The 122,486-nt window shown below is 47.5% G+C and overlaps 5 protein-coding genes across 14 annotated transcripts; 2 read left to right on the plus strand and 3 right to left on the minus strand.

Annotated features, from left to right (window-relative positions):
* The first annotated feature begins 19,436 nt into the window (after window positions 1-19,436).
* EIF2B2 (eukaryotic translation initiation factor 2B subunit beta) lies at window positions 19,437-29,805 on the plus strand. Its single transcript, XM_050955745.1, has 8 exons — window positions 19,437-19,713; window positions 20,760-20,880; window positions 21,902-22,050; window positions 23,486-23,649; window positions 25,243-25,338; window positions 26,311-26,448; window positions 27,196-27,262; window positions 29,267-29,805. The coding sequence occupies exons 1-8, from the start codon at window positions 19,551-19,553 to the stop codon at window positions 29,422-29,424; spliced, it is 1,056 nt and encodes a 351-aa protein (XP_050811702.1). The 5' UTR covers window positions 19,437-19,550; the 3' UTR covers window positions 29,425-29,805.
* Window positions 29,806-30,258: 453 nt separating this feature from the next.
* Window positions 30,259-62,211, minus strand: MLH3 (mutL homolog 3). 6 transcript variants are annotated; one of them, XM_050955649.1, is made up of 13 exons: window positions 62,104-62,211; window positions 57,276-60,655; window positions 54,226-54,324; window positions 52,884-52,954; window positions 51,856-51,960; window positions 50,674-50,746; window positions 49,695-49,766; window positions 47,895-48,003; window positions 43,901-44,060; window positions 34,834-34,857; window positions 34,517-34,595; window positions 33,099-33,250; window positions 30,259-31,063 (listed from the first exon to the last, which is right to left on the minus strand). In XM_050955649.1, exons 2-13 carry the CDS (start codon window positions 60,580-60,582, stop codon window positions 30,980-30,982), a joined length of 4,335 nt encoding a protein of 1,444 aa, XP_050811606.1. In that variant the 5' UTR covers window positions 60,583-60,655; window positions 62,104-62,211; the 3' UTR covers window positions 30,259-30,979. The 6 variants fall into 6 exon arrangements, with proteins under 6 accessions (XP_050811606.1, XP_050811604.1, XP_050811605.1 ...); XM_050955647.1 differs by having other exon boundaries at window positions 61,923-62,198; XM_050955648.1 differs by having other exon boundaries at window positions 61,565-62,198.
* A 1,239-nt stretch (window positions 62,212-63,450) lies between these two features.
* ACYP1 (acylphosphatase 1) lies at window positions 63,451-66,234 on the minus strand. Of its 2 annotated transcripts, XM_050955774.1 has the most exons (3): window positions 66,145-66,234; window positions 65,629-65,724; window positions 63,451-64,091 (listed from the first exon to the last, which is right to left on the minus strand). In XM_050955774.1, the coding sequence occupies exons 2-3, from the start codon at window positions 65,710-65,712 to the stop codon at window positions 63,876-63,878; spliced, it is 300 nt and encodes a 99-aa protein (XP_050811731.1). In that variant the 5' UTR covers window positions 65,713-65,724; window positions 66,145-66,234; the 3' UTR covers window positions 63,451-63,875. The 2 variants fall into 2 exon arrangements, with proteins under 2 accessions (XP_050811731.1, XP_050811730.1); XM_050955773.1 differs by lacking the exon at window positions 66,145-66,234 and having other exon boundaries at window positions 65,629-66,119.
* A 65-nt stretch (window positions 66,235-66,299) lies between these two features.
* ZC2HC1C (zinc finger C2HC-type containing 1C) lies at window positions 66,300-73,292 on the plus strand. The gene is made up of 3 exons (XM_050955731.1): window positions 66,300-66,383; window positions 68,003-69,287; window positions 70,669-73,292. Exons 2-3 carry the CDS (start codon window positions 68,010-68,012, stop codon window positions 70,927-70,929), a joined length of 1,539 nt encoding a protein of 512 aa, XP_050811688.1. The 5' UTR covers window positions 66,300-66,383; window positions 68,003-68,009; the 3' UTR covers window positions 70,930-73,292.
* Window positions 73,293-74,257: 965 nt separating this feature from the next.
* NEK9 (NIMA related kinase 9) lies at window positions 74,258-113,637 on the minus strand. 4 transcript variants are annotated; one of them, XM_050955664.1, is made up of 23 exons: window positions 113,282-113,344; window positions 111,893-112,007; window positions 109,699-109,876; window positions 103,197-103,252; window positions 102,242-102,312; window positions 100,790-100,895; window positions 97,191-97,322; window positions 96,000-96,110; window positions 95,247-95,311; window positions 93,944-93,994; window positions 91,492-91,684; window positions 89,853-89,997; window positions 89,298-89,498; window positions 88,731-88,777; window positions 87,219-87,374; window positions 86,660-86,768; window positions 85,772-85,933; window positions 85,131-85,301; window positions 84,864-84,923; window positions 82,576-82,766; window positions 78,265-78,429; window positions 77,299-77,511; window positions 74,258-76,812 (listed from the first exon to the last, which is right to left on the minus strand). In XM_050955664.1, the coding sequence occupies exons 3-23, from the start codon at window positions 109,739-109,741 to the stop codon at window positions 76,690-76,692; spliced, it is 2,571 nt and encodes an 856-aa protein (XP_050811621.1). In that variant the 5' UTR covers window positions 109,742-109,876; window positions 111,893-112,007; window positions 113,282-113,344; the 3' UTR covers window positions 74,258-76,689. The 4 variants fall into 4 exon arrangements, with proteins under 4 accessions (XP_050811621.1, XP_050811620.1, XP_050811619.1 ...); XM_050955663.1 differs by lacking the exon at window positions 111,893-112,007 and having other exon boundaries at window positions 74,258-76,806; window positions 113,282-113,637; XM_050955662.1 differs by lacking the exon at window positions 111,893-112,007 and having other exon boundaries at window positions 113,282-113,637.
* Between the last annotated feature and the right edge of the window lie 8,849 nt (window positions 113,638-122,486).

Here is a 122,486-nt window from a genome sequence, read left to right on the forward strand (position 1 = left end):
CCTTTGTTTGATATTGCTCCAGTTTGCCCTAGTGAAATCAAGCTGCATAGTCCACAAGGACAGTTCCCATTTCACTGGCAATCTCCAGGGTTGGGGACAGATCCTGCAGAGAGGCTCTAAGTACATCAGAATGTTTGCCAAAGGAAGAGAGTCTAAAGAAAACAGTCCATTGCAGGTGTCCCTTCGTGTCACCTATTTATTATCGTTATATTGGCAGGTATTAATGGCAGCCATCAAGCAGGTCTTTGATTGCTAGACAATCGCAGACCAAAGCTTCACTTAGGCTAAACAGAAGGAGTGATTAAATGCTCCTTTACATACTGATAGCTGAAACAATAAAAGTCACCACCCAAATCACTTAACCCCATGGCAAGGCTTCAGCAAGAACGAGCCTCTGGAAAATAAGAAGGGTTTTCCTGGGGCTGATTGCAAATACAAGGGTTAGGGGATTGATTGGCTATAGCTGTGTGTGAGAGAGGCAGAAAGCAGCAGAAAAGCTGTGAGCTTGGCCCTGGGAGGAAGCAGAGAGACAGTGCTTCTTTAGAGCACAGAACTCATTGGAAAGGCAGACTTGGATTTCTGAGCAAGGAAACTACCTGCTGTTGATTGTTTCCACTATGTTCAGGAAAGCAAGATGTTGTGTAGTCTTTGCAAATAAAACAGGATTGCACCAAAAAAATAACTGACTTAGCATCAATTTTTCCTTCTAACAAAAACAACCCAGCAAGGCCCCAAATACTGGCTAACCAGTTGGACCAAAGGGGTAACATAATTTATCAAGAGCCAGTAGTGTTCTTGGCCTTGCCTCTACAAAGAGACATGCTCCATAACCCAAAGAATTTACAGTCTAATATGGACAGTGACAACACAGTATATAGAGTCACAGCATGCAGCAGCAGTGATATTTACAAGAGATAGGTGGTGGACAGCTTTTTGGAAGCAGCATGATATTACATTTAATAGTTACATGGTGCTAAGCGCAAGGGAAGCAGCCCTCATCCAATTTCCTTCTTTAGCCAATAACAGGTGAGAAATTAGATGAACAGACAGAGCTGTGTGGGGAGTCCAGGGCTGGAATAGCAGGAGTGCTGCTGCACAAGAGTGTGAGGTGTATCGTAGCAGGGCCCCTGTGTCCTCTGTCTCTGTGTTTCATAAGGATTAAAACTATTCAGTACAGTGTGGAGGGCAAGTGCCCTCCAGGCAGCGATATCACCAGCCCCTGCAACACCAGGGAACGTGTTACTTAGAACATTCCTTAGCCCCTTCCTGCAAATTCCTGTGGTGTCGAAGCTCCCTCCAGGGCCAGGTGCAGAGGATAGGGGGAGACAGGGGAAGGTCTGTTTGCAAAGGAGGAGGCTGACAATTGGGGGAAGTGGGCTGTGTTGTGCATTCTCTCCCCCCATGCATTGTGAGCACAGGCTGCTGTTGTTGCTGTCAGCAGCAGCAGGAAGTGGCAGGCGGTTAGTCACCCCTGGCTGCACGTGGCCGGAATGCTGCTGTTTATTTTTGTTGCTGGGTGTGGATTAGGCCTGCCCTGGGGAGCGATAGCCTCACTGTAGGGATGGCCAAAGGGGGAGAAAAAGAACTGCAGGCAGCTTGGTGCTGGCCCACCCAGCTGATAGCAGCTGAGCCTGGCCTCTGAACAGCCTCCCTGCATCCTCCCATACAAATGGCCCATCTGACAGGGAGAGCAGGATGTGAGGCTGTGGTGGCTCTGACACAGTCGAAGGAGGAGTGAAGTCTTCTTAGGGGAACCTGACACATGGGTCCTGGGAGATGGCAGTGTCAAGGTTGCCCTGTGGACTGCTTGAGCCCCAAGTCCTGGGCGATGGAAAGTGCCTAGTGATGTGCCTGAGGCCAGGGAAGGGGAGCAGCGAAGAATCCCTCTTTGCAGGCATAAGCCCCAAATGAGCATTTGCCTTATTGCTGCTGCCCCTTCCTTCTCGTTCCCATCCCAGAACGAGAGCCAGTTTTTTCCTTCCTCCCATCTATCCTTCCCACTGTCTCTTCCCTCACCATTTTGTGTTCCCCTTCCCTTGCACTGGGTTTGGTGGCAGCTGCAAGGTGCTAAGCTGAAGAAGGAGGTTCTAGCCTCAGCTCTGGAGATTTATTCCCCTCCTACTCTCCTCTGCAATGGGTCCCCAGGCGCTGGCCCTCTTACCAAGAGAGCTCAGGCTCCCTGTCTCATGAGCTTCCCCCTCAAGGTTGAGAATGTCATTGTCCATAGCTGCCAAGGAAGGCTGTCGCCGTGAAGAGAGGCTCTCAGTGAGATACCTAGGCTCAAAGCCAGGTAGGCCCCTGATGATGGACACTGAGAATTGGACCTTGGCCTCATGTACCTTGTGGAGTGAGTGGTGCACAAGGGGGGTGCGATCCCTGCAGTTGGTGCTGGTGAAGAGGTAGCTGCTGTAGTCTGTGTTTTCAATTCCAGCACGCGCAGGGCTAGGCTTTTAGCAGCATTTCTGGGCTGGAGACAGGTGGCAGGAGGAGTTGAACTATCCTGAGAGACCAAAGCTGTTTGTTCTATTTTGTTGAGAAGCAGGAAGAATATACAGAAACATGATCACTCCCAGCCCAGCCATGGCACAGGCGGTACCAGATAACCGTGGGAGAACGAACACAGAGCTGCCAGTGCATCTGCTGTCCCCAACACGCCCTCTCAGCCAAGGACAGCACATAGGGCTCCTATGCACATCCCACATTGCCCCTCCTGCCTGGATAATAATGAGCTTTAGTTACTAAGGCAGATGTTCTCGAGAGTGCAAATCCCAGGGGCAGGTGTAAGTGTGACCATGGAGAAAGGCACTGACAGAATTGTATGGGGGCCAACTGTGTGAGGCAGCTTCTTCTTTCCTGGGCCTCGCCAGAGGTTCTGGAGGGAATGGAGCCCAGAAACAAGAGGCCCCCCGGGAATGTCACTCAAACAGCTGCAGAGTGGTGTGCTTGGACAAAAATAAACAGCAGGCTCCAGACACCAGCCAGCGGAGCAGGGCTGGTACCGTAACAAGCACAGGGTGAGGAGCCTGGAAAGGCCGTGTTTGCGCTACCCTCTGCCACTGTTTGGACAGCCCAGGCAGAGCTGAGAACTCCCAAGGCAAGTACAGGAGGGCAGCTGTTGTGCTGTATACTGAAGAGCAAGCTGTAGATACCGCCAGCAAGTGACACCACACTGTGAGCTGAATCGATCCGCTCCCATGAGAATGGGACTGGGCTGCTAAGGGGAGGGGAGCTGAACACCTGAGCAGATCCTCTAGGCCAGAGGTTCTCAACCTTTCCAGGCCCCTTTCAGGAGTTTGAATTGTCTTGCATACCCCAAGTTTCACCTCATTAAAAACTACTTGCTTACATAACCAGATGTAAAAATCCGAGTGTCACAGCACACTAGTACTGAAAAACTGCTGACTTTCTCATTTCTACCATATACTTATAAAATCAATCAATTGGAATATAAATATTGTACTTACATTTCAGAGTACAGTACATAGAGCAGTATAAACAAGTCCTCTGTATGAAATTTTAGTTTGTACTGACTTTGCTAGTGCTTTTTCTGTAGCCTGTTGTAAAACTAGGCAAATATCTAGATGAGTTGATGTACCCCCAAGGGTACATGTACCCCTGGTTGAGAACCGCTGCTCTAGTCCCCTTTCCTCAGGGACATGGCTATTATGCTCCTTACCTGGGTTTGGGGTGAGCAGGGGGCAATTATTCCAAGAGATGGAGGCAATTATCCATCAATCTGCCCCATCTGTTGCCCCCTCCCACAATCTGTCTTTCCTGATGCTGGGCATTCTCCACTGCCAAACTCAGGCACCATCCACACCCAACTTAGTATTTCTGGCTGCTTATCATGTGGACGCAGCACTCTTGGCTTTAGCTGTCATAATATTGACCCAGAATGAAATAATAGGGAAAGCAGAATCCTGCCTTGCTCTGGAGTAAAAACATAGGAGGATCAGGGGAGCAGCAGGCTCCTATATTGTGCAGATAGGGGCAGGATGCTGAGCTGCTTCCAAACACTACACCCTATTGCCACACCTGCTGATAAGAGGGCCCTTCTGAACGACACTGGCGGGGTTTACCCAGATTCATCTTAGTGAGGATGAACGTATGTACCCCAAAGACTTTATCCTAAAGAACTTTACAGGATGTACAGACAGGGATCATTAACCCCCACCCAAATGGGGGTATGACATGCTAGCTGATGAATGATCCGCACCACCACTACCTAGCACAGGAAGTGAAGGGCAATCCAGTATGGAAAAGATTACAGGGGGCATAGAAGGAGAGTAATTGTGTGGAGCTGGAATCTGACCAGGATGCAGGTCAGGCTATTAGGCAAAAAGTCATTGACTCTTTAGTGACCACAAACGGTCTGAGCCTTGGTTTTATGTCCCATCCAAAAGACAGTACCTCCTCTATCACCATGCTGGTGCCCTGACTCAGTACCTACTCAGAAGGGCCACTCCCCCTACTGAGTCACCCACACCACTTCATGAGCACCCAAGGTTTTACTGGAGGGAGGATCTCCCATGCAAGTACCAACAAGCCCAGCACCATTTGACTTATGAGCTCGGACAATTGTGGCTATAGGCCAGAACTGTACTGATGTGAGTATCTGGTGTCTTTTGACTTCATCCTGCATGATGCTCTCTTTCTCTCACCCCTCTATCAGACTTGCCTACATGATGTTCAGGCACTTAATCTCTTCCTGTCCTGGCTGGCCCTTGGCCTCCTTCCTGATGTTCTGTACGCTGGTGCTGCTGTTCGAGCTGAGTTTATGGCCCAACAACCATTTTTCAGGCTATGTGATAGGTATGTATTGAAGCCTAACTGAATTAATTTTGCCCAGGGAGAAATTGTATCAAATGCTTTTCTACATCCAGAGACACTGATTCAGTCCTGTTGCCTTCCCTTTGTCCACACGCTTTGGGTGATGGAAAGGCAACCAACTCTGTGGAGAGAATCCTTTACAAACCTCATTTGTTTATGATGCTCATGGTTCCATGGTGCTCATGGTTCCATTGTCCTCTAGATGGTTACTGGAGTGTTCTCTCTTCCTAGTGTTTCTATTGTTTCATTAGGGACAAAAGTTGGATCTATGGGCTTGTCATTGCCAGGATCCAAATGTAGCCATACCCTAAGTCACACTCCAAGCTGTGGCTGCCCCCTCATTGGAGCCAGGACAGTTAGCTCTGGCTACATGACTCAACTCTGCTCTGGAGACTTTGGAGCCCATTTGCAAGCTCTCCAAGCTCCAGGGGCAGTGGGTGCAGACACCCTTAGTTGCATTACCTTCCAAACTCATTGCCTGGGCTATCTGTGCAGCCGCTGAGATGCTAGGAGAAACAGGATTACACTTACAGTTTTGCAGCGCTGGTAGTTACAGCTGTGTTCGTACAGCTGTGTAGGGCCAGCGCTGCAGTGTGGCCACACTTAGAGCTACCAGCGCTGCAGTGTGGCCACATTTACAGCACTTGCAGCGCTGTTGGGAGTGGTGCATTGTGGGCAGCTATCCCACAGAGCACCTCGTCCCATTTTGGCGCTGTGGCTTGTGGGAAGGGGAAGGAAGTGTGCAGGTCTTTCCGCATCCTGTTCCAACGCCCAGGGGTGCTTTTCTACACATTCTGAGCATTTTGGCGGCATTGTGATTCTGCAGCGCTATTTCTGAGATTTCTGTTACAAATGGAGCCTGAGCTGCTGAGGACCTTGCTGATGAATGTTGCCAGCACATCACGCATGGCAGTGGAGCTATTCCTTCAGCTGCAAAGTGATAGTGAGGAGTCAGACGATGATATTGAATCGCCTGACGCTGAAGACACTCAACTGCTTGTGGCAGTAACAGACGTGCTCAGCACCGTGGAACGGCGCCTTTGGGCTCGGGAAACCAGCACTCAGTGGTGGGATCACATCGTCCTGCAATCCTGGGATGACGAGCAGTGGCTGCAGAACTTTCGGATGAGAAAAGCCACTTTCATGTCACTGTGTGCTGAGCTCGCCCCTACCCTGCGGCGCAGGGACAAGAGATTGAGAGCTGCCCTGCCAGTGGAGAAGCGGGTGGCTATTGCAATCTGGAAGCTGGCAACTCCAGACAGCTTCCGATCGGTGGCGAACCAGTTTGGAGTGGGAAAGTCTACCGTTGGAATGGTGCTCATGCAAGTTTGCACAGCCATTAATCGCACCCTGCTAAGAAGAACTGTGACTCTTGGGAACGTGCAGGACATTGTGGATGGCTTTGCAGAAATGGGTTTCCCTAACTGTGGAGGGGCAATAGATGGGACGCATATTCCTATTCTGTCACCACCCCACCTGGCATCAGAGTACGTTAATCGCAAGGGGTATTTCTCCGTGGTTCTGCAAGCGCTTGTGGATCACCGTGGGCATTTCACTGACATTTACTCAGGATGGCCTGGAAAGGTGCACGATGCATGCATCTTTCGGAACAGTTCCCTGTTCAGGAGGCTGAGGGCCGGGACTTTTTTCCCAGACCGCAAGATCACAGTAGGGGACGTCAAAATGCCCACTGTGATCCTTGGAGAGCCCGCTTACCCCTTAATGCCATGGCTCATGAAACTGTATACAGGGAAGCTTGACAGGAGCAAGGACCGGTTCAACTACAGGCTGAGCCGGTGCAGAATGACTGTGGAGTGTGCTTTTGGCCGATTGAAAGCTTGCTGGCGTTGTCTTTATGGGAAGCTAGATTTGGGGGAAAGCAGCATCTCCGCTGTTATATCCGCGTGCTGTACCCTCCATAATATTTGTGAAGGGAAGGGTGAAAGATTCAGTGAGGAATGGACCTCCGAGGTTCGACGCCTAGAGGATGAATTTGCTCAGCCAGAGAGCAGGGCTACTAGGGAGGCCCAGGAAAGGGCTTCAAGGATTAGAGATGCTTTAAGGGAGCAATTTGATGCTGACAGCCAACAGTAATGTTTGGTGCCTTTGCTGTGCTTTGTTCTACCTTGGGGTACAGTATTTACCACTTCCTGCAATAATATAATGTAGTGAAAAAGAAATAAAATCCTTTATTCAACATACAGTACATAAAAGGCAAGGGGGGTTAGAGTGGTGGACTGTACATTCAGAGGTTTGAATATGTCCTATTTTGATTACTGTTCAATGTCTGCTGCACTTCAGGATTACTATGCTGCAGGGTAATGGGGGTGGAGTGCACAGGGTAAGAATTATAGTTATCAGGGCTGGTAGGTGATCCTACAGGTGTTGGGGGCAGCTGAGGGTAATAAGAAACTGGTTGCTGGAGAAAGGTGTTTTGTGGAAATACTGGGGAACAAGAAAGAGGGCTTTGGGAGGGCTGTGGGTTACCACGGTACATATCTGCCTGCATGGCTACGAGAGACTCGAAAGACTCAGTTTGGCGAGCCAGGAGGCTTATCATCTGCTTTGAGGTTTTTTTGACAGCCAATTCCTTTCTCCTGCTTTCTGTTTGCCTCCATTCATGCATTTTCTGTCTCCATTCATACATTTTCTCTCTCCATTCCTGTGTCTTCCTACTTTCTCTGTTGTAGTGATTCATAACTGATTTGATCAATTCCTCTTTTGAATTTCTGGGATTTCTTCTCAAGTTCTGCAATCGACATGAGGCCGGTGATCCGGCTGCATTAGTCAAGGTCACTAGAAAAAAGAAAGATAGAACCATGTAATACACAGAGGCTACATTGTTTATTATCACACAGTGAAGGACTTTTTAGACTTTTGGTAGCATCCTTCTCACATACCTCACATAACACAGAGAGGCCAGGGAAGCTAAGTCATGGCGAGCAATGGGGTGAGTGTTTTTCCCCCGAGTTCCCCTTGGGAGGGGGAATTGACCGATGGGTCACTGGGGTTTATCTGCACTGGGTACAGGACGTAGCTGGTGTCCTGCACAGGGGACAGTAGTGAACAGGAAGGTGGCGAGCTGCTGGCGGGGGGGTGGGTCCGTGTTCATGCCGTCCTGCTGGTGAGGGGGGGGAAACGCACAGCTGTGCTGGCTGCCTGCTGGGAAGGGTGGGGGAACACCGGAGCGCACCGCGGGGCTACCAACGTGCTTGGAACACCGGAGCGCACCGCGGGACTGGATGCCTGCTGGGAGGGGGGTGGGGGAACACCGGAGCGCACCGCGGGGATAGCTATGTGCTGGGAGGGGGGGTGGGGAACAACAGAGCACACTGGGTGGGGGGGACCGCGAACCTGGCGCCCTGCACTCAAGTATCCCTAAATTCTCAACAGGGTTTCCTACTGCCAGACATATCACTGCTGCGTGTTACCTGGGAACAGAGGGAGGGTCTTCTACAGCAATGTGGATTCCGCCCTGGCCCCTATGCAGCTTGCCTGTGTGCAGCCATGGTCCCCCCACCCCTCGCTGCACAGTGGATCGGACGAGTTAGCCTGACCGGGACAAGGACCACGGTGGCTCTCCCGATCAACTTGAGAAAGCAAATTACAAGCGCTCTGGCTGCAACTTTTCAAGAGATTACCGAGGCAGATTACAGAGACGTGATAGAGCAAATCAATGGGCTATTCCACATTTAGGCATGCATGCAACCCTCCTCTCCCAAAACATTAAAAATCTACTTACCCAGAGCATGATCCTCCGTTTCTTCCTCACCAGCAACTTCCTGCTGCTGCGACTGGCTAGCCTCCTCCTGGCTTGAGAAGAGCTCCTGGCTGCATGCGTCCTGGGACTCCGGGGTGTCTCCCTCCACGCCAGTAGCCTCACTGTCGCCTTCCTCTACACCCTCCCCCACTTCTCCCTGCTGTGAACTCTCCATCGTGGTCCTCGGATTGGCAGTGGGGTCACACCCAAGTGTGGCATCCAGCTCCTTGTAAAAACGGCAGGTTGTGGGGGCAGCTCCTGAGCGGCGATTTCCCTCACAAGCTTTGCATTAAGCACTCCTCAGCTCTTTTATTTTGACCCTGCACTGCAACGCGTCCCGTTCATGGCCCCTTCTCATCAAGGACTGCGATATCTGCCCATAGGTATCATAATTTCTCCTTCTGGAGCGCAGCTGTGCTTGCACAGCCTCCTCACCCCAAACACTTATGAGGTCCTGCAGCTCTGAATTGCTCCATGCTGGGGCTCGTTTGGTGCGTGGAGGCATGGTCGCTGATTGATTGAATGATTGATTGCACTCCACACCTGGCTGAGCAAACAGGAAGGGGATTTTTAAAATTCCCGGGGCATTTAAAGGAGGGGTCAGCTGAGCCCAGGGCAGTGGAGTGTGCATGATTACCAGAGAGCCTTCTAAGGTATGCTGGGATACCTCCTTATGCCATGGAGGTCAATAAAAACGCTGGTGGGTGTCCACACTTGCTGACCAGCGCTGGATCACCAGCGCTGGATCCCCTACACCCGAGGCTCGACCGGGTGTACAGCCAGCGCTGCAACCAGGGAGTTGCAGCGCTGGCCGTGCTTTGCAAGTGTGGCCACATCCTAAGTTGCAGCGCTGTAACCCCCTCACCAGCGCTGCAACTCTGTAGTGTAGCCAAGCCTGGATTTCAGTCTAGTATAAACTGTGTATTGGAGAAAATGATTTCTTTCTCCATACCCCTCCCCCCCATACCCTGTTTTCCCTGCCCCACCCCATCCTCACGTGCCTTCAATCTCCTCCTCCCCCTTTTGATATTCCTGGGCATTTCTTGCCTAACTCTGTCTGGGTCCTGGCAGCAGCTCCTCACTAATGACAACCAGATGCTACTTGTCTCTCATACTGTAATCCCTCCAAGCAGCCACAATCCAACACTTCCCTTCAGTTCCCTGAGGGCATCAGGCTCTGGCATGTCCCAGCCACGTGGGGGCCAAGGGGCTAAAAGCTCCTGAAATCCCCATTCACGAGCTCTCCATTCATGAAAATGACACACAACTTCATATGCTGGCTGTGGGGGGAGCTCCGGCCGCAGGGGCTGCAGGGAACAGGGTAGACCCACCGGTGGTCGGTGAGCTCCTGGCTGCCTCAGACCCAGACACTCGTAGCAGGACTCTGAGACAAAAATGGCCTGTAGTAGCTGTGGGATTGAAGCTGGGGAATGTAAACAACCCAGGATCCACAAGGAGGTCATAACCTCAGAGTCCAGTTCCTCTTCCTCCTGCTCCCGCCTTCCTAATCTCTGGGGCTGCACTGTTTACTAGAGCGAAAAGTAAACAAACAAAGGAAAGCACAGAACCGATGATTTTTGGTTGATACCCTACGCCCTGGTCCCAGCTGCATGCACAGACACACATGAGCACACAGACACAAGCATGCACAGACACAGGCATGCCCAAACAGGCACAAAGATAAGCAGAGACAGGTGCTCACAGGCACAGGCACTCAGGGAGGTGGATGCTCACACAGGGCTGACTAAAAAGCCTTGCCCCTCTTGTTATTTATAGTGCAGTAGGGTGTATGTGTCCCACTGTGCTGGGCACTGTACGAACACAGAACAGAAAGACAATCCTTGCCGCAAGGCGCTTACAATCGCAGTATAGGACAAGAGACAGTAGATGGATGCAAGATACAGGTGTAACCCTTCTGCCCCTCTGAGTTGGCAGCAACAAGGGCCGGGTTCAGTATCTAGGGGTTCCGTTTCAGTAACACAATGCATAACCGGCTCGAGGCCCCACCCAGTGACCTGGGACACTCACATACCACACCCCCCTGGGCGCCTCTAGGAGGCAATACTTCCCCTCTCGCAAGCACGGAGTCTGAGTGTAGCAAAATCTTTTTTAATAAAGGAAGGAATCAATGCGGCATCCCATTGGAGAAACACCACAAACAGGGTTATAACACAAACCATAAACAAAAACCCACCTCCAAGTACGTTTGGCACTGTCCTTTTTCCACTTAGGGTTTTAAGTCCAATCACCCCAAAGTCCAACAACCCGAAAGTCTCTGGTCAATGCCACCCCAGAGTTCGAGAGTCTATCTGTAGAGGTCCCTCCCCCCAGCCTGGGTAGAAAGGGGCACCTTACGTGGTCCGGGGCCAACTGCCCTGCCTCTCCGTGGGTTCTGCTTCTGCCTTCTCCACGAACTGCTCCGCTTTACCAGCTGCTCCGCTCTGCTCCTCCAGCCGTCCTCAGGAACTGCTCCGCTCCACCAGCTGCTCTGCTCCATGAGCTGCTCTGCAAAACTGCTCAGCTCCGCTCACTCTGTGGGCCGCTCCACCCGTCCCACAGCTACTCCGCTCTGCTGCCACCAGCTGTCCCATGATCCGCTCCAGCCGTCCCGGCAACTGCTCCACTCCGCTGCTAATCTGTTCCACAGCATATCTTCAGGCTCCCCCACTAGTTAGCACAGTACTCAGTGCTCTCAGCTCAGTCATTTCAGCTCTTTTGTGATTTCAACTCTTAGTGATCTCAGCTCTTAGTGGGGGAGCCCCAGTGCTAGTGCACCATTAGCCCAAAGTGAATTCAGCTCAGTAACCTGTATTTAGATTCTTGAGGGAATAAAAAAATCAACTCTGACATTCCACAGTGGAGAGAGGAGGGGGTGCAACTGGTGCTTCTGGCTCCACAAGGAGACTACACCACCAGGCACAGATACCTGTCCCCAGCCTCTCTCACTTCACTGGGTTTTGGAACCCATGTCCCTTGTCTAGCAAGTACCACCCAACTGAGGGTAAGTCATTTGTCACCAAGCAGTCCCACCGCTCAGCAGTCTGGGATAGGGTAGGCGTGCCTATGCAAATACACTCTCTGACATTCTTTCCACCAGATGTCAGGGTAGAGCTTATCCTGACTCTGCTTACACAGGGGAAACACTGGGAAAGAATGACACAGTGGGTGAGGTAATATCTCGTATTGGCCCACCTTCTGTAGGTGAGAGAGACATGCTTTCGAGTTGCAGAGAGTTCTTCCCCAGGTCTGGGAAATGTACTGAGAATGAGACAGAACTGATCAGCACAGCTGGGGGTGGTTTCGGCACAGCAGCTGCCAGGGGTGGCTCTAGCTTTTTTGCCGCCCCAAGCACGGCAGTCAGGTAGCCTTCCGCGGCTTGCCTGCAGGAGGTCCACCAGTCCCGCGGCTTCGGCGGCTTTGACGTACTCCCCACCGAATTGCTGCCAAATCCGCAGGATCAGTGGACCTCCTGCAGGCATGCCATCGAAGCCTGCCTGACTGCCGCCCTCGCAGGGACCGGCAGGACGCCCCCCGCAGCTTGCCGCCCCAGGCACGCGCTTGGAGTGCTGGTGCCTGGAGCCGCTGCTGGCAGCTGCCCAACCATTGTCAAGGATTTTTGTGTGTGTGTGTGTGTTATTTACTGCTGGGGAAGCAGCATTTTATGCTCACTTTGCACAGCTGTAAATGAAGACACCAGATACGAGGCACAGGAACGTGCAGCCCACACACAGAGCTAACCAGATGCTCCTGCACAGCAGGACTGGAGTCATGCTGGAATGCTCTGAACACTGTTCCAGCATTGTTTTATTTTGTTGGTGCTCTGGTACTTCCGTACGATCATTTATGAGTAATGGTACCGGGTGTGCGCTGAGGCACTTATTTTTAGGAGTCAGTCACTGCTGCACAGACCTGGACACATACACACACACACACACATTCATCAACCTGCCAAGTGACTCTCTGATCTTCTGCAGGCTAAAGGTAGCTCCAGCGTCGACCATGGAGTGTATGGGAAGAACTGGGTCCAATAATGCACTGGCTGTAACTCTTGCTACAGATGGGACATGGCACAGAACGTGGGGAGTGGGTGAAGTTAGCCATTCTCCATGGACATATGAAGGGAGCTGCCTAGCTAGGCTCAGAATGGGCAAGGGGAGAGGGGGTTGGGGGGAGGTTCTCTGCAGAGAGATTCAAGATGCCTCCAGGAGTAATCCTTTGGAGGCCAGTCCTTTCCCCGTAAGTCTCTTTCAGACATCACCTGCCCATGCTATAACCCCCTGTATTGTCCGAGCAAGGCTGGCCATGCAGTCACTGCTCCTGCTGAGTAGATCCCATGTACTAAGCTGGGCTCTCCTGGGGTTGCTAACTTCCCCCTTTCTCTGCACAGAACCCCTCCAGACGCATGGGACTCTCTGGGGGAAGGGATCTGCTAGAAAGTGGAGTGGGACTGGGTGCTTAATCTGATTAACTGTCTGGTATCACATTTCTGATACTCCCACAGCCCAACCATGAATTGGTATCATCCTGCCCTGGGCTCGGCCACTCACCAAATGGGAGTGGAGCAAGCCAGAACAGGGCGAGACAGGTGTGGATTGGGCTAATGAACAGCCCGGGCCATGCAGACAGAGCGCCTGTCACAAGCACCCAGCACAGGCCAGTTTGCTTTGGTTTTCACAAGCTGACAAAACAGGGTGCAGGGGAGGGTGCCTGGCAGGTAGAGCAGAGTGGGGATGTGAAATATGCTGCTGCTACTGCCTGAGACATGGACTCTGAACTCCAGCAACTGGAGACAAAGAGCAACATTCCTGCCTTATTCTAGATAGGTATTGGCTTCGCCAGCAGGAGTGCTCAGGCTTCCAGGAACCACTGCTTTCCCAGCCCATTTGCTTTGGCTCTCAGTTTCTAGAACATTGAATTGTCCAAAGTAAATCCTGTATTCCTTCTCAGGACACACGCCTCCTGTTCTGTGGTGCAAACCCTGTGTTCCCTCCATCCACCCTTCCTGCTGCTTGGCACAGACCTATCCTGGTCCAGTACAGGCACCTTGTCCTCTGTGGCACAAATCACGTCTTCCCCCAGTAGGGTGACTAGACAGCAAATGTGAAAAATCGGGATGGGGGGTGGGGGGTAATAGGAGCCTGTATAAGAAAAGACCCCAAAATCAGGACTGTCCCTATATAATCGGGACATCTGGTCACCCTATCCCACAGGCAGATGCACCCTCCTCCTATATCAAAACCCAGTCTATTACTTGGGCCCTTTGCCTATTTAGGGATGAAAAACATTGCCTTTCCGCTCCCCAACCCCAGTCACTGCCCGCACCTTGCATTTCAGGTCCCACCTATATTACTGGTCCAGTGGTCCTGCATGTGGGGGGCTTGGGAGCTACTGCACAGGGTGAGGTAATCTGGGGCCCAGCACAGGCCACAATGTGTGGGATCTACTTCCATGTCCTTCTTCCATTAGCTGCCCCGGCCTGACTCCTCTCAAATATTATCTGAGTTCATATACCAGCATCCACCTCCATGATTCCTCCAGGAATGGGGCCCTGTGTGCCCCCTGCTGGCCAAGGCAGCCTGCGCCACAGGGAGGGTCCGTTGGAAGAATGGCAGTTTTACTCTTTAGCTGGCTGTGATGCTGACAAACCAGGTGCCAGCTTATGCCAAGGGCCCTATGCCTCACTTGGACACTGACAAATACACAGCTGGAATTAGTCAGGCTCAACTGTGTGTTAGTGTTGTTAAAATAGATATTAGAACTATAAACATCTGCTTAATGTTTAGACTTTATTGAAAGCTTGTAAGTTGCTGCCTGCATTGATATCACTTTTAACAGCTGTATCCTGAGGTGAAAGTAAGCTGGTACGCCCTGGTATGGTGTACTGGCAAGAGCCAGTGCGCTGTACCGGGGTAGCCCGGCTTCCCCAGGCAGCAATTTAAAGGGTCTGGGGCTCCCAGAAGTGGCTGGAGCCCCAGCCTCTTTAAATTGCTGCCAGAGCCCCACTGCCGGAGCCCTGGAGTAGCAGCGGGGCTCCGGGGGTTATTTAAAGGGGTGGGACTTCCGGTGCCTTTACTACCCTGGGACCTTTAAATAGCCGCCAGAGCCCCACCGCTGCTACCCTCGGGGGCTATTCAAAGGGCCGGGATGGAAGAAGCAGGGGAGTCCTGGGCCCTTTAAATAGCCCTGGAGCCCTGCTGCCACAGCCCTGGGGTAGCAGTGGCAGCTGGGGGCTCTGGCAGCGGTTTAAAGGGCCCAGGGCAGTAGCGGTGGCAGAGCCCTGGGGCCTTTAAACTGCTGCCGGAGCACCCGACTGCCGCTGCTACCCCGGCGGGGAAGAGGAGAGCACTTACCAGTACAGGGCGGGCCGGGGCTGGCTCTGACTCCCCCCATCCCCGCCCCTTCCGCCCGAGGCACCACCCCTTCCGGGGGCCAGAGTCGGCCCCAACCCAGCTCTGTACCGGTAAGTCCCCATTTCTACTTTCACCCCTGTCTGTATCCCATACCATAAGGTCATATGAGTGTTTGCATTGTAATTCTCTGTAACTGTAAATCACCAGACAGGAAAGCATTAATGAGTGTGAAATACTAGTTTCCAACAGGAGGTGTTATCTCCAGCCCACCAATACCAGATGAACTATTGTGGAACATCAAAGGACAAAACACTTTGTTCATTGCTCTCCCCACCCCATGAAGAGAAGCTCAGAGACGAAGAGAAGGGAATTAAAATCCCTGACAAGGAGAAACTGTATCTCTGTGCTGCTTGGACTCTGGGAAGGAAAGGTTTTCTAGGCATCAGTAGGAGATCCCCAACATTTAACCTGGGACAAATAAAGCTTGCTTATTATAGACGCGTCTATTACATTTTGAAACTTAAGACTGTAACTCATTTGTGTGTGTATGTTTAACTGCTTTAACCTTTTTAATAACTCTGATTTCCTCTTCCTCATTAATAAAATCTTTAGATAGTTCATTATAGGCTTAGCTACAAGCGTTATCTTTGGTGTGAGATCTAAGGGGCAACTGACCTGGGGTAAGTGACTGGTTCTTTGGGACTGGGAGTAACCTGAATATTGTTGTGATTTTTGGTGTAGAGAACCATCTATCACAAAGGCAAGCTTGCCTAGGTGACAAGATAGATTGGAGCAGAGATGTTGACTTGCTGATTTTCCTTGGGGGGAGAGGGTGTACTCAACACCTGCTCAGCCCCAGGCCCTGCCCGCACTCCACCTCTTCCCCCAAGACCCCTCCCCTGCCCTTGCTCCACCTCTTTCTGTCCCCCTCCTCCCTCTCCCCACCACAGCACCTCCTGCCCACCGCTGAACAGCTGATCAACAGCAGGTGGGAGGCAGAGGAGCTGATTGGTGGGGCCTGCCAGTGGGTGCTCAGCACCCACTACTTTTTTCTGTGGGTGCAGTTGGCGCCTATAGACTGGAGTACCCAAGGGGACTGGCTGTGACTTCATGGTTACACTGTTTTAGTGACTGAGGAGCTTACACTTGACAGATGGTGAAATTTAATTATGGAACTCACAACCAATTTGGGGTTTGTGTCCTGCCTCTTAACAGTCTGCCCTGAGGTCGGTATTCATGCTCTTGAGCCACTGCAGGACAGCTTGACACCCGCAAATGCTCACCCTTTCTCCCCACCAATGTAGGCTCCACATCTTTCAGGGGGCCTACCTGGGAATCCCTATTCAATCTTCCTTCCTCTGTGCTACAGCACTTCCAGCCATTGGGATGAGTGCAGTGATAGAAGCAGTGAGACCCCTTCTGCTGTCCTCCCTCCTCTCAGGTTACTGCATCCCACTAGCATGCTGGACTGTCCCTTCCAGTTCCCATTTTAGCTATCTGGCAATTGGGAAGGGCTTTCTGGAAATGGGCTGGCAAAACTGAGAGGGGTGAAGGGGCTGGCTCACAGCCAGCACAGCCTTGGCCAAGTCATTTCTCATCTGAAAACCAGCGATCCTCACCTGCTACCCAGGGACCTCAGGAGGCCCCCCATTAATTAGCGTTAGTAATGTGCCCTGAGCTTCAGTAAGAGAAGCTGGGTCCCTATTATCTCTGTGTGGGGCAGGGATTCTGGGATGAGATGCAGCACCTCCTCCCCTATCCCATTTCTCCTCTCCCTTATTCCTCTACTGAGGGACTTTTGGTGCTGAGGCCCCACTTACCCTCCCTGGGAACATTCCAGATGCGTTTTCTCAGGCAGTTTGTACTCTAGCCATTTCTTCCCACTGCTGATCCCGCCCCATCCCAGCTGAAATAACATCTAACAGCCTTAATCCAAAGCCTTGTTATTGCAGCAGAAAGTAGAGATACTGGGATTCAGAATGAATGGAAGGAGCAGCGAACAAGACTGGAAGCGGCTCCAAGTGGCATAGCCTCCAGAGACCTAAGGGAATGGGGCACAAGTCAGGCTGTCCCCACACTATATCTGCACAAGCCTTGCCAGAGACAGGCTGCAAGAACCCATAGGCTGGGAAGACAGCCTCAAGAGGAGATGGGCAGAGAGGGAAGTGACCTCAGGAATGTCTCACTCTGATGCCGCTATTAGGAATCGTGGGATTGTTACTATTTCCATCAGGGGACACCATGGGGATTGTGGGTAAAGAAAACAGAGCTCCTGAGAACTGGCAGGGCTGGACTGTGGGCAGGACATGTGATTCAAGGCCCTTCCTCCCACCTCCTTTTCAAATTAGCCCTGCAGAAGTCATTGCCCATGGAGGTTCCCACAGGATGGACACTCCCAATCTCTTTCCCACCCCAATTCAGTTGTGGGGCCGAGGAAGGTCAGAATTCTTTTTGGCCAAAATCTGCCTTTGAAATGACCGTGAATGTCATGTGGGCAATGGAAAAAGATAAACTGCTATGAGCAGAATGTCAGCATTAGGCATTAAGGAATTCTAAAAGGGGAGTGAGAGAGAGTACCTAGCTTCCAACATGGCTTCCACCCTCCTCTCTCCAGCCTGTCTCTTCTCTCCTCTGCTGAGCAGACACTACACATTCACTCTGCTGTGCTCACAAGTGCTCTCGGCCGCTCCACCATGTGGAAGTGTCCCTCTTCACACTAGTGAGACCCTGGAACTAACCAACAGGTCCTACTCTGTCCCTTCCAAGGCAACCAATAAATTAAACAGCACTTTGGCACCAATTTGACTCACATTTTGTACGTGTAGATTAAATGGCAGTTTGCCCACAATCACCCACACCTTCAATAGGATAGCTCAGTCACAGTGTTTCTCAAATGTGGGCACCAGGGCCTTTTCTTGCGACCACAGCCTACTGGTCCGGGAGGTGGGGGTACCCCTCTCCCAGGGCTGCTAACAGCGGTTGGGCCCTGCCCCCCTCTGGAGACAGAAATGTTGGAGGTGCAGGCAGCTGGTGCAACCACAATAGCAAAAGAAACAAAAAAAAGACAAGAACCATGCGAAGCACCTTATTTGTGTGTCTATTCCGTTTATGTTCAGTAAAGAATAGAGACAACTGTAAATTACTTTTATTACTGAGTCTAAAAAACACTACATAAATAAATTATAGTGATTTGGACATCTATATGTGCATATTTATTTGTTTTTCCTAAAGTTAATTAAATATTTTAGGAAAAATTGTCAGCATCGCCACCAACCAGAGTTGGTGGCCACACTCTGAGGCCACCAAAACATTTGTCGTAAGAATCCCTGGTCTAGGGAGATGACAGTGCCCAGTACGTAAGACCCTAACTGTATCTGAGCAGTTACAACTCAGATCAAGAGTATGTGTTATACTTTGACACCTGTAGACTTTGTGGAGCACTGCTCTACAAAGTGTGGTGTGGGGGTCACAATGCCTTTTCTTTTATACCAATTAGCTAAGTCGCTCACCCTTCTCTCAGGCTGCAAACATAAGTTAGACAAAAGAGCACCCTGACTTGTGAATGAGAGCCCTCTTATGGACGACTGGGGTTTACTTCCCCTCCACCTCTTCTGGGCATTTGGGGCTTGCTCCCCTACTACTTCACCTCAAATCTACGGGCCTTTAGGGCTCATTCCCTTACCGCATCCCTCGGTCTTTGGGTCTTTCTTCCCTTTGTCATGTCCACTATGTTATTTGGTCCTTGACCCCCACATACTTCAGGCACATGGGGCTCACTTTGTGCACCCGCTATGTGCCACACATGCAGAACTCCCAACAGTCCCAAGTTCCACAGGACTGTTCACTTTCACCCACAACCTTGCCCCATCCCAATGGAAAAGGAACATTTCCCACATTCAGGGCAGCTTGGGGAGGAGAGGTGCAGTTAGCTCTGGGCACTCAAACCAAGTGGTGTTGCAACTTGGGATTCAGCATCATAGCGCCACTCAGGTTTGGTCTGGCCCTCTGCTGTCTCCACCAGGGTGGCCAAGCTAAATTTCAGAATCATTGCAACTCCACGCGCAGTTGCAATATTATATTTGGCACAAGGGGCAGAGAGGCTGAACCTCAGTGGTGCAGCATCCCACTTTAGCCACTTGAAATGTTGGGAGGTATGCACGTGGCGCTCTCTTCATGCTTCCCCCAGAATGTTCCAGGGACTTGCTCCCCATATCACAGGCACTTGGGGAGCGATCCCTTCGCCCCTCCTCTCGGCACGTGTGTCTCACTTTGGCCCACGTGGACTCCAGGAAGCCTACCTAGCTCCACCAGCCCGGCAGACCGTACACCACCGGACTCGGGGGTGGGACCTGGAGTGACGCTAGTCAGAGAGTCAGAGATCACAGCCTCTAGACTGAAAACATTCCACCCTCCTCTTGCGAAATCGGCGCACGAGAGACTCCTCGACCTGCTCCCTGATTGGTTTAACGGCCTGCAGTGGACGGGAAGAGAATGGCTCTCGGCCAATAGCAGTAGACAGAGGCGGAAGTGATCCGTTCCTGTCCTATGTCCGGGTGGAAGTGGTGCTTTGGATCCCACAATTCCGATCTCGGTTCGCTCCCGCCGCCAAGATGCCGGGCGCGGCCGAGAAAGAGTCGGAGCTGTCGGAGCGGATCGAGGCCTTCGTGGCGCGGCTGAAGCGGGGCGGGGAGCGGCTCAGCTCGGAGGAGGCGGCCCGGCAGACGGTGGGGCTGCTGCGCAAGATCATCGGCCATGGGCGCTGGGGCAGCGCGGGTGAGGCGGGGGGGGGGGGGGGGCAGCGGCGGTCCCGCGGGAGCCCTTGGCTGGGAACCCCCCTCTGGGGCGCTGCTGTCCCCGCAGCCTGCGCCAGCTCCCTGCCCTCGAGCGGCGCCCGGGCTCGTTTCCCCAGCGATGGGCGCCCCCGGCCCCATCTCGCTGACAAGGGGCTTCCCTGAGCCGCAGCCGGGATTCTCCCTCTCCGCAGGACTCGGCGCCGCTCGGCCCCAGATGCTTCCTCCCAGCCACAGGCCTGTGCTCAGGTTCCTGTCACTCGCAGTGATTATCCCTCCGTCCGCCCTGAAATCACGGCTTGCCCCAGGGGTTAGCTCTTTAATGACCCCCCCCCCGGCTTTGATAGGAAACAGTCTCTGATAAGCAAAATGAATGCCTGCCGCCCACCACGGCCCTGGATTTGGGATACTTCCCTCTGAATACGAGTCTCCTCTCACCCCCGCCTGTCCGTGAGCCCTGCTGGATTTCTCTCTCCCTGCTGGTATTTGCAGATCTTCCCAATTCACTATGCTCTGTTAAATAAGACCAGAGCTAATGCTGATGCGTGCAGTACCCAGCAGCTGGATTTCCCTCTCTTCCCAGTGCTTCACTGTTTATGATCCTTTGAATAGTTCTTAGAATGTGTGACATGCAAACCACTTTGATTTAGCTTTGTGAGTGGGATTTAGTGATACACTGCATGAAATATTTTAGTAAAAATCCCATCTCATCTATTGTCTTCACATCATGCACTCATGTAGTAATATTACCTAAAAGCCTGTCAAGTTTGGAATGATCTCTCCTTTATAGGCCACCTGAAACTTTTTTTATTTTTTTGCTCATGGCTCTTTTATTTTCTAGATCATGGTACTAAGTTTTCTGTCCAAATATTTGTTCCAGTATGTTAGTAGCAATTGAAACAGGTGCACGGCTGTTGAAGGGTAGATTGTTTTTAAGCTGGTGTAGGGCCACTGGCGGTGGAGTTACTTGAGGCTGTGGCCAGGCCCTGCTCTTGGAAGGATAGAGACAAAGCCATTCCCTTGTTTCAGGAGAGCTGATGGCGCTGATTCGGAAGGAGGGCAAGAGGATGACTGTAGCCCAGCCATCTGAGACCACTGTGGGAAACATGGTGCGGCGAGTGCTGAAGATCATTCGTGAGGAGTATGGCAGGTGAAGCTCTCCCTCCCCTTGCTGCCTGTGTGTATCCCTCTCAGTGATATGGGAGATCTTCCTGACAGGATCATTTGAATCCTGTATGGTGTCTTCTCTTTGCTGCTCCTGTGAGACCTCTTCAGGAGTCTAAAAGAGAGGTCTGTCCTCCCTGTGTCAAAGATTTTCCTTCAAGGTTAAACTCCTTTATTCCTTTCTAGGAAGATTTGTAGCCCCAATGAGCCTTGTGGTTTCCCTGCTACTGACAATGTTACCTCTAGTATGTGTTACTGCTGTGTGAACCCTCCCTCTGCTGCAGTTCTCTCTGTGTTCTGATCCTGTATTGCACGTGCTGTTCTCTCCCCACTTTCCTAGGAGAGTGAGTTCTGTTGGAGCAGCAGCCTTGAGCCAAGTTGTTTCATGTGCCTCCTGCAGCTTTCAAAGTTTACTTACATAGTTTTCCGAAGGTACAGTTATTGGCAAAGCTTCAGGTAGCTTTCTGCCACAGACAGCTCTGGAGCACAATTGCCAACTTTCACACAGTAAATAAGTACCCCGACTTTCACAATAAACCAAAAACCAAGCTAATCCCATTTCAAAACAAGGCCAAAACAAGCCAGTCCCTAAGAACCTACAGCACTTTATGTGACTAGATCCCCCCGGCGTACAGTCTAGACTGTGGTGGGCCCCTTGTGCACCCCGACTCTCTTCCCCCCTCTTCCCCCAGCTCCTGCTTGCCAGGAGCTGATCAAAAAAAGAAGCAACAAGCTACAAGCCAAAAACGAGCCAACAAGCAACTCACAAGCCAATTAAACCAAAAACAAGCCCAATTTCTGCCTTTTTTTCACAGATTTGGCATGTCCGCTCTGGAGGCTGTTTGACAAAGTAGGTGTAGCCCTCTTATCTGACCCCTAATAAGTAAGGCCCCTTATTCTCTGCTGTGGAATGACAGTGTAGTTCAAAAGCAGCCTCTTCCATAGGCTTCATCAGGTTGTTTACTTGTGCTCCCTTCTTGCTGTGATGGGCTGTGTTCTCTCCATAGGCTCCATGGGCGCAGTGAAGAGAGTGACCAGCAGGAGTCACTGCACAAGCTTCTGACCTCTGGAGGGCTCAGTGAGGACTTCAACACTCCCTATCCCCCACTCAGGGCTAATGTGATTGAAGCTATTAGTGAGCTGCTAATAGAGCTCGGTAGGAGATGAACTAAAACCATTCTATCACAGGGTGGGAGAGAGCGCTGCTCATGGGATTAGGGATGGGGAAGAACCAGTTCCCAGTTTGAATGGAAAGGATGGGGAGCTGTGAGACTCAGTCTTGCAGAATGTGTGTACCGGAAGCAGCACACAGGGATCCCTTCCTATGTGGTCCTGTGTGGAGAGCAGAACAGAGTCAAGTATGCAGCTTCTGGAAACAGGCAACATTCAGCCCTGTGCTGTTTACACTCAAGGCTTTGAAAGAATCTGAGCAGAGCCTTCGTCCAACTGACTAAGATGGAGCCATAGTGTGCTCAGGACAGGGATGGACCCTGGAGACAAACTTCTGTCCTGCAGGGAACAGAATTAAATATTTTCCCCTGCACTTCTTCCCTGGTGGATTGATTGCAAGGATTGTCTCTGCAGCCAAGGAGGTCTGCATGGAGCACCTGAGACAGCTAGGAGGATTGCTATGAGCCTCCCAAACTCCACTCTGCACATGGTACAGCATTCTGCTTCAGTTCTCCTTCCCAACAGGTCATCGAGGTGGCCAGAGAGGATATCTCAGGAGGGGTTTTAATATTTACATATTGTACCCAGCACAATCTGAGTGCTACTGTACAGACATGTAGAAAGAGAACATCTCATCTGAAAAGCTTACAATTTAAAAAGACTCGGGATGGGGAATAGGATACAGTGTACATGCAGAGACCAGTGTGACTGTCTTCTACATCTGTCCACAGATCAGCAACCATCTGTCTTCTTGAGGATTAAATTGTTTGGCAACCCCCCTCCACATTCAGTACTGCAGGCTATAACTTCCTCATGCATCTCCCATTCTGGCACCAAGAGCTAGTCTGTGGGCAGGGTGGCCACCATGGCTAATGCTAGTCCTTTCCTCTCCCATTATGATGAGATTTTCAATAAGCCTTACTTTCCTGGTCAGTTTGGGAGCCTATGGAGGTCAGGGTATGGTGCCCTTTGTACTGCCACAAGGTACGTACAGCCAGGCTCTAGCTTGATCCCAGCTGGTGCAGGGGCTGGATAACTGAACTGATCCTCCTCCACCAATGGCCATGTTGGTGCCTGAGCTAAGGGTGATATGAGAGAGCCTGGTTTGGCGGGCAGGTGGGGGTGGTCAGGTAATAACCTAGTTACCAAATTGGGGTCTCAGTGTTCAGATAAGGAATGGTGTGCCCTTTCATCAAGTGGGAGCTCAAACCCTCAGATGCTCTCCCTTCAAACCCAAAGCTCTAAAAAGTATGTTTTGGAGGTTTTTTGGCCTATGGGATAGCTCCAGGGAGAGGTAATTACAGTTGCGTGCTGTGGCAGAGGGCTTGTGCCCTTTCCTGTTGGTGTTGTCTGTGGCAGGAGTCAGCATGGCAGGTGTTAGGCCTGACTCTCCTCTCACTGCTGGATGGCTTCCCTTGCAGAGGGCACCACTGATAACATTGCAATGCAGGCACTGGAGCACATCCATTCCAATGAGGTGATCATGACCATTGGCTACTCTCGCACCGTCGAGGCTTTCCTGAAGGAGGCAGCACGCAAGCGGAAATTCCATGTCATTGTGGCAGAGTGTGCACCCTTCTGCCAGGTAGGACCCTGGTTGGCCATGTTCTCATAGACTCATAGGTCAGAAAGGACCAATATGATCATCTAGTCTGACCTCCTGCACAAGGCAGGCCACAGAACCCTACCCATCCACTTTTATAACAACCCCTAACCCAGGACTGAGTTATTGAAATCCTCAAATTTGGTTTGAAGACCTCAAGCTGCAGAGAATCCACCAGCAAGCGACCCATGCCCCACGGTGCAGGGGAAGGCGAAAAACCTCCAGGGCCCCTGCCAATCCTCCCTGGAGGAAAATTCCTTCCCGACCCCAAATATGGCGATCAGCTAAACCCTGAGCATGTGGGCAAGACTCACCAGCCAGCACCCAAGAAGGAATTCTCTGCAGTAACTCAGTTCCCATCCCATCCAACATCTTCCTGCAGACCATGGAGCAGACTTATCTGGTGATAATCCAAGATCAATTGCCCAAATTAAACTATCCTATCATAACATCCCCTCCATATACTTATCAAGCTTAGTCTTAAAGCCAGAAAAGTCTTTTGCCCCCACTACTTCCCTCGGAAGGCTGTTCCAGAACTTCACTCCCCTAATGGTTAGAAACCTTCGTCTAATTTCAAGTCTAAACTTGCTTATATCCAGTTTGTACCCATTCGTCCTCGTGCCTACATTAGTACTAAACTTAAATAATTCCTCTCCCTGGTTTCCATCAGCTGATCGCAAAGTGCTTTACTAAGGAGGTCAGTCTCATTATCCCCATTTTACAGGTGGGAAAACTGAGGCACAGGGCGAGAAAGAGCCTTGCCCAAGCAGGTCAGTGGCAGAGCTGGAAATAAAATCCAGGTTGCCTGAGTCCCAATCTGGTACTCTTGCCATTAGGCCACACTGCCTCTTAAACAGAGGGCAGTTGCCCTCAGTGGAAGGGCAGGACAATGACCTGACTAGTTCTCCAAGCATTTCCTAATCAGCATCGCTTCAGCCTTGCCAAAGCTGAGTTCATACCAGCTGCTCTTCATCCAGGAGTTGATCCCCTGTAAGGATAGGGGCAGGGCTTGCATTGGTGGAGAATGAGCGGTAAGGCAGGGGGACATCAACAGAATGTTGCCAGTCACTAATTCAGCTGGCCCATCGCTACTTCCAGAGTCCCATGGGGAGGGACGGCCAGCACCAGGCACAGCGCCCCCTACTCCCCCTATGTCACAGAGGCAGGCCAGCCGCACACACTGTGTTGAAAACAGCAGAGAATTCTTGACATTGAGAGGTGGCCTCCCCAAACGTGTCCAGGTTGTGCCTGTAGTATCTGTGCAGTGCTTTTATCTGCCTTAGGAATAGCAGGTGTAGAAATAACAGGTACTTCTGTTCAGCATAAGGGAGTGACCAGGCTGCCCCAAGAAATGTTGAGATTGCTGGCTGTGGCCAAGAAGTGGGGAAAACTTCTTGCCTGCCCCACCAGTGATTTAGAGGATAGCATATGTGCTATATCACTGGCAAATATCTGGCTCAGAGAATGTAACTTCTGGCTTGAATTGAGTGTGTCCGGCACTGCATCAAGTCCAGCTCAGGAGCTTCTTTGTCTGGTTCCTCTTAAAGAACTCACCAGAGTCTGTCTCTTCTGTAGGGTCATGAAATGGCCGTCCGTCTGTCCAAAGAGGAGATTGAAACCACTGTCATGAGCGATGCAGCCATCTTTGCCGTCATGTCTCGAGTCAACAAGGTAGGTTTTTTGGGGGGGGCGGGGGGCAGTAGTGGGGTTCTGGTGCTCAGGCCTTATAGGGCCATCCATAGGCAGTGTCAAGTGAGTTTGGTTCCCCTATCAAAATTCTCAAAGAGCTTGGAGAGAGGTGGCTAGAGAGGTCTCAGGCGGGGTTTTAATATTTACATATTGTACCCAGCATGATATGAGTGCTGCTATACAGACGTAGAAAGAGAACCTCTCCCCTGAAAAGCTTACAATTTAAAAAGACCGGGGATGGGGAGCAGGATACAATGTACATGCAGAGACCAGTGTGACTGACCACACTGGGACACTTCCACTGGTGGTCTCAACTTACTCCCAGCTGCCCCTCACCTGCGTGACTAAATTTCCAGGATTCATTAGAACAAACAGTGATGCTGAGTGGAGGCAGAGTTGCTCTGAGACAGACATTTAGAGCCTGGTGAGACAAAGGGTTGACTCCAGCCATTTATTTTTTTTTAAATACAAAAAACCAAACCCCAAACGTGCCCATCTCTAGAGTGGGAAGCACCGCGTCTCTGCCTGGGGCACAAATCACATGGTAAGCAGTACGCCAGCCCTTGGCAGGGTGTCAGAAAATGACTGCTGGACATCCTGAGCTCAGACCGCTTTCCTCACTATCATGTGGAGATGAGAATAGGGACCCACAGCTCTCCAATAAATGCCTGCTAGTCTTCTAACTTCCACTTGGCAGGTCTGACAGTTCTGGGTGCTGTTCTAGTTAGAGGAAAACTTTTGTGCAGACCCAGCACCCTACTGAGCTAGAATCCCAGCCTTTCACTATCTGTCTAGTCAGTGTAATGCCCTCTTGCTGTGATGTATATAGATGGTGGGAACCTGCAGCCCCTAGCCCCAGCATGGTCTGAGCCAGTAGCCCAAGATTTGGAGCTCCATTTCTCTGCCTGTCTCAGTTCACTGCAGAGTGCTCTAATACTAATTTGTACTTGGAAGGTGATCATTGGTACGAAGACAATCTTGGCCAATGGGGCATTGATCGCTGTAAGTGGGACTCATACCCTGGCACTGGCAGCTAAACACCACTCCACTCCCCTCATTGTCTGTGCACCCATGTTCAAGCTTTCACCGCAGGTAGGTGCAGCAACTTTGATTACAGCATCTGCTCTATCTCATGGCAAATAGGGGGACGTATATTGCTCATGAAAGTGAGGGATGGATAGCATTGATTGGCTAAAATACAGGTTGGCAATCCAGAAGGCTTCTACCAACTCTGCTAACGCACCTTGATCCTAACGCAAGGATGCCCCTGCCCCATTGATACACCTCCCCACAACAGTTCTACTGATGTGGATAAGACCTTTGTTCCAGCACAGATTGCCAGATACGCTGAATGGTGGGCCCTTACGATATAGACCAACATCCACTAGAGACTGAGAGTTACTATATTGATTTCACTTAAGCCAGTGGTGATTTGAACTCTCATCTTCAGAGGCAGAAAGAGATGTTTTAGGACTTTCCTTCTCTGCTTTTTTGATATTGTAATATGGATCCTGTCTCAGGTCACTGAAGAGCAGCTCGGGGCACTCGTGTATCTCTCCTCTCTTGACCTACCAGGCTATCCTGCAGAGCAGCCAGAATCTAAGCAGGCATAAAGGAACTAGGAATGTATGGCTTGCCTGAGCCCCTTGCTGCAGTTTCACCTGTAGTTGCCATGCATATTCCAGTCTGAAGCTGCAGGCAACTGCTGTACAATCTACAAACCTAAGCTGTGAAGCACTCACTTTGCTCTGCTCAGTCCCTTCCAGCACTTATGCCCCAGCTCCATATGGTATAATGGGGATAGGTGGTCTCTTCTGACGCTATTGCTCTTTCTTCCAGTTCCCTAATGAAGAGGATTCATTCTACAAGTTTGTCTCTCCACAAGAAGTGCTGCCATTCACAGAAGGTACTGGTCCTCTTTAGAGCAGGTTTTTGAAGGGGAACTAGCTGTGTTGACCCTAGGCAGCAGGAACCGGGATCCTGCCTCACATATTTGAAGACAGAATTAGCTTGTAACCAAGGGCAGGAAACCCTGCCCATTGTCTTAAACTCTGAAATGACTCTGACCACTGTCCTAGTTTACATGCTACTTGGCTAATGGGAGGAATGGAACAGGGCTTCTTCTGAACTCCATTCTTGCAGTTGGGTTCCTGCCCTATTAAACGCATCCTTATACAGGTAGTAATTTAAAAAAATAATTAAAAAAATCAAGGTTCTGATGGTGACTGCCTACTAGTGGGCGGAACAGACCTAGCACAGTAGCAGAGAAACCAAACAGTTTCTGTGTAGCGCTCATAAGTACTGTTACTTCTTGGAACATAAAACTCCAGAAATACTATATGGATTATTACCACTGGCTGACATAGTTTTGTTTCTGCCCTGGAGCTTCTGAGGCCAGGTTACTGTGTGCACTTCTGGTCTCCCATGTTTAAGAAAGATGAATTCAAACTGGAACAGGTGCAGAGAAGGGCTACTAGGATAATCAGTAAAAGCAGCAAAGAATCCTGTGGCACCTTATAGACTAACAGAGGTTTTGGAGCATGAGCTTTCGTAGGTGAATACCTACTTTGTCAGATGCATCTGACGAAGTAGGTATTCACCTACGAAAGCTCATGCTCCAAAACCTCTGTTAGTCTATAAGGTGCCACAGGATTCTTTACTGCTTTTACAGATCCAGACTAACACGGCTACCCCTCTGATACTAGGATAATCAGAGGAATGTAGAATCTGCCTTACAAGAAAAGATCATAGAGTGTGGCTTGTTTTGCCTAACAAAACAAAGGTTGCAGGGAGATACGATTGCTTTCTATAAAATATATCAGAGGACCAAACACCAGGCCGTGAAAGGACTGAAGTTAAACACCAGTGTTGTCACAAGAACAAATGAATATAAAACTGGACCTCTACAAGCTTAGGTTTGAAATTAGATTAAAGTTTGTAACAATCAGAAGAGTGAAATCCTGGAAAAGCCTTCCAAGGGGAGTAATGGGGGCAAAAACCCTAACTTGTTTCAAGACTGAGCTTGATATGTTTATGGACAGGATGTTATGATGAGGTTGCCTACAATGGCATATGTCCCATTTATGACTACTATTAGCACATATCTCCAATGGCTGGAGATGGGACATGGCACAGAGTTATTCCAGCCAGTTCTTTCCCAGGTGTCTGGCTACATGCTCATGGTCTAACTGATCACCATATTGGAGGGCAATGTGTGTCCCATTCTCCCTCCCGATCAGACTGGCAGAGATCGGGGGGAGGGGGGATTGCCTTCTCCAGCAGTGTGGGGCACTAGTCACTTGCTGGTTTGAACTAGAATGAATGGTGGATTCTGTGCAACTTGAAGTCTTTAAATGAAGATTTGAGGACTTCAGTAACTCAGCCAGAGGTTTTGAGCATATTGCAGGAAGGAGTGGGTGAAGTTCTGTGGCCTGTGACATGTAGGAGGTAAGACTAGATGATCATGATGGTCCCTTAGGGCCTTAAATTCTGAGATTCCATCTTCAAAAAGATGGCAGCTCTGGCGCCCATTTATATAGCAACCAACCTTCTAAATCTGTGTTTCTGTGCAGCAGGACCCCACAAGTGCAGGGTTAAGACAGTTTTGATTAAGGCTTTCATTGTGGCATTTTGCAGATTTTCCATCTGGAGGCTCTTCTGGTTAGCACCAGCAACAGCCATCAGCAGGGGTAAACTCTGTCATTCTTATCCAAGACTAGGCTCTATACCCATAACTCAGATAAACCTACCATGGTTGGGGTTGTCTAGAATCTTGTTCTGCTATTTCAGTGCTGACTTTAGAGGTGGTGAGGTGAGGGTCACAACTTGTGCTCCAAGCAGTGTATGGTGAAGCCACACTCCACATCTTGTTCATTGCTCATCTCTAATACCATGACTGTTTCCTTTTCAGGGGAGATCCTGTCAAAGATCAATGTTCACTGCCCAGTGTTTGACTATGTTCCCCCAGAGCTCATTACTCTCTTCATCTCCAATATTGGCGGTAATGCACCCTCCTACATCTATCGCCTCATGAGTGAGCTCTACCATCCCGATGACCATGAACTCTAAGCTCTACTGGCTTGAAGTGCCTCAAGTGTCCAGGCTCTTCCTACCTTGCTCTTTCAGAAGATCCAGCAGCTAAATAAATCCAGGGCTACAGAGATAGGGGTGACTGTCTTCAAAAGGAAAACATCTGCATGGAGTATAATGTTTCCACCCTAGCCAAGAGCAGCAGTGAGCAGAGATCTACACCTGGCTTTGCTTCTGTCACTCGTATTACAAGGCACATGGAGCAGTTTTTAATCCATTTGATTTTTGGAACCTGTTGTTGCCATTCTTCTATATCTCCACTGAAGTTCTGTTCAATGATGGACCGGGTATAAATGGAATTCTCTGTTGCCCCCAAGCTGCATTACCTTAGTGTGCTACAATAAAGACTGCTTGTAGTGATCTCTGCTGTTGGCTTATTTTCTACACAAGAATAAAATGCTTATTCTTCAAACAGTAGCAGCACACTGGCCCCAGTAGTGCACTGCTGTTGTAGCAAGATGGCTGTAGTTCCTTTGGTGGATGCAAACTGAAAAGCCTTCTATTACAAACCAAAGGCCTTAGAGTGCATTCTCTTTAGCTGTCTCTGGCAATATGACAGCTCTTTTAACAGTGCACAGCAATACTTCATCACAGTTTAGGGTAAGAAGTGAAATATTTCCCTCCTCTGGTTCTGCTTAGACCGTAAAACCTGCTGGGCCAGGATTCTTGTTTTTAATTTAAGCACTTGAGTCCTGTGTGTTATCGTAATGCCTAATAAGTAAATAGAAATTTGTAACATGACCCTCTTACTGGTATAGAAATAAACCCCAGTCTATTTAGAGCTAAAGGGTGAACTGAAGAGTGGAGGCAGAATAAAATTAGAATATGAGCAGGACTTTTTATTGCAAGAAGTGCTCTAGGATCCTTAACTACCTCTTTTCCAGCAACCTCATGTTTCACTGAGAAGATAGCATCTGGCTATATTTTTGAGATCTCCCCTCCACCTGGAGGAAAAGGACTGATGTGCTGTGAAAGCCACAGGCAAGAAAAGAAACAGCAAGCTGGGATTGCTCTGCTATTAGATGCTTAGTTGAATAAAGTGACACTTTTGGTTCTTTGATGGTCTGACTCTAAGTTTGCCTGCACAACCTTGCAGATGGCCTGTGCTCACTCTAGTCAGACATGAGCCTGAGGAAAGTGGTGTTGGTTTATTAATAAATACTTAGCCATCTACACTTTCAAGCATTGTAAATACATTAAAACCACCCTTCCGCTATGAGGAAACCTGCCATTCTCACAAGAAGGGAATTTAACACTTGCAAGTGTGAGACACTTTCTATCCTTGAATAGCCAAGTCTGGGCACACAATATAATTTCTGAACATTGAAGCCTCTTCTCTGGACTATAGGAGCCTTCTTCTGCCACGTTCCCACGGATTAGCTTGACTCCTCAGAAGGTCAGCTGTGAAGGTAGTACTTCTGATACCGTCCTGACTCAGGAGTTGCATCCAAGCAGCAACATTGGTTTCACGTTGCCGGCTGGAAGTATGAAGGGTTGTGTGACATCAACACTCCTGGAGGGTCTGGTTTTTAGCTCACACTTCCAAGTGCTGTCCTTGTTTCCCAAACAGCTGCCAGGCGTGGGCCATTCTCCGCAGTTTAGACAAATTAGGTTTAGGCTGGTAGGAGAAAAGAGAATTAATGAATTCATACTAAGTTTCATTAAGAGAAAAGGACTTCACTGACCTCCACAGTCTTTTCCCCACACAGAAAGATGCTCAAGTGTTTTATCAAATCTAATTTTAAATGTCCTCCGTGACTTCCAGTTTCACAATCTGATGCAGTTCCTTGAATAAAAGTCAAGATTTGATTTTATTAAACATCAGATTTTTTTTTAAATATACATCTTGCTAGTTCATTGGTTCTCATTTTTGGCTTAGGTGTTTTGTACTTGTTTCTTCCATTAGTTTCCTCATTGTTAGTAGAATTTCAGATTTTACATGTTTTTTCCTTAAGTCTCTCACTTAGAAGGCTCATCTTTTCTGAAAATCACAAGCCCAGGGCCTCATTAACACCCTTATTGTAAGAACATAAAACTGATAAGCAAACTGTCCTTCCTATATTTGCAACCAGCACCACATTCTGATATAAACTGGCATGAATGAAGAAAGCTGAAATGCTTGGGTAAGGCTATACTCTTCTGGCAGGATTTGAAGTCAATGGGACTTGTGCTCATAAATCACCTAAGTGCCTATATATAGGCGTAGAAGCCTAATTTCAGGCTCCTGCTTTTGAAATTTTTGGTCTGTGTGTATACAAAAATGGTTCATAATAACTTGTGTATTAAAAGTCTAAGTAACTTTTCATTGTTAACACTGAAGCAATTTTGTTCTGAAGTGAAATATTTTATGCCCCTAAGAGAAAAGTTTAATAAAAATACGTTTTAACTGCTGCTGCCACTACACTTAAACACGTTTAATTTTAAGCACAAGTGACCCCATTAAAGTAAACGGAGCTTCTCTTGTGAATAAAGTATCAGAGGGGTAGCCGTGTTAGTCTGGATCTGTAAAAGCAGCAAAGAGTCCTGTGCCACCTTATAGACTAACAGACGTAGTGGAGCATGAGCTGATCAGGATCATACTATTCAATTTATTTTTGTAAAATTCAAATACCCTACTGGAAGTGGCATTTAATAAAAATAATTAATTATATATTTTCATCTAAAGTTGCAATAGTACAAATTTTCAAATTGTTTTACAAAATCTCAATCTGATTTTAGAAAATCACTCCACCTTGACTGGTCTCCTGATCTTCAGCCTAGATTTTTTTTCTTTCTTTCATCCCATATCTCTTGGTTATAACTCCTCATATCACCCTAAATAATTCCTCCTTTCAAATAGTAGATTTACCCATCAAGGCACACAGAGCAAATGTACTGTTTCAGGCAGCCATTTCCTAAGAAACTGAATTATGAAAGAAGAGAAAAAGCAAAAGTACTGATCTGCTGTGGGCTATTCCATGTACTGAACATATTTAGGGAACAGCACACTTAGTAGGGAGCTTTAGAAAGGTGCACATTACTAGTTCTTTCCCCACCATTAGTTGTCCCTTAGCCGAACCAGACAGACTTAACTCGTATTCTCTCCTCATAAGTCTCCTGCAGTTCCCTGGCCATTTTTTTGTTGCTCTTCTTTGAATTCCCTCCAGTCTGTCCTTAGATGAGTTTATAATTGCAGAGTATTACCAATAGTGTGACTCCCTAAGAAGATACAGGATAGCTGAATAACCATTGCCAGGGGTTGCTTACCAAGTCTGTATAACTTCAGGAAGAAGTATGACAGGAAATGGCATGTTAACAGTAGGGTTCTAAAGGCAAATGTGCAATACACCACGTGAGTAGAATCTAAAATAGTATCTGGACATGCACTTTGTGCTCAGTGAGTTGCAGTCTTCATTTATATACAATACTGTGGGGAATAATACAGGAACGGTTAAGGGAGGGACAGGAGCTAGAGGTTTGTTTACATCACATGTGATCAGTTGTCATTTCAGTCAGGATACCTCTGTTTGTATTAAGTGGTGGATACAGAGTGAGCTGTGTTATTGGTTGGTATGAAACTTGGATGAAAAGGCTTAGCAAGATTAAACGCATCTTTTCAGACAACCCACCCTCTTAGTTGTTTGCCCTTCTCTGCCCAGCACTTCACACTGTACCTGCTTTTCCTGCTTCAGGTGGTCTATGTCTGCAAGTGGCATCATGGAAGGTCTCCCATGAGCACACTGGAAAGGCAGCTGGCAAGAGGACAAAGCTTCAATAAGCTGGCAGCTCTCCTCCTTAGTCAAGCTGTCATTAAACTTAATAGCTCCTGAAAAGAGAAGCGAATTATAGCATGTGCTGGCAAGAGTTCAGCTCAGCTAACAAGCTCCCCTCTGGGAACTTTGGACAGCACAGCAAGTTAATATGGGGCAGCTCCCACTTCCTCCCCAACCCTGAGACCACAAACCAGCAGCACAGTACACCAGACTTCAGATTTAGCTCCACTTAATCAGACTTCCCCCAAGAAGCCTTCCTGGCACACACAGACTAGCTTCTCCACAGCCTAAGTTGCTTAGTCTGGTCTGAGGCTACTAGATGGCAGGACAACTATGTCCTTGCTTCCTAGATGCTACAGTTGTTGCAGCTCAAGGCACGTGAGCAGCTTCCTCTGGAGCTGAAAACCAGGGCACTCCACAAATGAGGAGCTACCAAAGCAGAGAAAGACTGAAAACCCACCCCCACATGCTACTTAGAGATTGAGTACCACCTCAGTAATCACCCGCTCTTTCCCACATCTGGGCATTTAATGCAACCACTGCCAATCCAGGCAGGATAGTAAGATCTCTCTGGTACTTTAACAATCTTTATCTTTCCTAAACACCAGAAGCTGTGAGAATCTATGGTCTCATTTACTTCTCACCTTAGCAGCTTGTATCCTGCAGTTCAGAGATGGCACTTGTCCTGCTCTTCTAGCAGAAAGAAATCTTGTATGCAGTCTGCCACTTGGAGACTCTAGTGATGTGCCACTGCAACAACGCTACCAATACACATTTGCCCTTTGGCCATGAGGGGAATATTAATGCAATATGCAACATGTCTGCTGGCATGAAGGGGTTAGAATTAGTGCAGCTTGCATTTGTGAGATCTGCTCACCTCCTGGGCTTCTGAAAGCCCAGAAGGTGAGTCAGATGTCCATCACAGATCATGGAACAAGCACTTCCAGGGTCTCCAGGACACCCTACACTGGCATTTCTACAACTTAGCATTTGGGGCAGCCAAAAATGTGCTCTTTGAGAACAGGGCATTCCTCCTGCTCCCACAGAACTGTTGAATTAAAAGTTCTAGAGCTCATATGAACGATGCACATTAGGGCTCTATTTTGTCAGCATCTCACATCTGAATAGGAATGTGGATAACAGCCACAAACAATGCAAATAGAGGCAGCATGTTCTGTCCTTGGCAGAGCTCTACAAAAAGAGGGCAACTGCCTCCTGCCACCTAGTAGACACCCTGTCTCTAACAGGTCAGACTCCTGTAACCCTTCAAAGTGCCAGAGCCCCAGAAAGTACACTGTGGAGAAGTTCAGCTCACTTACCATGGCATGCCTGGGAAGCCAGCACCTTTAGAAAGGTTAGTGGGAGTGTCCCTTGTGCGCCTCCTGTGGTCTGCAATAGCTAAAAGTAGAAAGAGAACATGGTCCAACTTTCCGGTGAGTATGAAAAAGAAATAATAGTAACATTAGAGAAGGAACAGATGAGGAAGACCTAGTAGGGCCCATCTGGTCCACATCTCCCCACTGTCAATCCATAAGAGCTAAAGGATGGTATTCTCCCAGGTTTTGTCCTGTCTCAAGCAACACGACTTTCAGTAGAGAGCTACCCTGATCCATTTTAAAAGAAGAGCACTACTTACCTCAACTTGTTCTTGAATCAATTCCTGGAAAGCAAGAGGCAGAACAATCAATCATTTACTGTTTTTTCTGTCCTCACTTTTCCTATCTGCTGTCCCAACCTGGCCATATTTACTGTATCAGTTCCAAGTCACTCACTGTGATAAATAACCAAGAAGGATGGGCCAGTGGTTGGAGCACTAGCCTAGGCAGTGGGAGTCCAGGTTGAAGTCCCCCACTCTGCTGCAGACTTCCTGTTTACCTTGGGCAAGTCACCCTCTGTAAAGTGGGGATGACAGTACTTCACAGGAGTGTTGGGAGGCATAGATGCCTACTCCATGGGTGCTCCGGGGCTGGAGTACCCACCGGGAAAAATTAGTGGGTACTCTGCACCCACCGGCAGCCTCTGCCTAGCTCCCAGCGCTTCCCACCACCTAACAGCTGTTTGGCAGTGCTCTGGACTTTCTGGGAGGGAAGAGGAGGAGCAGAGACACGGCACTCTCAGGGGAGGAGGCCTGTAGGAAGGGGGTGGAATGGGGCGGGACTTTGGGGAAGGGGTGGAATGGGGGTGGGATGAGGGTGGGGCGGGGTGGGAAGGGTCAAGGTCGGGGCGGGTGGTGGGGTCAAGCACCCACCAGACAAAGGGGAAGTCGGCAACTATGTTGGGAGGATAAATACATTAAAGATTGAGAGTCTCAGGAAAAAACAAAAGCAAAAAAACCCAACCAACCAAACAAAAAAACACAAAACAAGAGCTGCCAGAGCATAGGAAAAATTGGTGGGGGCTGAGCCCCCACCGGCAGCTCCATGACCCCGCCGCCCCAGCTCGCCTTCGCTCTGCCTCCACCTCCCCTGAGCTGGCTGCCGCTTCCTGCTTCTCCCTCCTCCCTTCAGCGCTTGTGTCACCATACAGCTGATTAGCACAAGCCTGGGAGGGAGGGGTGAGGAGGAGGAATGAGGCATGCGTGGCGAAGAGGCGGGGCCAGGGCGGGGATTTGGGGAGGGATCCAATAGGGCAGTGAGGGAGTGGGGCTGGAGGGGGATTTGGGGAGGGATCCAATGGGGGAGGGATTGGCAAAGTTGAGGTGGGGCCAAGGCGGAGTTGGGGCAGGGGCACACAAGCTCCCTCCACCTGTGCTCTGGAGGGCAAAATATCAGGACAATTTGCGTCCTGACCGGACAAACAAGTAAATATTGGGACAGTCCCGATAAAATAGGGATGTCTGCTCGCCCTAACCATAGGCGAGCCTGAAGTCACCCCAGTAAACTCCCAAACTCACTACAATTTTTCAAGACTGCAGTAAAGGGGCTAGCAACACACAATTTCCAGAATCTGTTTGAGTCATAATCTTAAAGCATCTCTCATCAGCTTGTTCAATTACAAGGCTAGTAAGAAAGAATGGTAGCTTACCCAACAGTGACAGTGGTTCTAAGGGATGTATTGTCCACACTGATTCCACCTCTAGTGAACCATTGCCCCATGTATGCAAGATTGGAATCTTTTGGCCTGCAGTGTTCACTGGTGCCAGACCTTGGATGTGCTCATGCCCCTTCTCCCCTTCCCATCCAAGGAAATAAAGGGCAGATGCTGTCCAACCATCCCTCAGTTTCTTCGCCAATACAGACCCTAGGAGCTATAGTACTTTGTAGTAACGGGGAAGGAGGGCAGGTTGTGGATAGGTTGCAGAATCCATAGACAACACATTGCGAGGAACCACAGTTACTGTAAGTAAGCAATCACTGTTTCTTCTGGGAGCGATTATCCACATGTATTCCACTTCTGGTGGCTAGCAAACATTGACCTCATAATCAGGAAGTGAGTGCTAGAAGTCCTGTTTAAATATTGATTGCAGGACAGTTCTGCCAAAACAGGAATCAGATCTTCAGGCCTCAGCTAAGGAATAAAGTGGGATGAAGGAGTGGACTGATCCCCCATATGGCTTCCCTGCAAAGTTCTGCAATTGGTATGCTTTTCAGAGATGCTCCAGAAGCTGCTTAAGCCCTTGTGAAGTGGGCTATAACTTGCATGGGTGGATCTAAGGATGATCACAAACCTCACCAGCTTCTGCTCCAAGTGCGAAACATATTTCTTTAACCTTTTCACTCTAACGTAAATACATAACATGTATATTTAAAAAAATACCCCAAAACCCCAACCCTCTAAAGCCCTATAACATGTGACATTCCACTGCATACACTTCTCTCCCTAAGGAGAGGATAAGAAAATAAAACAAAACATGACAGATGTTTAGTCACATTGCTTAGGGCACTACTGGAAGGTGCTCAGATACTACAGTGATAAGTTCAGTCTAAGAACCTATATAGAATAGATCTAATCTAGCTAACTCATGGTATGATTTAATACAATTACATACCTACTTAGTCTTTAGCTTGATGGCCTCCTGGCAGAGAGGGGATGACTGACCACCTCATTGCTTCTTTATATAGTGTATTGTGGCTATATTGTCTGTCAAGATCTGCAGAACAAGCTGGAATGCCATGCAGGCCAGCTGGAAGCCCTGAGCTCTAGGATGTTCACATGCAATTTCAAACCAGGTCCCTTGCATATGCAGATGGTACTCCCAACCTGTATCTTAAGTGTCTGTGATGAGTTTTATTGTCAGGGAGGGGATCGAGAAGGAAACTCTCTTCTATATGTTCCCAGCCACCGACTGAGTTCTAGGGTGGGACCAGGACTCTCTTGCTCATGTGATGCTTTGACAGGGAGTACACAAACCTCAGCCATAACTGCAAGGACCACAGGTGAAGTCTGGCAAGCTGTGTCACATACGTGTATGCTGTCATATGGTCCAGTAGTCCTAAGCACATACACACCAACCTTGTTTAAGTCAATTTTGGCTCATTTGTTATGGACTGGAGAGACCATAATCTATCATCTTGGAGGTAGGGATTTTCTGATCAAGAGCTAATCATGGTTCCTATGAACTCTATTGTCTGTTATGGGGTGAGAGACGATTTCTTGCAGTTCACAAAGAATCCCAGTTGGGAAAACAAGGAAAGAACTGATACTGTGGTCTCCTACTTGGACCTTCCTCTGCTCATTCAGATATGGGTAGACTTTGGGTAGACATGGATACCTTTTCACCTTAAATGCATTGCCATCACTGCCAGACATTTTGTGAATACTCGTGGTGCCATGGACAGACTTGTATTGGTAATAGTTGGGCCCTACTGTGATTCTCAGTTATTTCCTGTGGAATAGGTGGATAGCTCTATGGAAGTACACATCCAGTAAGTAAAGAGCTACAAACCAGTCCTGAGCCACAAGAAATGGAATGATGGAGGCAAGTATTACCATCCTGAATCTGAGGTGGCATATATATTTGTTGAATCTCCTCTGGTCTAGTATAGGACAAAGATCCCATTTTTTCTTTGAAATGAGAAAAAACAGAGTAGAAGCCTCTTCCTCTGAATTCTGAGGGCCCTTCCTCTATGGCTTCTACATGAAGCAATAAGGCCACTTCTGCTTGTAACAGGCTCTCGTGAGAAGAATTCCCAAAGAGGGATGGGGAAGGGAGCATAGGGGGCAAGGAGTAGAAGTGTAGGGTAGCCATGGGTGATGATCTCTAGCATCATCTGTCCAATGTTATGACAAACTTGACAGCACCTATCTGCCTTTTTAGAATTAGGTGCCACAGATGATGAGGTCTACTACAATTTTTTTGCCAGCTCCAACAGCCCCTCATTAATTGGCATGGCACACCTTTCAGGCAAGCCAGAGTATAAAATGTCCAGTAGCTTGTGAGAGTCCTTCTGTTCTACCTCCATGGGGATTTCTAACATGTAATGCACCAGTTACTGAAATGTTTTCCAATCATCCAGCTGCGTGGAAGTGGAGGGCCTTACTGCCTAATCTGGTGAGGAAGAGTAGACCACTGCTAGGATCAAGTGCTCTACCATCTGCAGGTGTTCTTCCTCATCTTCCTGTGCTATACTGTGAGTCTGCACCAGCAGCGCTCCTTGAGCACTCTATGGAGTTTCATAGGGGAATGAGATTTAAGTCTACAAGGGGCAGTGGAGGTATTTTTCCTTGTGGCTGCATAGGTGCCAATTCCTGTGGGGGAAGAGGCGAGGCCGGGGAGGGAATTTGAGGAAGGAGTTGGAATAGGGGCAGGGAGGGGTCAGAGTTGGGGCAGGAACTTTGGGGAAGGGGTTGGAATGGGGCAGGAAGGGGCAAGGGTGGGAGTCGGGGCAGGGCCAGGGGCAGATGGGGGTCAAGCACCCAATGGCACAAGTAGAAGTCGGCGCCTATGGCTGGCTGGATACCCCAAAGGGCCCAAGGTTGCACCTCGTAGAAGTAAGGGGCTGGGGGCTATGGGGTTGGATATCAATGTGAATGCGCTCCCTAAGGTCCCATAGGTCTACATATACAACTCCTAGATTCCCTGTTAGACCAGTAAAGGTCATATGAATGGGAAAGAGATGAGTGGCTGGGGGAATATCCTTCCTACTATGCTCAGGAGGGGAGAAAGAAAATGAGTACTCCTCCTCTACCCTAACCAGAGTTTTGGGGTGAACTGGAGTCTTCCCCACCACTGCAGCTGAAGAGTTGACTGGTACTGTAGCAATACTGGTAGTAAATACCAAAATACAGAGGGCACTCTTATAGCTGAGAATACTAATGGTGACTCAGGCTTCATGGTCACTGCAAGATCACGTGACACCACAAATAACTTCAGTGCCAAGAAAGTCAGTGCTGGGAGCATCTGTACTGTAGGGGTCTGTACCAGATTCAGAGGTAACAAGTCATTGACATCTTATGCACTGAGAATCAGTACCAGGTGAAATGTGGACCACTGCCTGAGAAAGTACCATGTGAGCTCAACAACTGGGTTTTATCAGGGTGTCAGAGGAACCTAATTTGGGCCATGAACTACCCTTTGTCTTAATAGTCTGAGGACATCTATGCCTCCTTTTACTGGGTCCCAAGAAGGGTGACTGAGGTCTGTGCTTGCTGTGGGAAAGATATTCCTTCCTACCCTATTCAGAAAATTGAAGCATTGACTGAGGAAGCCTGTTTAGGCCAGAGAGGCCCTTTTCTCTCTGGTTCTGAGGAGGCTCTACCTGAGAGCTTCAGGAAAAAATGTTTAAGGTGGACCTTTCTCACCTTCTGTATCCTCCTGGAGAAGAGGCAACAGATTGAGCATCTATCCCCAAGAGTGCTAATCATTAAGCAGATCAACTGAATCATAGGAGGAGCAAGTTTTGAACCGTTGGGACTTCCTTTCAGCCATAGAGACTAAATCCTGGTACTGGGGAAGTCTCTAACGTTAATAAGAGGATTTTGTTTGTTTTTTTATATATAGCCACTAAGTGTAAAAAAGACACTACGCTAACCATACTAATATTACACTCTCTCTCTCTCTCTCTCTCTCTCTCTCTCTCTCTATATATATATATATATATATATATTTATCATTACACACATGATCAGTAAAGTCACACAGTGTGCAGAGAAGCAGATGCTGCAGGGGTTCTGTCTTGCAGCCACAGGCAGAAAGAAGGAACTGAGGGTCAGCTGGGCCTACTCTTTCCTTTATCTCTAGCAGTGGAAAAAGGGGAGAAGAAAGGCATGAGGACATCCAGGGTACAGGTGTGGCCCTCATGGGCACTGCTAGCCAAAAGAATCAGACCTCATATACATGTATTCCACTTCCAGTGCTCGTGTGACCCATGTGGACAATCAATCAAAAAAGAATGAACTTGATGTGTCAGAAGATGCTGTTTTCTAACAGAGTGGATTAATTTAAATCCAAGTAATTTAAATCACTGATTTTAATCACAATTTAAATCAGCAAGCAGAAATCGCTGATTTAAAACATTTAAATCCTTTAATTTTGTGGTAACCACAAAACCCAGCTGAATTGCAACTAAAGATAGCCTTTACACTAAATTTGGAGCATCTTTTAGTTTTTGCTAACCAGGAAGATACAGTATATCTATACACATACAGTAATTATATATAAGTAATTATATAGCTTAACTTACATTTGTTAAGATTCTTAACTTTTACATCTTTTACTATGTTAGAAAATGGTGAAGTATGCAATTCTTATTTACTAAATGATTATGTTTTTACTTGTGATTTTTGCCAATCTCTGCTTGGGATGGAATTTAAAATTCATTTAAAAATACAAAAAACAGAATTTTATTTTTAGAATAAAACTATTTTAAATGTGCAGGATACATACAAAAGAAAAATGGTTAGCATAAAGTTTAGCAAAACATGTTTTAAATTTAAAACTAACTGATTTATTAAACAAAGGAAGTATCTGTAGTTAGTGAACTGATCTGATTGTTTCTGGTCATCTTGTGAAAGCTGGCTGACTCCCTTTAATAGATTACAAGCGGACAGTGGGGATGGGGGTGAGTACTGCTCATGGACACAGTAGCCTGAACTTTTGCACTCTCTCTTTTCCTCTGCCTCAAAGCAGGAAAATCCTGCTCCAAACCAGTCAGTACTACCCAGACAACGGGAGCATGCGATCTTACACTTACCAATCAAGTATTAACACGCAAGGGTCTTTGTCTGAATGTGTTTAAAAGGTTTGTGAAATTTGTGTAAGACAGAGTCTTTTGTACCAAGGTACAGGCTCTCCTTTTTCCGCAGAATAAAGCATTTTTCCTTATTCCTGTCAGGCTGTTAATTGGCTCTCAGCTAGGCAGACCCGATATTTCGGTAACAATCTTGTCCTTCAAGATTTTATAACTAGTAGATATCCTCTCACACCTAGTTTTTATTCATAGATTGGAGGAAAAGCTTTCCTGATTTTTCACATTGCTAATATCATTCAGCAGATGACATATAATGGGGAATAAGAGCAAACACCATAAAACCAAATATTTGTTCAAAAAAGGGCTCCCTTCAGTGAGTCAAATCCAAGCAGGTCTGTATTGGGGTGGTTATGACACTTGTTTTGTAAGCTTAAGGTCTCCAAGTTTCCTACATTAAGTACAAGGAAATGGGTCATTTTTTTTAAGCCAACAGCATTTCACAACCTGTTTTTTTTTTTTGCCCCAAGAGATCAGCAGCATTACCTCTTGAAAAGGGCACCTTCCCTGTATGTAAACTCTCACACATGAACAAAAGAGAAACATATTGCAAACAGGAGTAGGATTGGAATGGCTCACAATGGTTCAGCCTGGTGGCTGCATCTTGTTATTATACCTATCTCATAGAACTGGAAGGGACCTTGAAAGGTCATCAAGTCCAGTCCCCTGCCTTCACTAGCAAGACCAAGAACTGTCCCTGACATTTACTCCCCCTCCCCCCCATCCCTAAAAGGTCCCCTCAAGGATTGAACTCACAATGCTGGGTTTAGCAGGCCAATGCTCAAACCACTGAGCTATCCCTAAGTGTTTTTTTTTTTTTTAAGTCTCTAATACTTATGGGTGTGAAGAAAATCTTCAAAATGTGAACTGTAAGCAATCGATGCAGCAATTTCTGGCTCAGTTTTCAGAAAGCCTGAAACAATACTCTCTGAGAGGGATGAACTGCCCCTATTTGTTTATAGGAGAAGACAACTCTGACACCAAATGATGGCAATTAAATGTCAGTCTTGTTAACTATGTCACTGTTGATCAAAGCACTCAAGAAAGAGGGGCAATCAAATTATGAATGATCTGCTATAAGAGGTATATGATTTTGGCATCATGAATGGATGGAGTCTGAGTTGTGAGCAGAATATGAGAGATTACTGCCACTTGTATTTTTCAAATCTGATTCCTGATTGCAGGTATTGTTTCATACCAACAACATTTTCTAAGGAATTTCAAAGTTTAAACTCCTCCCAGGCAGGGGCAGCTCTAGACATTTTGCAGCCCCAAGCATGGAGGGTTTGCTGATCCTGTGGCTTTGGCAGACCTCCCGCAGGCGTGCCTGCAGGAGGTCCGCTGAAGCCGCAGGACCAGCGGACCCTCCGCAGGCAAGCTGCCGAAGGCATCCTGCCTGCCGCCCCAGTGGCAACCAGCAGAGCACCCCCCGCGGCTTGCTGCCCCAGGCACGTGCTTGGAGCGCTGGTGCCTGGAGCCGCCCCTGCTCCCAGGTGCAAATGAAAGCCACACAGATACAACTGGAGCAAGAGAGTCTTTAAAACAATAATATTTTAATTTGTTCTTATCTTTAAATGCAATCCTCCTTGCAACTCACCCACTATGAATTTTATTTTATCCACTTCCCCAAATCTGCAATAATCCCTAATGGGGATTGGTCCTGCTCTAGATGACCTCCTTAGGTCCCTTCCAACCCTGACATTCTATGATTCTAATTATGTCTGTTATAGACTTAGAGTTAGCCTAATTATGGGACTAAAAGAAAACAAACATCACTACCTAACACTAATTGTGTTCAATAATAACAACTTATAATCTAGTGCTTTTTTTAGTAGATCTCAAAGCATTTTACAAAGGAACATCATTATTATTACAGGGAAATTGAGGCAGAGAGAGGTGAGGTGACTTGCCCTGGGTCACATGCCAGCAGGCCAGGGCCAAACTGCGAATAGAACTGAGCTCTCCTGAGTCCCAGTCTAGTGTTCTATTAACACTGCCTCTCTGTCGAAGGTACAGGAGGTGGTATGTATTATCAATTCTGCTGCCACACAGGTCTAGAGGAAGAGAGACTGGTGGCCCACTCCACTTCACCAAAAATAGCAGGACCCCTCTTAACCAACCTTGTCACTCACACTGCTGAATATTAGCCTCTATACTGGGAGTCTCATTTTAGTTGTATTAAACTTAAAATAATAGTCTTGCCATCCATCCATGTAGCCTCTTATGCAATTAATAAGTAAATCTTTGCTGTTTTATCCCGCAGGGACAGAACAGCATTAGTAAGTCATGCTCCTTTCATTTTCAGGAGGAGACTATCTCACTTAAGATGAAAAATACACCAGCAAAGAAGCAGTCTTGAGGCCAGTGGACATGGATAAATATTCTATCGAAAGCATTGCAAGGGCTCTCTTTAGCTTTCTCACTTAGGAGCCACTCTTCCAACACCCTGCACGATTAATATAGAGCAGAACGACACCATCACAATGTAATTGCTCAAGCTCCACATCCAGGACTAACCTCCACAATGCTTTTAGCCACAGGCTGTCTTTTCCGTCGTAATTCATTGGCCTCTCTCTCCATAAAGCACAGGGGCACTTTCCCAACTAGAATCTGGGAGCTGTTGTTCTCTGGAAATGATAATTCAAGGCCTATTTCCTCCAGGCTTTTGTGGCAGCACCTGAGAAGAAAACCTCAGAAATGAGAAACTGAAGCACCCTCTTCCACACACCTACAGGATCAGTCCAAGCTGGACACTTCTGCACTCCACACACAGAAGCTTCCCATCTCGTCCACCCATATAATGACATCTGAGGATTTCCCAGCAATGCTCCTCTTTCAATGCACATTTCTCTCCATTAAATTTGTGCAGAATGCTGGCTCCATGGTTCTGAGATCCCAGGAGTTCGCTTTATTGCACAATAGGATGGTGAACACTTTTTCCCTTGTCTACAGTTCTTTTCTTAAGATACACACAGGAAGTTCAGGTAATAACGACCACAATATATTATATACATTATGACGGGGTATTCACCCCCACACTAGCTGGAAAGGGTTAATGAGCCTGAGAAGAGACAATTAACCTGATAGGCCATGCCTGAGGTAAATTAGATTTGCTAAGGCCTGGGCTACACCAGGAAATTAGATCAATATAATTATGTTGTTCAGGGGTGTGAAAAATCCACACCTCCGAACTATATAGTTAAAATGGACCTAACTCCCTGTGTAGACAGTGCTAGGTAGAAAGAAGAATTCTCCCATCGACCTAGGTATCATCTCTCGGGGAGCTGAAGTAGATATTGTGATGGCAGAAGCCCTCCTATTGGCATAGGTAACATCTTCACTGGAATGTTACAGCAGTGCTGCTGCAATGTTTTAAGTTAGACAAGCCCTAAGCAATGCCTGATTGATGATGGAGCCCTACTGAGAGGGAACAAGTGGGGCTGGTATAAAGGTAGGAAGTTGGCAGCAGAAAAGGGCTGCAGTTAAGAAGTCTGCAGTTGCTCCCTAGGCATTAGAGAGGGAAAAGAGGAAACCCAGGGAGACAGTAGAAAGCCCAGGGATTCATGCCCTGAAGGAAGAGTTTATCCAGAAGGGTGGTGGCGCAAGCCTGAGAGATGCAGAGTAGGACAAGGCTCAGGGAAATAGTAGCAAGGTGGGATGTTGTAGATCTTGGCTGTTGATTAGAGGGTAGGCCCAGATTCCCCTACCAGCCACTGGGGAAGTGGTACACTCCAGGCAGCGAATGGGAAGACTGCCTGAGACAATTTGGATGGAAAGACTTTGAACCCTCAAAAGGGGGAAAACACATTGAGCTGGCTGGAGGGCCAAGCCATGGAGAGAGCGCACCCTGAGACGCATAGAGGAAGAGGCTGCAGGGCATGCAGACAAGTGATAAATGGGGCATTGGACTCAGAAAGACCTAATTCCTAGAGCTGCCAGGAGGAAGTGCCCTAGCTGTGAGGTACCTTGTGACAAATACACAATATCATAAAGTTCAATATCCTCTGAGAGGAATCATACTAAAAACCAGAATTGTGACACAAGTTTAGAAAGGAAAATGCTTTTTAAAAGAGGAAGCTAGTCAAAGAAACTCTAATGTCAAGAATGAAGAAATTAAAATCATTAGACTCTGCATGGAGGCCACTTATGTAACCAGAACAGAATTACAGAAGGAAAGCATAGCCCTAAACAAGCAAGCAGGAAGGTAAAAAATAGTTCACTGTGGTTAAATGATAAGGGACAACAGGTTATTGAAGCCAATATATATCTTTCCAAAACAGGCTATCAAATTCTTGTAAAGCCAATAAAAAGGAGTATAAAAAAACCAGCAAGTAAGATGGAGATTAGGAAGGATAACGGAATCTGAAGTTTTAAATTAATTGCAATCACTAAGGAAAAAGACCTGGCTGTCATTGTAACAGCTCAATGTGTAGTGGCAGCCAAAAAAGCACACAAAATGTTAGGGTGTAAAAAGTATGAGACAGAAAATAATATGGAAATATTGTAATGTCTGTGACACTCTGTATCTCAAAGCAACACCCTCGCACTTCCATATTTATCATAGTGATATGTTTATGATATGCTTTGTACAAAGTATGCCTTGTGAGGTATCATTTAAAAGTTTTGATTTGTTGAACATTAATATTCCGTTAGATTGTATGAGCTATCATTGTATATGAAGTTACAAAGTTTGTTGTATGTGTGTTACTGAAATATGTTGTAAGGTTGGGAACACCCACAATCAGCCCTTCATGTACAACAAAGGAACAGACAGATACTGATGATGGCCCATTAAGGAGAATACACACTCACAAGGACTGTCCCAGGAACCATATACAATGGAGACTTCTCAGAGATAGCACACGGACAATGGAGACAGCTTGACTCACTGCAAAGCAAAGGATCTTTCCAGCAAGCTGGAATAAGCTATAAAAGAGGGAAGTGACATCATCATTTGGCCTCACTCCCTCCACAACTCAACACCTGGAAACATGCATGGAGAACAAAGACTTTGAACTGGAGAGATGATCCAAGACTGGAAAGGAGAATCCCAGCTTGTGTATTAAGTAACTATACCATCAGGGTGAGACACTACTTTTATTTTTAGGTGACCAACTTTGATCTGTACACTTACTACTTATAATCACTTAAAATCTATCTGCAGTTAATATATCTGTTTTATATTTTATCTAAACCAGTGGGTTTTGCTTGAAGTATTTGTTCCTGCTCAGAAACAAAAGCTGGTGCATGTCTTCTCCACACTGAGGGACAGACAGACTTGGGAACAGACTTGCACTAGTCAGGCTTCTGACCAGGGCAAGACGGTACAGATCTGGGGTCCTAGGCTGGGGAACTGGGGGGAATTGGCTGGAGCCTGTCTATTGTTGGTTCATGGACTGGTGAAAGCATTCACGTAACTCAGTTGGGTATGTCCCTGCCTGTGGATGTCTGTACAAGTGCAGCAGGAGGGGTTTGCAGCTTGCCACAACATCACAGTGTGAGAGGGAGCTCAGGTTGGTGAGACAGAGGACTCAGTGGTATTTCAGTTCCAGGTTGCACCCCGGGGAACCTGTCACAGTGTCATTGTATAAATCAATGGGATATCCTCACCTGGAGTACTATGTTCAGTTCTGGTCACCCTATCTCAAAGAAGATAGAAAAGAAATAGAAGGGATTCAGAGATGGGTGACAAAAATTATTAATGGTCCAAAAAGCCTTCTCTATGAAGAAAGATTAAGATAGGAGATGGCAGAGGCATATAAAATAATGAACAGGGATAAAGAAGGTAAATCAGGTGCTCCTATTTACCCTCTTTCTTAATGTTCCTCTATGAACAGGTTATTCCATAGTTATCCATTATGTAATTTCTTGCACCTGCCTCTGAAGCATTTGGCACTGGCCACTCTCAAGGACAATGCTGAATTAGATGGACTATAAATATGATCTAGTACAGATATTCCCATGTTCCTAATGAGTCCACACAAGAAGGGCAGAAAAGTCCCCATTACCAAACAAGCCTACTCTGAGCACAAAAGGAGAGAACATCTTGTAACAGTAAATACCCACCCCACTTGACTGCCTGCTCAGAGTGAGAGCAGAGATTTCTGAATAAATCTCTAAGTAATGCTAGATAAATGTAACTACTCAAACCCAAATCTGAATCTAATCTAAATTCTTGTATGGGATGGAAGAATTCCTGACAGTAGACAATCCACTATTCCAAAACATTTGAGAGACAATGTTCAATTCTTAGTCTATGTAGTGATTCTGGTTTCTGTCACCCAAGAGCAGAGAGACTCTTCTTTTCTAACGATTCATTGTACGAACTTCCCATACCCCTCTATTCTCTTCTCCTCACATTATAGCTATTGGAACTGACTCAATGTGCGCCTAAAGCAGAATGAAAGCAACTCCAGCAATGGCTGTGGTATCCAAAACAGCACACAGAAATTACATTCTCCTATTCACTGGAGTCCTATCCAAGATATTGGAGCCATCAACCATTACTAACCGTAAAAGTCTTCTCTGTTCCTCTGTTACCTCAATCTCTAGTGGGGGACAGATGGTGGAGGACAGCAATTTCTTCTTGCCAGATTCTTCAGGTTGCTTCTCATAGGAATCTATGGGCAGAAAAATTACAAATACTGTTATTAAAATGTACACGCAGGCTCTATCCTCAATGGCCCTATGGCTTGGCATGTAGCCCTCCGTGCTTGAATTCCTCCTGAGACTCATGGGGAACAGGGATAGTCATGGAAGAGACAATCATTGTCTAGGGAGTATGATTAATTCCACACTTGGATCCCCCATCAGTGTTAAAGTAGTTATTCTACATAGCAAAGGTTAATACAAGAGTTAGCTCAACTCATGGGATGGCCACTTGTGAATTGAACAATCTATCTATCCTATCTCATAGAGCTGGAAGGGATGTTGAAAGGTCAGTGAGTCCAGTCACCTACCTTCACAGCAGGACCAAGTACTGTCCCTGACAGATTTTTGCCCCAGATCCCTAAATGGCCCCCTCAAGGATTGAACTCGAACCCTGGGTTTAACAGGCCAATGCTCAAACCACTGAGTTATCCCTCCTCCCAATTTAAAATCAGTGCATTGTGTCATGAGTCTGCAGATCTCAAAACTGGCTGGGTCTGCTGGTTCCCCAGTCAGTTGATGCCTCCTTGCTCTCACTCAGTGGCTTGCTACTAACTAACCCAGCAGAGAAAACATGAAACCTGAAGTTATGTCAGGAAGGCCTCCCTTGGGCTCTGACTGGAGCCCTGATTGGTCAGGGCTTCTATGTAAACCTAAATAGAGGCACACACAACTGGCCTCTATGTCACTGCTGTCTGGATCCCTTACCCAGCTTTATAGACTCTGATCTGCCTGATTACGAGTATCCTGACGTTGGCCTGAGTCCTGGTGATCCTAATAGTGTCTGATCTTGTCTGGATTAGTTCAACCTAGTGCCTGTCTGATTCCCCATAAGAACAAGGTCCTCCTGAACCAGGCTGCTACCCACTAGATATGGCTACCTCTGTCTGGGTCCTGACACACAGTTTCCATTTTAATACCATTCATTAGACATTTCCCTCAATCCCAGAAGGGTTCTCAGTCTTTAGCTGTTTTCACCAGTAGGCCAAAAGAAGCAGTGTTTCTTTCCTGGAATCTTCCTTGCAAGGACTGCATGGCCTTTTTAATGAAGGAGAAGGCCAGTGATCTTTTAAGTGCTCAATGGACGTCAATGGGCACTTTGTTTTACAGACCTATAACCAGAATTTAACTGGGCAAGAGAAAAGACTTATCCCTCTGCATACAGTTTCAGATGACTAAATGTGGTGAATTTTAGGTTTCTCTTCTGATCATGGTGTTTAGTTAAACAAAAACAACCCATGCTCTTTACGCCATCATCTCACCCATTAGTCCACACTGCCAAACCTCATAATTTTATTGATGTTATCCCCATTTTCCTGACTTTATTCATCCTGCCTGTCTTGTTAGCCCCCAGACCTATTTCAGTCTGAAAGCTCCTCGGGGTATGGATCATTCTCTCTCTTTTGAAAGGCACCTAGTACTCCCTTGGGTGCCAATATTTAGATAATTTTTTCACATCTTAGCTCATAGATGCCTGTATGCCCATATGGGCCAATGATATGGGAAAGGTCGAGGATCATATTCGATCTCTGGACCCCATGAGGAAATTTATATTTAAAATAATTTTGTTAGCAAGCTGACTCACGGTTTTCCTCCTGGAGACTGCTCCCAGTTACACTTTGCTGGGGCAATAAAGAGCTTTTTTGGACATATGAATCCTCACCTGCAATAAGTTGCTCCAAGCGGATACGCTCATGGGCTGCATGCTGATCCACCAACACCAGCAGGTTTCCATCTAGAAGTGTAAGGGAGGAGGTTAACAACAGGCACCTTCATTCCAAACAACTGCACATGTTGGGAGGAAGAAGGAGCAATGCCCATGTCTCACCGAGGTCAGATTTAGCAGCTGGGGATAAGTCTATTTAACAGAGCTAAATTCAGGAGGAAGTTGGTTTAACAGAAAATAAAATAATGCAGAAATTAAATGCGAGGATCCAGACGAGTCATTAAAACCTGGGGTGGCCAGCATGAAGTTAAAGGAGTTGTATGTATGATGGTGTCATCAGCCAAATTCCCATTCTCTGTATATTAAAGATGAGGTCAACTACAATCTGTTCTATTTTATTATGCAGATTAGATAAAAAAACAAGAAGCTACTGGTTTGGAGAACATTTTTGTATTGCTCAAGCTAGTTTCAATACAGAAGATGAAATGCATCCATTAACTGAGAATGAAGTTCAATATATTTCACATTACCAAAAGGTAAGGTGTTTATCGATAGCAGCATTAATCACCACAGCACCTGAGGAGCACCATGAACAAAGTCCATTAGCAATCTCCAAAACAGAGAGAGAGAAAAATCCAGGAAATTCCAAGTGAAGGCCAGCACTCTCCTTAATTCATAATAACATGCCTTTTTCTCCTGTCCCCCAAGAGCAGAAGACAAGGACACAATCCTGGCATTTGCTTTTGGTTTCCTGGCTTTTGTCAGATACAAGTTAGAGCCTTAATATTACTGAAAGAGGAATGTTGCATTGTTATTTTGCATTTAGCATCACAGAACTATCAGATCAGAAGAATACACCCCTGAAAAAAATCACATCTTCTGAACATGTTTCAAAATGCCAGGTCAGTGTCTTATCTGTACTGAAACTGTACTTGAGGGCGAGCTCAACCTAATCAATACTAATGGGTATTCTTACCTACATCTGCATTCACGTCACTCCTAGTGTTGATTAAACAAGCAATAAATTTATTGTCCACTTGGTGAAGAACCTGTAACATATTCAAAATGTTCATTATCCATTGGCAAAACCATTTCTTTGAAGGGAAACATACAAAACTTTTGAGAGATAAACTCCTCTCCTCACCAATAGTTAATATTGGGACCACTGGTTGAATACAATTGCAGTTCCACCTGAAAAAGTTAATGTAAAAATGAAACCTTCAAATCTCTAGATCTCTTCCCTGGTGTTTCAAACAAACCTGTTGCCATTAGTGACAAATGGTTTTACTCCCATTAACCTTACAGAGGTAACACAACTAAGAGAAAATGGACTGGATTCTAGTATTAATGCACAAGGTGAACTAGCTTTTTACCAAGTCCTAACCATTTATAATTCTACAAAACCACAGGAAGCAATGTGACTGCATGGATGTAAACAAGAATAGTTTGGTTTGCAGAACCTGCATTAGATTAGATGTGAGAGAAGAAAAGAACCCAGATTGGCTCTCAGAGTCCAAAAGTAAAGGTGCAAGGTTGGCAGCATATTTATATTAATTTTAAAATGTATGGGCAAAACATTTGATACAGAAGCACTAAGATACAACTGGGTTTCATGTTTACTGTGCCATTTTTAGTGTCACTTTTCAGAGCAGAACCACACTTCAAAATAAGTGTAAAAGTCCTTACATGAGATTTGGGATTGCTATTGAAACTGCTCAGCTGCAGGTCAGAATTTCTTCGGCATATCTCTTTTGAAAATATATGTCAAAGAATCAGAATTAACCAAATAGCTACACCTACAACTGCCTATCAGAATGTTACTTAGTGAAGTGCCAATGATAGTGCTGTAAGTTACAAGGCAGTGATATCAGGGCTATTTCTTGACTTAACCAGCTTTAAACTCAAGCAAGTTGGGAACCACTGTGTAGGCAACTGTTTACAATCATCCAAGAGATGGTTTTGAGATATAACTTGATATGCATATATCTGTTGGTGTCTCTCTCACAAACCAATAATGCTTTTCTTTGCAAACTAAAAAGTATTATCTATTTAATTCACTACGTTTTTTTCACCCAGCAGAAACATTAACAAATACTATTTGGCTAGTAGCAGTTGAAATATTGGTGTTTACACAAAGCTGCTATCTGACTTATTGTACCTGCATTGAATTAATCATTTCCTTGGTGAAACGATAGGGATATAAGATATTATGAATTTTCACAGCCAGACTCCCCGCCTGGCCACTGCTCACATCAACAGCAACCTGTGAAAAAGATAAACACAGATAATTTACAGGATGCAGACTTAACTATTGAGTTTAAAGCCAAAAAATCAAACTGCCAGCTTTGAATAAGACTATTCTGGAAAGGGGTCCCTCTGTACCGAGTGTACCCTAACAAGAACAGAACTAGCTCAAAATACCATCTGGTAATCTCTCTGCTCCTCTCTCAACACTTTCCCACACACTAAGAGCTATTTCATTAGACAATCTGACATTAGTTGTCAGCCAACACGTACACACTCAATGAGCTGAACATCCAGGAAGATGTATCATCTCAGAATGACTGTTACTACAGCAGATGTTCTAAAGAATTGTTTCCCTTCAGAAACTCACCAGCAGGTTGTTTGCTCCTGCATCTGTATTGTACACAAGTGGAAATATTTGTATACATATTGCACATCCTGACTGAAATTGTACACTTATTCACACGGATTAAAGATATTTCCCTGTGACTATAAAGGAAATGGCTCTAAAAGCTCCGTAGACATAGTGTGCAATGTTGTTTCTCCCTCACACATTATGGTCTGCCAATGCTACAAACATATTTAAATAACTCATAACACATATAAGAGGGAGGGGAGTATTGCAAGGGACAGAATTTTATCCTAAGTCAAGGTGATTATTTTTGCATTGTAGACTCAGCCCACACCACCACTTTGGATTCCAAATAACACTAGGTATTCTTTAAGATCAGCTGTAATACCAGTCACTTCTAATTTGCATAAACCCACAAATGAACTCACAAATCATCTATAAAAAGGTACCATAGACAAGCTTGGTATATGTACAACAGAATAAATATACACAACAGTTATAGTATTTGCCATTTCAGTTAAAAAATCAACATAATAGAAGACAAGATTGAAACGGCTCCCACTGAAACTCTAGAACATAATAATACCAACCTCTGGGTATCGAGCAAATACAGGATTATCCCACTCTGAAAACAAAGACCGGAGAGACTCCCCATCAGCATCTAGGAGAGAATTTGTGTATAACATGGAGAGTAAGAAAGCCTAGGAGTGCCAACAGAAGATGTACTCAGATTGTTCATTCCCACCAAGCTGGGACCCTTAAGCTCACACTGTCTGGGTTTCTTTTTTCTTTTCTTTTTTGAACAAAAAGGAGAAAAAGAGACAAGAGAATGCTCCTTTCTATTGTCAGATGGGAGGACGACTCTGAGCAGCTTCTCTGACAAGAGTATACACTACAGAACAACCCAACAAAATCTGGAAAGGAAAGGACGGATAAACTCAGCTGCCCACTCCCTTTGGACAAAGCCACATACCAAAACATTGATTTCATCGTTTCCTGGGAAAGAGTCCCAAGGACTAAACTAATTTCTACATTCAGACTGGAATGTGAGGACAGACAAGGGGATTAGATAATTGCTCTTTAAACTATGAGCATGATTTTACAGAGAACTGGGAATATCATCTTATAAATATAAACACTTTCTAATAGGCTTCAACCCTGCAGGATTTTTTTCCAATTCCACATATGAGATGACTCAAAGAGTCCATTGTTAACAGACCTTGAGTAAGTCTGTGTTCCTGTCAGGACATCTGGTAGAGTTCTTTGCTTTGTTTTTCACTGTACTGGGAGTGAAAGTAACTTAAAGGACTTACTGGTATGCCACAGCCCTGAGCAGGGGGCACGGGCTCAACCAGAAGAGAGGCGTGGCCTCAACCAGAAGAGGCGGAGCCTTTAAATACCTGGGCCCTTTAAATTGAGATTTAAAGGCCCAGGGGCTCTGGCTGCGGCTGGGAGCCCTGGGGCCTTTAAATCACCCCCAGAGCTACCAGCTGCAGAGGCGGCCGGGAGCCCTGGGGCTTAGGGGCGATTTAACGGGCCTGCGCCACTGGCTTCCGCTACCGCAGTGAAGCTCCAAGCCCTTTAAATCACCAATGGAGCCCTACCGCTGCTACCCCGGGGCTCTGGCAGCGGGACTCGGGCAGTGTTTTAAAGGGCCCAAGGCCCCCCGCAGTGTCCAGAGCCCCGGCCCTTAAATCACCACTGGAGCCCTGCTGCTGCTACCCCAGAGCTCCGGCAGCAGGGCTTGGGAGATGATTTAAAGGGCCCAGGGCTCTGGCCGCTGCAGGGAGCCCCGGGCCCTTTAAATCACCAGCCTGAGGAAGCCGGTCTGGTTCAGCACATCATACTGACTCTTGCTGGTACACCATACCGGACTGGATCCGCTTATTTTCACCTCTGCCAGTACTCTCTGTCCTGGCAAAATGACCCTACCTCTGAAATCCTGGCTTGCCAGAATCCTCTCTTCCCGAGGTCTAGGAAGGAAGGGTAGAACAAGCTCACTTCTAAAAGGATGGCACCTGCACTGAAACCCTAAACACACAACAAAAATTTACTGCTGCAAATTTAACAAAGTTCCAAACATCTCTAGAGCCCCGTTCTTCATATTTTTATTAAACTAAATCATTATAGCGTGCTCAGTTTTGTACAAACAATGAAGATATTATTCCTGCTCCATAGAAGCAGAAGTCTACAACGAAGAAATAATAATATAGTACTCTGAATGATCAGAAGCTAGTATAGGGAACTTAATTTAAAATAAATTAATATAAGTACCTAATAACCTGACTTCTAATGTGACTCAGAGAATACTGGCTGGCTTGGCAGAAGAGGTGCGTTTTAATGAAGGATACGAACAAAGACTAAAACATTAAACACAGAAAGAAGCATATTTGTAATACAGTATATTTCTGTGCAAAATGAAGTAAATATGAAACACACACAGTGCATGCTTATATTGTCCTTTACATGAAATATTAGAAAATGTTTTACAAAGAGAAACTGATAGACACAGAGATGCAGGGCCAGATTTTTAAAGGTATTTAGGTACTGAAAAATGCAGGTCGGTGCCTAGTGGGATTTTCAAAACCACCAGATGCCTAACGTCCATTGATTTGCATCTTTAAGCAACTAAATACTAGGGGGGTCATGCGATTAAAAAAATTAATCACGATTAATCGCATGATTAAAAAAATTAATCGCAATTAATCACACCATTAAACAATAATAGAATACCATTTATTTAAATATTTTTGGATGTTTCTACATTTTCAAATATACTGATTTCAATTACAACAGAGAATACAAAGAATACAGTGATCACTTAATATTTATTTTTGATTACAAGTATACAAGCACTGTATACAAACAAAAGAAATAGTATTTTTCAATTAATCTAATACAAGTACTGTAGTGCAATCTCTTTATCATCAAAGCTGAACTTACAAATGTAGAATTATGAACAAAATAAACTCCATTCAAAAATAAAACAAAGTTCACTCAGTCTTACATTTGCAGGTGATAATGCTGTCCGCTTCTTGTTTATATCACCTGAAAGTGAGAACAGGCGTTCTCATGGCACTGTTGTAGCCGGCATCGTAAGATATTTACGTTCCAGATGTGCTAAAGATTCATACGTCCCTTCATGCTTCAATCACCCTTCCAGGGCACATGCGTCCCTGCTGATGACGGGTTCTACTTAATAACAATCCAAAGCAGTGGGGACCAATGCATGTTCATTTTCATTATCTGAGCAGATGCCACCAGCAGAAGGTTGATTTTCTTTTTTGGTGGTTTAGGTTCTGTAGTTTCTGCATCAGAATGTTGCTCTTTTTTGAGAGTTCTGAAAGCATGCTCCACAACCCATCCCAATCAGATTCTGCAAGGCACTTCAGATTCTTAAACCTTGGGTCAAGTGCTGTAGCTATCTTTAGAAATCTCATACTGGTACCTTCTTCGCATTTTGTGAAATCTGCAGTGAAAGTGTTTAATGTGAACCACATGTGCTGGGTCATCATCTGAGAATGCAGGTAAAATGGGGGGCGGGGGGGGGAACGACATAAAAGCAGGGGACATGCAATTCTCCCTCAAGGAGCTCACTCTCACATTTAATTAACACATTTTTTTTTTAAACAAGTGTCATCAGCATGGAAGCATGTCCTCTGGAATGGTGGCCGAAGAAAAAAGGGGCAAACGAATGTTTAGCATATCTGGTACCCAAATAACTTGCAATGTTGGCTACAAACGCAGGAGAATTGCCAGATCAAGAGAAGTGATTATTCCCCTCTATTCGGCACTGGTGAGGCCACATCCGGATTATTGCATCCAGTTTTGGGCCCCCCACTAAGAAAGAATGTGGACAAAATGGAGAGAGTCCAGAGGAGGGCAACGAAAATGTTTAGGGGCTGGGACACATGACTTATGAGGAGAGGCTGAGGGAACTGGGCTTATTTAGTCAGCTGAAGAGTGAGGGGGGATTTGATAGCAGCCTTCAACTACCTGAAGGGGAGTTCCAAAGAGGATGGAGCTAGGCTGTTCTCAGTGGTAGCAGATGACAGAACAAGCAGAAATTGTCGCAAGTTGCAGTGGGGAGGTCTAGGTTAGATATTAGGAAAAACTATTTCACTAGGAGGGTGGTGAAGCACTGGAATGGGTTACCTAGGGAGGTGGCGGACTCTCCATCCTTAGAGGTTTTTAAGGCCTGGTTTGGCAAAGCCCTGGCTAGGATGATTTAGTTGAGGTTGGTCCTGCTTTGAGCAGAGGATTGGACTAGATGACCTTTTGAGGTCTCTTCCAATCCTAATCTTCTATGATTCTAAGAAGAGGGCAGCATTATCTCCTGTAGATGTATACAAACTTGTTTGTCTTAGAGATTGGCTGAACAAGGAGGACTGAGTGGACTTGTAAGCACTGAAGTTTTACATTGTTTTGTTTTTGTACACTTTTTTATTTCAATTACAACACAGAATACAATATATATGAAAATGTAAAAAAATCCAAAATATTTAATAAATTTCAATTGGCATTCTATTGTTTAACAGTGCAATTAACACAGATTAATTGCAATTAATTTTTTTGAGTTAATCATGTGAGTTAACTGTGATTAATTGACAGCCCTACTAAAGACCTTCAAAAAGACCCATAGTGTATACACTTCTCAAGCTGGTATAAGATCTCACAAATTAAACAACAAAATGGGTCATGATCATGAGAATTCTCAGAGCATGATGTAGGGTGACACTAGGTGGTTGTCTGCTAAGCAGTATGCTATTTTCATACCTTTTTCAAAATGTGAATCTACTGTACTATTTCCATATTGCCATCAACAATTTCCTGTTTTCTACAGAACTAATTCATGTGATGCAATAGTTATTTCTGTATGAAAATTGCAGGCATTGCCATAAAGAGTATTTTAGACTGCTAGAAGGACCCAAACTATCTGCATCACTCTTTCCTTGCAACAAAATTAAACATCATGTACTTACCACTCTGTAAGACAACATTCACAGCCATTGTAGTTATATCTTTAGTACAAGCAGCCTGAAGTTCTTCAGTTGGAGGAGTACTGTAGGTGCTTAGTCCAGTCATTTTATTGACGTATACCATCTTACCCAGTGAAACATCAAAATGTTGCATCCAGACAGGACCAAATATTGATTCCTCATTTTTAGACTGAACTGCATTTGTGACATCTCCAGGTACTTCCAAACTACTTGACAAAGTTACATTGGGAAGCTCAGTGGCTTTTGAAGTCTGCTTTGAAGATACAATATTTCCATCTTTACAGATGCCCTCAGAATAACTCTTCTCACTGTGTAACACCAAACCACTGCTTGTGGTGGCCATGTACTCCCCATCTGTGTTGATGAGCAGTGACTGGTTCACGGCATTTTCCATAGTCCCTCCTCTTGTACTATACATTTTGCAGGGAACATCCTGCTCATCAGAGGCAGACGCAAGGATGCAATCGTCTACCCCTACTTCTTGTGAGGAGCTTTGACACATTTGATAAGAACTCTGCAAAAAATCATCAGTTTGAGACAAAAGATACAATGTGTTACCTTTTCTGCTTGAATCTCCTTGGAATTGTTCATCAACTTGTCCCACCACTTCTGTGGCTAAAAATTCCTTGAGGTCACCCTTCATTCTGAACAGTTTAGAAGCTAGTGATCCAAGTGATCTACTGCTACTTAGGTCTTTTCTTCTAATTTGAGAGTAGTCAGTCAATGTCAAAGGACTCTCTCTCACACAAGGAGCTTTTCTGTTTAACAAAGTTTCTTTGCCACAGAACTGAGACCTCTCCAAGGAAAGGAGGCAATCAGCTTGGCAAACATTAGAATCAGCATGTTCCAGAACTTGAGTTTCACGAATGTTAACACGTTCAAAATTGTTATTCTGATTCTTCAAGGTGTCAAGATCAGCTAGACAACCAAGAACACCTGGAGGTTCAAATTCACTCCTCTTCTCTGGAACAGATATTGATGGTGCACTCCTGACCTTCCCATAATGTCTCCTGAATCGCTCTAAAGACCCCAACTGTACTGACAAGCTCAGCTTCTTATAGGCTTGGGTTCTGGGCATAACAGATAACTCAACCATTTGTCTTCTGTTGCTTGGATTATTTTCATTATGAGCAAAACCCAAGGAAGTGACAGGAAGCAACTCTCTAGTGTGTGATGTTACACACTCCCTTCTATCTCTTGCAGTATTGGAAGCTACCTCCTCATTCTTCTGGTCTGATACAGTCTCATTTTCTAACCACTCATATGCATATGCTCTGCATACTTCTCTATTGGGTAGTGTAGTATACTCTTTATTTAAAATACTAGAAATATCCTGAACATTTAGACCCTGAACTGAAAAGCTCATCTTGTTTCCAAATATGTCCTTGGCAATTACAGGACCTGGTTTAGAATGCATGTTTAATGAGCAATTCATTTCAGTTTGTTCATGTGGTGGCTGATTTTGCATCACATGAGTTATAAGGCCTGTGGAACACAACTTCAGTGGTACTGATCTAACAACTCTTCCTTCACCATCATTATTTGGCCCTTTACTTTTCCTACTGTCATCTTTCATCACATCAGACATTCCCATCAATGCTCTCCCACAAAGAAGTTCTGGTCCATCAGCTGTATCTTCAACTCTCTCATGCTGCCCTTGAGTGACACCATTTCCAAAGGCAATGTTGATGCTGCTTTTCTGAGCTGCACTGTCCTCCCGCATTCTTGCATCTTGCACACAATTTTCAGTACAACGTGGCATTTCAGCATAACTCTCTATTTCTACTCTTTCTGACCTGGACTCCCCAGAGAGATTTTCTGAAGACTTGCAACTCACAAACACCATTTTGGGATTGTTGAACTCTTTTGGCTCTTGGTCTGAGATACCTAATTCTGAGAAATTAGAAGTGGTGCCTTCTTTGTTGAGCAGAGGACTCGCTGTGTCAGCTGGTTCAGCAATGATCAGACCTGAGGAGACTTCCTTTTCTGCATTATCATTTGAATTTATGAGATCTGAAGACTTTTCCTGAATAGTCACTTTTCTTTTGACAGTCTTTGACTGCAAATTAAACATTTCATAGGAATCTACAATATCATCATATGTTTTCTTAAAATTGTCTTGTATGCTCTTTTCTTCAGAGAGTGCAGGCTGCAGAGCTCTGATCCCGTACAAACTAAAGCCATTGTCTTCATTAAATTCTTTTATGTCTTCACTAGACAGTTCAACAAATAAGTGTTCTCGCTTTAAAAATGCTTTCACTCCTTCCTCAATGCAAGCTAAAAGTGCATCCCAATTGCGGAATTCTATCAGAGTTTTTGCAGGTTCCAGACATACATCATAGTCACAATACTGACACTTCACATTGATAACGAAGATTCCATAGAGCTCTGGGCCACGATGCCGAACAGGACTTGAACTCATCTGTCTATTGGCAAGGCCACCTTTTGCCTTGCAAATAACACTTTCTTTCCTTAATAAAAAGTCCATGAGTTTATGCAATCTTGTTTTTAAAACCAGTCTATTATTCACATACAAAAACTGCATATTCTTATTGTAATGCCCTTCAGAACTGATATAGCCACTTAACTCAAACCCCCCAGATGTATAATTTATCTTTCGTAATTTCTGTGTTCTTCCCAGTCCATAAATCTGACAAAAACGGGAACACATATCTTTCGTCTTGGGGAGCTGAAGCATCATAGAACAGGAAGCATCATTTCTTAAGGAAAATGAGACAGAAGGATGTATGAGCGAAAGAGCCTCTACCTTCTGCCTCACCCTCTCAAATTCCAGCATGGGATCCATGCACTTTTTCCTCACTGGTAACTGGTGGAACAAGTTATACACAGTTACTGTTGTTCCACCACTTGGTCTAGTCAATTCAGCCTCACAGACTTCCAGTGCTTTCCCATTCTGAAACAGTTTCATAAAGGTTTTCACTGTATTGTTGGTCTTGGATGAAATTTCTACTATGCTGGCCATATTTGCTATGCTGGCCACAGCCTCCCCTCTGAAACCATAGAACTTCAGATTCTCTAAATCCTCCACCGAGTTGCACTTACTAGTGAAATATCGATTACCCACTTTATTTAGATCCTCTCTCCCCATCCCAGAGCCATTGTCCACCACCTGGACCTTGAAGGTTTCCAAATCCACCCGTATGGCCACACATGTTGCTTTAGCATCAATGCTATTGAGGACAAGCTCTTCAACACACTGGGCCAGTGAGTTGATGGCCACTCCGGAGCGTAACCTGGAGCGCACGTCTTCCACCAAACATTTGATCATGGCAAAAGCAGAAAGGTGAGGAACCCAAGAAATTTCAGGATGATCATTCCTTTTCCTTCTTTGAAACAGTCTCCTGTAAAAAAACAAAGGGACAAAGAGTAAAAGCTCAGAGTTTAAAAATCTCTAATAGTTACCATATAACTATTTAAAAAAGTTAATTTTGCCTCCATGAATGCCATAATTTTTTTCTGAGCATTTTTCTGTGCTCACTTTCCCTGCCCTGGCTATGACTAGGCATCCGCCAGTGCCCTAGGCATGAAACTGCAACAATAAAGAATAAGAGTGCTTACATTTTCATGATCCTTATTAACACTATACTCCTTTCCTTAATCCTATACTCCCTATAAGAAAATCCAAACACAAAGAACAAAAACAAGCTATCAACGACCAGCACAGGGAAAGCACCAATTGCCAGTAACTTCAGCAATATGTACTGAATGCCACCAAGAGCGAGGCTCAGAGCCCTCTTCACATCGTTATCCAATAAACTTATTTTGCTGTTCTTCTTTCAAGCAGACTCAGGATATCCATCCTCATCATGGCCAGACAGCATCTATCCTTGGAAATACTCCAACATGCATCCAGCTGGGAAGATGCAGTTGCCATAAAACCACACTGGCACATGGGCTGGCTCAAAGCTGGTGGTGGGGTGTCTAATAAATTAAGCTTTTCTTTCTATTATGATTATTTTATACCATATGGGTTCATTTATCACCTGTTGGTATTTAGTAGGATGTGTACTTTCCACTTGAACCTCACATCTACATGTTAGATTGAAGAGGATTGGGGAAGCACAGGTCCTCATCCTGTGCTAAAAGCAGAGGAAAGCCCCTCTCCTTTCTCTTCCTTGGGGAGCAGCATTCCCGCTTAGCTCCCTTCCTCTTTTGCAGGTACAGCAAGTGCTCCCCTTCCTATTTCAATCTACTTCAACCACAGCCCAGATCCCAGGATTCAGCCTAGTCACAGGTGTCAGTGCAATTACCTGTCCACACTACAGGCTGCGATCAACCGGCTTTTCAATTTGGGCACGCCTAGGTCACTCACCCCAGCACCTGCAAAAGGTCCCCACTGAGACCAAGCTGTCACACAGGTGCCCGTGTGAAGCACGTTACAGCTCTGGCTCTCTGCTGGGGAAGTTTGATGCCCAGTTTCGCTAGGGCACTGCCCAGAGAAGGAAGGGATGAAGTCAGCCAGCCAAGGGATGAAGTCTATCAATTTACAAGCAACAGGCCCTTAAAGGAGCCCGCCCAGATCCCCGGGCGCAGCAGGGTGAGGGAGCTGTGCCAGCCCAGCCCTGCCCAATGCCAAACAGGGGCCTCCCAATCCCTCTACCACCATACCAGCTCAGGGAGGCAGCTGCATTTTGGTGACTGAATTAAAATGTCCCCGCACAGTTCCCCTGTCTCCCTCAGAACCCGTTGAAGGGGGAGGGGCCCCCTCCACACTAAGGGCCGGGCGCGAGACAGACAGACAGACCGACCGATTAACCGCCCGCCACGTCTTCTTTGACTCGCAACGTACAAGTCCCAAACTCAGTCCGGTGAAAGGAAGGCGGGGAGAAAAAAACCCTGTGGCACATGCGCAGTGAAGATATGTGGGGCCGAGGAAAGAACCACTGCAGGCCGGAAGTGACTACAATTCCCAGCATACATTGCAACATGATTCAGTGCATCCTGGGAGTTGTAGTCTTTCTTGACGGTGGCGCCTGTCGCCTTTTGTCAATTGATTGCCGCCCCACTGGCTTCTCTGACGTGGCAAACGCACCATATTGTCAGTATTGTTCAGTGGGGCATGGTCAGGGTGTGTGCCCAAGGCTGCCCACCTTGATTTCCCTATCATCCCCATAACACTCTCATGAATGGAGCAGCGCCTATAGGAAAGCTGAGCAGACATTTGATGGTGGGTGGCATGGAAAATTAGGTTGGGTTTAGACTGGCATGGTGACTGATGCCATATAAATACCTAGTAAGTAGACAGCACGTTCCCTTGAGGGTGCAGATGGGTTGGAGGTCACTAGCCATATAGGGCCAGAGAGGCTCATTCCTGATTCACTTCTTCCTCTCCTTATGTTAACACTGACTGGAGGCCAGCTGCCTCTATGCTGGCGTGCCTCATATGGTAGTGTACCAAAATCTCGGCGAGCAGCAACATACAGGGTCTACTCCACAGCAATCTGTGTTCACACAAAGAAATAGTGGGCAGGCTAAGTTTACTGAAAATGGGACAAAAGAAATCTTATGTTTCAGAATAACTGGATGAACTAATAACAATAATATACCATGGTTGTACAGGGATGCATGCCAAAAATAATAGTAATATGGTAACCTTAAGAAGCTGGTCCTATTTCAAACCCATTATGGCAGCCCCACCTGCAAAATGAGTTGGTAGGTCTACTTACTAGTAGCCAAGTGACAACATGACAAGACCATCACCACTGCTACAATTGGTTTTAATCAACCACTTTATTGGTCAGTATAGAGCCTAAAGACTGAATCGGCTACACAGACTGAATTTTCCTCTCCCTCCTAGAGAATTAGCAGCAAGGCATTGGGCATGCTGTGCTACTACTCTACCAATCTGAGGGGACAGAGAGAGGACTTCAATTTCTATGGTGTTTGGTCTTGTACCAGCCCTATATTCATTCATATATTGTGATAAACATCACAAGCAGCAATATTCCCTGCTGGCTGTGTTGCTGCAGTACCACTAAAAGCTTTCCCAGCTTGGCCAACCATCACCCAAAAACATCAATGACGCTAGTGTGAAGTACACACAAGGCACCCAATAGAACAGAAACTGTCAAATACAGTCATGGCTGGATGGGATAAAACAGATGTTTCTGAGAACTGGTAAAAACAGAGGTGAATGATTCTTTAACAGTATTTAATATTAGAAGAAGCCAAAATTCCATGGTTCTGCCCTCCAAGATATCAATTCCAAGGCTGGTTATGTGACTTCTGTGAACTAGATGGGACACTATACTGACCATGTGCTCTCTTATATACAAAGTGAGTTTGAAAGGTTGCAAATAAATTCAGATGAGAGGTTGGGTTTCCAAACAATCCCTTTATTAAAGGCAGTCTCACCCTCCAGTCTGCCTGTTTTCCTGCCCATGGCATTCAGGAAGATTCAGGGTTAAATACTATAACAAACAAATAATAAATTAGAACAGTAACAAGATAAAACAAAGGGCTCTCTGTTTTTGGACACTATCTGACTGAACAAGTAAAGGTTGGTAGGGAAGTTTTTGAGAGCTCAACTCTCTCCTCAGTGCTTTCTGTCTTTCAGTCTAGTTATTTCACAATGCTGAAGTTCCTGTGATCCAGTGCAACAATCTTCTTCTCATTGCGGAATTCTGCTCGGCTGATGTGGGATTTGGGGCTTCCTGTCTTCCTGAGCCATTCCTGCAGCTCCCGTACCTTGACACTGGGACCTTGGATTTGTCCTTGCACAGTGCCATCTTCAGTGTTTTGGACCCAGCCAACCAGCCCCAGCTTCTTACCCTCAGCCTAAAAAGGAAATGTGAGATGAAGATGGGATTAATATGAATTGAAGGCAGACCACAGACTGGCATTTTTATATAGGAATCAGCCCCCAGGGAGGACCATGGTAAAGCCATGTATAAGAAAGATCCCATGGAATAGCCATACAGCATGCACTTTGGGATTAATCCAGTTATCCACTGTAACATCTTTACATTGAATAGCACCTGCAATACATCCCTGGAGTTACCAGGGAATACAATCCAAGGGTCACTGGCAACAGGTAGCATGAAGAGATTCCAAACAAAACACAGCTGTGGGTATAAAAGCCATGATGCTAGTGACTCATCAAAGACTCTCCTGACTCAGTCTCAGCTGAATTACTTACAAATGACCCAGAAGCCTCACAAAAGCCTCTGGGACCTTTGATGGAAAGAGTCTGAGATGGAGACCATTAAGAGATCACAACAGAATGTTGGCTGACCAGGAAGAGGGTAAGGTGACTCCCCAGGATGGGAGGTTCCAAAAGGAAAAGACTTTGACCTTGAATGTTAACGTTTTTCATTAAAGTACCAAATTTAGATTTTTATTCTCTAGGAGGGTCAGCAATACCTAGACCACTCCAGTCCCAAGAATACTCTTACTCTAGGAGCTGGGATTTAATGGGCTGGATTTATTTAGTGAGACAAGTCCTCAGCAAGTCACAACCCAACACCTGGACCACCTTGTTGGTGTCACTAAGCATAACCCTAAGTAACTCGGGAGGGTGGAAGGCCACAAGGGTATGGAGCCTGCCTGGTTTTAGGCCTCAGCAGACAAGAGTCCCTCCATGTTTGAACTTTAATCGACCTAAAAGGCCAGGTTTAACAGCCGTTATCAGTTGCAACAGTTCTAACTGGTCTAAAGCAGAAATAATGAGGCCTGTGCACCTTTAGCAGGAGGACAAGATAACTTGCAGAAGGAAAACTTACTAACGAGCTGCCGCGGCCAAGATTACTTAGTGCACCTGCGCTTACATAACTGCTACAGGGGGAGGAAGGGTGGGGGGTTGGGAAGAAAGAAGAGAAAAAAAAAAGTATAAAAAGGGAAAAGCCGCTTGTGTAGGTGTGCTGGATCTGAGGCATGTCAAGTCTCCCAGCACCGTTTTGAGATCTCAAATAAACTTTGCTTGCTTCTCCACCCTGATGTGTGTTCATTGGCACTAAGCACTCCAGGCACAAACCACTGTTGCTTGCCTTGGGCACCCTCTGTGCCTGCAACAACCTCAGTCCTCTCCCACAAAAAGTGATGGATCCAGAAGGCAAAACTGGTGACTCCTGCAGCTACCCCAAAAGGAGAAAACATACAAAAGCAGTAGGGGGAAACAGTAGCAGCTACAAGGCAGATGGGGCCAATGCCAAGTTGGGAGAGGCAGCTCAGGCCCAGCCTGTGCTGAGATTCAAATACAGGTGGGAGTTCAGTACAGCCTGGGCCCTGGTGGTGACTAGATCAAGGTGCCTGAGCCGCCTCATCCTGGCTGAGCCGCCAGCCTCACCCTCTGCTCCAGCATTTGCAGCAGACACACCTGGGTGTACTTGCGGAAGAACACTCCTTGGACCTTCCCGAAGACTTCATAGTCCACAGAGACGAGGCTGTTGCCCTCAGTCATAGTCACGTGAGCCTGGTACAAAAACAAAGCAGCGACTATTAGCAGAGATCCAGGGGGATGCTGCCACCCTCCTCCCCCACGCAGGGAAGACGGGCTTCCCGCAGGGCCCCACTGCGGCTGCATTGCGGTGCTCGGTGGGGTGGGAGTGGGGAGACAGGCAGGCAGGAACCGCGCCTTATTTGGTGCCTAAAGTCCCAGGACCCGTGCCCAAGGAAGAGCCACTAAGCAGCCACCCGGCGCTACCAGCAGGCAGAGGGAGCTGCCCCTGCTCCCCGCCGTGCCCTGGAGGCGGGGTCACGCCTTCGCCAGCCCCCCGGGCAGGCGTCCCGCGTCCGCCCACGACAGGTCCCCATCAGCAACTTCAGGAATAAGCAGCAGGGCGGGGAGACGGGCCCGATCCCTGCGCGCGCGGGTCCGGCCGAGCTCACCCACCAGGGACCCGTAGCCAGAGCGAGAACTCGCGCTGCCCAATCGCTGTGGCGCTCCGGGTTTTACCGCCGTCCGGTCATAGAGCCAGGACCAGAGCAGCCCCAGACCATAGAGCCGAGTGCCAGAGCGGCCGACTCAGCTGGAGGCTAGAGCGACCCCGGAGATAGCGTTGGCGTGCTGGTTTCCAGGCAACTGGAGTAAACAGGCGGGGCGCGGGGCGCCTAGCGCGGCCGGAGGCCCAGGTGAGGATGGCGGTGACGGGGCGTTTGTTTCCCCGGGGTGCGTGACGGCAGCACCTCGCCCGGGGAGGCAGGCAGGACAGGGGGTTGGGTGTCGGAGCGTGTCTGGACAGCCTCGCTCGCCGCAGGGCGTTTTCTGTGGTGCCGAGCACCTCCCGACCCCCTTCGCTGACGGGGGGGATAACGGGGGCCGGGCCGGGCCTTCCCCACGCGGAAAGGAGGCAGGGTGCTTTACCTAAGGGCCCGGTTCAAGTCCCGGCTCAGCAGCCACCTCTCTCGGAGCAAGCCCTGACTGGTCTCCGTCTCACAACGCGGCCTGTCTCAGCGGCTGGGGCACGGAAATATCCCACCAAGGAACGTGACCTCATTGATTTTCACTGGCTGGGCTGAGAGAAGGGCAATGAAGGAAACAATCATCAGCATCAGCTGCACTTTGCAGGTGCTGTCAGAATTCATTCAGCTTCAGTAACCTCGGGCTGTCGGTTAATATAAGGAAAAGTGTGTGTGTTATAACAATAAATGCAGTTTAGTCTGACAGAGTCCCTGCAAACCTGCCCCATTCTCAGCCTTGTTTGCAATGTGCCACTTAGAGAGGTTTTGGTGAGTTCTAATATCAGCAGAAGGCTATAGCCTCCATTTCCTGCTCTCAGTGGCATAGACTTCCCTGCTGGCTGAGCACATTCCTTCTGCTTTTATAGCAAGACATTGCACAGGCAGGGAAAGAAGCAATTTTACAGAATTCAACAGCTCCATTAATGTCCTTTGGGCTAGTCAGCGTACTGCCTCTAGAGCAGGGGTGGGCAAACTACGGCCCACAGACTGAATCCGGCCCGCCAGTCGTTTTAAACCATCCCTTGAGCTCCTGCTAGGGAGCAGGGTCTTGGTCTTGCCCCACTCCAGCCGGGGAGCAGTCAGAGGCTACTCCACGTGGCTCCCAGAAATAGCCATGTGGCCCTGCTCCGGCACTCCAGCTGGGGCGCAGGGTCAGGGACTGCTCCATGTGGCTCCTGGAAGCTGTGGCTCCTATGCACACCAATTGCCCCGCTGCAGTGGCCCTCTCCGGTGCTTCAATGGGAGCTGCAGCTGCGGTGCCTGCAGATGGGGCAGCATGCCTCTTGCACCCCTGAGCCTCTCCCCATGTCCCAATCCCCCTCACACTCTCCAAACCCCTCAATCCCTGCCTGGAGTACCCTCCTGCACCCCCAGCCCCACCCCAGAGCCTGCACCCCTTTACACACCACAACTCCCTGCCCCAGCAATGATCCCCCCTCCTGCCCTCTGAACCCCTTGGTCCCAGCCCAGAGCACCCTCCTATACCCAAAATTCCTCATCCCCAGCCCCACCCTAGAGCTCACTCCCCCAACCCATCCCGGATCCCCCTCCTGCACCCTGAACTTCTCATTTCTGGCCCCACCCTGGACCCCACATCCCCGACCTGAGCCCCAACCCCAATTTTGTGAGCATTCATGGCCCACTATACAATTTCTATTCCCAGATGTGGCCCTCAAGCCAAAAAGTTTGCCCGCCCCTGCTCTAGAGTATAGATTTTGGGGGAGGAAGCCTCAGCTTGGGAACAAACATGTCTGTAATGTCTTTGTTTTTGCCCCAATGTTCTGTGGCAGGCACTGAATGGCTCAGCTGCAACTGGCTGTGTGTCCACCTGTGGATTCTATGGTGGCAGCTCCCAGTCTTCCATTAACAGGGCAGAAGAGATACTATCCCAAGGCCCTTGGGCACCAGTCCCAGCTAGAACACCTGAAGAACAACTTCCAGCAACAGCTCTTGCGTGACAAGGAGGAGAAACTGAAGGATCTTTGCATCTGCAAAAGCCGGAGTTATTCCTGCTCTCTCTCTTCTGGGAGCAGCCAGCAGGACTCTGGACAGGGAGGCTTCTACTCTGCTGGACCCCATAGCAGGTATCTCACCAGCCAGACCAGTATTTTGCCCTCCAAGTGGGCAGCCAGGCGGAGAGAAGGGGTGGATCGATCCTACCCTCTGAAACCAGTCTTTCACCGCAAGGCTGAGAGCATTCCAGTGGTCAGCACAAGTCAGCTCAGGAGCTCGCCACCCATGGCTGAATCTCCCAGCAATAACTATAGCTCAAAGAAAAGAGGGAAGTTGCCAGCAGCCAGGGCCCAGCCAGCTGTATTGCCATCTTCTTTGGCAGCAGAGCAGCATAAGCAGTCAGCCACCCATCCAAGCAGAGCAGATTTGGGTTACATCCAAAGGCTGGAGGCAGCTGGGCAGAGCCTGGAGGAGGAGATCCGGAGGAAAGAGGTCCTCCTCAGGGAGAAGCTGAGGAGAACAGAGGAGGAACTCAGGAGGATCCAGAGAGAGAAGCAGCAGGTGGAGGTAGAAGAGAGAAAGGAGAGAGAGGGTCTGAGGATGCAAGAGAAGAAAGCAGCAGGGCTTTCTGGGGGGAACATTTTCAGGGCTACAGCCAGGCCCAGTGAGGGGGACTGTGGTTGGGAGCAGTCTCCAGAGGATGCCATGCCCGTGCCAAACAATACCCACCTTCCCCATGTGCAGGGCATAGAGAGACTCAAGAAGGGGCGGCTGGTGGCCAGCAACAGCAAAATTCAAGAGCACATGGCTTTGGAGAGCATGGCCTCCTGTTCAAAGTTGGTCATGAAACACAGCCAGGGTCCACCTGCAGCAGCCTCCTCAGAACAAGATCCTGCAGCAGAACTGTTGCATTCACAGGGTCCCACTGGCAGGGAGCAGGGGGAGCTAGGAGAGTGTGGCTTCTGTGGGCGTAAGTTTCTTCACCTCCGGCTGGAGAAGCACGTGAATGTTTGCAGCAAGAGCCAAGGCTCCAAGAGGAAAGTATTTGACTCAAGCATGGCGAGAGCCAGGGGAACCGAGCTGGAGCAATATCAGCACTGGAAGGGTAAAAACCCCACCCAGGTAACATGCACTTCGAGGCAACTGGCTGGCCTGGGGGTGGGTCAGTCCTTCCCCCTTGGAATCCTCTTTAAGAAGCATGGAATTATACCTGTTTTAATAATACCTACTATGTCCCTGACACTCCATTCAGGCCCACTAGAATATCACCAACTTTAGGGGATAGACCAGCAATGAGCCCATGCACAGGACCCAGCATTAGAAGGTTTTAGGTGCTTGGTTTAGGACACCACCGCTTCCTGGAGATAGTCACCTGATCTCCAAAATAATGAGGGGGTATGAAAGGTAGGGCCCTACTAATTTCACAGCTGTGAAAAACGTGTCATAGGCTGTGAAATAGCCCTTCCCCGTAAAATCCAATCTCAGGGTGCTGTTTGGAGTGCCCCAGCTGGGGGCTTCTAATTCAGGCTGGGCTGGGGAGGGATGGTACTTGTCCTTCCCCTGCACAGCTGCTCTTGGTGGGGAGATCAGACCCACGTCCAGAGGCAGCACAGAAATAAGGGTGGTACACCCTCACTTCTGTACTGCAGCAGCCCCAGAGTTGGGCTTGAGGCTCCTGCTAGGGCAACCATGGCTTCTGCTTGACACCCCCCCAAATTGGCCTGGGCTCCTGGGCACAGTTAATCTACCATGGGCCAAGACTAGCAACTAGGAGATCCTGACTGGGGCACTCCCAGCAGCAAGGGGGAAATCAGACCCACCTCCACTTCCCATAGGTGCTGGAACGGGGTGCTGCAGTTGCTGGCTTGAAGTGGTTTCCATCATTTACAGGGTTTACAGTTTTGCTTAATGACTCTCAGCACCCCCACTATAAAAATTATTCCAACACCTATGCCACTTCCAGGACTTTTACACTGTGCAAGGGGTAGAACCCACTGAAAGGGGCTCAACCCACTCCCACCAGGCTAGGATCCTCCCATCGGGGGCAACCTCTTAGTGTTGGGAGGGGTGGGGGATGTCTGCTGTGCTTAGGTTGAGGGAGCTGCAGTATAATTGGAGCTGCTATTGGGGGCAGCCTGGGACCTGATCTAAAAGCCTATTGTTAAAACAAACCAATGGGAACATCAGCTTCCCTCAGCCACGCTCCAGCAGCCCCTGCCTGATGTATCTTGGACCCATTGCTGCAGGTTCCCTTTAAGTGGCTACTTTCCCCTGCTCCTCCTGGTGACTGATGCCTTCCCTTGGCACCCACCATCTGTCTCCACTGTCTCAGCTGCCTTAAAGGGGTGGTACCAATCTGGGGGTTTGCTGAACTGGAGGTGGGTTCAGGGCTGAGTATGGGGTTACGCCCTCTATGAGAAGATGGTGAGTAAAGGCAGAACCTGGAGCCAGCCCAGTCATAGCTCCTGCCATCTATACTAACCACTCTTCCCCCTCTGTGCAGAATGAGCCACCCAAGAACAACTGGAGACAAAAGCATGAGTCTTTCATCCGGACCCTGCGCCAGGCCCGTGAAATGCAGCATGTGATCTCCAAAGGGGGGAAGCTCTCAGACCTGCCCCCACTGCCCCCTGTAGAGAACCCAGACTATATCTCCTGCCCCCACTGCAACCGCCGCTTTGCACCCAAGGTGGCTGAGAGACATATTCCCAAGTGCAAAACCATCAAGAACCGACCCCCTCCACCACCACAAAGGAGACGTTAAGGATGACACACTGCAGTGAATCCCAGCTCTCTCTCTCTCAAAGTGGCTTCCATCTAGAGCAAGCTTTGTGTTCTCACCATCCCCCAAGCAGACTGCTAACTTTTAAGATATCCCCATGTAAAGTGAGTAAGGAGCTCAGGCCCCATGAACAGAATACTAAAATGCTTGTACTTTGAGCTGCAGCCAGTGGTTCCTGAGTGTATGCAGATAGCTCTGAGAGAGTTTAGGCCACTACCCTACTGCTGCTGGTTCCCGAGTGTATGCAGATAGGTCTGTGAGAGTTTAGGCCACGACCCTACTGCTGCTGGTTCCCATCCCTTCCCCTTCTACAGCTCTTCACAAAGAGTTCAAGTTCTCTTGGTTGAAGAGATTGCTGGGTCTTGGTGTGAGTGGGAGGAGATTACCATGATGTCCCTTGTGTACGGAATGGGGATGTCGATGGGACAGCTGCAAGGGAAGAACCACCATGGCTGGCTGGTCCTCAGAATCATGATTAGCTGCTATGGGCAGGTGGTGGGGATGAAAGGTTGAGGGCTCTTTCCTCTGATATGAAGTAGTACAGCGTGGGGCAGAGGTCATCCAGAGCTCACAGATGGAAAGAAGCCCTTTAGTTAGGCACCAACAATGTGCTCAGCCTTGAACCAGTCACACAAAAATACCCCTAGGCTGCTGAGCTCAAACTGATATTTGTATGTTAGCACCCTGATTGCTGAAGAAAGCACCTGCCTGCAGAACAGCTGGGGAGTGGGCTAGAATTCTACTGCTGTTTAGCTACAGATGCTGGCACACGAGAGCCCCCAAAGATCAGCTCTCCAGCTTCCTCTGCCAAGGCTGTGTGGGGCTCTCTCTGGGAAGAGGGGGTGGGAGGGAGTTTTCAGCTCCTGCAGTAGAGAGACCTTGTGTGGGCTGATACAGTAGTTTGGATAAGTCAGGAAAGGTAGTTTCCTTGCAGAGAGAGGGAAGATAAATGACGTTAGCAAGCTAGAACATAATGTACAAACTACAACTTTCCTTCCCTCTGTTTCTAACAGCCCCTGGAGGCAGAATCCAGAACTGCTTCCCTCTCTCAGCTGCTTTTTGTGCTCAGTCCTGTTTATTTTCTGCATTGGTTTTGAGCTGAACAATGAAAACTGAGCAGGCAGGCTCATTCCATGCTCCTCTTGCAATAGCCCACAGGAGGATTTATTTAGCTTGTTTCCACTGGAATTCATGAAAATCCTGGGACTGTTTCTATTGGACTTGGGGTCAGTAACATTTTGCTTTTCAACATCCAAAAACCTTAGTTTGGGGCCATGTTTGACATAGCATCTCTAATCAGAACAGCAGATTGGGGAGGGAGACCCGTAAAATGCTGCTTCAGCACAAGAATTCCTTGGGGCAGAAAGCTTGCAGAGGGGCCTCAGTAGCAGAGGAGCTATGCACGACCAGCCTCTTACTGTTTGGAGAGGCACCTTTCATCTCAAGTGTGCTTGTTCCAGCATCAACTGTGGAATAGTAAAGACTCCTAGAGCTCGGTCAGAGCCTTTAGGCGACAGGGTGACTGTTACAAAGGGATTACTTACCAGGTGCATGAACTTGGACTCAGATGCAAGATTCTTTCCAGCCTCAGTTTTCCATGGAGAGCATCCAGGCTGGCAGATGGCTTTAGGCCCCATGTAAGTAGCAGGTTGTTCAATACTAACGTAGCCCTAGCAGGTGGGTCACAAGCAGTGTAGGGATACCAATAGAAGACCAAGTAATTAATGAGAGGAGAAAATGAACAAAAAATGCCCAGTAGCTTTTACTTCAAGGCCCACGGTGATCCTGCCCCAACTCAGCACAGCCTGGGGAAGATACACAGGGGCCAGATTTAACTAGGCTTAGTCAGTGGCTGGATATGTGGAAATAGTCCTTGACTGTGAGGTGTGTAATAGTGTCCCAAGGAAGTAGGAGACCTCCTGTCCCCAAGATAAGTGAGCAAAGCCCCCTCCCTTGGGACACTAGGGTAGTGCTCAAAGACCCCAGTTAGGGTTAAAGCTGCATGGTTCTGGGCACTGTACAAGTATTGAAGAGTTTACAGCCTAGGAAGAAATATTAAAATCCAGACACAGGGTCTGAAATGGGTTCAGCATACATGCAGGTGATCATGGGAGGCCGGGCGCATGGCTTAGTAACTCCATTTCTGGTTTTATTGTGGGATAGCAGTGAGGTCACAGGAAGGCAGGAGAGGAGTAAATAGCAAGAAAATGGGAAAGGGGGGAGAGTGGAAATTCATCTGAACTGATGGATAAACGAATGTTTAAAATAAACTAAACATGAAACGAGTTTAAGAAAATCAGTACAGTAACCCCTGTAATGTGTTTATATTAAATCCAATTTTACAACATCCTCACCCTGTTCTTAATGTGCCAAAGGCTGTTGGTGTCAACAATGCTGATCTGCATCACAGAAGTCAGCAGGGGAAGTTGGTAAGGACAATGGAGCTTTTAGCTGTTGGGAAATTGTGGGAGGCAGTTTGGAATTGTGGGATAAACACATTAACTACAACTTTCTGCTAAAATGATGAGCAGATTAAATAGCTAATGTTGACATTGAAGTTGTAGGCCAAATTGTCTGCTGGGGTTACACCACTGAAGTCAGTGGAATTATGCCAGGAGATAATTGGCTTGCCATCTTTATGTTTCAGAGTCAACAATGGGCAGTTCACTGCTCTTGTTGAGCTACTGTTTCAGTTCGTCTGCAGACTCAGGCAGGCACACAGACACCACGGAATACAGGAGGCCCTGATTAAAACCTCCAGAGAAGCAAGGGAGAATCAGAGTTTTTATGTTCTCTGTACAGCATCCAGCACAATGGGACTCTGATCCATGACTGGTGCTCTTAGGTGCTCTGGTAATGCAAATAAATCATCAGAACTGGAAGCAGTGCCGCTTATTAAAACTGCTGAATAGGTGACTCTGGGAGACTTAACACTCCAGTAAAAGCTGTTCTAAGAGAACCAGGATTTTGTTCCTTTGGAGCCTCTCTCTTCCTGCTGCTCATACCCCACATGGTACCATTGGAGCTGTGGTAAAAATGGTATCTTCATCAGGAAGGGAAGCAGCATCAAGAGACCAGGTCTCTCATGGAACACACAGCCTCTTTTCATGTAGATGTCCCTAGTAATGCAAAACTTGCCACTTTGTCACAGCAATGAACCTTCTCCTAAGCTGAGTGCGTGCACACTTTCCCCACACCTCTTGGTGGAATGAGAACACAGGAGACCCTGCTCCAACAGGAACCTGCCCTGAGCTGAGATTCTGCCTGGAGCAGAGGTGGGAATATGCACAGAGTCAGGACGCACTGGAGAATTAGTTTAAACATTTATTTAAACAAACTACAAACCACTCCACTCTTTATTCTTTCAAAGAAAGACAATGACAAACTAGTTATTCTGCCAGTGTCAGAGCAGGCATAAGTCGTGTTCCACTATAACAACTCAATAGCAAAACTAGCAAGAGAGACTGACATATGGAGCTAGCAATGCAAAAGGGGGAGAAGTAAAAAGGGTTTTGAAACTGTTCAAAGGCACTTCTGCCCACTTGCCCTTCACTTTCCAGCCCAAAACATAATGCTGGGTTTAAACTGCTTTTTTGGTTGCATAGCTAGCTGGTGTGAAAATCAGTGGTCTGTAATAGGCACCACTTGGATAGCGTGAATCCTCTAAGGCACATATGAGGTTATGGAGCACAGGACACTTTCTGCCAGGGATCTGAATCCTCTACTAGACCCAAGGGGAATCCAGTCTTCCCAACTGCAGAGCACTGAGAAATGAGGATAGCAGTGCACTGCAGGAGAGCAACTCCCATCAGCTTGGTGCTTGCTTATTGGACATGGCTTAGGCTTAGCACTTCACTCCTTCTCAAAGCCACTGCTGCAACATGAGAGACTCCATCTCCACTGCAGCAACAGAATTCTTATGCTGGGACTCCTAACCTAAAAACTGGCTCCAATACATATGGGAGAAGAGAGGGCATAGTCACCAACAGTAACCAAGCAACCCTTGAACTCCTGGCATTCAAGACCCTACACTGGAGCTGTCTCCCTCCTTCCCTCCCTATAACAATAAGGACAGCCAGATTGAGGTCTAAGTCTGCCCAGGTTGCTGCCCAGAACAGAATGCATTTGATTCAGCTCTAGGATACTACAGTGATAGGCACGAGAGAAGATCCTAAAAGAGCACTGATTCCAAGCATGACACTTTGGCATCTGTCCCCAGACAGAGGATTTCATCAAGAAAAACGTTAGCACCCTTAAACAGTCCCCACAAAGGAAGAAAAGTCTAAGGAAGGTGAAACAGCTCTCATTGAAAGATTCAAGGCAACACTAGAGACACCCTGGTGATGGGGACAGTTTTAGGGATAATGAAATCACAGTCCCACCCCACTGCACGGGAGGAGAGGACTCTGCTTCCTAGAAGCCCCACCCTGGGGAAGGGGTGAGGGACTAGCTTCCCCCTAGAGGCCCTTTCCAACCCAAAAATCCACCCCAAGTCAATTAGCTAAACAATTTAGAAAAATCTAATCTCATTCCCTACTAGGGATATGGGAAAGTCCCAAGTGTCAGGCCACTTCAAGTTCCTTGGGAGAGAACCTGGTGCAGCTAGAGAAGGGGTGAGCTTTAGACTGAGGCCTAACCATATACTGCCCTTGGGAAAGATACATTCTATGTGCACTGCAGTAGAGACCCATGCTGAGAGGGCAGCTGTGCTCCCACTTTGTCAAAACAATGGAGTGGGGTCGGGGGAAATACTGACGAGGCCGACACCAGCATGGAGACTGTGTGTCAGCCTATTGTGAGGGAGAAGTAGAAGCAAAGCCAGGAGCAGCAATGGACTCGCTCTGAGAAACCAGACTTGACAAGAGGAGCTCTGGCACCCAAAACTAGTTGAACAGATGGAGTAATGAGTGTGACACAACCTGAGATCCAGACACACCTTTTCTGGTTAGGAAGCAGCTGGTCTGAACTCAAGAACCCTATCTCAAGCAGTTCCCTCTGTTACAACTGGAAACTACATCCAATTCTCGTGTTTGTGCAGTGCTTGGAGGGTGAAAAGCACTAGCCAAGTGCTAGGTCCTCAGAATAAAGCATTTAAACTTCATCTGTAGGACTAGGGCACACAGCTGTATGGCTAAAGGCTGCACCTCAAGTCAGGGGCATGCTTTCTATCACCATCTCCCCACTGCCTCCAGAGTAAAACACATTCAAAGCTCTGTTTGCCCATGAGCAGCATTGAGCTGTCCCACAGGCTAGAGCCCTGTCCATTGCCATAATGGCCGGGAGCAGCTCAGAGTTCAGCACTCTAAAGTGAAGGTAGGGGAGTTAGAGTTCAGCCAACTTCCGTTCTCAATGGTTCTCTTTCTCTCACCTAGAAGTGCAGCGACTAATGCTGGGGTCCCAAGGGCAGCTCTCAGGAAGCAATGAAACAAAAGGGCCACAAGTTGCTACTGGAGCCATCAACATGATGGGTCCAGGGTCGTCTTGCCTCAAGGGCAGGATTGATGGATGAGGTACAGAGAAGAGCTGCTGCTGCCATAATCACTGAGCTGACCATGGCCTGGAGCTCAGGGCCCTGCCACTCTGAAAACTCACTCCTAGACCATATCACCAAACGTACATGGGTGTTGCTCTGGAGCCTCCGCCCTCGCTCCTTATCTGTGAGTGACCTGAAGCCAGGAAAGCCGCTCTCTGCATTCAGTTAGTGTGTTGTGAAGTTGAATGGACCCCAGCAGGCTCAGGAGACTAGAGGCTGGAGCGGCATGAGTCCGTTCCCAAGAGACACCAGGAATCTGAATCCAAGTCAGTTTTTGGATCCGTTTCCATCTCTTCTTTGGCTGTCTGGGTTCCTTTGGAATGAGCCTGCAGCTGTCCAGACAAAACAGTCAATCACTCCCAGAACTTGGCTGCTGGCCATACACAATTTGCTGGCTACTCCAGATGCAAGTTTCTATCACAGAGAGAGCTACTATGGCAATCCCAGCCAGGGCACACTACATCTAACTGCTCCCTTCTTCTTGGACAGGAGAAATACAAGTTGCCTAAAGCCCTTTAGGCACTGAAGTGCCCGCCTCATGGCTGTATTACTATTATATTATTGCCATAGGGTAAACCAGAGTGTCTTTGCAGTTGACAAAGAGCAACAGGCACAAGGAATTTTTACCCTACACCCCTCTGCTCTGTCCCATCTCCTCCTGGCTTAAGAGATTTGAGTTTGATTAAAAGCTCTTCCTCTTCTCCTCCCCTCCCCCAAATCCAGCCAGAGTCAGGATCAAAGTTCTCTACCCCCACACACAACTTCCAACAGATGTGGGAGTTCTCAGCCTGAATGCCCCATCCAAGGAATGTCCTCACCTGCTGCATTCCCTCCGTCCCCCTGCAGAACCTCTGGAGCTGGGCACTAAGACGACTGGTTTCCTCCTGCAGCTTCTGTTGATCAGCCAGACACTGTAACACCAAGCCCTGCAACCGCTCCACCTCAGTTTGCAAAGTGCTGCACACACAGGCTGAAGCTGGAGATGCTGCCTTTCCCTCTACACAGGGCAGGGCTAGAGTTGAACACATTTGCTGCAAAGAGAGATGGGGGAGTGAGTTTGTATGTGTGTGGAACATGTGAAACCTCCCAGGCCAGTGGCTGTCTGTGCCATGGTGAGAGAGAATGAGGATGGAAGATGGCACCACAGCTGCTGAAGCTGCAGATTTTCAAGTGCTAAGTGCTGGATCCTTCGGCAGCCAGGTCAGCTCGATATTAACCCTTATGTTATTCACTGCCAATTCCCCTGACCCCAGACTTGGACACACCTTCCTCCCTCTCCCTCTTTGCAGCTGTTGTCCCTACCTGCTTGTCATTCTGAGATCCTTGTTGATGCCTCCCCACCCCAGCCTAATTTCCCAGGTGAGTCGGGAATTAGCACCTCATCTAGAGATGGCAGCACTGTAAACTCCTGTATAATTTCCTGCCCTGTCCATGCTTCCCAGGTTCCTCCCTCCCACTGGAGTCTCCCAGCATGGGGTTAATATTTTCCCCAGATGCGTTACCTGCATTTTTCTTAAGCTGAAACTCATTTTATTTCCTGCCCATGTGTTTACTGTCTCTTGGATTTCTTTCTCCTCACTGGTATTCACAACTCCTCCCAAGTTAGCATCAACTGTGATCATCATTAACTTGCCCTTTTCCACTCTCATCCAGACCATCAATTAGCCTGACCCAATGGCCCCCACTAGACCTCCCCACAACTCAAACGTTGCCATTTGTGCTCCCATCAGCTCTTAGTCAACCTTCATTCATTGTGGGAGATGTGGTCTTAAGATATATGTTACCTGGGGCTCTGTCTTGGGCTTGTTGAATTCTGCAGGAGCATCAGAGGCCGCTTTGAGTCCTTGCAGTTCCACGTAGGGAAGAGTCTCCTTTTCAGGCTCGGAAGAGTCTGTGCTCATAGGAAAGGGGCTGTCAGGCATGGGGATGAATTCAGCATTCTCCAGTTCCTGGACACACACAAGCAAGCAACATTGTATCAGAGATTCCTCATGCTCCTAAACACCCTGCATCTCTTCAGTCAGGACACCAGCACCCTCTTGTGGTGGAAAACAAGATTATGGCTTAAGGGCTCATACAGCAGACCCCTTGCTTGAAGTCAGACTAGCAGCGACACTCTCCTCTGGATAGTAGCCTGGGACAGCACTAGGCTCTCAGATCTTCATTGGGGTGAACTCCACACCATTCCTGGTGTGGGCTGGTTGGCCAACAGGTCCCATTTATGTGACCATTTAGGTGTGCAACAATTCTCCAAAAAGGGCCATACTAATGTACTCACCCTACACACGCCCACACCATATATAACTTGAAAGCTTATTTTATGAATGTTTAGAAGAGGCATAAAATGAAGTAGTCAAGTGGTGCCATAAGCCTGTAGACAAGGTGAAACACTGGTATCTTAAAACAAAAAAGTGTCATTTTCTGCACAGTTCCAGAAACACTGCAACAGGACCATAAGTACAGTTTTTACTGTTTAACTTAATTTCAGCACCTTAGTGTAGTACTTATTGGTCAAAGCTACCAAACAACAATATATTAAAAGATTTTTTAGTTTCGCATGGGCAAGTATTTTTTTCAGAAATGAAGCTGTTTAGAATGTGGCAAAAAATGGTGAATATCAATATCAAAGTATCTTACAAGTGATAAGGTATAGTTTTCTATACCTTCAATTGAAAATTTGCTGATCAGATCAGTCTCATACTGAAAGTTTTGCACCAGTAGAAGCAGATTGCATGCCTACAGTTTGTGCTGCATAGTAAGTACACATAAATGTATGTGAATTTCTAATATAATGCTTCTCCATCTGTAAGCTATTGTACATATAATGTAGCATCTAGTCTGCTTGGTAAAATATTTTAATTTGTAATTGCCTATGCGTGCAGTACTTGCATTTGAAATATTCTAGAAACTGGCTTTTTAATTCAGTGACACTTATGCAGAGCTCAGTGTTAGAGATGATAATACACAGAGCCGTAATATAAATATGCAAAAGCTATGGGAGAAAGAAGTGGCCTAACGAGAAGTAATGAAGACTTCTGCACTGAAGGATGAAGAGCATGTTACAACTCTTATCAACAATGTCATCAACTATATGACAAACCCATTTGACCTGAATCACATCCGAAGGAGTTTATCAAGCTATTTGCTGGACTGCATGTAAAAATCAGGTGTACAAGAGTCTACTGAAAACAGCAGATGTCGGTGAAGAACAAATACAGACTTATGAGAGGGGCACTTGATTCTGACAGGACATATCTTTTTCAGCTCAGTCAAGAAATCTGGCATCCAAAACATTTTCTGACATGGCCAAGACCACCAAGTTTAAGTCAGGCAAAGGAGGGAAACGTGCAGCAGCTATTAGTCCTAAAATTGTTTTCTGCAGAGCCCAGTCCTTAGCAAGATGCAGAGATGATGTTTCAATGGCAACTCTTCTCAATCACCCAATAGGACCTGTGCCTGTGTCCCTCTTCCATACTGATGAAACAATGAAAAGAACAGATAAAACTGAATTAAGGCATCAGCTGGAAGCTCAAGTTGGAAGACTCCATGAGCAAAGCGCATACAACAAAGAAGCCAGAGATGCCATGGCTGTCATACAGCTGATGGCTGGAGACTAATTCTACGCATTCGATGAATTACCTGCTGAGTACCTAAGGCAGGTCCTAAAAGGATTTGACAAAGCCAATTCTGTAATCAAAGTCTTTGACAGATATGGCAGGAACTTTGTGAAAACTGCTGACACACAGTGCTGGACAGGATCTAAGGCTGGATGCAAGAAATACCAGGTGATTGGTGGATGCCCTGTGCCTCCACGGAAAAAAATTCTGAATGTGGTATCCAACAGGCGGTCACTTCTAAAATTCCTCTATGAATATAGGGTTAAAAATGCACCTGAGTGTGCAGGAGCACACCCAACACAAACATTCCTTTTTGCAGAAGGCTTTTCTGATGGTGAAATAAGCAAAGGCCATCACCAGTAGAGGGTTTTGAAGTAGTCCAAGACTTATACAGCACTCAAGAGAAAGAAGACAAAAAGATACTTTTGCATGCTGTATGTACCAATATAGATTTTGGCTCTCTATGTGTCAAAGGAACCATATGAAGGTTACCTGATACACAAGTTTTGATCCTTGCTGTTCATTGCTTTCCAAAACTGGAACACATAGGTAACATGTAGGCACCATTACCAGCAGAACGGACAAGCACTGCTTCATATCTGTGCATGCAATTTGTGATGCATTCACTCTGACTTCTGCAACGCACTTCCTGCTGTACATGTATTAACAGGATGTGTCTGTATCAGCCCTGTTTAGTATTTAGAAAAAACTGTGTTTAATGTTGTCAAAACAAAGGTACCGTACCACTTCAGATATCTTGCCAAATCGGGAAAGAGTGATGGACAAGCTGCAATTTCTGCACCAAAGAAGTTGGTAGCAGTGCTGTCTGACCAGCATGAGAAAGAAAAAGACCCATAGAGAACCGAATTGCTTATGCCTCAATCTAGGCCTGAGGACAGTTCTGAAAAGCACATAAAAAGTGCACCTTGGCAAACAAATATTTGAATGTCCCCACAAATCGGTAAACCAGCTATTGGATCACTATTGCAATGTAGAGAATGAACTACTGCCTGTACTTTTCAAGGGCCCGATAGCAGCTGAGTTTCTACAAGCCCTTATTTGTGCCTGTATCAGTAAAGGTTGTTGCACAATCTACTGCGTCTGTAGTCAGAACAATCTTCCCTGCACAGAACTGTGTATAAGCCAAGGCAATGAAGACTATGTTATCCCATGCACTCTTGACAGAGATCATAATGATGAACAAGATCTTGACTGGAGATGTTACCAGCGCTATTACATTTCAATGATACCTGTGAAAATGTGTTATTAGATTTTGTTTCACCTTTAGATTGATGATGTGATGCTTTGGGTCACAAAGAAATTGAATTTTATGTCTTGCAATAACACCTAGAGTCATTAAACTAACAAATGTATGCAAATATTTCAAAGTGGTCTGTAGCAAGGTGGTCACCTGCTCCCTGGTCTGGAAAGGGTTACAGTCAACCCTGGGAGAGGGCTGGGAGCTAAAAGCTAGGCTGATTAGGGAAGCAGCCACAGCTGGGCCATGGCCCAATCAGACCTCAGCTGGCCCTGATAACAGGGCTATGAGCCAGGAGCTAGGCACTCTCACTCCAGCTTCAGGGGGAGAAGGACCTAGCTGCCTGGGAGCTGAAGGTGCAGGCAACAGAGCAGGGCTGGGGAAAAGTGAGAGGAGCTCCTGCCTGGCAACTCCCCAGGCTGCAGGCCCTGTGCAAGGCCAAACCAGGTACTGGGATTGCAGGGGGCAGCCCAGGGGTTAGGCAAAGACAGCAGGTCCAAACCCCCTCTTTGCCAATGACGAATGGCTTGTACATTGCAGTCTGCCCCAGTGAGTGGGGGCTAGATGGAGACTGGCAGTAGCCATAGACTGAGGTGAGGTGGAGATAGAGGGTTAAGGGTTCCTCAGGGAGAGGAGACCCAGATCTGTGGGGGTACTGACAGAGGGCAGCACCCAAGGTAAAGGGGCACTAGGGTCTAGGAAGGACATGGAGGCCAGCGACAGGTGGGACACCAGCCAGCAGAGGGCGCTCCAAGGCTGGAAAAGCCAATTCCCTGGAGGACAGCAGGAGGTGCCGCACCAGAGACTTGTTGTATTGCTACATGGTCATTTTGGTGTCACTGTTTATCCCTTTTCTATGGTAACAGCGCCACTTGACGGCTCCACATTGTACCTCATCTTAAAGCAGACGTGATAAGCTTTCAAATGATGTATGAGGTGTGTGGGTGTAAATAGCGTACATTAAGTTGACCAAACCAGTGGTGTTGGCTGTGTGTCTAAATCCAGGTACTACCACAGAACAAGAAGTGCAGAGAAATGCCAATCTGGTGAAGAGGAGGTCTCTTATGCCCTCTGGTGGGGAATTAGAAAGGCTGCAGACAGTTTAGAGAGAAGCCTCTTGGAGCTCCTCTTGCTGGGCTCTTTGAGGAAAAAGGGGCAGCTTGTTCTCCATTAACCGTGATCCCTGGGATTTTAGATAAATTCATGAGGCAGTTTGTTACCTTACGCAGCCAGCCAGGGCAGGAGCTGCTGTCGGCATTGCTGTCCCCCATGGCCTCTGTTGCACTGACCCAGCCCCCCATTCCACGATCTGCTTCCATGGTTCCCCGAAAGCCTCCACTTGGATCAGGGGTTTCAAATTCCCGTTCATTTTCCTCCTCCTCTCCTCCACCAGTTGTGGAGCTCTGAGCCACTGGCAGACAAGAAAGAGAAGCAGCAACCTTACACATTTCACTGGCTCTGTCAGTTCAGGGAATGCAGCAGGTGCTGGATTCCAGATGAGGCAGATAAAAGAGAAGAGGAGGTTATCCTCCTAGAAGCTACTTTAACTGCAGAACCCTGAGGGTGAGTATTTGCCTGGACTGTCTCCTTCCAGCCATGTAAGTCATAAAACACCATGCCACCCTCCCCAAAAGTGACCCTCTGCCACACAATCTTGCTTCCTGGCCCCACCTCTCCCAACCCCAAAGTCCCTGGGTGACTCTAAATAGGTAACCACCTCCTTGTCCATCAAGCTGCTTCCCTAAGTTATAAGTGGATAAGGAAAAGTTATTAACTTATTCTCATAATACAAGAACTAGGGGTCACCAAATGAAATTAATAGGCAGCAGGTTTAAAACAAATAAAAAGAAGTTCTTCATGCAGCGCACAGTCAATTTGTGGAACTCCTTACCTGAGGAGGTTGTGAAGGCTAGGACTATAACAGTGTTTAAAAGAAAACTGGATAAATTCATGGTGGTTAAGTCCATAAATGGCTATTAGCCAGGACGGGTGAAGAATGGTGTCCCTAGCCTCCGTTCATCAGAGGATGGAGATGGATGGCAGGAGAGTGATCACTTGATCATTGCCTGTTAGGTTCACTCCCTCTGGGGCACCTGGCATTGGCCACTGTCGATAGACAGATACTGGGATAGATGGACCTTTGGTCTGACCCAGTATGGCCGTTCTTATGTTCCTGTCACATAAAGGGACACTGACAACAAATGCCTGGACTGATCAGACAGAAGAGTTGACTGCTTTCCCCCCCACACACACACTATCTCCTTGTCTTCATCTCTGTAGATACTCATCCAGCTCCACCACCTCCACAAGCATCCAGCCCAATCCTATCAGCCTGCCCTGCCTTCCTAACCCTTCTAACACAGTCTGTTTGAAAGTTAATGATGTCGTTGCCACTTTGGTGAGAGTTACTGAACCACTGGCACCCCAGGCTAAGCTAACTAGACACAGATCCCACACTGTCCAGCTCTCCCACCAGAAGCCTCTGATCTTGCCCTCCTTCAGTCCATCCAAAATGTTTCTGCCAGAGGTGTCCCCTCCAGCAGCTGTCACCATATCACCTCCCTTTACTGATCTCCTCTTGCCTTTCACATCAAGTTCAAACATCTCATGTTAAAGGCCCCACACAGCTCAGCTCCTGTTTCCATCTCTTCCTACTCCTCTCCCATGCTGTTCGGATCCTTCCCCTTAGGCTTGGCCCTTCCTCATCCTGTGCACTAGTTGGCCTCCTTCTCTTTATTTAAAACCCCTCACATTCTTCTTTGAGACCTTGCAAAGACAGAACTGAAACCATGTGACAGGACCAACTGCATCCACTCTCACAGTGCATTGGTGCAAGGGCCATGTCTGAAAAAATACAGAGGCCTGAGCCAGTTTGACACAGATACCATAATTCACACCTAGATACCACGGTGACTGGATAAAATAATAGAACCAGCCTGCACAGACCATGCGCCTTCTTGTCTGCATTCAGTCTAACTCAATCTGCAAGCCCTCTGCTGGGCGGGGACTTCAACATGTAGCATACAGACATTTACATTTCTGCTGCTTGGCTCTCACATTTGTTATCTCCAGGGCCTCCAGCAAGGACCTGAAGTCTTTGCTCCTCAGAAATTTCAGCTGCTCTAGTTTTCTCAGATCTCACACTTCTAAGGGGTTTGAGTGGGGTGAAACCTGGTTTGGTTAATAAGGACTGGTTTTGCTTGCACCTAAGCAGACATGTGTCACACTGTGCTAATTGAGGCAAGTAACCTCCTATAATCATGCTCCTCACAGGTACTACTATACTGGAGAAGGAGGCAGCCAGCTGGCCCCAGTAGGGAAGGAGACCAGGAAGCCCAGCGAAGGCAGGAAGCAGTGACGGTGGGATGGGTAATGACTGGTTCTGAAAGCCCTTTGAAATGACCCTGCACATGTCTGAACCTTTCCAGTGTGCATCAAAGCTGCTGCTGCCCAGGAACCCCAGCTTTGGAGTGACTCACGTGGCTTTTACCCAGGGCTGATTACTCACCAGTACCAATGGACAAGCCACTACTGTTGGATCGGATGGTTTTGGAATTCAGCACCTTTTCTATGGAAAGAAAGAATATCCCTTCGGTAAAGGGCTCTCACAAAGGCGGTACAAATCAAAACAGGACAAAACCAGCGTTCCAGTACTGGGACCAACATGAACTCGCAAGTGATCTTGACCCTCTCTCCCAGTAAGCTCATGTTAGTGAGTACTGAGTTATCACAACAAATGTCCTTGGAACAGCCCCTGTCTCTGAAACACACTCACCAACAATGAGAATGGTGTGCCAGCCACGGCAGGACAGATCTGGAACGTGGTGCAGGGACCCAAAAATGGGCCGAGGCCATGAAGTACAAATATCGGAGCCATGAGCTCTCTCTGTCGGTGTCATTGCCAGACGTCCATTCCCACCATTGCCCCAGGCAAAGATATGGTTATCTAGGAAAAAATTGATCCATCAGCCTGAACTTAGAAACATCTCATTACCCTTCCAGGGGCCCCACCACACCTCACTTCTTTACCATAGCTACTCCAGTTCAAGACAGACAGGGCCTCTAGTCCACCTGCTACCAACTAGCCATTGGAAGGCTAAAATTATGTGTAGTGAAGTCTAGCAGCTAGTCTCCAGCCCACCACTTGGCAGCCTATGGACAGCGTTAGCTAAAGCTTTGTGCTGCCCTACCCCATTGATATGGCACCAATCTGGGAAAATTTCCCTGTTCCAGTCACAGCCTTTCAGAGCCTGACCGTGCCAGGGCTAACTGCAAAGATGGCAGCCTTTCTGTGCTGCCCTGAATGGCAGAAGATACATGACATGCTTCCATTGCTAGATGGGAGCCAAATGTCAACTATTCTGCAGACCCAGCCCACAGGAGGAGTCCACTGCAGCCCCACAAATGCCCACTCACCGTCAGTAGCAGCTATGGTGAATTCATCTCCACATGAAACCCTGATCACCTGCTTACCCCCAAGGGGGCCTCCTAGCAGGTTAATTCCCAGATGCTTCTTATAGTCGCCAACACCCAGCTGTCCACACTTGTTGGAGCCGAAGGTCAGCAAGCGTCCCCGCTCTGAGAGGAGGAATGAGGAGAGTCATGGTAGGTACCCAAGACAGGAAGCAGCCATGCAGGCAGAGAGAATTACTAGCAACAGCCCATGACCAAAAGGACTCAGCTAAGAACTTGGTCATGCTGGAAGGGGACTATTAGCCAGTGATAATTGCTTCAACCCAAGAAAATCCCCCAGCCATTCAAATATCTCTTTGCTTCCCACCTTTGACTCTGGATCCCGTGACTCTTCCCCAGTGCCTTAACTGAGGTGCTCTGGCAGGGGGAACCAAGGTGCCTGATCAGGTTCTAAAGCTGAACGTCAGCCTTTCCCAAGGTATTATCCTTTCCATGCACGAGCCTCTCCTCCCTTTAGGAGGGCTGACCCAAGCTCTGATATTGCTGCTGCTGAACAACGTGAAATTCATGCCTGCTCCAGGAACTGACAGCCAGTGGCAAAGGGAGCTGAGACCCTATCTAAAACCTTCAGTGCCCAGAGGTCAGCACTCGGCTCGCAATCACTGGATGGGGCTTCATGAGCTTCTACTTTGCTCAGTGGAGCTGAAATGAAATGGAATAGAGCTGATTTAAAGGACCAGCACAAATGGTATCCTACTAACTCCGAACACAGCATACAAGCCAGTGACATGTACAGTGAAAGCCTATCCCTGGGGACAACTAGCTCCTCTAACTGGGAGTGGGGAAGTGGAGCCATTCCCCAATACCACTTGCACTGTGAGTTGGTCTCACCATCTATGGAAGCTGTATGCGTCTTTCCTGGGGCAATGGTGCGGATCTTGTAGAAGGAGAGCTGCTTGGCCAGAGTAAGGGAAGTGGTGTAAGGAACTTCATAGTAGGTCTGAAGGAAGAGACCAGACATAATCAGGTAAAGCCCAGAGCCAGCACCCCAGGGGCACACACATCACGCACATTCATCAGCCAAGATCTATTTATGCAAGTCTTGGATAGAGGACTGTGCTGGGTCTGCCAGCCCTGCAAGAAGACAGGCAATTCCTGCCAGGTTCAGATTCCACTTACGTTGTATGAGTGCCCCAGATGCAGCTAACATGCTGTTTTACCACCACAGAAGTGAACTGAACCCACTGGCAGATGTGAGGCTGGGGAATGATTTGCCTCTCATCATACTAGCAGGTGCGTTAGGATTTCCCTTCCCCCTGCAGTTCTGAGCTGGGATCCAGTGGATGGACGTATCCCATGTGATGGACTCCTTGCCATTGTTGGGGGACCTCTGCTTCCCCATCTTCTAGGAAACCCTGGGAGCAGGCACAGGAGCACCAGATGCACTCACATCATGGTTGATGATCCCAGACGTGCATTGGTTCAGGCCCAGTTTGTTGAACTCGTTGAGTCCACATGCCAGCACTTTGCCCGTCTGGGTCAGCAGGAAAGTCCCATCACAGCCACACTGGACTGAGACAATATTCAAGGTCTTTGGAACATCCACCTAGATTGAAAACATAATTGCCAGGAATCAAGACCTGACAGATACCGAGCAGAAGCAAAGGTCGAAACCGAGAACACAGCAAACACCTGACTAGATCAAAGCAGTGGTTCATCTAGTCTAGGTCCTATTCCTGACAATGGCCAATACAAGCTTCTTCAGATGATATGTAAGAAACTTCATAACAGAATAAACTACCCACCGGAAAGTTACATTTTCCTGACAATTAGTTCGGTTTTATGACCTGAAGCCCATTCATATCAACGTATGATCCTCCAGTGAATCCTACCAAGCTTGTGACCTTAATGGTATTTTGCATTAGTAACTGTTATTACTCCATAAGGGAAGTCACTTATTAAGCACTATCAGAATTTGGCTTTTATCCCCAAAGCATGTGTTTTTCTTCCTTCTGCATCTTCTTTCCTATTTAATGTAAACATCTGATCCTCACTGAATTAGAACAACAGACAGCGTAGGGGAAGTAAGAACAAGTATGAAAGATCAGGGGATTGTTTATCTACACAACATCTTTTTGGTAAAGAAAAGATGGTGAGGAGTGATCTTTGTAGTGAGTGGCGGAAAATGATCACAGTAAACATTTTAGCCATGCAGACTTGCTGGTTCCATGTGAGGTTCCAGAGTGCCTCACAGTCTTCTCTACTATTGACTAACCTACATAATTTTGTGTAATCTGCAAAATTAAACAGAGGGGGGGTAATCCATCTGTTCTGATCATTAATAAATACAACAACACTTGGAGCCTCCAAGTAAACTTCTTGCCATGAAGAAAATTGATCCTTCGTTTTCTGTCTCTTAGCTGGTTTCTAACCCATGATAGAACTTCACCTCCCACTCCTTTTGGGAGGGATTTTATATGGATTTCCAATAATTTCTGACAAGTTGTATCAACTCATTTTCCTTTTGCCATTATTTTGTGAAATATTCAAAGAATTTCAGTAGGTTAGAGAAGTGCAATTTTCCTCTGTAGATCTGGGGCATGGAATTTGGTACTGACTAATAGTTCAGGAAGCTCCTCTCCTACGGGACTTTCTTGTCAAGTTCACCACTTGCCATTATTTGTCTCTGCAAGGAGGTCGCAGAGCAGTGAAGCTGAAAGTCACAAGGCACGGGGAGCACCCTAGCTTGGCCATTTTGAGAGCTATATTTCCCATCTCAGACAGACCGATAGCTGCCATTAGATCTAGTGCCAGTGATTGGTTAAGTGAATATGGAACCCTCAAAGCTCTGCAGTGCCTTGGGAAAAACAAACTCAGGCAGCAAATTTTCAAAAACAGTGACTCATTTGGGCCCAGATTAATGCCTGAGAAGTGTTTCAGAAGGAGGCGGCTGGAGTTTTACCTTCTGAGGGGTGTAGTGATCCTCTTCCGAATCCAAACCCAGACGCCCTGTGTCAGCAGAGAGACTATGGTGAGAAACAGGAATGCACAATCTTTCCATGGCTGAGAGGCCTGTCCTTGGGCTGTCCTAGGCCTCCTAGGAAAATCCCCCAAAGCCAGGAGCCCTGCTTCTGGGAAAACAGTGCTGCTCTCTATTCATGAAGGACAACGTGCACTGCTGCAGTTCACAAAGAACTCTGCAACCCAAAGGCAGAGTATCTGTTCCTGGGGAAACCACCCTGCCTCCCAACTTCCTAGTAAAATCCGAAAGGTTCATTCCTCATCTCTCAATCTAATTTGGAAAGAAAACCTCATGAACGACTACATGATTTTTGGCCTCCAAGATGCCCTAGGCAGCCCTCATCTATTCCCTGCTCTATATAACTGCATCGTAGCCACCGTCCTGCCAGTTGCGAGTAAAAGTGAATGTGTTTCCATTCCCTCTCAGGGTCATACTGTGTCTGATGTCCCTAGGCCTCCAAAGCTTGGAACAGGTCCCAGAAAGAGGACGTGACATGACTGCACATACCATACTCCCCACAGCCCCACGAGTAGACCTCTCTATTTCTGGTCAGAACAGCCACGTGATTATCTCCACAGGAGACTTGCTCCACAGGATTGTTGAGGAAGAAGTCCAGCTGCAGAGGGTCCAGGACCTCAGAGCCAAATGCCTTGTCAACACCCATGCAACCATAATAGTCCGAGCCAAAGGCATACATCTGGCCTTCATCTGCATGAAAGAAGGAGCAAACTCAGACAGCATACGGAGCTTGCATCAGGCTGCCTATTAGCCTCCCGTGGAGTGGCCAAAGGAGCCTGATCCCTGTGGTCACCCTCATCTTTAATACAATGGAGTGGCCCAAGGAGATTATAAAGTCTTTGCCTGAAACGTAACCTAGTTGTTCATATTAAGATGGATCATTGCATGCTGGGACCTGCAGGCCTCTTGTTTGAGAAGCTCTGAGAAAGCCAAAGAGTAGCCTTTCCCTGGTAAAGTTGCTCTGCTGATCTGGTCTTGGAGAGAGATTGGTCCACTGTGCAGCAGACCAGGGTCTCTCCTCATGCCACCCAATCAGTCTCTCACCTGTGATGCAAACGGTAAAGTCATCCCCACAGGACACCTGGTGGATAGCCTTCCCCTGCAACTTCTCCACACGCTTTGGCTGCCGGTATGAAGCTTTGTCTCCATGCCCCAGCTGGCCATGCAGCTTTGTGCCCCCCTGCATATTCTGTAATATATAAAAGCCTGGTAAGGATGCACATCCAGAGCTCAGGTGGATACTGTCAGTACCCTTGAAGCCTGAGAATGAGGAATTAAGGAGACAACAGCAAGGGAAAGCATTTTAGCTACCCTATCCTAGGGAAAGGGCTGGTCTCTCAGTGAGGTATGATACAAATGCCACCCTGGGCTTTCAGGTAGCTTTAATTATGCCCTTAGGAGGAGAAATCAGGTTTCAAGCCATCAGCTGATGGCCACAAGAGTTGAGAAGGAATGCCTCTTCTTTCCCATGCCTACTCAAATGGACAGGTGCACTGTATGGCTAAGGCCCTGTGTAAATCTGTAATGCTGCAGGATATGCTTATTGGTGCAGAACTGTGCTCAAGGATCTCAGCTTTCATTATTACATACACTGCTAAAGCTTATGAGTGCAAAGAAATCCTTAAGCGTGTGAAACAAGTGTCACTGATGCAGCAACGTCTGCCTGAGTCTGCAGACAGACAAACAATAGCTCTGAAAATTTTGAATTTCCCCTTTCATCTTGGTGGGTTGTTGATGCTGAAACCTAAATATGAAAATTAGAGTGTCAACAATGTTAATGAACTCACTGATGGTTTTAGTAGTGAATGTGTTTGTCCCATAATCACCAACTGCCTCTCTCCCCAAGAGACTTATTCCCTATTCAATGATCAACATTTCCTGCTCCTCCCCTTCCCCTCTGAACAGGTTCTATGCTGCAGTTGTGAGCTGCCAATACAAAAATCTGCAAAATGCTGAAAATGTAGGTGTAGGATACATTTGTTTAGTTTAATACCAAAGCAACAGGTGAAACAAAAGTGAATTATTTTAAAATTCACTATAAAACAATTTTTCCATTTACCTTAAGCTGCGGCAGTCCCCAGCTTGGTCACTGAAAGAAGAGACCCTTGCTGCAGAATTTGGAACCAGCCTGCTGCAGAGTACTCAGAGTCCTACCTATATCCAGTAAGGCCACGGTTCCTGCACTCAGCACATGACTCCTGCATTCTAATGGACCCTCCCACCCTTCCATGTGGTCTCTGAAAACCCTTCTCCAAAAATAAATATAGGCCAATGGAACAGTACAAGACTGACACTGCCCTTTGAGATTAGGGAGAGAAAGAAAGGATACTTGGCTCACGGCACCATGCCACAGTCCCTAACTTACCACCTTTTGGTGTGCTGCAATTCTTGGTAACATCAGCAGCACTTCAACACCTGACTCCACAGCAGAACTTCTGATCCCCCCACCCCCTCCCCACCATAAAAAAATATACTTGAGAGGTTTAGGTTAGCACCCAAAGGGGCTGCCTCCAACCATTTCCGCTACTTCATCCAATCCCCAAACCTGTCTACATTTAATCTCTCTCCTCCCTGAGCTTCCATTCTCCTGTTTCTAACAGACTGATAAATTGACCTCTAACTTTTAAATCTTCTATCCCTGGCCTCCTTGTCTTCCCAAGTTCTTTCTGCTTGGCTCACTTACCACCCAAGTGTAGAGCTCCTTCTCCACTGTCACCACAGCAAAGTGAGTGTTTCCGGCACACACCTGGCGCGCACTGCAGCCACTTTTGATGACATCCAGCTTCTGGGGGGTGGACTTCCCACCCCCCCAAACATACACCTCACTAGTGCGCGAAGTCACCACTGCAATTGGTGTCTCACTGACGGTGCTCGACCTGTATAACATCCACCAGAACACAAATGACCTTAGTATGAAGCTATGACCACTGTCAACACTGTCCAACCCAAATCCTTTCTTCTGGTCCACACACAGAGGAGAAGCTAAAAGAGAACTGGACTGCTTACGTCTGAGCTGCAGCTCTTCACAAACATTAGTGGGTTTTTCTTTACAAAAACTCTTCTCTCCTCAGAGACTGTGATGTCTGGAGTTTTCTAAATATGCTCAGGAGCACAGCTGGGTGAGTACTGCAGAAAAAGGAGCCTCCAACGATCATTCAAATAAAAACCAGAATCCAATCTAATGACATTTAGAACACTGACATGACAATTGGTATTTGTCAAATGTGAAGGTCTCATGAGTACTCACGAAAAAGTGCTCAGAAAGTGAAAGATTCACAAATAATCATGCAAACATACACAAAGGAACACATGGCCACCTCAATCTCCAGTTTCCCTTTAACAGAATTTCAGACATCCAATCAAGGAACAAAAACACACTATATAATTTACGTGACCAATCACTCCACAAACAACAGATCACAAAATGGAAGCCACAGTCAAAGCAGGTAGTCTGTGAACAACACATGGACTGAAACAGGATCAAACACAGAGCTGAGCCAATGCTTTCAAATAATCAATGTGTGAAAATAAAACTGTTTGATAATACACCAGCAGAAAAACAGCTACATTTATTGCAGAAACTGTTTGCTACAGATTAGCTCATTAGCTGGGATTAAGGGAGAATTTATGCACATACCCTGTTTTATGGAAAACTGTCAGAAAATTAAAATGAATAGCCCAATTCCTCACTGGCAGCCTGGTACCTGTGGGCAGTGACTATTATGTCCTGGAATGCTCAATGACGGTTACAAATACCACCACATCTCACCTCATTTTAAAAAAATCTAGTCATCCTCATTTTCAAAAGCCTCAAAGTGGAAACTAGCCTCTAGGAATGTGAGTCTGCCATGGGATTTACTTAAAAACTATGGTTTATTCGTTGTAATTTTCACTGTTCCACCACACCTCAATTAATTGTGCTCATCTCCGCACCACAACCATAGCTAACTTGAGTTACCGCTCCAGTACTGTTTTTGAGTTATCTGAGTATAAGACACTGTCTTTCACTCAAACTTAACATACACACAAAGGAATTATCCAACAAAAACTTCATTAGGGCTGAGTTAGGGTTCAGAATGTATCATCCTCAAAAGGCTGCTAATAGAACTTTTATAGAAAGTGCCACACTTTAAAGATCAGAAAATACCAATGTTAGCTTTGCCCCCTCATCAGCACTCACCCTATTCCATCTACATTACTAAAATGGGCCACAGACCCACAATTTCCCTTACACCACAAACTGACGAATCACAACCCACCCACCACATATGGGCCAGTGACCTCAACATTCTGCAGTTCATCCAACCATCAATAGTGCCACAGAGCTCAACATCTCACATCTGACCCTCAACACAGTGTAGACCCAGCATCTCCCCCATTTCACTATGGCCTGAAGAGCCCAGTCTATACTGACTACCCTCCCTAACTGGCCTAGAAACCCACTGTAACTACCTCATTTGCCCTCCCAATACCAGTCAGAGATCACACCCTCCAGATACAGGCCAGAGCCAACTCTCACACTGTCCATGGACCCCAGACTACCACAAACAGCCAAGCATGTGGGGACTTCCCCACACCTTCTCTCCACGGAGAAGGATGGGTAGCTGACAGATATAAGCTGTGCTTGGCAGCATCCTCAGAGTCCAAGCAGTGCCTCCCCCATACCCCATCCCTTTCCCCTAGGGCACTCAACAAGCCAAGTGACATAATGTACACTGAGGGAACTGAGATGCACACAGGACACCTCCTGCCCTTCTGAACTGGGTCTCAGTGGCTGCCTCAGCATCAGTTAGCTGCATGTTATCTGCCAATATTCATGGGGCCCCTTCAAGCAAATGACAACCCTCCCTATTTGGCCTAGAGACGGAATGATCCACCTAACAATCTCTCCACATGTAGTAGAAACTCCCAACTTTGCCCTTGAGACGAGCCTAAAAAGAGGGAGTCGGATTACAGCCTCATACACTGATGAGCATACAATTGCACCCTCCCTGAGTTTCTAGCATTTAAAGTTTTTCTAACTATAACACTCCATTAAGAATGTCACAGCCTCATCTCTAGCATTCTCAGCAAAATTACTAGGTAGGGAGCTATTCTCTACAAATCTCTCTTTAAATACATGCTCAAATCATTACCTTGGTCGTTTGGTTGGCCCATTAAGCAGAGTGACTTTCTCCTCCATCTCCCTGCCACAGGGGAAAAAAAAAAAAGAAAAAGAAAAAAAAGAAAAACACTATAGAAAATAGTAACTACATATTACTATAGCCCAAACACTTTACAGACTCCACAAACTGACAAGCCATACACAGGGATTACTTTCTCTTCAAATTAAATGCTGCTCCTTCCGGGGTGGACCGCAGCAGCTATTTACACATCCTACAGCAATACACATGATTGGGGCAGAAGTAATGCACCACAGAGCTAACAAACTCTCGTGGGAATTAAGGGAGGCAAAAAGTATATACCAGAGCCAGAATTTGGCCATGATGATGAAGCTTACACCCCAACATTTGTGAAAAGTACCACTGGATCTTTAATGACCACAAGTGAACAGGATGTGGATTTTAAATCTCATCCTAAAGATGGAATGTTCAGCAAGACAACAGCCTGGAGCATCATTCTGGGGGTTGCATACGAACAAAAAGCACCTTCAAGCAAGGAAATAGGTCTACTATCACCAGGGTGGCCAAAGGGTTAACTCAAACAGTCCAACAGCATGGCCCACAGCCACCCTCATCTTACATGAAGGATAGTTTACGTCTCTGCCAGGCCATTTAGAACACCATGAAGCAGCACATCTTGGGACTTGACGTGCAGTCTCTGTGGGCTGCCCCTCTGCACTGAAGATGAGAGTGGGCAAATACTCAAGCACAGTCCTCAGGCTTCTGGTAAGTTGTCAACATGGTCTTTAGTGCAGCTAAGTGTGGGCACCCACTGAAATGGGGCATTTCCATCACAACTCTGCAAGGAGGGCTAAGGGGAAAGTGCTGGACTGGGCTTATTACATGAGATACAGGAGATAAAAGGGCTTTTACAATGACCTTTCAAGTCCCTGAGCACTGCTACGTGTTCCCAAAGGTCTAACTTGAATGTCAGTAGCTAGGGTCCCTCTAAGGAGTCTCAGAGAAACACACCAGAGTTCTCAGCATATCAGCTGTTAGGCTGAAGACGGCAGACGGACACTCCCCAGACCTCCATGCTCCCATCGGAACACAGGTTAATTAAAAGATACCAGCAAGGTTTTCTCTTGCCTGAATAGCTGCAATCCACTCCCCTCTCTTGAAAAGGGTAGAGTCTATTTCAGGTCTCTCCTACCAGCCAGAAATCAATCTAAGGGCTGAATTCGGGAAGCATCAGAATTATTAGTTTGCATAAAGCTCCAAGGTCCCTCTTGACCTCTACAGCCCATCTGCGTCCAAGGTGAGAACATTTGGCTACCTCCTGCGTTTGCTGAGAAGAACATGTTCAAGCAGCTCATCGGCAGTTGGCCTCTTCTCAGGATCCTGAAAGAGGTGAGCAACAGGTCACTCCTAAGGAAAGGGTCAGTGTCTACAGTGAAATCTTGGGATAGAATAGCTCATTCCAAGCCCCACTGGTCTCCTCCTCTCATGCCCTGCTTGCCTTCAGAAAGGCAAGCGGTCAAACAGAAATGAACCAAATGGCCATCACGTCTCTGGACAGCACAGGGTTAAACGCCAGATATTCAGATTGTGGACTCCCAACACTCCAAAGATGTGGGCAATTTAACTGCCTTCAAGAAGCACGTGCTCTGAGGGCAACAAGAATATTAAGCCAAGAGCCACAGCCCAGAGAGCTGGAGCCAGAGGTGGAGCTAGGATAGATCACGCTGGGAAGATGCTTCCATATCTATCATGCTGATAGGCCTGCTGACGAATGTGAAAACCTCAGCCTATAACCATTCCCCCAACATACAGCATCAGAGAAAATCCAGCAGCCCGCCAAATTCCATGGAGCTGGAAAGGCATCCAGACAGGAAGTTTTCAGAGAACAAGAGGAAGCAGAAGTCACTCTCACTGACACATCAGGCTGCACAGGCAGCTGCATGTGGGAATCTGTCTGCACCTACATACCCCACTCTGAAATACCCATCTCAGCAGTCACCCACTGTTCTGGAGCTGCAGGACTTAGGCAATGGGCAGAAGATCTGAAGAGAAAATTAATCTTCCCAACCTGATCGAGGCAGGAGTGCACCATCTGGATCAGCTCCAGGGAATAGACACTGGAATCAACCTCCATGGCCCGATTTCCCTTTACAATCTTCACACACAGGTTTAGGGGATTCTAAGGAGGAAACAATGACCAGTTGTAAAGGAGCTAAGCTGAGTTGGACAGTGTGCCCAATGGGGAGGGATGCTGCAGGCCTCTGATGTTTATCATGTCTTTCTCTGACTCTCCCACTTCAACATGTCCCCCCTCCTCTCAGCTGCTACTAGGTGCTGCAGCAACCTAGTCACCTCCCCTGCAGAAATGCTATCTCTTCCAGATAGCTTTCCAAGCTAGGGCTTGGTGGCAACACCAAGCTTCTCTCCAAATGAGGCAAGGAGGGACGGAAGGGTGGGCTCCTCCCTGTTTGTCAGGTTCCATCAATGTACAGAAGCTCCCCAGCTCTGAAGATACCATGTAGGCACTCACGTACTGGAGTCTTGGCACCACTGACAATGAAAAGTCAGAAAAGGACAGTCATTTGAAATAGCCCCATAGCTGGTACAGAACATATCACAGCCACACCACACCAGCTGGCTGCATTCCCCACATGGCCACACTACACTAGCTGACAGCTTTATTCAACCACCCACCCACAAGTGCGAGCCAGCCAGCCATGCTCCCCACATAGCTGAGTGGTAACTCCCAGCTGTGCCAGTGAGCCACACTCCTCACATAATCAAGCTGTGGAACAAGACAAAAGGATTAAATCCTAGGAGGTTCAGAAATTACAAACTCTCAGAACAGGATGCAGTATTGTGAAACTCTCAACTACCAGCATAAGACTTCTAGGGGGAGATGGAGGGGAGAATGGGACTTGGTTGCACAGCCAATTAATGAAGTCCTGCTTTAGTCAAAAGGGAACATTTCCCTTCAAACAATGGTACAAATCAGGACCATCTACACTCCCTGCGTGTGTGTGATGTCTCAGGCTGCGGGGAGGATCAAAGAGTATCAGCAAAGCCAGGCAGGAAAAGTTTACCCATATTACTTTCAGCTCTCGGTTGTGCTCTCAGACCGTCATGTTCATAAATACTCAAATTACCAATAGCCATGAAGGAATAAAAATAAAAGTTAGAAAAACTACAGGAGAAGCAGAGACACACTGTGACAATAACAAACAGCGTATTCAATTTATCCCTCAGTCTGTGGACTTACTGTAGCATCAAAGGTTCTCTTCAGAGTGAGAAGCTCAAAGACAACACAGCCCACAGCCCAGATATCAGATTTGAAGTTGTATTTCACCCCCTGGCAGAGCTCTGGGGACATGTAGTATGGAGTTCCCACCAACTAGACAACAAAAGCAGAAAATCTTCATACACTTTCCACCCAGACCCACCATAATTACTATGGACCCATCAGTGTTTCCATTGCAAACCCTAATTTTCTAATGTTTACAGAAAAGCCAAGGTACCCAAGCTGCTCAGACTCTGATGTAGCACATAGTGGAAGTTAGGACTTCAGGAGAGGGACCTATAGCCCTACCTCACCATTCACCACCTTGCAGGTGAGAGCAAACAGGACTACAAAGCAGGCGATGACAACATATCAAGCTCAGCCATCCATTTCTCCTCACCCTCCTTCCGAGTAGTCTTGGGAAGGTGAGGGGCAAACAATCTGAGAAAGCATGTGAAAGCAGCTTTCAGCTCACAGCTGGTGAGCAGTTCTGTCTGACCGTGGGATGTTAGCAGACAAAGGCTGCTCTGTTTCAGAATAAAGAGGGAAGTTTTCAGGATCAGGAAGCCAAAAAGCTGGCCCAAGTCCCATCTGGAAGACTTCCGCTGCAGGACTGGACTTTCTTCAACAATGAAACCTATATTTTGGTTAATTGCAGAAGCCATCATGAACACCACATCAAAGATGAACAGCTCAAAATCACAATGAGAAACTGAGAATGAACATGACAAGTGGTGTAAGTGGGAAGAAGCTTCCAGCTGAATAGGCTCTTCCCCTTAGCAATGAGTCAGACTAACCTCCGTGGAATGAAATTGAGAGAGAAATGAGAATAGATCACGTCTTTGGGAAGAGGGGGATATTTATAATCCTCTTTATGCAAACTGTCTCAGCAACAGACCCTGGGACTGCTAGGCTAGGCTCGGAGAATGGGCTGTTATGTTACAAATGAGGCAGGCTTTCATTAGTCTTTGCTAGAATCTTACCAGAACATTCACAGGGTTATTTCAATCTCTTCTTACTCTATCATCCACTATCCATTTTCCCTTAAGCTGGGCGGTAGTTATACAACTCCACGAACTCTAGTCATACAGTCAAATACCAACTTCAGCATATATTTATTGTCACCCTCAGAGAACTCAAAAGTGTCAGAATGAATTTTGCTCAAACTATCCACCAGCCAAAAAAGAGAGGGCAAGAAAAAGACACACACACTCCTTTGAGCAAAAATCAAGCATGGAAATTCTCAGCACAAAAGGTGAATTTCTAAATGTTATGAATGTGAGGAAAATGGTTACAACTGAAATGGTTTTGCTATAGCAGGAGCTACTAGGGCATACTACAGTAACCCCAAGTTCCTATTTGTTGTGGAGCTATGTAATAGTGCTGATGTTCTGGAAGGAAGTTTTTAAAGGAAGGAAGCATCCTAGCAAAACACCAACAGCTGCATTAAATTTAACAATCAACCCTTAGGGGAAAAAAGTGTGTGTTGGCAGGTGTCCTAGCCTATAAAATCCTTAACAGGTTGGGATTGAGAGCAGTCTCCAATTCCAAGCCTACTAATCACCACAGGAACAATGGAGCTGGGAGATCAGATACTGGAGGGAGAAGAGAGCTCCTTCAACGGAACTGTATTGGATGTTCCAGGACAATGTGCTCCAAACACCTGTGCTACATCAAAGTCTGAGCAGTTTAGTGCTTTGAGTTTTGTGAGCGAAGACTGATGCCTCTCTCTCCTCCTGACCACCCCCACTATTCCCTGCAACACATAGCTCCCATTCCCACCCATCAACACCACTTCTAGTTCACCCTCCTGCTCCTGTCCCATTAAACCATTAATGTTGCAGAAGCCCAGTGTGCCCCAAAAAGTGCTGGAAGAATCTGTGAACTTTAAAGAAAAGTTTTTTCCGGGGAGGGTCATATCTAGGGAACCCCTTGGTCAAATGACCCCAAATGTGGATCACAAACCCTACCCTGCAGCCCTATAAGACACAGCAAATTTCAAGACAATATGGACAGGCATGCAGATTTTGGAACACATAGGAAAATCATCCTTTAAACAGAAAAATCTTCTCAATCCTAACTGTAGCAAAGCTGCTGCTCTACTATAATATTTATGAAATGAATCATCAGCAACTGCTTTTCTATATGCAGATCCCCAACCCAAGATGATCCTAAAAACACAGGAGGCTCAGAGAGGTGTGATGATCTCAGATGAATAAGAACACCCTATAGAGATTAACACAGTCTGAAACAATAACTCAGAGATGTGTAAATTGCTCCATTCATCAGTGGGTGTTTCCATCTCCCTGCCCTAGCACTGGAGAGCCCATGATATGCATCAAGCATGACTGTTCTCAATGCCTCACCTGTGTCAGCAGTGTTTAGTTCTGTTCCCAGCTCCCCACAGAAGCGTAGGGCTTCTCCAGATCCTGCCTCATATAGGATATGTCTACACAGCCAAGAAAAAGCTGCAGCTGGCCTGTGCCAGCTGACTCAGGCTCATGGGGCTCGGACTGTTTCACTGCTGTGCAGAATTCCAGACTCAAGTTAGAGCCCAGGCTCTAGGACCCTCCAGAGCCTGGAAATCTACACAGCAATGAAACAGCCTTGCAGCCCATGTTGGCTGGCATAGGCCAGGCGAGGATTTGTTTTTGCTGTGTAGACATATCCATTGGCATCAGAGAGATGGACTCAGATTCGCTCCCCTACTAGAGGAGCGGGCAGCTCCAGCTCACATGAAAAGGTAAGGAGAGGGGCTGAGGGACTGCCAGACAGGCAAGCCCCCTCCAGAACCTGACTCAAGAGGGGATCAGGGAAGCAGGATCAGACCCAAAAGATGGGCAGAGTCCTCCCAGGACCCTGGCACATCCCCAGAGGCAAGGCCCTCCATATCCTATCTCCCATGAAGGGTGCATACATACAGAAGGGGAGAATGTAGCATAGGCACCAACTCTGTGGGTACTCCAGGGCTGGAGCACCCACCAGGAAAAATTGGCGAGTGCTCTGCACCCAGCTCACCTCCACCTCCTCCCAAGCGCACCACATCCCTGCTTCTCCTCCCAGTGCTTGCTGCCGCAAAACAGCTGTTTCGTGGTGTAACAAGCTCTGGAGGGGGGGAGAGGAGCAGAAACACAGCGCATTCAGGGGATGAGGAGGGGAGAGGGCAGGGATTTGGGGAAGGGGTTGGAATGGGGGCAGGGCAGAGTTGGGGAAGGAGCAGGTCGAGCACCCACCGGTGCCAGAAGTCGGCGCCTATGGAATGTAGGACCGACCAGAGTTGCTGACCAGCGCCCCTGCCTCAGTTGTCCTCTAGTCCTCCTGCCACTTATCCCCATGTCTCCTTCCCAGCGTCCCTCCCCCTTACCTGAGCACTCAAGTCACTCTCACCTCCCCTATCACGCAGCTTCATTCATCCCTTCTCCATAATCCCCTTCCATTTGATGCAGACTCACATCTCTATTCCTTCTCCCACTAAAAAGCACTTCCCCTACCAGCAAGCATTCACAAGTCTACTTTTTTTCTTTAAAACAAAAACTCTTTGATTACACTGCCCCAGAATTGCTCTGCTGCAATATACTCACAGTCTCAGCCATGGAGTACTCAGAGTTCAGCTTCTTTGCCAACCCATAGTCTCCCAACTTAATCAGGTTTGCCTTGGTGAGGAAGATATTTAATGTCTTTATATCTCTGGTGAGAAAAAGAGAGAGAAGTGTCACTATGGAGCTGGGGTACTTGAGTGTTTTTCTGCTCATCAGGATTTGGAGTGAACTTGTTGCCTTCCTTTTTCTGTTAGCCGTGACTGATGTCTCTCACTGCATCATACTCAATTAGCATTTCTTCAGACATGGAAAGCTCACTGTTGCAATCACTGACAGAGCTTCTCATCCCATAGTCCCAGGGCAGTAATCACCTTAGCTGTGTTTTATCATATATGCACAAACAGAAATAGTCTAGAACATTCATCCTTCAGAGCCCAATGTACAGACTATAGTTCTTTCTCCTGTGAACTAAAGTGAAGACCATTAAAGACAGTTTTATTTTTCCATTTTCAGAAATGGGCCAATCCCAAGCATATGAACCCACGGAAAATTCTTAACATAATAAAACACAGTGTAAAAGCAACCCAATCCTAGAACTTAGCTATTAAACATAACGGCCGTCTGCCTCACCCTTAGGCATAGGTGCTGGAACTAGGGGTGCTGCCACATCCCCTGGCTTGAAGTGGTTTCCTATATACTGGGTTTACAGTTTGGTTCAATGGCTCTCAGCACCCACACTATACAAATTGTTCCAGTACCTCAGGCCTTAGGCAAAGGCCTTTGGGAAAAGATGAGCTTTACACTAAGCTCTTAAGGTTAGGAGACTGTTAAGTATGAAAGAATGTGAATCCAGAGCTTTAAGCCCCTCACTGAAAACATAGTCCCCCAGACACACTGTTTTATATTTAGAGTTCTACAGATCAACATCAGCACCTGGAATTGTGAAGAAGCCGCCACTGCAGTCCATGGAGCACTGGTGTGATGTGGTTAGCCCACATGAGTAATGATGCAGAGTCACACACTGATCTGATGCTGGAATATTATTGCAGATGGGGACAGTGTTCTCCACTAGTGATTACCTCCAACCTGCCTGATTTAGGAAATAAATTTGTTTTGTGCTTCAAGTCAGAGGCTGGTTTATTCCCTTATTGATATTTACCTTTTTAATCAACAATCAATAGGTTCCAATGGCCGCAGCATGGGCTATACAGAGCAATTCTTTTCTAGTTCATTGTGCAAAATCAGTAATTCAGTTTCTAACCTAAACTTGTGAGGTGAGCTGGCATTTAATGCCAAAGCACTCAGATAAGCCCTGAGCAGGGAAGCTTCCCAAAGGAACATCACACAAGTATGACAGATTTCCCCTCTCCCCATGCCTCCTGCTAGCCTGGGGTATGCCGCTTCAGAAGTAGGAGCGCAGAGATTTTCAAATGGGTTCGGCCCTCAGACACATGAATCCACTTTCACCCGAGCTTTGTTACATTAGACACCTACCTGTGAAGGATTCCAGCTCTATGGATACAGCTCACGGCTGATGCAATCTGAAATAGGTACCACACTACCATCTGTAGAGGCAGGAACAAAGGTCACATGAGGTCCAAAAATTACACACACCATTATCCTGGCAAGCTACAGCAAGAGAACCTGGTGAACATCAGCAAGGAATATCCTGGCTGGAGGCTCTTTTAGGGAGAGGTCTTTTTCATTCCCCTGGAAATATCCCAATTTGGGGATCCTTATAAGAGGGAACCTCCATAAGATAATTTTGTGTCAGTGATCTTCAAAGTGCACTGTGACACATGCTATAGAAATTGGTACCTTACCAGTAAAAATAATTAGGAGTGGCAGCTAATGATCTTCTGAGGGAATTTGGTGTGGGATGGGTCTTTGCAATCCCCTACTTGGACTATTTTATCTTTACAAGACTCACAAATTCTTCAAGTTTATTTTATGAGCTGCACAAATGTGAGAATCTTAATACAAAATAGGAGAAGGAAGCAGTGAGAATGTGGGAGCTAATGAGAAAAAAAGAGTACACATTAACAAGTATGGCCCAGGAAAAAGTCCAGTCAGACAGGTTCATTAAGTAGTCAGTGAACAACCTGTATTTGGAATAGATCCCATGGAAGGCCAAAACAGAGAAAAGAGCAGAGTGATAGTCAGACGGGAATGCAGAAAGGAAGATCTTAGAGCAAAATCTCTAGACCACTGATTCTCCCTCCATTATTCCATTTGAGATATAAAAGGCTTCCTGATGCCTCATAACTGTTTATGATGTCCAAAAGAAGAGGCAGGACTACAGCCCAAAGGATACAAGGCGAGACCCCTGACAAGAATAGAGGAGAGCTAATGCTACGGGAAGGAGCATGGTATAAACACCCAGATAACTATATATGTTCATGTAGCGCTGAAACCAGCACCACTGCTATCCTCAAACAGCCCAAATTACCTCTTCCTCAAACAACTTGTCTTTCTGCCGCAGGATCTTATCGTAGAGGTTCCCCCCTGCAATTAAAAGTGAGAGAGAGAAGCACATCTTAGTGATAGTAAATGTTCTGCTGATGTATCATCAGGAATCCAGTTAGGAATCTGCTGGACTGTTGCAGCCTATTCAGAAGTAGCTCTCCCTCTGTAATCTTCACTTACACCTGGTCTACACTACGTGTTTAAACCGATTTTAGCAGCGTTAAACCGATTTAATGCTGCACCTGTCCAGACAACGAGGCCCTTTATATCGATATAAAGGGCTCTTTAAACCGGTTTCTGTAGTCCTCCCTGACGAGAGGAGTAGTGCTGAAATCGGTATTACCATATCGGATTAAGGTTAATGTGGCCGCAAATCGACTATATTGGCCTCCGGGCGGTATCCCACAGTGCACCATTGTGACCGTTCTGGATAGCAATCTGAACACAGATGCACTGGCCAGGTAGACAGGAAAAGCGTCATGAACTTTTGAATTTCATTTCCTGTTTGCCCAGTGTGGAGCTCTGTTTAGCATGGGTGGCGATGCAGTCCCAAATCCAAAAAGAGCTCCAGCATGGATCGTACGGGAGATACTGGATCTGATCGCTGTATGGGGAGACTAATCTGTTCTATCACAGCTCCATTACAGAAGACAAAATGACAAAGCATTTGAAAAAAATCTCCAGGCTATGATACAGAGTCCATAGCACAGTGCTGTGTGACAAGCGTAACGAAAAGCCAAAGAATCAAATGGACAGCTCAAGGAGGGAGGGAGGGGGTACCGAGGACTCCAGCTATCCCACAGTCCCCGCAGTCTCCGAAAATCATTTGCATTCTTGGCTGAGCTCCCAATGCCTGTAAGGTCAAATACATTGTCCGGGGTGGTTCTGGGTATATCTTGTCAATTTACCTCCCCTACCCCGCAGGGAAAGAAAAGGGAAAAAAATCGTTTCTTGACTTTTTTATACGTCACTCTATGTCTACTGCATGCTGCTGGTAGACACAGTGCAGCGGCAGTGAACAGCAGCATCCTCTCCCCTCCCTTCCCCGGTGGCAGACGGTACCATACAAAAGGACTGATAGCCATCCTTATCATCCCGTGAGTGCTTCTGGCTGGCCTCAGGTGAGGTTGGCCGGGAGCGCCTGGGTAAAAATAGGAATGACTCTCGGTCATTCCCAGTAGATGGTACAGAACAGCTGGTAACTGTCTTTATCATAGCAACTAGGGGCTGAGCTCCATCAGCCCCCCCATTTTCATGTCTAAAGAAAAGATTCTGTACTGCCTGGACTATCATAGCAGCGGGATGCTGGGCTCTTCTCCCCTGCACTGTTTAATGTCCTACCTGGACTACCATAGCAGCTGGAGGCTGCCTCTCCCTCTTTTTATCTCACTTAAAAGTCAGTGTTTCTTATTCCTGCATTCTTTATTACTTCATCACACAAATGGGGGGGGACACTGCAACGGTAGCCCAGGAGGGTTGGGGGAGCAGGGAAGCAATGGGTGGGGTTGTTGCAGAAGCACCCCCTAGAATGGCATGTAGCTCATCATTTCTGCGGGATCTGACACGGAGCGGCTGTGCTCTCTGGTACACTGGTTCTCTAGCACACTTGCCCCATATTCTAGGCAGGACTGACTCTATTTTTAGATACAACAAAGGAGGGAATGACCCGGGGAGTCATTCCCATTTTTGTCTTTGCGCCCCCGGCCGACCTCAGCCAGGGACACCCATGACAGCAGCAGATGGTACAGAACGACTGATAACCATCATCTCATCGCCAATTTACAGTGGCACAGCAGACGGTACAGAACGACTGGTAACCATCTCTGCTATCTTGCAAAGACAAATGAATGCTGCTGTGTAGCGCTGCAGTACCGCCTCTGTTAGCGGCATCCAGTACACATATGGTGACAGTAAGAAAAGGCAAAACGGGCTCCAATGTTGCTATGCTATGGCGTCTGCCAGGGCAATCCAGGGAAAAAGGGAGCGAAATGATTGTCTGCTGTTGCTTTCAGGGAGGAAGGAATGAGTGATGACATTTACCCAGAATCACCCGCAACACTGTTTTTGCACCATCATGCATTGGGATCTCAACCTAGAATTCCAATGGGCGAGGGAGACTGTGGGAACTATGGGATAGCTACCGGATAGCTACCCACAGTGCAACACTCCAGAAATTGATGCTAGCCTCGGACCATGGATGCACACCACCAAATTAATGTGCTTACTGTGGCCACGTGCACTCAACTTTATACAATCTGTTTTACAAAACTGGTTTATGTAAAATCGGAATAATCCCGTAGTGTAGACATACCCTTAGACCCTGCAGTGTCTCACACAAACAAGTTCTTCAGAATGCAAACCCCTTTCCTCTAACAGGAAAATTGGCACATCTAAAGCGAGAAAGGGATTATTCTCTCTCAGCACCACCTTCAATTTGTTCTAAAAGATGTATATGAAAGAACAGCTAGTCCCTTATGTAACAGTGTTTCCTAGAATGGGCAGACCTTTATACCCTGTACAGGAAATCAGACTAGACTGCCTGGCAGAGCACAGCAAAAAATTCAACATAAAATAAAAAGAATTACAACCACTGCAGAAAAATCCCCTAGAGCAGCAGTGATTACATCCCCATCGTCTCTGTCCATGCAAGCCCCATTATCTAGGTTTGTGATCATCAAATGCCCTTATGAAAGATATACCATGTGAAACAGACAATCCAACAACAGCAGAAGACTTAACCAGTAATCAGTCTCTCTCTCTTCAGGCTGCCTAGCAATTCCAAGAGGGTGAGTTGAAGATCAAGGAAAGCTAAAAGGAATGATAAACAAATGGACTGCAGCAAGCAGTGAGCAAGAAAATACTCCCTACAAAGCCAGCATCTTACTGGCAAGTCTCAAGTCTCCTCTGATTACATCCTGCACCATTTTAGTCCTCAATCATCTACTCATGTTCCAGTGGTGATTATCATAGATGTAAGGGATGAAGGGACCCATTAGGCCCTCTTTTTCATTCCCATGGGGACAGCACAGCATATCCTGCAGTACATTCTCCAAGGCTGTGTCAAATCTTAGGTGTTCCAAGTGCTGATGACGGAATTCCTTTATATCCCTTGAGAGAGTGTTCTACAGATCTCCCTATAAGGAAGATTTTCCTGATATTCAATCTAAATTTCCCTTGCTTAATTTCTTCCCATTCTTCCTAGTCATATGCAGGCTGCACGCAAACCTTTCCTCACTTTGCATTCACACCTTCTAAAATATTTTAAAACAATGCATCTTCCCCTTTAGTAATTTAAAAGCCAAGCTTTTATATTTAGCTCTTTTCTTTCTTCATAAATCAAACTCTCTTTCTCCCCATCTCGCCTATCCCAAGCCCTTTAATCATTTTTGTTGGTTTTCTCTGAACTCCTTCCAGTGTACCCGCATCTTTTTGGCACAGAACTGCCCAGGTATAAATGCTGTATCTCAGGTACAATATCTCCACAGTCATACATAGGAAGACACTTTACTTCCCCACTTGGTTATGTGATGCCTCTGTGTGTATGCGAGCCAAAAATCACATTCGCTTTTTTCTTTTCATATCAAATCATTGCAAACTCATGTCTAATTTGCTGCCAACTAACACACTGGGGTCTTTCTTGTTCATTCTTGCTTCCCAGGCTTTTCCCTCTCCCATCAATTATGCTTCAGGTTATTTTCAAAAAACGTATTAACTGGCATTCTTCCATGATGAATCTGGGTCTAGTTCCAGCTCTGCCACTATTGCTGTGTAACCTTATGCAAGTCACAACTTCCTTGTGTGTCAGCATCCCCATCTGTAAAATGGGGATAATATTTAACTACATTTGTAAATCCCTGGATCCTTGGGAGAGAGGGGTTATATATTAATATTATTTTCCGTCCATATGTTTTTGGATCTCCACAGTATATTTGATAGTGTCTAGTGAAATCTTTCTTGAAAAAATAATATAAATTATTTTGGACTGAAACCTGGCTGATGAACTGCAAACACAGAGCAACAATAAACTTCAAAAGCATCTCATTTTCAAGAGATGCCTAGTAGGGTCTTATCATATTCATTAGTTATCTGGAAGGAGGCAGTGCATAAACATCTAATACTGAAATTCACAGTTTATACTAAACTGGAACCCACTGCCAACATCAGAAATAAAACAATGAGCAACATCTGGTGCATTTCATTGCTCCACTATTGCTATCTTCAGGGCTTATAATATTTTCCCAACACTGACTGGCCCAAACACTAAGCCCATTTGTTAGGCCAAAATACAGCTGTGTCTTAAGTCACACACCCTCCTCCTGGTCCCCCCTAGCTGGTCCCTAATACTCCTGTCTACTGCAGGGTGAATTCTGAGCTCTCAACTCATATTGCCCTTTCCTACACCAAATAAGTCAATTAATGCTGGTCTGCCCTCAAATAAGACAATTTAGAGAGAAAGACTGTGTGTGTGTGTGCATATGCACACATGCATGTACGTGGGGGGATGTAACCATTAATACTGGCCAGCCCTTATCTGCCCCCTCAAATCAATTTATACTGGCCCCAAACCAGAGCTTCTGTCCGAGTGACAAGAGGACTGGTGTCAGGGGGCTGTTTCCCTCCTCCTAGACCAGGGGTGGGCAAACTTTTTGTCCTGAGGGCCACATCGGGGGTTCCGAAACTGTATTGAGGGCCGAGTAGGGAAGGCTGTGCCTCCCCAAACAACCTTGCCCCCACCCCCATCCTCCCCCTCCCACTTTCCACCCCCCTCAGAACCCTCAACCCATTCAACTGCCTCCATTCCTTGCTCCCTGATAGCCTCCTCCCGGGACCCCTTGCCCTAACTCCCCCTCCCCCCCCCCGCCCAGACCCCACCACCTATCCAACCCCCCCCACTCCCTGTCCCCTGACTACCCCACCCCCTATCCACACCCCCACCCCAACAGGTCTATCCAACCCGCCCCGTTCCCTGTCCCCTGACCGCCCCCACCCAGAACCTCCGCCCCCATCCAATCGCCCCCTGCTCCCTGGGATCCCCTGCCCCTTATCCATCCCCCCCGCTCCCTGCCCCCTTACCATGTCGCTCAGAGCACCAGGACTGGCAGCTGCACCGCCTGGCCAGAGCCAGCCATGCCACCGCGCAGTCTAAAAAACCAGGGCAGGCCGGCAGCTCTCAGAGCCCTGCTGCCCAGAGCGCTGGCGGCATGGCGAGCTAAGGCTCTGAGGGACAGTGGACCGCAGGGGAGGGGCCAGGGGCTAGCCTCCCCAGCTAGGAGCTCAAGAACCAGGCAGGATGGTCCCGTGGGCCACAGTTTGCCCACCTGTCCTAGACTGACACCTCATCTCACCTAAAAACAAGGGCAGTGGACCTGACAAGCAGCGAGGCCCTGGCCAGTATGAGAGCCAATGATTATAGGCCCTCTGCCTGCCACCCTAGCAAAGAGCTCTTGTACAAGTACCTCCTCCTGCCAATATCCCCACAGGCCAAGAGCCCTGTGTGTGAGGCACCTTCAAAAAGCTGTGTATATGTGGAGTCCTCGTCCTTCCTGTGGTGGTGGTGGCAACATGAGGGACCTTGCTCCCATACAGAATAATCTTCTGCTTAAGTGGCAGGTAGTGTTAGTGGAAGGCCCCAAGCTCACATAGTCATCTGCTGGGGTGATTGGACTCCCACACCACAGTGCCCCCTACTTCAGAGAGTGGAGGTAGTAGCTCCATCCAGAGCTTTCTGCTCTTAACAGTAGCAGCTGCACATTCTCTCTTCTCCCAGCTGCCTTACCAGCAGTAATAGCCTGGCCCCTCCCCTCTCCCAATAGTGGTATCTGCTGACCACCCCACCCCCAAAATGGGATCAATCTCTTTTCAGACTTTGGAAGTTATCATTGCATTGGTTCAAACTTGGCTCACGTTTGCAAGGTTCTCTCCACAACCATAATGGTTAGAAAAGTTTTTTCCAACGGAAGATTTAGATTCTACAAAAGCTGATGGCACATGCCCAGGAAAGATTCCTGCTTACCCTGGACAAGAGGATTTTCAAGCCCTGGTTGTAATTCTAGCTAAAGAAATGACTCATTTATAAAAGGTGCTGTGTCTTCTGGCCATGTCCCTAAAACAGAGACATGCCCTGTACTGGCAGGAAGCTGGAGCAGATGACCTGATAGGAGGACAGTGCAGAAAGACCTATGTACATGCTCAAATGTGGGAGATATATTTAAAGCTCTGTATTAACAATATCTCCACTTCTTTCAATGCTCCATCTGCTCACAATCACTAGTCAGTCTCTGGAACGACCTAGATTGATCACTTAGCTTCTCTTTTTGGCACCCTGCCACAGACCCCCAATATCCCCTTCTCCAGCTGCACTACAAAATTTGGCTTTTTTCCTCTTCCCTCTAGAAGATACTAAGAAATACAGTTAATGCTCCAGCAGATTCTGCTCCAGAGCTGCATAGCACCTTCCCTTTTGCAAGTGGGACTGGGGATCTTACCATTACAGTATTCCAGCTCGATCAGCAGTGTGGTGTTATCCATGAAATGATTGTAGTAGGCAATGATGTTGTCATGCTGCAACAGAGCAAGGATAACTATTTCATTCAAAGCATCACGACGCTCTTTTTCTGATAGTCGGGTCAGATCCACCTCTTTCCACACCACAAGCGAGTCATCCTGAAACACAAAGACTCTTAATTAAAACATATTGCTGGGAAGGGTAAAGAACAACATGTACCCTTGAGTCAGGAAATTAAACCTCTATGAAAGATAAATACACTTTCTCCCGCTTACAGCTTTCAGTGAGGGGGAGGGATAGCTCAGTGGTTTGAGCACTGGCCTGCTTAAACCCAGGGTTGTGAGCTCAATCCGAGGGGGCCATTTAGGGATCTGGGGCAAAAATCTGTCTGGGGATTAGTCTTGCTTTGAGCAGGGGGTTGGACTAGATGACCTCCTGAGGTCCTGTCCAAACCCTGATATTCTATGATTCAGGCAAAGCTTTTGCACAGAATTAATTTGAAGTTTCTCTATTTCTGAGGCTAAAAATCACGGTATGTAGCTGTTTTTTCTAGCTGGCTAGTGCTCTCTTGTTTTAAAATAAATTAAGAACTTATCAAGGAAAGTGTTATAGGGAAATGGGAAGTTTTTAATTGTCTTTTGGTGGTTGTTTTTTCTTGCACAAACTCAAACACATCGTGCATTCCCCAGGAAAACAACAAATCTGCTATAATCCATTATTTTCCCAACAAGCATTAATGTAGGGTATGGTGAAAGAGCACTGGCCCTCAGAAGCTCCTCACTACTCCAGAGCCAGTTTATCCAGAGACTTGAGGAGCTACAGAGAATTGTAACAGTCTGCCCTTATAGACCCACCCAACTGTAGAATTATACTGTCCATTCAGGGCCGGCTTTAGGAAGTGCGGGGCCCAATTCAAACACTTTCGGTGAGGCCCTGGCAGGGATGACTTAAAAAGAAAAAAGTGTAAAAAAAAGCCTTCCATTTCTTCCATGTATTATTTACTTTCCATAACTATATAAATAATAAAATTGTATATTATGTACATTGCATCATATATGCTGTTGATTGGTTATTATAGACTGCCGTTTCACATGTGGGTCCCCGCCACTCCCTGGGGGTGTGCACATGTGTGGGTCCCTGCTGCTTCCTGCCCCCCTCATTGAAGCAGGTGTGCAGGTTACCGGCCTGGCAACTGCAGGGCAGCAGTGGCCATAGGGCTGGTTCAAGGCAGGGCAGTGGCTGACTGGAGGTAGGGTCTGGCTGCAGGCAGGGCAAGGGGTGCGGGGCTGGCTGGAGACAGGGGAGTGTGGGGCGGGCTGGCTTCAGGCAGGGCCACAGGGGGGTGCAGCAGGGGTTGGCAGGGCTGGAGACAGGGGAGTATGGGACTGGCTGGCTTCAGGCAGGGGAGTGCAGCAGGGGTTGGCTGGAGACAGGGCAGGGCGGGCAGCGCAGGGCTGGTGCGGGCAAGGGTGTGTAGCAGGGGTTGGCTGGAAACAAGGCAGGGGGTTTGGTAGGGGCTGGCTGTGGGCAGGGGGTGCAGAGCTGGCTGCAGGCAGTGGTGGGCGGGACTGGTGCGGGCAGGGCAGGGGGTGCAGCAGAGGCAGCTGGCTTTTAAATAGCTGTAGGAGCCCTGGGGAATGCATGGGGGTGGTGGGGCTCCGGCGGCTATTTAAAGGACCAGGGTGGCAGAGGCAGCTGGAGCCCTGGCCCTTTAAATAGCCCCCAGAGCACCCTGCTGCCCCAGGGCTCTGGGGGCTATTTAAAGGGCCTGGAGCGCCAGCCGGGGCCGCGGGGCTTGCGGCGCTCCGGACGGAGCGCCAGCCGGGGCCGCGGGGCTTGCGGTGCTCCGGACGGAGCTCTAGCTGAGAGATCGGGGCTTGTCGCGCTCCGGTCGAAGCTCTAGCTGAGAGAGCGGGGCTGTGGGGCAGCCGTGCTCCCGCCGGGGCTTTGGTCAGGGGAACGGGGCCATGGAAGACCCCAGAGCAGACAGCAGCCAGGGTAAGTAAAAAAATTTAAAAGGCGCCTAAAGCGCGGGGCCCTCTTAGGCACGAGGCCCGATTCCCAGGAATCGGGCGAATCGGCCTAAAGCCGGCCCTGTGTCCATTCATTGGGTCATTCTGTCAATGCCTTGGTGAAACATCATTGTTTGTCCCCAGTCACCCATGCTACAATACCTAGTTGTCCCCTTCTTCCAGCAGAAGTAATAAATCCTAAAGACAATTCGATAACTGGAGTCAAGTGTTTCTCTCTGCCAGCAGCAGCAGCAGCAGCAACAACGAAAAAAGGAATCTGGATGGATTTAATTGAAAAGGGAGAAGAGAGCGCTTTGGTTTCTGTGGCTGAGTTTCCTCTGTTTTTACAGAGGTTGTGAACATACTAAGGGAGCTTCAGTCAGATCTGCAGGATAGCCTCGTATTTGTTATAACTGATGAAAGCAGCAGAAAAATTTAGGTATGTTAGTGGCAGGGATTCTTAATTCCTCACTTTGAAAATCTGAAAGGCCAAAAGGCCAACAATCCTCTAAGGAGCACTAGCCAGACTCCAGCTCAAAAAAAATTGCTTGACATTAACGTCTTCAATCATCACTTGGGCCCTAACTTCCTATTTTGGGGGAGAAAATTGAACAGATTATTATAGGGCATGCTGCCAGCATCTCAATTCCTCTGCTTTCCTGTTCCAAACAATCAGCTTTCAGGCCTGGGTATGGCACAGAAACTGTACTGATACCTATGACTGAAGATATCTGCCTTACCATGGCACACATCGTAATAATTAGATCTATGATACCACTGACCAGCCGATGTCGCTGATGTGCATGCAGGCCCCTGCAGAGGCATATGGCACAACTTTGCAGTGGTTTAGCTTCTCTCTCTCAGCAATAACTCAGAAGCTGTTGTTAAAGAACTACTATTTTCCCAAGGGCTCTCTCTGGAGTACCACAGTGGCCTATCTTGCGACTCCTCCTGTTCAATGCCTATAGGAGACTTCTGCAGAAGTTGGATGCTTTGGGCGGTAATATCCCACATTACGCTGACAATGCTCAGCTCTATGGCTATTTCAGCATACACCAGGCCACAGTTTCTCTGCCATCCCAGTGCCCTACAAAGAGCGGAAGAGAGCTGGAAGTGAACTGGCAGAAGCTCACTGCGATACCAGTTAGCAGGAGGGGTGTGGCCGGGGCCCATGCTGGTCCCCTGTCTAGGAAGCAGGCCCTGGCTTGGGCAAGCCGGTTTGCTGTAGCGGGGCTTTATCAGCGGAGGCAGGGCGCGCAGGATCCCTATTTCCAGCCACAGCTGATGGAGAGACCGAAACCTCTGCCACCGGTAGGAGCCTGTGCCAAGCCAGCCGTGCCCGCGTCGCCTCCACAGCGCAACGGGCTGGCCTGGGCCGCCGCTTCCTCTGCAGCGCGGCCCTGGCGGCGGAGAAGGCGGTCGGCCGCCTGCTGCCCGCGGGCTCAGGGCCGCCCCTGGGGAGCGCCCAGGGACAGCAGGGGCCGGTTACGCCCTCAGGCCTGGGACCCTCGTGCCGGGGAGCCGCGGTCCGGGCGCAGCCGCTGGCGGTACCTCGGTCCGGCGGTAGAGGGTGGCCTCCCCGAAGGCGCCGCGGCCCAGGATGCGGATGGGGACATAGTGCAGCTCCTCCTGCTCGGCGCCCAGGCTGGGGCCCGCGCGGGGCCCGCCCCGGCCCGAGGACTCGCTGCCGAAGTCGGAGTTGATGGAATCGCAGTGCCGCTCGTACTCGCCCAGGGACATGGTCCGGGCAGCTCCGCCCGCCGCAGGGCCGGGCACTCGCAGGAGAGACCGGGAGCGTCCCTGGCTCCGCGCCCGCTCTGTGTCGAACCCCTCCCTCACCGGCCTCCCCCAGGTCCCGCAGCCCCGACAGGCTCCATGTTGGCTCCCGCACGTCCCGGAACCGCTTCCGGCCGCCGCAGTGACCTGCGCGCTCCCGCTGCCCGGCGGGCACCCGCATGAGGGGGAGCCTTCGGGGGGGCGGCCGGGCCGTCTAGGACAGGGCTCTGAGGGAGAAGGGCTGGGCAGGCCTCCGAAGGGGGCTGTGAGGGGGAGCGCTCAGAGGGCGCTCTGCGAGGGAGGGGCTGTGGGGGGAGCACTCGGGGGTGTTCAGGGCTCTGTGAGGGAGGGGCTGTGGGGGGAGCAGTCGGGGAGACTGGGGGGTGTTCAGGGCTCTGTGAGGGAGGGGCTGTGGGGGGAGCACGGGGGAGACGGGGGGTGTTCAGGGCTCTGTGAGGGAGGGGCTGTGGGGGGAGCACGGGGGAGACTGGGGGGTGTTCAGGGCTCTGTGAGGGAGGGGCTGTGGGGGGAGCAGTCGGGGAGACTGGGGGGTGTTCAGGGCTCTGTGAGGGAGGGGCTGTGGGGGGAGCACGGGGGAGACTGGGGGGTGTTCAGGGCTCTGTGAGGGAGGGGCTGTGGGGGGAGCAGTCGGGGAGACTGGGGGGTGTTCAGGGCTCTGTGAGGGAGGAGCTGTGGGGGGAGCAGTCGGGGAGACTGGAGGGGTGTTCAGGGCTCTGTGAGGGAAGGGCTGTGGGGGGAGCAGTCGGGGAGATTGGGGGAGTGTTCAGGGCTCTGTGAGGGAGGGGCTGTGGGGGGAGCACTCGGGGGCACTGGGGAGTGGTCAGGGCTCTGAGGGAGGGGCTGTGGGGGGAGAACTCGGGGGCACTGGGGAGTGGTCAGGGTTCTGTGAGGGAGGGGCTGTGGGGGGAGCACTCGGGGGTCTGGGAGGTGTTCAGGGCTCTGTGAGGGAGGGGCTGTGGGGGGAGCACTCGGGGGCACTGGGGAGTGGTCAGGGTTCTGTGAGGGAGGGGCTGTGGGGGGAGCACTCGGGGGACTGGGAGGTGTTCAGGGCTCTGTGAGGGAGGGGCTGTGGGGGGAGCACTCAGGGGGACTGGGGGGGTATTCAGGGCTCTGTGAGGGAGGGGCTGCGGGGGGAGCACTTGGGGGCACTGGGGAGTGGTCAGGGTTCTGTGAGGGAGGGGCTGTGGGGGGAGCACTCGGGGGCACTGGGGATTGGTCAGGGCTCTGAGGGAGGGGCTGTGGGGGGAGCACTCGGGGGGACTGGGAGGTGTTCAGGGCTCTGTGAGGGAGGGGCTGTGGGGGGAGCACTCGGGGGGACTGGGGGGGTGTTCAGGGCTCTGTGAGGGAGGGGCTTTGCAGGCAGCATTCAGGAGCTGGGGAGCGCTCAGAGGGAGCTCTGTGGGGCTGGGCTGGGGGAGCATCGAGGGGGGCTCTGAGGGAGAGGCTGTGGGGTCAGCATTCGGGGGCTGGGGAGCACTCATAGGGGGCTTTGTGGGGCTGGGGGAGCACTCCAGAGGGCTCTGTGATTGGGAAGCGAAGACAGCTGTGGTGGGGGAGGGGGCCTGGGAGAGGATCTCTGTGGCCCGCGGGTAGTTTGGGGGTGGAGGGTTGCTGGAGTCCGGCTCCATTAGCCCCTCTAGCTAGGGCTGTTCCTTTCCCCATCATGGCTTGTTCCTAGGCCTCAGGGGTTCTCGGTTGGTTGTGTTCGCCCGTCTCAATGAGGAGCCGCCTTCTGGCGAGGGAGCCTGGCCAGGCCTCCCCACAGCACCACTGATGCCTGGCAAGGCACGTGCTTCTCCTCAAATTTGTCACGTGGTTAAATAAGTCTCCACCAGGCCTGAATGCCAGAAACAACCAGCTTCAAGCTCTTGCTGGAGAGAGGGCCATTGATCAGATAGACTGCAGGGAAGCCTAGATGAAGAGGCAGCCTTTAAAGGTAACTTGGATCAAAGGTATTCAGGGCTTTGCAAATAGCGACCAGCAGAGGGAGCCAGTGCAGAAGCACAGCCCAGTTCAGTATGCTTCTGCCAGACCACTCCAATCAGAAATACATGGCTGCATTCTGGACTTTCTCTACCGAAGACAAAGTAAACTTACTGTGAGCAGCCCCATAAACAATATTTAGACCTAGGGCTGCAATAGCCCCTCTGTCATAAGAAGTACTAATGACTTTAACCCTAGAGCAGCGTTTCCCAAACTACTTTTGGCCACTGAACACTTTTTAGCCTTATAATATTATTTTGTAGTTGTTTGGTTCTCAAGTAAAAAATTGTATTATTTATGCTCAAATATATTTTATTTTATAAAACAACTTGAACTAACAATTTCTAACTGGAAAGTGCATATAAAGTAGTACAAAAATCAAGTGCAAGTGTCTTTCATGGAACACCTATTTACATCATGTGGAACACTAGTGCTCCATGGAACACAGTTTGGGAAATGCTGCCCTAGAGTTTCTCTGCCCACAAAAATGTAAACAATCTGTCATACTGATATTTTATTCTGAGATAATTGTAGTTAAATATAAGAAAATATGGATTAATGCCAGGAATATGTTCATTTTTAGGCTATTTGACGTTAACCACACAAAAGACTTTGGGAGTTCAATATAAATCTCCCTAAAATAAATGAGGCAACTAAACTCTGCTTAGTATTGTCTCTGTCACTCAGTTTGAAAATAGAGAGGCTTTTTTTTGCGCATTAGAATGTGACATGATTATGGTGCTGGCTAATGCAGCTAGGGTTAGAGAGCTACTCAGCATTTCCATTATAAACACTTTTTAAAAGAGCAATAATTTTGCCCATCAAAATTCATTTGCTGTATGACATAACTTTTTCCACATGAAGTTCTTCTCTTCTGTCTGTCCTGTCTTTCAAAGCTAGTGTCTTCTAGAAAGGAAAAATGGTAGTGCCACATTTTTAACTTCATAAATAAAGGATTTTGACAGGAGTGTGTAAAAGCTCAGATACACAGTACTCAGTTGAATAGATCAGTATCCTGCACTCCTTGTCCCTGCATCATGAAGAAGGGATCTGGCAAAATGAAGACATAAGTGAGAGTAATAGTTCTGGAGTGAGGAGCAGGATACTGGAAGACAAGTGGAAAATCAGTGTACCCCTTTTCACACACAAAAAGAGTAATCCTGTCCAATATTGTCCTGTAAATTTAACTTCTGTCCATAAAATGATGAACAAACAGAGAATAAAATCACAAAACATCTACCACCCTTACACTGAGCATTGCCCTACTCCACAAGTAGTCCTACTCAAATCAGTGGGACCACTTGCATAGTAAGATATTAATCAATGCATGTAAGAATGGCAGAATTTGAAGACTGGAGAGTAATGGAACTATGATTAATAAGAAGCATTGGCAGTGAATACAGAATAAGTCTTGTCGGACAGACCTGTTTGCTTTAAAAAAAAAAGTGAATAACAAATTATTTACATTAGAATATGTTTGGAGTTTGGTGAAGAATAGTATTCTATGCTATGTCCCACAAAATCTTAATTAAAAGATTAATTCAAATGGATTTGGATAGGAAGACTCATATGGATGGATCCATTGATAGAAATAGTATTATTTAATGTCTTCATTAATTATCTTCAAAAGGGACAGACACCATGTTAATGAAGTTTGTAAATGTTACTAAATTGAGGGAACTGCAGACCGTACCAATGACAGAGAAATGAAAAGTATCTAGAAATATAGAAACAATGAAATTCAACTTGGGAAAGTATAGCTAATATAATACACCTTGTCATAAACAGATAGTTAAGGGTTAATGTCTCTTTTACCTGTAAAGGGTTACAAGCAGTGAACCTGGACCACCTGATGAGAGGACCAATCAGAAAACAAGATACTTTCAAATCTCGGTGGAGGGAAGTCTTTGTTTTGTGTTGTTTGTTTGTCTGTTGTTCTCTCTGGGTTCTGGGAGTGACCAGACATACCTACAGGGTCTCTAATTTTCTATTCAAATAGTAAATACCGGTAGAAGGCAGTTTAGTCTTTTTGATTGTTTTCTTTATTTGCAAATGTGTATTTTGCTGGAAGGATTTTAATTTGTATTTGTGCTGGGGGGAAGGCTTCTCTCTAGTGTCTATAAGCTGAAAGACCCTGTAACATTTACCATCTAAATTAGAGACAACTTTTACTTTTTTTCTTTCTTTTATTAAAAACTTTTCTTTTTTAAGACCTGATGGATTTTTTTCCCGCTTGTTGAGGCTCAAGGGAATTGAGTCTGTACTCACCAGGGAACTGGTGGGAGACAGGGAGAGAGAAGGGAAGGGGAGAGGTGGAATTTCCTCTGTTTTAGATTCACGGAGCTTGAATCTGTATTACCTCTTGGGGAGGGGAAAAGAGGAGGGGGGAAGGTGCATTTCCCTTTGTTTTAAGATTCAAGGAGTTGAATCACAGTGATCTTCCAGGGTAACCCAGGGAGGGAAAGCCTGGGAGAGGCAACGGTGGGGGAAAGGGTTTACTTTCCTTGTGTTAAGAACCAGGGGGTCTGGGTCTTATGGTCCCCAGGGAAGGTTTTAGGGGAACCAGAGTGTACTAGGCACTCCAAGTCCTGGTTGGTGGCAGCACTGCAGGATCTAAGCTGGTAATTAAGCTTAGAGGAATTCATGCTGGTACCCCATCTTTTGGACTCTAAGGTTCAGAGTGGGGATTTATACCATGACATGGTGGCAGTGTATGGGCAAGATGGAATCGAAAAGCCAGTAAGATTATTATTATTATTTTCTCTGCTAGCTGCTTATAAGCAGAGAGAAGGGGGGGTTTAAAAGCAAGTCTGCAGGTTTTTTTTTTCCTCTCTCTTCCTTCTGAGTACTCTGAAGGCAAAGACATTAAGTTTAACAAGGGTCTTTTGTTAAACAAAGCAGGCTTAAGCTGTGAGCAGCAGAGACCGGCAAAACATATTTGCAAATCAAAGAGTTACTTTTTTTTTTAACTCTATCGGGAAAGGCTAGTTAAAAAGTGTTAAAAAAGACACTGTTGCTAAGCAACCCTAAGAAGGCAACAAAGAAGCAGCATTTCAGGCAGTAAACACCAGAGGGCGTCCCAACACAAGAAAGCAGGAACTGTGACTACCAAGGACGCACTGAAACAGGAACGGGCAAGACTGGATGCAGAGGGACAAATCAAAGACGCAGACCACAAGCGAGACATGCAAAGAAAACAGAAAGAAATAGAAATAAGAGAAAAAAAGGTGGAGTTGAGAGAAAGAGAAGAAAAAACCAAACAGGCAGCCCACAAAAGAGAACAAGAAGCCAAAGATGCGGCCCACCAACGAGAGATGGAGAAACACCAACGAGAAATGGAAAAACAACAAAAAGAGATGGAAGAGCAACAAAAAGAGAGGGAAGAGAGGGAACAAGACAGAAAGCATGAACTGGAATTAGCGCAGGCCAGGCAGCATGCTCCAGCCAACCCTACCAACCCTTCACCAGTTATTGTTTCACATCCCAAGAAATTTCCCACCTACAAGGCAGGTGATGACACTGAGGCCTTCCTAGAAAATTTTGAAAGGACCTGCCATGGGTACAACATTCCTGAAGACCAGTACATGATAGAACTGAGGCCACAGCTCAGTGGACCCTTAGCAGAGGTGGCGGCTGAAATGCCTAAGGAAAACATGAACGATTATAAACTTTTTTAAACCAAGGCCAGACTCAGAATGGGAATAACACCTGAGCATGCCCGTCGGCGGTTCAGAGCCCTAAGATGGAAACCAGATGTGTCATTCCCCCGACATGCCTACCACATTGGAAAGAATTATGAGGCCTGGATATCAGGAACAAAGGTTAACAATATGGACAAGCTGCAGCTCCTAATACAAATGGACCAGTTCTTAGAGGGTGTCCCTGAGGAAATAGAAAGGTACATCCTAGATGGGAAACCCAAAACTGTAACCGAGGTGGGGGAGATTGGAGCCAAATGGATGGAAGTGACAGAAAAGAAAAAAGCTACTGTCAAGGGGAGCGAATACCACAGGGGGCACACCGACAATAAACCCTATTACCGAGGGCAACCCAAGACCCCACCTACAACCCAAGGAAAGCCCCAGACTACCTATTATCCCACCTCACCAGTCTCCAGTAACCCACCTCGGCCCAGTGACCAGTCAGCTAGGCGATGCTTTAAGTGTAATGAACTAGGACATATAAAGGCCAACTGCCCCAAGAACCCCAACCGAGTGAAGTTCATTACACCACCATCACACCAACGATCCCCAGGCCCAGATGCCTCTCAAATACCCTTGGAGCGAAGGGAAATTTTGAGAGTGGGCGGAAAGAAGGTTATCGCGTGGAGAGACACAGGGGACAAGTGTCAGCTATCCACCAATCCTTGGTGGACCCGAAATTCATCAACCCAAAGGCCCAAGTGACAATTTACTCCTTCATGTCACAAGCTGTAGACTTGCCTACAGCTGAACTGCCTGTCCAGTACAAAGGCTGGTCAGGAATGTGGACTTTTGCAGTCTATGACAATTATTCCATCCCCATGCTACTGGGGGAAGATTTGGCCAACCAGGTCAAGCGGGCCAAAAGGATGGGAATGGTTACACACAGCGAAACCAGGCAAGCTTCCAGACCCATCCCTGTTCCTGAGCCGTCCACAGGGGCCCGATCTGTGTTACCAGAGACCCAGACAGAGGTAGTGGACCCGGATCCCTTACCAACGACTGAAACAGCCACAGTGCCTCCAGTCCCAAACCAGGAACTGGAAAAGCAACCAGCACCAGAACTATTGCCGGCACTGACGCCAGTGCTTGCAAACCCATCTTCGACCCCAACGCCAGAGGGCGCCAGCGAGCCTGAACTGGCAGAAACAGCAAACAACCATGCCCAAGAGGCTCAGCCAGAGCCTGAAATACCACCTGGTGCACCAGCGGAGAGCGGTTCACCAGCAACGAAAACAGCCCCATCACCTACATCGCTTCCCAAGGGACCAAGCCCAAGTCCCCAATCTAAGGAAGAACTGGTGTCTCCAGCCTCAAGGGAACAGTTCCAGACTGAGCAGGAAGCAGATGACAGCCTTCAGAAAGCTTGGGCGGCGGCACGGAGCACCCCACCGCCTCTCAGCTCTTCTAACCGATCCCGGTTTGTTATAGACCAAGGACTTTTATACAAGGAGACTCTTTCTGGTGGACACCAGGAAGACTGGCATCCGCAGTAACAGTTGGTGGTTCCAGCTAAGTACCGGGGAAAGCTCTTAAGCTTAGCCCATGATCATCTCAGTGGCCATGCTGGGGTGAACAGAACCAAAGACAGGTTGGGGAAGTCCTTCCACTGGGAGGGGATGGGCAAGGACGTTGCCAAGTATGTCCGGTCTTGTGAGGTGTGCCAAAGAGTGGGAAAGCCCCAAGACCAGGTCAAGGCCCCTCTCCAGCCACTCCCCATAATTAAGGTCCCATTTCAGCGAGTAGCTGTGGATATTCTGGGTCCTTTCCCAAAAAAGACCCCCAGAGGAAAGCAGTACATATTGACTTTCGTGGACTTTGCTACCCGATGGCCGGAAGCAGTAGCTCTAGGCAACACCAGGGCTAAAGCTGTGTGCCAGGCCCTAACAGACCTTTTTGCTAGGGTAGGTTGGCCCTCCGATATCCTTACAGATTCAGGGACAAATTTCCTGGCAGGGACCATGAAAGAACTGTGGGAAACTCATGGGGTGAATTGCTTGGTTGCCACCCCTTACCACCATCAAACCAATGGCCTGGTGGAGAGATTTAATGGAACTTTGGGGACCATGATACGTAAATTCGTGAATGAACAATCCAATGACTGGGACCTAGTGTTGCAGCAGTTGCTTTTTGCCTACAGGGCCGTACCACATCCCAGTTTAGGGTTTTCACCATTTGAACTTGTGTATGGCCATGAGGTTAAGGGGCCATTACAGTTGGTAAAGCAGCAATGGGAGGCGTTTACGCCTTCTCCAGGAACTAACATTCTAGACTTTGTAAGCAACTTACAAAGCACCCTCCAACACTCTTTAGCCCTTGCTAAAGAAAAAGTAAAGGATGCTCAGAAAGAGCAAAAGGCCTGGTATGATAGACATACCAGGGAGCGTTCCTTCAAGGTAGGAGACCAGGTTATGGTCTTGAAGGTGCAACAGGCCCATAAGATGGAAGCATCATAGGAAGGGCCATTCACGGTCCAGGAGCGCCTGGGAGCTGTTAACTACCTCATAGCATTTCCCAATTCCTCCCTAAAGCCCAGAGTGCACCATGTTAATTCTCTCAAGCCCTTTTATTCCAGAGACTTACAGGTTTGTCAGTTTACAGCCCAGGGAGGAGATGACGCTGAGTGGCCTGAAGATGTCTACTATGAAGGAAAAAGTGACTGTGACATGGAAGAGGTGAACCTCTCCACAACCCTGGAACGTCTGCAGCGACAACAAATCAAGGAGCTGTGCACTAGCTTCGCACCATTGTTCTCAGCCACCCCTGGACGGACTGAACGGGCATACCAGTCCATTGACACAGGTAATGCTTACCCAATTAGAACCCCACCCTGCCGAGTGTCTCCTCATGCCTAAGCTGCTATAGAACGGGAGATCCAAAACATGCTACAGATGAGTATAATCCGCTCATCTACCAGTGCATGGGCATCTCCAGTGGTTCTGGTACCCAAACCAGATGGGGAAATACGCTTTTGCATGGACTACCGTAAGCTAAATGCGGTAACTCGTCCAGACAACTATCCAATGCCACGCACTGATGAGCTATTGGAGAAGTTGGGACGTGCCCAATTCATCTCTACAATAGACTTAACCAAGGGGTACTGGCAAGTACCGCTAGATGAACCTGCCAAAGAGAAGTCAGCAATCATCACCCATGCGGGGGTGTATGAATTTAATGTGCTTCCTTTCGGGCTGCGAAATGCACCCGCCACCTTCCAAAGGCTCGTAGATGGTCTACTAGCAGGATTGGGAGAATATGCAGTTGCCTACCTCGAT

The sequence above is a fragment of the Gopherus flavomarginatus genome, chromosome 5 (assembly GCF_025201925.1).
Source record: "Gopherus flavomarginatus isolate rGopFla2 chromosome 5, rGopFla2.mat.asm, whole genome shotgun sequence".
In the NCBI taxonomy this organism is placed as follows: Eukaryota; Metazoa; Chordata; order Testudines; family Testudinidae; genus Gopherus; species Gopherus flavomarginatus.

Bases quoted from the DNA above. Each gene is read 5' to 3' on its own strand.
- EIF2B2 (XM_050955745.1), top strand. From the start codon at position 19,551: ATGCCGGGCGCGGCCGAGAAAGAGTCGGAGCTGTCGGAGCGGATCGAG. The intron at 23,650-25,242 runs GTAGGACCCTGG...TCTCTTCTGTAG, and splicing joins AGTGTGCACCCTTCTGCCAG to GGTCATGAAATGGCCGTCCG. The intron at 25,339-26,310 runs GTAGGTTTTTTG...TGTACTTGGAAG, and splicing joins TCATGTCTCGAGTCAACAAG to GTGATCATTGGTACGAAGAC.
- MLH3 (XM_050955649.1), bottom strand. From the start codon at position 60,582: ATGATCAAATGTTTGGTGGAAGACGTGCGCTCCAGGTTACGCTCCGGA. The intron at 48,004-49,694 runs GTGAGGATTCAT...TTCTGCCCATAG, and splicing joins CTTGGAGCAACTTATTGCAG to ATTCCTATGAGAAGCAACCT. The intron at 31,064-33,098 runs GTACAGTGTGAA...TTCTCCTACCAG, and splicing joins ACCTGAAGCAGGAAAAGCAG to CCTAAACCTAATTTGTCTAA.
- ACYP1 (XM_050955773.1), bottom strand. From the start codon at position 65,835: ATGCAGCCGCAGTGGGGCCCTGCGGGAAGCCCGTCTTCCCTGCGTGGG. The intron at 64,092-65,628 runs GTGTGTCTGCTG...TTTCCTTTTTAG, and splicing joins TCTTCCGCAAGTACACCCAG to GCTGAGGGTAAGAAGCTGGG.
- ZC2HC1C (XM_050955731.1), top strand. From the start codon at position 68,010: ATGGCTCAGCTGCAACTGGCTGTGTGTCCACCTGTGGATTCTATGGTG. The intron at 69,288-70,668 runs GTAACATGCACT...CCCTCTGTGCAG, and splicing joins AGGGTAAAAACCCCACCCAG to AATGAGCCACCCAAGAACAA.
- NEK9 (XM_050955662.1), bottom strand. From the start codon at position 113,470: ATGTCCCTGGGCGAGTACGAGCGGCACTGCGATTCCATCAACTCCGAC. The intron at 102,313-103,196 runs GTAATTTGGGCT...CTGCCTCTACAG, and splicing joins ACAAGTTGTTTGAGGAAGAG to ATGGTAGTGTGGTACCTATT. The intron at 84,924-85,130 runs GTGAGTGTGTTT...TTCTTTCCATAG, and splicing joins GCACACCATTCTCATTGTTG to AAAAGGTGCTGAATTCCAAA.